This window comes from Chelmon rostratus, chromosome 9 (genome assembly GCF_017976325.1).
Source record: "Chelmon rostratus isolate fCheRos1 chromosome 9, fCheRos1.pri, whole genome shotgun sequence".
NCBI lineage: Eukaryota > Metazoa > Chordata > Actinopteri > Chaetodontiformes > Chaetodontidae > Chelmon > Chelmon rostratus.
Window position 1 is genome coordinate 10009187 of NC_055666.1, and position 143431 is coordinate 10152617.

General features: G+C 42.1%; 8 protein-coding genes across 12 annotated transcripts; 3 read left to right on the forward strand and 5 right to left on the reverse strand.

Annotated features, from left to right (window-relative positions):
- Positions 1-9844: 9844 nt before the first annotated feature.
- LOC121611633 (D(1) dopamine receptor-like) lies at positions 9845-11518 on the reverse strand. The gene has a single exon (XM_041944271.1). The coding sequence runs from the start codon at positions 11434-11436 to the stop codon at positions 10318-10320; it is 1119 nt and encodes a 372-aa protein (XP_041800205.1). The 5' UTR covers positions 11437-11518; the 3' UTR covers positions 9845-10317.
- A 10101-nt stretch (positions 11519-21619) lies between these two features.
- On the reverse strand, positions 21620-24660 carry nek12 (NIMA-related kinase 12). The gene is made up of 2 exons (XM_041944766.1): positions 23559-24660; positions 21620-21831 (listed from the first exon to the last, which is right to left on the reverse strand). Exons 1-2 carry the CDS (start codon positions 24658-24660, stop codon positions 21620-21622), a joined length of 1314 nt encoding a protein of 437 aa, XP_041800700.1.
- A 526-nt stretch (positions 24661-25186) lies between these two features.
- On the forward strand, positions 25187-27404 carry pin4 (protein (peptidylprolyl cis/trans isomerase) NIMA-interacting, 4 (parvulin)). Its single transcript, XM_041944521.1, has 4 exons — positions 25187-25325; positions 25527-25594; positions 26116-26235; positions 26933-27404. Exons 1-4 carry the CDS (start codon positions 25289-25291, stop codon positions 27089-27091), a joined length of 384 nt encoding a protein of 127 aa, XP_041800455.1. The 5' UTR covers positions 25187-25288; the 3' UTR covers positions 27092-27404.
- A 452-nt stretch (positions 27405-27856) lies between these two features.
- On the forward strand, positions 27857-33098 carry faf2 (Fas associated factor family member 2). Its single transcript, XM_041944194.1, has 11 exons — positions 27857-27925; positions 28870-28938; positions 29089-29223; positions 29397-29473; positions 29580-29718; positions 29846-29931; positions 30523-30614; positions 31267-31444; positions 31841-32012; positions 32169-32312; positions 32690-33098. The coding sequence occupies exons 1-11, from the start codon at positions 27863-27865 to the stop codon at positions 32870-32872; spliced, it is 1338 nt and encodes a 445-aa protein (XP_041800128.1). The 5' UTR covers positions 27857-27862; the 3' UTR covers positions 32873-33098.
- A 1072-nt stretch (positions 33099-34170) lies between these two features.
- On the reverse strand, positions 34171-46290 carry rnf44 (ring finger protein 44). 5 transcript variants are annotated; one of them, XR_006007122.1, is made up of 12 exons: positions 46007-46290; positions 44216-44408; positions 42855-43077; positions 42486-42653; positions 41859-42032; positions 41556-41717; positions 40351-40466; positions 40024-40111; positions 38574-38695; positions 38370-38469; positions 37345-38249; positions 34171-36980 (listed from the first exon to the last, which is right to left on the reverse strand). XR_006007122.1 is itself a non-coding variant. In XM_041944640.1 (11 exons), the coding sequence occupies exons 2-11, from the start codon at positions 44320-44322 to the stop codon at positions 38187-38189; spliced, it is 1275 nt and encodes a 424-aa protein (XP_041800574.1). In that variant the 5' UTR covers positions 44323-44408; positions 46007-46290; the 3' UTR covers positions 37214-38186. The 5 variants fall into 5 exon arrangements, 3 of the variants coding, with proteins under 3 accessions (XP_041800574.1, XP_041800571.1, XP_041800572.1); XR_006007121.1 differs by having other exon boundaries at positions 37323-38249; XM_041944640.1 differs by lacking the exon at positions 34171-36980 and having other exon boundaries at positions 37214-38249; positions 42534-42653.
- Positions 46291-50685: 4395 nt separating this feature from the next.
- Positions 50686-62669, forward strand: cdhr2 (cadherin related family member 2). Its single transcript, XM_041944767.1, has 31 exons — positions 50686-50813; positions 52996-53055; positions 53137-53196; positions 53292-53431; positions 53531-53581; positions 53670-53759; positions 53979-54068; positions 54162-54281; positions 54433-54579; positions 54760-54835; positions 54939-55048; positions 56147-56368; positions 56478-56627; positions 56726-56887; positions 56995-57056; positions 57162-57405; positions 57665-57904; positions 57998-58067; positions 58167-58754; positions 58888-58959; positions 59484-59533; positions 59645-59796; positions 59917-60013; positions 60143-60231; positions 60345-60416; positions 60704-60839; positions 61579-61679; positions 61802-61915; positions 62003-62086; positions 62374-62437; positions 62523-62669. Exons 1-31 carry the CDS (start codon positions 50804-50806, stop codon positions 62667-62669), a joined length of 3870 nt encoding a protein of 1289 aa, XP_041800701.1. The 5' UTR covers positions 50686-50803.
- A 2019-nt stretch (positions 62670-64688) lies between these two features.
- Positions 64689-66827, reverse strand: LOC121612022 (G protein-regulated inducer of neurite outgrowth 1). The gene has a single exon (XM_041944768.1). It carries the CDS (start codon positions 66825-66827, stop codon positions 64689-64691), a length of 2139 nt encoding a protein of 712 aa, XP_041800702.1.
- Positions 66828-70236: 3409 nt separating this feature from the next.
- Positions 70237-82523, reverse strand: sncb (synuclein, beta). The gene is made up of 6 exons (XM_041944546.1): positions 82394-82523; positions 81311-81444; positions 77015-77044; positions 76692-76777; positions 72481-72567; positions 70237-70980 (listed from the first exon to the last, which is right to left on the reverse strand). Exons 2-6 carry the CDS (start codon positions 81429-81431, stop codon positions 70951-70953), a joined length of 354 nt encoding a protein of 117 aa, XP_041800480.1. The 5' UTR covers positions 81432-81444; positions 82394-82523; the 3' UTR covers positions 70237-70950.
- Positions 82524-143431: the final 60908 nt, after the last annotated feature.

Sequence of the window (143431 nt, forward strand, 5' to 3'; positions counted from 1 at the left end):
CTCTCCTGCACTCTGTCTCCCCCCTGTTGATGTAAACCTTTGAATACAAATCCTTTGTTTAAATAGGGGGCTACTGTTGAACGTGTATGGTTTGTTACGACGCTACCAGCTCTTTAATGCCTGTTGGTTGGTCAGTACACCATTTTAGTTTATTCTCAACAACTATTGGATGCATTGCCGTGAAAATTTCCGAGACATGCATAATCCCCAGAGGATGAACCCTTCTGACCTTTAATCTAATGCCACCGGCAGGTCAAGGTTTTCTCGTATGTATCCTAATGACTTTTCCTCTATTGATTCACATGTGTGGTTTTGAGAAAATTTCTCAACAGCTATTGGATGGATTGCCCCGAAATTTGGTTTCGCCATTTCTGCTAGCGTCAGGATGAATTGCAAAAACTTTGTTAATTGCTAAACTTTACCTCTAGTGCCATCATCAGGTCACAATCCCCATCAGCCTGAACTGTATTTTGTGTTTTTTTTGCTATTAGCTAATTAGCAAATGCTAGCATTCTAATGTTAATATTTAGCTGAAAGTTGCCATGGCTCTAGCCTCCATTTTTCTTTCTTTCTTTCTTTTTTTTTTTTTGCTTAGGTAACTTGTTGGTATATCTAAGGGCAATGTAAGTATTAGTTTATTGAATCACAGTTAATCCAAGCAGTTCAAAATCATAATGTGCTGCCACACTGAGTATAAATAGAAGCAAAATAACCTGAGATGAAGATCGTAAGGACCTTTTCATGTGACTTAAGATTGGCCTTATGATCATAGGATGAATTGTGTCAGCCTGCATGCAGACACTGACATATCTGTGATAGATTAAGACACAGAGGAAGAGAGATCTGTCCACAAACACACAGTCTCTGCTGCTGAATGAGCTTTCCTAGAAAGTCCTTCTTGTTGTGCACAAGAGCTGTCACACTGGAGTAATGTGGCATCAGGGTGGTGTAATGAGTAGAGAGATCTGGGTTCAAGCCTCTGAGCGTTCATCCCGCTGCCGTGAGCAGCACAGTGAATCTTCACTGGCCGCAGTGTTCTGTAATCGACCCCGACCTTCGACCTCTGTGTGGAGGAGAGGCGGGGAAAAGAGATTTTCCCTATGGGAGTCATATTACATTGTTACATGCACAGCAAGCCCTAAAGTGGCTTACAGCAGGTTACATGGGTTACAGCAGCATTTGGTCAGCTGGAGAATTGCGTGTTTTGTTTTTGTTTTTTTCAGCTCATGGCTTTACTTCCTGTCATGTAGCTGCTGTATAAGTGTAGAGGACAGATGGCTGTAAAAGTGGTGGGCTCCTCTCCTGATCTGTTAACAAAACACTAAGTCTGTTAGGTAAAGGCCACAGAAAAGCTGTTAGCCGTTGTCTCTTCTCATCAAAGCTTATCTCTCAATGATATCGCTGACAGTGAGAGGAAAGGCCCGATGTTTCAGATGATTAGAGTGTGACGCTCAATTAAACGGTTATGTGGCAGAAACAGAGGTGGTAAAATGTTTTTTGGCTCTCTGGCTCGAACTAACGAAGGATCCAAAATTGTTGTTCCCACAGTCTCACAGCTGCGTCTCCTTTGTGTGTGTTAGTGTGTGTGTGTGAGTGTGAGTGTGTGCCTGCCTGCCTGTGAGCATGTTGGCTCCTGTGGTCCCATCTGAACTTTCCAGAGGGTAAAAGAGGCTCCTGCTGTGCTCCTGTTTGACATGTCCCTTCCTAAAATAGACCAAATTGTGTCTGCTCTCGGACCAGCACATATGCACAGACACATCTTCTTGCAATAATGAATGTTTGAGGTGTTTCTATTCCTGGATCATCTGAGTGAAGCCGCACTGCCCTGACTCTCCTCTTTGGTCATGTCTTTTACTTTCTTCATTATTATTACTGGTGTAATGATTGTATCAAATATTAATTTCATTTGCATCAGTATAGTAAGAGAGAGTAATAGAATGAGTCACGTTGGCATCAGATATAAATCTGTTTGAAAAGGCTTTGACTCAGTGATATTTGAAATAATAATGCACCTCACACTGGCATAGATTTTTGTGAAGGGAGGCTCTGTGCTCACATCGCCACCGGCACTTTGAGTTTCGTTTCCTCTCACTCATTGAACACTTCTGAAAGAAGAAGCCCCTCTTGGTCAGTACACTGCAAAGTACAAATGCTGCATTTCACAATTTCACGCATGGCAGAGGAAAGTACACTCATAAACAGTCTACTGAGTAAAACTGCTGTGTAGGGTTTCTAACACTGCCAGAAGTACCTTGTCGATATGTTCAACCAGTTTTTAAGGCAGCAACATATTGTTTGTTTCACCTTTCAAAAGAATGAAAATTGCATGTTGCAACTGCTTTAAAGCTATTTTCTTATGCGCGCCGCATCGCAGTCTGCTCCCAGTGTCCACCTAAACTCTCAAGCGGCCTTTTTCTATCCCGCTGTCCTTATCTCCCTCCCCTCTCCTCCTTCCTGCTCATTCTGTCTCTCTGTCGGGGATGTTTGTTCAGCTTGTCTCTGTGCCATCACTCGAGTGGGATGTCTGTTGCCGAGTGCTCTTCTGTACTACCCTCCCGCTCTGTTAATCCCCTTTTCAGATGCACAAAGCAGAACTTAAAAAATATGCCTGGCTTTTACATTCTCCTGGGGGACGCTGGCTATGGTTTTAGATGGTGTTTACACCACCCTGTCCTGTCTGTTTTTCTATTCCCACAAGAAATATTTTTATCAGTGATTTACGGTATAAATACAAAATGTATTTTATTTTTTCACCACCTGTCACATGACCCATGAGCAATATAAAAAGCCCAATGTTTGACCCAGTTATACATTTAGGCAGAGAAGGCAGAGAAAGACTGGGCCTGGATTAGCTCTTCAATCTCCTTTGTGCAATGCATTATGGGAGTGTAGTGTCTATCAGCACCACACTCAAAAAAATTGTCTGTGCCCAAAACAGACATCTAACCAAGAGTCGGTTTCACAGTAACTTCAGTGAAAGAAGCTAGATTTTGACACATTTTTATTAAAACTGCATCACCACCTCATGTGGGCGTTCCACTGAAAAATGAAACTAAAGACGTAACATGTCACCATTACTAGCTACAGTGTATATTATCTAATCTATCTAGCCATCTCTGATGATGCATAGTGTTTCCCAAGCAGCCTTTGGCACAGAAGCATCATATGTCACATGCTTTGTTTGTCATTTTCATTCTATAATGCCCCTGTAAAAGGAGTTGCAGCTAGAACTATAACAACTCATACTTAAACATTTCTAACAGAGTCTGAGTGCTGCATTAGCGTGGTTGGTGATGGTATGGTACTGCATCAGCTCCAGTCCTCTCATGGTCGGCCCTGTGCACTAACACACTCATCACCTATCTTAAGCCCAGGTGGAAAGGACAACTATCTCAGTTTCCCTGCACACTTGTCAGTAGCCACTCTGCCGAGCTGTCTCTGTCAGTTTCTGCTGCTGATGTTGTCCTCTTAAAGATATGAGACACATCTGCTCTCCTCCACAAGCTAGCTGATTAGCATTCACATAGTCACAATTCACCCATGGGGCATCCTACCAGCATGAGCATCAACACTGGCATCATTAATAACGCGATCTCCACTCAGAGCCGTCTCTGCCAGGCACCACCTTTCTGCAGCTAAGATGCCGAATTTGGCTGGAGTGGACATAACCCCTGTTGCAAACAGTATTCATCAGCCAGCATCATTTGCACCCACCTTATTATTCATTGTATAATTTTATGCTTTCACTGACATGGCTTAGTACTCATTTAACATGCTCCAGTGATGTTTTCTACTCTGCCTCGCTGACAAGCTGTGATTGGACAGATATGAGGGTGATATGAGCATGTTTGTGCATCAAATCTGTCTTTATTCCTATGGGGGATTTAATTGTGCTGAATTTAGCAAAGACCCAGGTCAACTCATCTTCATTTTCGGCCCCTCTCCAGTAGAGGTCACTCCATGACACAGTGTGACACTGCAAACTGTATCAGATTCTGAGGGATTATATTGTCTGACATTTAGTTCAGATGATTTAGGCTTCAGTAGAGGTAGATGTGAGGTTTACAAGGGGAACAAAAACCCACAAATACAACAAGACTAAGGAGAAACAAATGAATTCACAAAGCCTGTTGCATAATTTCGTGCTCTCACTCATTCTCACCTCCTGCCACTTACAGATATGTGACAAATTAAAGGGAAAACCTGATTAAATAGACGAAACAGCATAATAAATGTGGTTGCAGCCATACACCACAAAGGGCCACTGAATGGTTTGATGAAAATGATATGAATCATCTGATCTGGCCTTCACAGTCGCCAGAACTTCACTTAAGTGAACATCTGCGAAAGATGGGAGGTGCTCATCACCACCATCAGATAATATGTTCTTCCCTCCAGCAGAGACTTGCAGGGTCTGTTATAAAGCACAGTAAAGCTTTTCTGGGGGCTTGAAGTGGCTCAACACATTTATATGTCACTTTATGTTGGTTTTCACTTTAATCTATGATGCCTCTGGATATTCAAATATATATTTTGGCCTGTGGAAAAAGCAATGGAAGTCCAAAGAAATCCTAGATTGTTGTGCCCTCCCTCTCTGTCCTCTGTAATAATTATGCTCTCTCTCTCTCTCTCTCTCTCTCTCTCTCTCTCTCTCCCTCCCTTCCTCCCTCCCCCTTTTCCCCTCGTTCCCTTGCTCCTTTCCCAGTGGTGGGGTCAGAGGGCCTGTCCTCTCTACTGTAGCCAGTTGGAGTGACGAATGGCAACACGGCACAGCCAGCGGCCCGCAGCACAAACAGTAAACAGAGCAAGGGTGAGGGTGGAGGAAGACAGCGGAGGGGTGTGATAAGAAAGAGAAATGAAGAGCACGAGTAAAAACGAGGAAGAGGAATCGGGGGGCTTGCCGCAGAGGACGAATACTAAAGGTCAAAAGATGTGCAGAGGCTTGTGAATCTCTATTTGGAGTTCTGGATGGAAGAGAGATCAAATCATGTGTTTACATCCTTTTTAAACTTATTTTATTTATTTATTCCAAGGTTGAAAAAGAAAAAAATTTGTTCAACCTTGAAGTGAACAAATTTGAGTTAGTGGCGTTGCACCGGTGGCCTGATGTGTGCTCGTCTTGTCGATGTCTCCTTTCTCTACTAGTTGGAAATGAATATAGAGCATCTGTTTAGCTCGCCAAGGAGAGCAGACTACAGACAGTCAGAGCCACAGCATCTTTCAACATGCAAAGTGCACTGGCATCTGTCGGCGTGCAGCCACGTTGACGCACTTTGGCTGGATTCACCAATGCGCTTACTCTCAATTATGCCTACGTTGGTGTCATTTGAGGTGTTAAAAATGCATTAGACCCTAGCTCAATTATGATAGCTCTGCCTGTTGTGACTAATACATATTTAATGGAGAGTAATACAGATTATTGCAAACTGTTTAATTGCATTTCAATTCCTCAAGACCCCGCCTGAAGAGAGAGGGTGACGTAGAAATCATTAACGGCATTAAAAATCCACTTTCACAGGGCCAGGCGTTCCCTGGCTGTAAGCAAACAGCATGTGACCACGGAAGATACTTCATTTTCGATGTGACAGCAGTCTGACTTTGATGATAAGTGTGTAGGTTATGTGATATTTACAGAGCATCCTTTGAGTCTCTTTTTTATAAGTTGCCGTCGCTTGATACTTACGTAAGACCCTGTCACTCTCCTTGCCCCTTTCTTTCTCTCCCTGTCTCAGTAAATCATTTCCCCAGGCCAGTCATTAGCATCATCTGAAGTTGCCATGTCTAACATCGCTCCTCCGACGTGCCAATCTAAAAAGCCAGTATTGCTTTGAGAATCTCACAAAAGGATAGCGAAAGGGAACAAGTTGCCGGTGTTTACAGAGTGCAGTTGACATTGCAGGCACTCTGGGTTTGGCGCTGAAGCAGGTGATAGTAGCACTGCGCCACACACACACACACACACACACACACACACACACAAACACATGCACACACACCCAGTCTTGTCGCCACCTCAGCCATCACTCTGAATGATGTCAGTCAAATTAATTGCTGTTCCCTTCCCGTGGCACGCTTGAGGAGGTTTCACAGAGGCAAGGACAGTCCGGGGCCCAGAGAAAGCGGGCTTTAAAGGACAACTTTATGTGTGTGTGTGTGTGTGTGGGTGGGTGTGAGAAAGAGAGAGAGGGAGTTATCATCACAGTATTTACACTTTTTTCATATTTCTAATGAGCATGAACTTAATTTTATTTTTAAAATCTTTTTGGACAAGCTGTAGAGTCTCTCATGACTCTTTAATCACTCTAAAGTGTTTATTTGATAAAACATGGTAACTGTTCTACACTGAAATTCATCTCTTTCAGATTTTTATGATTAATGAAGAGTGGGCACACCCTCAGAGACAGTCATTAGCTTTAATAAGCCAAAACCTTATTCCAAATCACCTTATCTTGATTTAGTTTATCATTCAAGAAATAGGCAGATCTGGGAGGGAATCTGAGTCTTGCAAAACAAAATCCATCACACGTCCTTGTCGCCGTTCTGCTCTCCCTCCACACTTGAACTACCTTCCACTCCCTCTCACTCCCATTCAAGCGTCTGAATAGATTAGGGCGTGTAGGCTCTCGTAACAGGTGCATCCTTAATACACCAGGCTACTGGAGCACTGAAAACTGAGATTTACAATCACCTCTGTCTCCTTGTTTTAACCATGAGTCAGAATTCATGTTTAGTTGTTAGGTGTTGTTTCAAGTGTTCAATTAATCACTTGAGGGTGAAAAGCAACTTTAGTGCAATGAATGAAAGAAGCAAAGTCAACAGTGGAGATAAAGAGGCGCCACAGCGTTTGCTTCACTTTATTATTCCAGGCTATTCACGACTCCAGACTGGTCCCTTCACTTTGCTAATGATAGCAATGCATCATCAGACTGAGCAGACACATGAACACCAGAGTTGCGTTAGAGTAAAAATTTGGATGTGACACAGAAGTATTTCCTGATAAACCATGAAAAGTGTTTCAGGAAGTTTGATCTGTGGAGGACAGCGCTGTACAGCCAATTACACATACACCACACAGTGGAGTTCATGGAAACGGGAAAACACACTTTTATCACACTGAGATATTTCCATATAGTTAAAGCAGACGCTGCACAGCTATTGTCCTCTCTTATGAGTGTAACATAACAACATGCATTCATTGGTCAGACAGAGATCGTTTTTAGCCAAGTGCAAACACCTACAGCTTTTGTTTGTGTCATGAAAGCTCACTGAAGCTCACTGATGAAGCTAGTTAGCAAGTAAAAATAAATACAGTACACCAAGTTAGAGGCAACTGTTAATGATTATGGCAATGCATCCTGTTCTTCATATTCTAACATGCAGTGCTTCACTTTATAGGATTATTCCTGGCTCATATTTGCATAGTGTTGGCCGTGATTTTTGTCAGTCGTGGTGATATTGTACTCATGAATAAAAGGGTTAGTTTGACATTTTGAGAAAAACACTCATTCGCTTTCTTGCAGAGAGTTAGATGAGAAGGTTGATGATCTGTCCATTAAATATGAAGCTACTGCCAGCAAATGATTAGGTTGCTTTAGCGTGAAGACTGGAAGCAGGGGCAAACAGATCGACTTGTCCTATCCAAAGATGTTTTAAAAAAAGCACACCAGCACCTCAAAGGCTAACTGATTTCCTATATATTATTTTGGTTGATCCAAAGTGTGCTTTTATACAGGGCTGTGTTTGGGACTGTTTCCTGACTGGGTCCAGGGAGTCAAAAACAAGAAAGATAAAAGGTGCATTTCCCAAATGGTGGTCAGATAATCAGATCAAGCAAATGCTCAGTTTAGCCTTATATAGAAAAGAAAGGCAAACCATTAAAGTATTACACAGGGTTCGCACAGGTCCTTAAAAAGTCATAAAAGGTCTTAAAATAAATGATGTTAAGGTAATGGATTGTGTTTAATTTACTCTAGATTTGCTGTAGGTATTACATCTGCTAATGGTGTGTTTAAGGCTGATGGGAAATTTGTCAGGCGCAGTAGTCTACTTTTAAATGACGCTGAAAAAGTGTGTATTTGATTGATTAACTTAGTATTCCACCGTTAGTGGAAGTTTTACATTACATTTATGTTACGTTAGCTAGCCCCAGACATTGGCGGCTCGCATTTTTTTTGTTAGTTTTGATTTCTAGCTTTGGGATAAGCCAAGATGGGGAGATGCAAGTTTTTTGACAAATAGGTGGAGGAAGGTACGTTTGGGAGGTGGTTGGTGCCAGCAGGAAACAAAGCAAGGTGTGATTTATACCGAAAGACTTTGGGGTGAAAGACGTTGAATCCCACGGGAAATCTACAAATCACCAGTGGTGCACAGCGACAACCAGTGGGGGCTTGCATGAAACTTCCTCCTACTCCCCCCGACTTCGCAACAGTCAGCATTGAATAATTTTGGGTCACCTCTAGCTCGTCGTATGATGATGTCCATCCATAAATTGTCTCTTTTCTATTAAAGAAATTACGTTTAATTTGTTGAGCTCTTGAAAAGTGTTGAATCTGAGTTAAGAAAAAGCCTCTTAAATCACTCGCCATGTTGCTGACAGCAAAGTCAGCTATTCTTGTTCTTTTCTTTTTCTTGAAATGTAGAAAACAAGCAAACTGTAAGTGAGGGAGCATTTTGGATGAGAAAAATCACGAGTAAGGCTAAGGCTGTTCCCTGATTCTGTAAAATGCATGAGAGAAACGTCGCTTATCATGCAAGTGAGGCAGCGGATGCATTGAATGAGTGGAAGGTTTGTTCTACAACATAGTTTAGGATGAGGTGCTGTGTTTTCATATTAATTCAAACAAATGGTGTGTTAGCTCTAGTTCTTTCTTGCTTGAATGTTTGAAAGAGTGACGACGTACAGTTTTCTTGTGCTGTGAAGGATTATTGGTGACGTTTTTCGTGTGCTCACTTTCAGCTTTGCCTCCAGATACAGAGGCTTCAGTAATGGGACCAAACTGTCGGCTAAGTTACAGTGGGACTGATTGTTTACCTGCTCGTATTTCTTTCCACGTCGGATTTCATTGTGGTGATGTCAGTCTTTCCAGATGTCAGCAATTACTTTATTGAGTACACTGTTGTCGTCACCATTAGGAGTGATAGCTTTAAGAATAAGACCCAAGTTTATCCAAGATTATCCTTTAATAATTCACTTTAAAGAACAAATAACTGATCTACCTAAACATAAGTCAGTCAGTTACAATTCTTTATCAGCCTCTAAATATGCACAATAGCCAAAGACACGACAAGTGGAGCAAAACCTTTGTTTAGGCTTGTGCCTTTTCCTAAAAAGAGGTCATCAGCTGTTGTTAATGAAAAATACAGCACACACAAAGTGATATGAGACACTCATCCATAAAACACTTTCAAGCAGTGCAACAAATAATTTATGAGGTTTCTATTTTATGAGGTGTTTGGTTTAAAGTTATCATGATTCGACATTTGGATGAGATATAAATAACAATTCTGCACCACTATCAGCAACGAGATGTGGCGTGCAGTCTGAAAAGCCGCATTTTCCGTCTTTACTTCCATAAGAAATGACGTAAGATCACATTTTCATAAGTATGCACTTGTCTGAACGGTTAAAACACAACATTAATGGAGGCAAAATCAGATCTGGTTTCATTCTTGCTTTAATATTAAGTCACATTTGGATGGAATTTACCTACATATGCAACTATGTAGAAAGGGGATTTGGTTTGACGCTTTACTGCTGGAACCCTTGCAGAGCACAGGATGTAATGTAATCAGCAACCGTATTTCTGTGTGCTGTCATGTAATTTGTTGTAGTGTGCATGCTGGGTGCTGCGCTGTATTTGGAGGAGCATGTTTTGACAGTGTTTGTGCTTATGTACGTGTGTGTGATGGTATTGAAGAGAGCAGTGTCTGACAGCATTAGGAAGCGTGCTGCCCAGTCATGGGATTATCTATCCCAGGGGCGTGTCAGCGCCGCTGTGCTCACAGCTCCCTGGCACAACAGCGGAGAGTCTTAATCTCAATCCCCCAAATCCCCTCTCCTCTTTCAGGAGTTTCTTCCATTTGAAGACAGTGTAGCGACCACGGTGAGCATGGCGAGCTCGCTCTGACAGTCTTCGCGCAGACGGGCGACTCGCCCGATGCAAACGCGGGTACATGTGGGGTCACCGTATCCTTCAGTCACACTAAGAGTCAGCACAGAGAGCAGCGTCCTCGTTTGAAGCCGATCAGACCGGCCTGTACAGGAACGCTCGGACTCTTAGCATTAAGGATGAGTCAGTGCTGTGAGAGAGTCATGAGTCATTTCTTGTTTAGACTGACTGTCTCTATGTTGTGGCCTCCTGGATACAGTCTGTGGCAGCCCAGCAGGATGGAGAAGGCCTTGCGGAAATCTGCATTGAAGGCATAGATGATGGGGTTGAGGGAGGAATTAGCCCAGCCGAACCACACGAACACGTCAAACGTGGTGGGGCTGATGCAGGGGAAAGCCTCCCCTCCGCTTGACTGCTCGCAGAAGGGCACCATGCAGTTGAGGATGAAGAATGGGAGCCAGCAGCACACAAACACCCCCATGATCACCGACAGCGTCTTCAGCACCTTGGTCTCCCTCTTGAACGTCATTTTGAAAGAGCTCTCCGACTCCGCGATGCTGGAGCCTCCGCCCATGCTGTCGTGCCTGTTCTTGGCGCTTTCGGCCGCTCGCTCCAGCGCAGCGATCCTCCTAATCTGTCTGTGGGCAATGCGATAGATCTGGGTGTAGGTGGCCACCATGATGGCCACAGGGATGTAAAAGCTTATGAGAGAGGTGGAGATGGCGTAGGTCCTGTTCAGGCTCGAGTCGCAGTTCTCTGGGCTGCGGTGAGATGTAGCGTTAAAACGTGGGGAGCCAGAGGACCCAGCGAGAGGGCTGTAAGTTTTAGTTTGGGCCTTGTGCCAGTTGAGCTGCACCGGGATGAAGGAAATTAGCACAGACAGCGTCCAGGCCACACTGATCATCACATAGGCCACTCTGGGTGTCATCTTCCTCTCATAGCGAAAGGGGCTGGAGATGGCCCAGTAGCGGTCCAAGCTTATCACACAGAGGTTCAAAATGGATGCCGTGGAGCACATAATGTCGAAAGCCACCCAGGTGTCACAGAAGGAGCCAAACGGCCAGAACCCGGCGATCTCCGTCACGGCCTTCCACGGCATCACCAGGATGGCGACCAAGAGGTCTGACACGGCCAGCGAGATCACAAAGAAGTTGGTCACTTTGGAGCGCAGATGGCGAAACTTGGTGACCGCGGCACAGACGAGCGTGTTCCCCAGCAAGGTGGTGAGGATGAGCAGCGAGAGGAAACAGCCGGTCAGGACTCGGCTTGACGGAGCCTCGTCCATGAACCCGCCGTCGCCGACCGTCGTGAAGTTCATGAGATCCATCCCGGAACGCGTGTGTGCTGGCGACTGTTGATTTAAGTCATGCTGCAGATCCGTGCTACATTATATCCACCGGATTAGAGTCTTGGAGGCTCCTGTGCTCCAGCCTTGCAGAGAATCTCCATCATTGCATCTTCTGATGAATGATGAAAGCTGAGATGTTTGAGGCACTCCCTCTCTGGGCTGCACATTTGCCTCCTGACTCCGTAAATCAGATTTGACATCATTTGAGCTGCACTGCTGAAGCGGCAGGGGTAACTTAATTCCTCGGTGTAATGACTGTGAGCTCTTATGTCTGCCCAGTCTGCAGGTCCCAAACTGCTGTCATTTTAGGAATCTCTCTGCTTACTAAAGTCACCAGCAGCCCTGTGGATTAAAGAAATGCGTTATATAACATTATTAATTTAGATAACAGGTCTTGTCATAAAAATTGTTAAAATACTTGATATTCCTTTTGCTTTCTTAATGTAAGCTCTGATTATACGTGCTTGTGTATGTCATATATCCGATTATATTGTGTTTTGCCAAAGAAACGATTTCAAGCAGCACTCCACTGGAAGCAACTGTCAGCCTGGATTTTCCCATGAGCGCATTGTATTTATTAAGCCACGAATAATAAAGAGCCACAGCTGCCTGCGTGTAGCCTCCCCAAAACGCTCTTGCACTGTTTTCATCTCAATCATATACTCACCTCTTACTCACAAACGCAGGGATGCGGTCAGCTGTGGCTTCAGTTTACATTTCAAAATAAACGTCCGCAAAAAAAGTTAATCCAAACGGGCGTCCAGTCCCCGCGTCCGACAAAAACATTCGCCAGAGAACAGCCGTCCACGGATAAACACGGCGCATAGTTCCTCGGATGTCACCCAGCCATCACCGCCGGAGCTGCGTCCTCCTGCAGCCTCAGCGCGCGTCTGCGGCCAAATCCCGGAGACTGTGCGCGCACCGGCGCTCTGACGTCCCATTCAAAAGAAAGTGAAGTATGCATGGAAGCATGTGACTGTGGCCCCTCGGCGACCAGTTCCGCCGGAGCACCTAATGTACAGTGCGATACAGCAGGTAACACCTGCCTTATCATGAGTGGCCTCCTGCGCAGAGCTCAGAGGTTTTGGGACATCGTAGTGCCCATTAATCAGGCTGTTACCAGCGGTGCGGTCTCGTCACTTAACCCACTTAAATCTGCACCGCGGTGTAGTTTAATTGAATGAAAATGCGGGTTATAAAACTGAATGAGGACAAAGGCCAAGCACGCAGGGACAGCGTGTCGCTGAGGCCACCTAACGGAGAAAGACAACGGTTGCGTCTGCGGAGGGAAAAGCTGGTCCTCCTGTGCAGGATTTTAATGAATGGCAGAGATTTTGTGAAACATAGATCAGAGACTCACACTCTTCATCCACCCGCGCCAGAGGGTTCATGTGCGGACCAATGTCACCTTCAGCCGCGGGCATCCTTTCTGTCTGCTGCGACCGATGACTCGTTGCCTGCTTGTAAAAATCTTGGCAGTATCAGTCAGCATACTCATGGCTGTTTCATTCAGCTGCGCGCAGGGCATGGTGGGATGCAGAAACAGTCGTGACATGCCAGCTGTCACCTCACACTGATATAAGTTCTTCTGACGGGAGGGAAAGAAACAGCTTTTACCCTTTTCGACAAGCATCACACTCTAAGATGTTTAATAGATTAAATAGGTTAAAGCCACAAGACTGATGTCATAGGCGGGTAGAATGAATCAAGAAGGAATATACGCCATGTGACCCCAACTAATTATGAGGGCTTTGGATCGTCTTTCATTATATCCTGACCTTTTATAGACAAAATCATAACCAGGAAAGCCAATGACAATACAATTCAATGCTTTTCTTAAAATGTGCATTGAGCACCAGTGTGCCAGGTTTGTTTTTTCAGCTCAACTCAAGTGCTGCAGCATTCACAGGTAAGAAGGAGGCAGATGGAGTTACAGTCTGCTGAGAGTCAGTGATTATACACAGGAAACCTTTTTAGGAATAGTTCCCCATGTTGGGAAACACACTTCCATGCCAAGAGTTAGATATGCAGATCAATACCACTTTTCATATGTGATATTTTCTAATATCAAGTAGATAGACATAGCCATGCCATGCTGTTTCCCCATGTTTCCAGTCTTTATTCGAACAGGCTGCTGGCTGTAGCCTTGTATTGAACAGACTAACACAAGAGCGGTATCGATCTCTCATCTCATCTAACTCTCGGCAAGAAAGCAAATAAGCATATTTCCCCAAATGTTGCTCTATTACCTTAACTCAAAACTGACTCTGTCATTTAATCAAATGTTTAACATGTCAGCTAATCAGCATCTGCCTCCCACAAAGATCAGCTGAAATTGGACCAAAAAGCTGTGAATTAGTAAAATTTTAGCGGTCTTTACTCTGTTTAGTATGATCAGGTGTTTCTTGTCATATGTGCTTCATTCTGTCAGGAAAAGGTGCCACGTCCTTCCCTGGTCTTTTTCTGTCATTTAAAGTCTTCAAACTCTTAGTGCTGCCTTGCTGCGGGGACATCAAAGATGCAGCAGCAGCCGGGCAGGGTCGAGAGTTCAAAGGTCAGAGGTGAGACCAGGGTAGACGGGCAAGCAAAGGTGCGTTGTGGGCCTACTTCAGAGCCTCTGTCTGCTCCTGCCTTCATCTCTGCTTCTTTTCTGTGTTCAAAGCTGCAGCTGTGGCTCCTCTAGCTCGTGTCCCATGCAGTTCAAAGGCTCTCATGGCATGCAGAGGCTGCTGCTGCTGCACAAACCGTGGCTAAGAGTTACCCAAACATGCTGTCAGTTTCCTGAATCTTCTAACAATGAATGAGTAATGTGCTCTCTTCTAAGATGTGAATAAGAAGATAAGGCAAACCGCAACTGCAGATTTTTTTCACATAACCTGTCACCTCATGTTCTCATGGACACTGATACGGCTTCACATTCTTTAAGATCTCCGGCGCAGCTTTTCGAGTCATGATGAAACTTTAGTCTGATGTGGGATGACAGGAACCCAGCCACCCATAAAACAGACAAGTGCTGTGATGAAGACAGCTGAGAGAAAAACAGGCTGTTCTAGGAACCAAAATGTTAGAAAACCTCAGCTCTCTCTCTCTTTGTTGCTGCGTGTGTGTGTGTGTGTGTGTGTGTGTGTGCACCTGTGCAGGTGTGAATGCACAGCCATGCATATTTATCAGTCATGCATGTCTGTTCATATGAGGCCATGTGTGTTTTTGAGTGCTGGCATGCAAACATGTCAACTCCTGCTGCTGTCCAGATGGGCAGAACCGATGAGAGAGACATATATTCACTCTAGCTCTCTCTGTGTGTGTCAGCCTGTTTTGTTTCTCTCTTGTTGTAAAGCCACTTCTACCACACCGTCAAACAGCACTTTACACCTCTGGGTCAAGCACAAACGCTCCCTCTCCTTACCCGCCGGGGCATTAAAGCCTGCTAGCATCTCAATGCTTTTCAAGATTGGCTTTTTGCCTCTAAAATGTTTGATTTACAAACACTCGGTAAGAAGAGATTATGAAAGTAGTTAATTTATTTGACGACAGCAGCACAATATTTCTGAACAGAAATAACTTTTTTCACATTGTGAATATTACTTAGTGCCATCCAGTCGGCTGAATACGTCATGTGAGATGCCTGAGGAACTACAAAATAAATAAATAAATAAATTAAAAATAAATAGACAGAAATAATGTCAATAAATACATAAATGCCATTTTAGGAACATTCTGGAAAGTTCTGAACTTTAAAAAACGTCTTATATTATTCAATAAAGGCAATAACTGAAAAAAACAGCAACAATTGAAGCTGCCCTGCTTTAAAGACACAGACTGAATCTTCATCTTTTCTTTGAGGAGTTTAGTGTCCTGAGGAAAGTAGCGTACGGCTTAAAAGGCATCAGACGGTTTCTTGTCTGTGTCATTCGACAATCTTGGTCATTCTGGAAGAGGAACAAAGAGGGTTTGGGATTATGTAACATCATGACGGCCACTACCGATGCAGCACGTAAACAGAAAGAACTAGTATATGTATATAAGCAAGTGTGAAGAAATCACACAGTCGTGTTTTTGCTGCCTTACCTCTTGATGTTCTCCCAGAGCTTCCAGGTTCGCCTCGAGTTTTTGGAGGATGTACCTGCTGTCGTCATGCACCGTCACATTGTTGAGAAGTTGCTTCAGCTCCCTGACAAAGACACCCACGCAGGAAGACTGCGATGGCAAAATGACATGGCCTGGTTAGGCTATTCTAAATAAAAACGCATGTGCCGTCAACTGAGCTGAGCTCAATGTAAGAGGAACAACAACGCTCGGTCTAGATCATCAGCACCATCAGCGTGCTGATGGTGTCAAGATGTGATACTTACCGCGTTTGCATGCATGTCTGTGGAGGGCACACGCACCAGGCCTGGCTGGAGGGACAGAAAGTGTATTGACATATGAGAATTGGATATATTAGGTGGCGTTAACGACTAACAGCCAGTAACAGCAGACACATGAGGTGAAGTGTGATAATACCAATGCGTTATACTTACAGATGTGATACTGACTTTGACTCTGTAGAGCTTGTTGAGGTTCTCCAGTCCTTTTATAATCTCCCCGTTCAGTTTTATGTTTGGCTTAACACTGTAGCAGAGATGCAACAGGACAGCGAGGGCAAGCACACACTTCATCATACTGCAGCACCGTCTCTCTCTCTCTCTTCCTTCACAGCTTCTCGTTGTCTTAAGTGTGAGTCTTGATGTGAATGGTGTCTGCCCATTCTTTTTATACACAGCAAGGAAATGCAAGTCACCGATGTCGTCATAGTGTACACCTACCTGGAAATGCAAATGATTAGCACATTTTTTTGATGTAATGTCATTTGCAAGTCGCGCATTTTTATAAGTTAGTACAAATTAGGCCATGTTAGAAATCAATTATGGCAAAAGATTAAGAAACTATCCTCCAGCAGAAGAGGAGGAGTCATTTAAGCGGCTCTGTTATGAGTAAAAGCTGGCTTCACTGCATTCTGTTGATGATCTTGATGAGATAACCGGACTCTACACGTAACATCTAGTGATGTTGCCTTAAGTGAGCTTCTTTGTTTGTCTCGACATAAAGAAAGCACAATGTTAGAGGAACTGTATGTACAAATGCAAACCAAAAAGGCCTCCAACATTCTGTTATGAGATATTAAACCTGTAAATTAGAATATTTCAAAGGCAATAGCCACCAATACAGGGCGTTTCTCTTGTAGGTTCCACTCTGTTTTTTGTCAACTGGACTAAGTTTGGCGTAATTTCTTTTAAACAGGATGTAGGTGATCTGTCTGCTGACATCACTCTTTATCAACAACTTGTCAGTGACTTCATTAGTGACATTATTTGCCTTTCCAATCTCTACATTTAGGGAAATACTGTGAGGCCTTACTGCAAATATTATTTGCTGTCACCTTATTGTGGCAACCTGTACAACATCGTAAAGATAACATCATTTCAGTAACCAGTAAAAAGTATTCCTGTCCTCTGCTACAACCATGAACACGATCAGGAGGCGCATATAGCGTGTTCTTAGAGTATAAGGAAGTACGTTTTTGAAGGGTAAAAAAAAACAAAACTGAGGCTGGGCAACCCTTCTCCTTTTTTTCTGTGGTTTCTTCAGTTTCTGTGGTCAGAAAATATAGTTAGCAATTATAGTTCTGGCTACGGTGTAATTATTAACTGTGGGTGACTTCATAGTTTCTGTGATGCCTTCCCCGCATCAAGTGGCTCAGTAACGCTGATGTCTTGTGTTAGTATGTCAGTGGTAATTTTATATCAGACTGACTAAATGGTTGTGGGAGGCATGTGGGGAGGTCCCCCACGCAGACTGCTACCACTAATTGCATGTCGTATAGTTTACTTTTCACTCGGAAACTTCTACGAGACTGAAAACATGTTACATGTCTGATCATTTTTATTCAAATGAAATTATGTGATAAGGTGAATTGATTTTTTTTAATGCGCAGCGTGCATCAACGCTTCCTGTAAGCATGTCTAGTGTTAGTAGATGTGTTTGTGTGAGTATTATATATATTTGCACATCATTTGTACTGTCACAGGATAAGCAGTGCTGGAGATCCAGAAGAAGACATTAATCTGTTGACAACAGCCAATAGTGCAGTCCTGCCCTTCTGTCCTCACTGATGGCAGATGAGTGGGAAGGATGGAGGCTTGCCAGAGTCTCCAGCGGTGTGGTTTCACTCGTGCTCTGATGATCTGGGATAGAATAAGCAGAGTCAATGCTCATACATGGTGTCGCACATCCCTGTAATGATTTACTTTTTTTTTTTAGCCGCTCTAGCCGGCTGGCTCTAAAAGCCAGCAGCTGTTGATGGATTGTTAGGAAATTTAGTACAGATGCTCATAGCCCCCTCAGGCTGAGTTGGAGCAACCTTGGTGATCCTTTAATTTTTCAGCTAGCAACAGCATCAAGTCTAATTTCTTGTTTGACCAGTGCTTAAACTAAATAATTACAAAAGTAATGATTTGCCACCACTGAGTCACACGCATACGCAGGAATAATTTCTCTAAGTGAGGTGTCTGTAATCGCTCAACATAGACTAATGTGAACACAGTGACTGATCTACTGTTATTTTATGGCCAGCTGCATTCTTTTTCTTCTCTCTGGTACTATTTGTTGCCACCATGTCTTCCACGCAGGTATCACAATGCTGCACATGATCCTCATTAACTTTAACTCTTCTCACTCTAAATGATTTGTCACTGACAGATGACACCAACTCCTCAAGAAAAATTCCACGGTTTACCTGGAGAAATGGCTAATAGTGTCAGGTGGTGTTTATTCACTTCCTGCAAGTTGACCAAATCAGATAAGGTGATGTCTGAAAGTCCAAATCCTGTCAGCTGAAGGAAGTATATAAAATGAGAACTATTTTCTTGTGCAATTTTGGGAAACTCACTCACTCATACAGAGAGTACAGTTTCATTCAAACTACTGTGAATTGACCACAGTTTGGTCTTTCCTAGTGTTAGTATATAATTTTTTTTTTGTTTCATAAATACATGTATACAACCCTGGATTGGAGAATGATAACTAAATGAACCTTGATAATCTTTTCATACCTATGTACTGTATATAAATAGGAAGAGCAGTTTGACTTGAGAAATTAAAATCCATCACAGAGTTTCTAAAAAATATACTAAATAATCTACTACATACACATTATTTAATGCTTTGTATATTTTTAGGTCTTGTGGAGCCACAATTTAATGACTCATACAGTCTAAACTCAGGGGATGTGGTTGCAGTGTTTGCAGCTGTCATCATGGAAGCTATTGTGGCACTTTTGTCTAACACCATCAGTGGATGCAGAGTCAAATGAGTGTGTGGGTAACAATTTGAGGGGAACTTAGGGGAACAACGGTGTTCTTCTGCACACAGCAGGGGAATCTTTGCACAGAGGGAAAGTAGCTGCGGTTATAAATCCCGAGGTCCACAAATTATTCTGAACTCAAATACGTAGATTTAAGTGCTGTTTGCTTTAACAAGTGCTGATTCGAGGGTTAGCCCACTAACAGACCTGGTAAAGCTTGGAGCAACCTGCTCAAAACTATCGGCATTAAATGAATTGTGAACAACGATTCCTGAAACGCCGCCTGTCCTACGGTAATCTGCCGACTCTGCAGTAAGGAATACTAAGAGCCACATCACACAGAGGCTCTTTTCCAGGGATCCCTTGACCTCTTGGTCCTCCTCCATGATCCATTCATGGTGATGGCTGTGGACACACATTAATGACTGACCTACTTACTCTGACCAGCGACCTCAGCATCACACACTGATCGCTGATGATGTACAGTGTAGAGTTTATGCCTGAGACAGAGAGAGAGGCCTTTGATGTGTAAAGTAGCTCATGGAAAAAAAGTGCGTGTCTGGTCTCTCAGACTGAAGCCTGTGTGTTGTGCTGCTAGTAAATATAATGCGAGTGGGTGAACCTGAGACTGCTGACTACAAGTGCGGAAAACCTTTGGCCAACTCATGACAGATTGTGTGTTGATAAAATCTGAATCTCACATTTCCGTTGAGAAAACAGCACATTCAAGTCTTAACAAGTCCCCATCATAACTGGATTTTAAAGAAATGTACCTGAAAGTGTAGGAAAGTAAATGTGTCGATGTTAAAACGCCTTTAACGCCTGCTTCACACGTTAGCTGTCTGCCGTGTCACTAAGTGCATGCAGTTTATTTGCCGGCAAAGTGTGTATATGTGATAGATTGAATTAGTACACTAGACATAGGTGATGAGATTCAACGGGCTGTCCTTTTAGAGGCAATGGGAGGCAGAAGCTGCATGGGGTTTCCTCTGCCGGCTTGTTATTTTTAATGTCAGAATTGTAATGTCATCACACTGGTTTATAGAAAAGCTCAAAACCTGCGTTCAAACTGTTATGCATTACTTAAAGCTTGTGTGTTTGTTCAGTTTAACTCCTGGTAACGTTTGTTTCACGAGTGAAAGTCACAGTAACTAAACTGTTTGCCTTTGAACAGGAGACAATAAACTCAGGAAAATGTTTTGACTGTTCAGAAAAAAAAAAAAACGGTAGCCTGGAAAGAAGGCAGAATATTAATTACATTTCTGTAATTTACCCAGGTTGTTTCTCTGAGTCAACAGGTAGCTCCAGTCAAAACAAATGAAACAAAGAAACCTGAATGGAAACATACTGAATTCTTATGCCTCTATACAGGGCAGGGTTTCAGAACTATGCTCTCGAGAGCACTGAAGCTGTTTTGGTTCTGCTCATGCTGAAGCAACACCTTAAAAAGACACTTTATGCTGGTTCTTAACTCTCATTTGGATTTGTGCATAACTGGTTTGTAGCATTCGCCTACAGGGAGAGAGGAGATCAACGGAGACAGTCGACCTGTGGTTCTAAGCTGTGCAGCCCAGGCCTCTTTGGCTGAGTTTTGTTAGCATACGAAGCATATGTGTGTATAGCATGCTAACCTGCTAGCGAAAGTCATTTCAGGTCATTCCAGTGAGCAAAGACTGCTAACCCCCAGCTGCTCAGTGGGCAGCAGGTCTGGATGTACTGGGCAGCTTTTGAGCATGATTGTGTTCTTGCAACGTTTAGAGAAGAAAATCTTAAAATGACCATTGTCCAACTATTTTGCTATTTGATATTACTATTTTCATTTAGCCATCAAATATAATCAAAATATAGATTTCCATCCAAACTGTAGTTGTAGTAGCAGCTCAGGTCAGTCGTCATGTGCTTATGTTTGCAGTGCAAACAAACGCTACATTATTTATGAATACATTAAAAGGCTCAATGGCAAAATCAGACAACTTGCATTTTCAAGCCTTGAATGAAATGATCAAAAACAGCACAGTGTCCACAATCCACAAAATAAACACAGACCGGTAGCAGGACAGAAAAATAAGAATATTTCATATTTATTTTATTTTGTTCATTTTGGACAAACCTTTGTTGTTGTAGGTAGGTGTGCTTCTGGTTTAAAGTCCTTTTTTTTATTTGTATTTCAGCTTCTAGATATGTCTTTCGCTTGGTTTTATCTTCATTTTACGTGTCACACGGGGTGTTATCATAACATCTTTGTGGCATCTTTGTGGCACGCTTCACTGACAACATACTATGAAGGCATAGCTGAGTGAGCGTTTATCTGATTTTGAGTTTAATTTCAATAATCACATGACAAAAACTGTAAAGGAAAAGGTTGAGATACAATTTGGAGCACTGGGGCTGGTAATAGAAAAGAAGAAAGTCATGAGTCCCTATTAAACACTGCGGTCTTTACCATAGGAAAGAAATCTCAGAGTGATTCTAGATAACTGTGCTCGTGCTGAATATAAAATGTACTAAAGGAGATTTCTGTTTCATAAAATTATCCAATCATTTATGCTGTATTTATCATTACCACCTCCTCCGTCATCTCCTTATGACCCTCATCAGAAACCTCAATCAGGAATGTTCTCATCACTAAAGCACTGAGCAGGACTTCATTCATTCCCTCTAGCCCCACCAAGTGTTTTGAACATCATCTAGCAGTGTCTCTTGGTGTGTATTGCAAGACAGGCTCCAAATGTTCAGTTGCATAAAACACTTAACAAACAAGGCACTTAAGAGATTTTTCACTGCTCAGCAGCTTGTACAGTCTATTCCACACTTCTGTTTCTAGCCCTTCTCCTTCAGTGCTTTCAGGGTGACGGTCAGTCCTCCGGCATCACACAGCTGAAACTCCTCCTCCAGCGGGTCGTCATGTGGCTGCTGAGGAGCCGCAGCGTGGACCAAGGCTGCTTCGTCCTCATATTCGTCTTCCAGCTCAGCCTCCTCGAAGTCATCTGGGTACTCAACCTGTCCTGACGCATCAGGAGCCTCTGGGAGCGCTGTGAGACAGAGAGAGTCTGCTGAGGCACAAGAGAAAACATTTCTGTCTGGATTGATTCGATCATCATAAAACAACTCACAACTCACAACCACAACAAAAGATTCTGTCAGGAGTCTGTTCTTTTCTCAATTAACTGATTAATCATGCAGTGTATAAAATGTCAGAAAATACTGAAAAATGGCCGTCAGTTTCCTGGAATCCAAGGTGGCCCCTTGAAAATGCTCGACGAACAGTCCAAGCATCACAGTCCGTTTATCAACATCACTGACCTGAAATGATCTTTGAGATTTATATATATCACTGAAAACAGATTTAAATTTAATGTGATCCAATCAAACACTCAATGTGTGGCACATTTTTGGGTTTTACTTCAGTGTCACCATTTGATGCTACTTTATATTTCGACTCCAGAACATGTCAGAGACCAATGTTGTATTTTTCACTGCGCTGCATTAATCAAACAGCTATAGTTACTAGTTACTTCTTTAAATTAAAAACATGGGATGCATTTGAAATTCCAAACTTTTTTGTCTTGTGACCTCTACAAAAACGGAGGAAGTATTCAGACCCTTTACTCAAGTAAAAGTACTCATACCACATCATAACAACACTCCATTACAAGTCAAAGTCCTGCGTTGAAAACCTGACCTCAGTAAAAGAATGTAAGTAAAATCTGGAACATGTACTTAAAGTATCAAAAGTATCAAAAGTACTGAATATGTAAAAATGTTGCCTGTGACTGTTTCGCTATCACATCATTAGATTATCATTACGCAGCATTTTACTGCTCTAGTTGGTGGATGTGGAGCTGATTGTAGCTGTTTTGTACAGGACTGCCACTAATAATTATTTTCATTATGGATTTGCCTCCTGATTAATATCCTGATTTGGTTTGTAAAAAGTTAATCTTGAAATTATTCAACATAAATTCTAATTATTCAAATAATTACAAGAAAAGTAAAAGTGTGAAATGCTTCAGTATGAAAAATGACCTCAACTAAACTAGATGCTATTCATTTTCTGTCAATCAACTAATGGTTTCAGCTATACAGATTCAGTACAGAAGTTTAATTCAGAGCAAAACATCAGATCAAATGTTTTGTATGTAAAAATCTTCATTTGTAAAGTAACTAATAACTAAAGCAGTCAGATAACTGGAATGCAGTAAAAAGTACAATATTTCCCCCTGAAGCATAAATGCAAGTCAAGTTCAAGTACCCCAAATTTGCACTTAAGCTCAGTAAATAAATACATTTACTTTGTTACATTCAACTACTGCAAAAAAGCAGCGTCTGCTTGGAGTCTGTTGTCATGTTTCAGATATCAGCCAGTGATTTCCCTCGAAACCTCTCTGATGGTTTCACTTGAAGTTCTTCTATGCTGAAAGAGGTCCAATTATCCAAATTTCAACAAAGATTAGAATCTGAATACAGATTTGTGTAGTGGAACTTCTTTCTTTCCTATCAATCATGTCCAGACCCTTCAGATTTATCCTGTGACCCATGGGAGGGGGTGGACTCCCAGGTTGAGACCCGCTGGAACACTAGCTCCATCTCGACCAGCTACACCAGTAGAATTATACTTCTGCACTGATGCATGAGTACTGTTGGCACTTTAAGTGCATTTTACTGGCAAAACTTCTATACTTTTACTTAAGTAAAGCACCTGACTGCTTCTTTGGTCACTGATAAGACGTTTCCCTTTACATTTCCACCTCTACATTACCATCAGGCTCAGCAGAGTCACTCCTCGTCATGGACCCAGAGTGGTCTGTGTTTTCTTCAAGAGAGGACACACTTTCATCTTCATCAAAGTCTTCAGGATAGTCGCAGTAGGTTTGTCCTCCAGCGCACAAAGCGTCATGGTCTTCCTCCTCCACATCACTGGAAGTGACCTCTGTATCTTCTTCTCTCTCCTCCCATGAGTGGGACTGACTGAGAACGTCTGTGATCTTCTCTCTCATATTAAAGCTCTCCCCTCTAGGATCAGTCACAGCAACACCATCAGTGTCTGTGTGTGCGAGGGACTCCAGGTGGTCTCGCACACAGCCACTGCTGAGTATGCAGGCAGCACTTGGCCTGTTTTCGGGGTTGAGGCAGAGCATCCTGTGAATCAAAGAGCAGATGTCGTCAGAGTACACGTTATCCACAGGCTCATACTCTCCTTTGGTGATCTTGTAGAACAGGCTCAGGAGGTTTGTGGCTGCAAACGGAGGTCTGAGAGCGCACACCTCGTACAGCAGACAGCCTAAAGCCCAGATGTCAGACTTGGAGCTGTATGGGACGTCCTGGCAAAGCTCAGGACTGAGGTAGCTGGGTGTCCCCACACATGTGGAGGCCATATCAGCTGTGTTGGTCATCACTCTGGATATCCCAAAGTCCCCTAACTTCACCATGCCTCGCTTTGATAGCAGCACATTGGAGGTTTTGATGTCCCTGTGTAGTATCTTAGAGGCATGTATGTAATTCACAGCCGTAGCGACCTGCACAAACCACCCCATCACTGTAACCTCTGTGAAAAACTGCTTTGGTTTCCTCTCTTTCACTTTGTCATCTAATGTCCCACCGTCACAGTAGTTCATCACAATGTAAATGAATCCATCATCAGGGTGCACGAAGGCGTCGCTGCATGTCACAACGTGAGGGTGCTGCAGCCTCCTGATGATGTCAGCCTCCTGCAGAATCGCCTTCTGTGTTTTTGCTGTCCTTGAGTCCATGACTTTGATCCGCTTCACCGCGTGCAGGCTGCTGCGCTCCACATGCCTCATCAGGAACACGTCTGCTGCTCCTCCACTGCCCAGGCACAAAACCCGCTCGTACTTATCCATGTTCTGCGCGGAGCCCGCGGAAGGTCTGTTTTAAACGAGAAAGAACGGCGTCGAGGTGAGGGGCGCTTCACCACAACACAGCTGTCGACACAAGTCACTGGTCGTTTGTGTGCAGTCGCGTTGCCACGGTAACAGCCTCGCTTTGACGCCGTGAGTCTAGATAGGAGGATACTTTCACGCGATCAGATTCCAGCGCCAAAGAGGCTAAATAAATAACACGTGCTGGGTAAATAAAACAAAAAATAGATGTATTTTAATGACATGAAAAGGATAGTAAAAGCCTAGAATATGTGTCGGTATAGGCCAATATACACCTTGGATTGTTCAAGAAATAATACAATATTTATATAAGAAAAGTAAGGGCCCATGTTTATTTAATATATTTAAATGAATGTACATAAGTAGTAGCAGTATGGCTGTATCATTTGAAACTGCACCTTCCGGTTTAGTACACTGGGTGGCGATGTGAGCACAAAGTGGCTGTAATCTGCCGATAACTAGCTAAAGAAGACACACGGACTGTCGGCGCAAGTTATTGCGCATGTCAGTGACAACATAGCGTAAGCGTACGCTATTGTACATTTTGTCTTCTTAATATTGCTTGAATTTCATTACACGTTCATCAAAAATGCCACCAAAGGGAAAGGGTGGCAAGGGTGGTAAAGGTAAGTGGTCCATTGTTTATCTGGTGTGATTTAAGTGTCATAAACTGTTATCTGAAAGTCCGCCACATTTACTAGCCTGTAGCATACAACGGCTGTCACACAGAAATCAGTGTGCGGATGTTCTTCTCTAGATTTCACTTTATACACAGTGCTGTTCTTTGTTGCGGTGTTTCGTTGGTTCAACGTGTTGTCATGGTGCAGGAGCTGCTTCAGGAAGTACAGACGCTGACAAGAAGGAAAAAGCACCAAAGGGAGGCACTGCTGTAAAGGTAACTTAATTACGTTCTTTATCTAAAGCTGCACTGCAAAAGTCCAATGTGACATAACAGGGGAACTTCACCGAGCGATGAGTACTGCCACAAAAAGCTATGTGGTTATTTTTGCACTGGGGCATCATCTTTCCAGCTTTGTCTCTAGATGTCTTTTTCTTTTTGGTGGTCTGGTGAACATGATATGTCAACTGTTAATTATGGGAACAAGTTAGTAAAGCCAGAGCTATAGTTTGTTGTCATGAGAATATTTCGAGCATCCTGCTTTATCACTATTACTGGAAAAATAAGCAATTATGTCTTCTTAAGAATTAGCTTTTGGCCACAGAGAAGAGGAAAAGCCAGAAAGCATTGAAGAGTTAGACGATTCTGTGATATCCATCATAACCTGTATGCATGATCTGCTGTTGGGATGCTTTTTCTGTGTTTGCAAAGCATGATGTCTACAGTGAATTTTAAGTTGCATTAAAACTGTTGTTCATTCGTGGAAGTGTAACTGTGCTCTTATGGTGTTTCCCCAGGTTCGGCATATCCTCTGTGAAAAACATGGAAAATGCATGGAGGCAATGGAGAAACTGAAGGCTGGAGTCCGCTTCAGTGAAGTAGCAACACAGTACAGTGAAGACAAAGCCAGACAAGGAGTAAGAACATGCAGTCATAATTATTTGCTCGGTTTTGGTGTCCTTTTTTTTTTTTTTTACTGATTGTGTTGATATTGATGGTAAAACTCTAACTACATTCGTCCTCTGTATTTGCCTTTAGTCATAAATAATAGAAATTTTATTTTTATCTTACTGCATCCTGAAATGTGACGATACACGTCGGTGATGAGAAATAATGACGTACAGGCCCAAACCTCATTGTAAGTCTTCATGGTGGTGAATTCCAGACCAACAACTAGTCATTCTCTACTGACCCATTACTCACAGAAATTTGGCCAGGCACATGTGCTTTTTATAACCATTTCTGTATATTTTCTCCCACTTATTCACACCTGCACCGCACCAGAACACCTACATTGGTATACTCTCAGCTACTGGGAAACTCCAGTGGTGACAAGGCTGTTGCTCAGGGATACGGCATAAATATTTGAGTTGCTGGAATCATTACAGTGCAATAAAGCTTTTACCTCACAATTGTATCTGTGACCTAATTAGGCCTGACAACTGAAGCCATACGTGTTTCAAGTTCCTGCATTGCTCACAGTTTCTATTTTTAGTACAGTGGAACCTTTGAAAGTTTTGCTTTTGTTGATCATGTTCGCTCGCTTTTGTCCTGGCTTGGCACACACATTAGGTGCATATTATGTTTTCTTCATGACTGTTGTATTCCTGGCAGGGTGATCTGGGGTGGATGACACGTGGCTCCATGGTTGGACCCTTTCAGGATGCAGCATTTGCTCTACCTGTCAGTTCCATGGATAGGCCTGTCTACACAGACCCTCCTGTCAAGACAAAGTTTGGGTACCACATCATCATGGTAGAGGGGAAAAAGTGATGTCGGACAGCTCAACCCTTGAAATTTGGACATACAAATTCTATAGTGTTCTTTTCTATTGGAACTGATTGTTTTATGATCTGTTTCAGTGCAGCGGTTGCTTTATGTCTCATGAAATGTTTAAGAATGATCCTTATGTGTCTGCTTTGTCTTTGGTTAAATGCATACTCACATACATACTTCAATAATTCAATCTGGGGGGAATGTTCTTGTAAGTTTACCTTTTACATAGTTCACTCGTTTCTTTTTTTCAGATTGATAACTTTTCTGGAAAGCAAACTACAAATGGCCAAATAAATACATTTTCACTCAAGTAATACAAAATGTGTAAGTTTTTGTTTGTGAGTGTATGAGAGGGTGACAGAAGTGTTGGCCTCACTCCAAAAACCTTCCACTTTAAAAGTCTTTCAGAAAGCAAGGCGTTTCTGTCATTCTGTATTCTGGAGATAAGTGACATTTAGCTGTTATAAAAAAGAAAGGACAATTTTTCAATTATAGTTCAATAATGTGAGATAAAACACCAATAATATGACCAAAACTGACATTTCCCCCCCCCCCCAAAAAAAGTTTTTACATACAGTTACTGAGCATGGGCTTGAGTAACAAAAATCAATTAGATAGATCTTTAGTTTTTTGGGTATAATAACCCCGGCGCTGAGATCCTTCCAGAGCGCTAGGCGGCAGTAGCCCGCAGAGGTTATGACGGCACAGTCAACATCAGGAAAAGACGGTTGACGTTGTTACGCCTTGCTAGATGATTGGCGAGGTAAGATGGCGGCGCCAGAGGAGCCAGAATTATCTCAGGCGCAGACCGAAAAACTCCTTCAATTTCAGGTAGACAGCCTAAATTCTACACTAACACGTGTCCGTTTGGAACCTCATATAGTAATACGTTATCGTTGGTAACGAATCCCCGTAAATAGTTGGAACAGTACGTCTTTAAACGCTTTTTGCACAGTCAACTTGGATAACGTTACCCACAGCCCCCTAACGTTAGCCGTCAACTTGAGTCAGAGCTAACGTTAGCAAAGCTAGCTAACATTAGCTAAGCTAGCTAACAAGTTAGCAGACTTTAAGGGCCATGGGTGGACTTAAATAGCTTAACGTTTGTTATACTTTACTTAAAGACATATACCCAATCCAGTTGTTCATCAGCATCATACATGTCGCGTTTTCAATGTAATTTCTGACTTTATGATAACGCCAACTTGGCTAACGTTGTGTTTTCAGTGACGCTCCCTACTGAACACTTGCTGAGTTAACATTAGCACAGCAGTCATGAGCGAGCTGTCACTAAAGTTTCCTCAGCGATACAGCTGTTTTTAGCTATAATACACTAAACTGTTGGATTTATGACAATAAGAGTGCTGGCATTTTCCTCTCCCAATCAATCTATAGGCTGCTCTGTCGTTCTTAGTCTGCAATGGGAAAGATAGCCGTTAAAAATTACTTGATATTTTGGAGAGCTGTTAACGTTAGCTAACCTTTAACGTCATCCTGCTTGTGTTCGATTAAACGTTTTTTTCCTCTGTGCATGTTGACGATAAGTTAAGGTAGCTACCTGATTTAATGTTTGTTGATGACATACTCTAATAAATCTATTCTGTTTGGCAGCCGAGCAAATATATTTTTTGTTTCGGTTTCTGGCTAACTTTTATGAATAATTGACATAGCAAATCAGTAGCATGTAAGCTACTGAAAGAAGACCTGATTATATGCAAACCTGCTTTTCTGAGCGTTTTGAAACCTTAGGCTGACTTTCTTTTCATGTCTAACAGGACCTAACTGGTTTGGAATCAATGGACCAATGCCGTCGAACATTAGAGCAACATAATTGGAACATAGAGGTAAATGGCAAGAAGATGGATTTTCATGTATCTGTTTCCACTTTTATTCCTATACACCTTCTCAGAACTGTATCGCCTTGCTCTTATTTATCTGTCTTTCTTTTCTTTTGGTTCATTGAAGTACAATGGTCTTAAATGTATGTGTTTCAGGCTGCAGTACAAGACAGACTTAATGAGCAGGAAGGAGTGCCCAGTGTGTTTAACCCTCCACCATCCAGACCATTGCAGGTCAACACAGCAGACCATAGAGTATATAGTTACATTGTCTCAAGGCCACAACCCAGGGTAGGTCTGCATGCTCTCTTAATGTTTGTGATTTGGGGTGTAATCTGGGCATTGCTGTGAAATATGTCAGTTGACCACTCAAAATAAGACAATGGGTTTCTCTTCAAGTATTCTGTCATGCTGTTGCTTGTTGCTGTTTAAATTGTAACAGATGCATTGATTCTTCTTTTCAGGGATTACTAGGATGGAGTTACTACTTGATAATGCTACCTTTCAGATTTACATATTACACACTTCTGGACATATTCAGGTAATTTAGGCACAGTCATTTAAACTTGCAATTCCCAAAGGGTGAGCTTGTGGCTGCAGGAAAGTAATTGATCTCGACAATGTTTTCTTTTCTTTTTTTCATCAAGGTTTGCCCTGAGGTTCATCAGGCCAGATCCTCGTGGACGTGTGACAGACCCTGTTGGAGATGTTGTGTCTTTCATTCACAGTTTTGAGGAGAAGTATGGCCGGTCACATCCTGTTTTTTACCAGGGAACATACAGCCAGGTGAGTTCAGAGATGTGGAGTGCCAGTGACCAGTAAAAAAAAGACACATTTTTATACTCTTAGGTTAATTTCAGTCGGTGAACAAGGTAAAATTGTAATATGTATGCACCACTTTTATTTTATACAGGCACTGAATGATGCCAAACGGGAGCTCCGCTACTTATTAGTGTACCTTCATGGGGAGGATCATCAAGACACTGACGAGTTTTGCCGGTATAGTACCTAATATCTTAACTACGTACAGTGACAGCCATCAGAATTTGTTACATAGAGCCCTGTTGTTGCTCTTTGTCGCACAGTTGCTTGAGTTTGTTTTACTCAAGGCGCAGTCTGGCTGATGTTTGCCACTTGTTATAAGGCACAGAAGCTCTTCTACCCTATTTCTGTAAAAGTTCGGACACTTTGTAAAACAGAATTTAATGATTCACTCATCCTTTTTGACATTTACTCAATTGAAAACAGTAAAAAGACAATATATTTAATGTTTTACCTCATCAGCTTCATTGATTTTTGCAAATATCTGCTGATTCTGAATTTGATGCAGCAACATGTTTCAAACAAGTTTGGACAGGAGCAACAAAAGACTGGAAAAGTTGAGGAATGCTCCAAAAACACCTGTTTGGTGATGATTGCATTCTGTTTTACTTCATGTTTTACACAGCTTTCTAACTTACTTGGAAACAGTGTTATAATTTAATATTAGTATGTTCATATATAAACTCTGAAGTACTGTTTTATATCCATGCGCACATGAAAAAGGTTCCCTGTTAAATTGATTTGTGCTACTGATCTGTCACTTCCCAGCTCCACGTTATGTACAGAAGAGGTCGTAACCTTCCTCAACACACGAATGCTCTTTTGGGCATGCTCGACCAGCAAGCCTGAGGGCTACAGAGGTATGCAAATTAATATTTAACCCACCATTTGTTGTCAGTAAGGTCTTAATGTATCATGGAACATGGGTTGCTTACACATGTAAGCATGCTTCATATGTCCATGTCCTGTATGAAAGAGTTATGAGACAAACTGAAACTGGAGGGTTTGAAAGTGGACTAAGTGCCCCTCCTTATCTTGTCCTCATGAAAGACAATAGAACAAAGGTGAACACCTGATTGTCCCTCATTGTGTTCATGTTCCGAGGTTTTGACTTCTCCATTTCGACTTCTGTCACCACAATAATACAAGGAACTTGAAAGATATTTGTGTTGTGACATCTAGTTCTATGGATTTTCTGTAGTAACTGTGACATTGTGTCTGGACAGAAATGCATGTTGAGTTTCTCTGTAGTTTTATGATGCTTTGAATGCCACAACAATTCAATTCACCTCTACCTTGTTGGGGTGGCAATTGAAGTCCAGTAGAGAGCTCTATGGCCTACATAAAATATAACTATCTGCATTCTAGCTACCACAGGGGCTAAGAGAGATATAGTTTGTTGTTTGTGTGTATTTTTGTTTGTATGTGTTTAGATGGGTTGACCATTTAATTGATTATGTAAAATGTGTGGTAGCAGCAATTTCGACTGTTAAGTATTTGGGTGTATTTCAGTGTCCCAAGCATTGCGGGAGAACACCTACCCATTCCTGGCCATGATAATGCTGAAGGACCGCAGGATGACGGTGGTGGGCAGGCTCGAGGGTCTCATTCAGTCAGAGGACCTCATCAATCAGCTTACCTTCATCATGGATGCTAACCAAACACATCTGATGTCAGAGCGCCTTGAACGGTACTGGAAATCAACACGTTCACACTAGATTGCTGGATGTGAGACATCGCACGCCCATTTACATTGGTGAAGACTGGAGGTTACATGTTAGGATGGTTTTGAGATTAGGATTGAAGCTCAAATTTTGACACCTGATGATCCAGCAGTTCAGTTCATTTTCTGCTCATAGTTACAGTCCAAAACATGTGAGACATGATATTTCACGCTAACTTTAAACAAACCTTACAGACATATCACTGGTTTTCAGTTGTGAAGCTTTACTTGTGCTTCATGTTCTATGTAAACTCAAAATAAATTGTGAATAAAATCTAGCCTCACTAATCAGGTTACTTTATGTGACTGCTATTATACCACAAAGTTTCATCGTTAATAAATACAGACAAATGTTTGTTTCAGGGAGGAGAGGAACCAGACCCAAGTGCTAAGGCAGCAGCAGGATGAGGCCTATCTGGCCTCCCTCCGTGCTGACCAGGAGAAGGACCGCAAGAAAAGGGAGGAGGAAGAGCAGCTAAGGCAAGAGGAGGAGAAGGTCCGGCAGACTGCTCTTGCCGAGGAGCGGAGACGACGAGTGAGTCTTAATTTCCATTACATTTATGTTGTTCATGGCAGTCTACATGTGGAGACCCTAAGTAACGATTTGTTTAAATGAGACAGTCTTCTCCTTACATAAACAAAATCCTTGCTTTTTTCATTCAAGTTGTCAAATTTTTTTGTGTGACTCCAGACACTCGAAGAGGAGAAGGAGAGGAAGTCTGAATGTCTTCCCCCAGAGCCACCTGCAGATGATCCAGAAAGTGTCAAAATAGTGTTTAAGCTGCCCAACGATACACGAGTAGAGAGACGATTCCTCTTTGGGCAATCTCTGACGGTGAGTACCACTGTTATCAAGACTCCATGTACTATTGTGTGTTTTTAGCATTATGCTGCTACGGTTTAAATCGCCTGAGCTGGAATGAGCTAGAAACACAAAACTCAGGCCAGTAACTGGATATGATGTCTAAGTGCTCCCCAAGAAATATGAGCCCAGTTGCCCAGGTTTTCCCCAGTTTTGCCCAAGCATTCTTTGTGTTGATGTAACAAGTGTGTGATTGGGCTCACTCCCCCTCCCCAGATATTGTATCTCAATCTGTCTCAATGAGTTAAAACATCAAAAATTGAATTATTTATAAGGCACATCTCTATATTTGCCAAACATTACCACTTAAGGTTATTTGCCAATTCACTTGATTGTTTCTTCTTTCACAGGTAATATACGACTTCCTTTTCTCTCTGAAAGAATCCCCAGAGAAGTTTCAGATAGTAACAAACTTCCCTCGCCGAGTCCTGCCCTGCCTTCCAACTGAAGAGCAGCCCAACCCTCCCACACTGAAAGAGGCGGGACTCAGCCGCTCCGAGGTCCTTTTTGTTCAAGACCTTACGGACGATTAATAGATGACATACCTCCACAACATGGAAACACATTTTCCTACAATGCCCACCCACTCCTTTTTCTTCTTTTGTTAAATGGCCATTTTGCCCAAGGGATCATTGCGATAAAATGCTAACCTGGAAAAAATTTACTACCCTGCATCCAGTCCTTGTTTGGTTGTGTTTACGGGGTTCCCAATAGCCTGGAAAGTCTTGAATTTTATCAAATAAATATTTCTTGAAGTCCTTCCTTGAACTCATCTTTGCATCTGTGTGGACAAAGAAGTTTGTTTTCCATTGTCTGTACTAGCTACCAGTTCATTATTGTCCTTTCTCACCAGTAAGTGTTGCCACAAAGGATTAATCATCTACTGAAATGTACTGAAATGGTAGAATAGCTTTGTGCAAAGCCAGAACTATATCCCAGTGAAGTTCATGTCTGGGCAACTGAGGAAGGCAGGTTGTATTAATACCTACTGATACACAGAGGATGCAGCATGGAGAAGTATTGGTTTCTATGACTGTGACTGCCTTTGCAATTTTTACATTTTTTTTTTCTTTTTGTCAAAGACTCAATGTTTGATCCATGTGTCCTAATTCAACTTCCTTTTGCCCCTAAGTCTGCACATGCTTCCCTCCCAATGACAGACAAGTACAGAACTGGTCTAAGTGTCTAAATTGGGTTTGGTACTGCTGTGATGGTTAATCTATGTGGTGTGGACAGCACATGTACTACTTCAGGGAGCAGGTTGGTGGATTTGGACATAGGAGTTGTGGGAACCCTGTTTTAAATGAGCCATGACCTGTACATAAGTTAGATATTTAAAAAAAAACCCAAATTTACCTTTTTTTTTTTTGACTCATCTGTGTCATAAAATGACCAAATGCAGGTTGTTACTATGTAAAGCAGACTGCCTCAAGCTCATTTAAAAATACAATATTTAACAGAGGCCACAGCTTTTACATGTGGCTTTATCTAGTATAGTTCAAGTCTGCCCATAGTGTGCCTGTGGTTACTCATAGATGCCTGTTTTGCCTGTAACATCTGAATGGGCTCATGTAAAGATGTAATTTTCCAACTATGAATTAAAAACATTTTAAAAATGTGGGTTCATTGAGAATGTACGACACTTGTGGTACTGCTGCATAACATCAGCTGCTTTTTGCTGTTGGTGATCTTAATGAGTAAGGGAATATTTTAGTTTCTTTTGAGAAGGACCTAATTCTTTTCATGACATTTTAAATAGACCGAGGGATTAGTGTCACATACTTTATGTGTAACTATTTAGTAGCTTAAGTCAAATAAGACAAGTCTGATATTGGTATACATCATACATTTATTAGTGAACAACCCTTTCAAATCAGCCACAACAATTAAAAAAAAATATGATTGCACTACTTGGTAAAGCATAACTAGCAACTTTCATTTAAAAAAAGTACAAATCTTAAAAATTTCAAACAGTATACAGATGTATATATAATACACTAACTAGTTATGTTAAATGCTACAAACAATATGATTCCAATGGAATGAAAAATTATAACATTAATAAGAACCATTTCCTATATATAATATATATTAGTTGTTTTCTCCGCCCACCCCCCAATACAAACATGGAAAAAATGAGGTAACTGTAAATGTGCAAGTACCAAAGCAAAATATCTGCCTAACACAGAACACATGCCCCTGGCTCTGTTGGCGGGTGGGTAGTCTGGTGTTCAGGCAAGGACCCCTAGAGGCCAGGGAGAGTAAGAACAGTAAACCACTATCCCACCACAGCAAAAGTCATTGGTAAACAATAAATGGCGTCTACTGAGCAATCAATCACAAATCCTAAATAAATTTTAGCTGCTTATTGGAACACATTTTTGCACCACACAAGCTGTGAGATTATTCAATAACTCTTAACAGAAAGACTACAAGACTCTATTCTCAGTTGTCATTAGAAATGACCTCATTACCTAGGCCTTAATGGGAGGATCTCTTATTTAATATGGTATCTGGATACTGTCAATTAAATATTTACTCCAAAAATAATAGTGCTAACATTAACATGAATTAAGGTATCTATATGTGAACAATACATTTTAAGATATTGATACACTGAGAGCAAGAGCCTGATAGGCAGGTACAGTACTACACTGAAATAAGTATGACAACACTTTTTTCTTTTTTTAATCCCTTAAACTATATTGATTTTCACTGACATTGTTTCGGGGTATTAGTATAACATGCTTTAAGAATACATGGGATCCATGACAAACTATTGCATTCACGCAAGTGAGTTTTCATACCTAAAAGCAGAACATCTAGCACCTTTTCACTATGGCTTTTGATAAACTACAGTAGTTTCAGAGCATGTATTTTTCAGTCGTTAGGGCAATAACAGTAACACAATGTATGTAAGAAGTTCTGGATTCAAGACCAGTTTTTTTTTTCCTATAAAATGAAGTTAGCGCAATAAAATCTTGTAGTCATTCAGTTCTATTACAAATGTGTGCAGTACAATGCATGGCAGTTATCAGCTGAGCGTTAAGATCCAAACCCCCAGAACCCAAAGCCAACTAGAGCTAAAAATCAGTTGGGATCTGGTTGACAAGCATGCATATTGTGCACCATTAAATAGGTCCCCACCAGATTTTGAGATATCCTCCACTATAACACACTTGTTTTACTTTTTTTTTAAGTCATGCAAACACCTCTGAAGTAGATTTGGGAGTGAAGTAGGTAGAATAGTGTGCACCGCGGCACATTTAGAAATGGGATCACAACCGCTATGTTGAACATGTGGTTCGAGTAAAGGAACAGAAGTCAAACAGGTTTGAATAATACACTTGTAATGAGTTGCAGTGTACATTGCCTCTTTTCAGTGAATACTTATAACATATTTATTGGTCTTTTTTCTTGCATGCCTGTCTTTAAATGATGTAATATCTACTATTTCCGACAAAACAGAATATTATAATTGATTACATTAAATTATTTATGGTCTGAGGAAAACGACCAAACTAAATTCAGATATACCCTTTTCATGGCATCCTTTCCATCTGAAATGGACTGTTCTCCTTTATTTTTCTATACCGAGAGGCCCTGAGTGATTTTTTTTAACTTACAATATATGCCAGCGAATAGATATGTACACATAGGTTAATTCTCAAAGCTGTGGGTTAACTCATTAAAATGGCTTCTTTTTTTTTCTCTTGAAGGTGGTACACACATCAAAGACTCACATTCACTTAAACAAAAGTAAAGAAAAAGGCAAGATCCCTTTACACAGAAAAGCAAAGGTTACAACTGCCTGTTAGTGCTTAATGGGGCAGTTAAGAGACAAGAGTGAATTCAAAGCAAAAGTCCATTTGTTGCTCTTTTCCCTCCCACCCCAAATGTATCCTGTTTTTTTTTTGTTTTTTTGTTTTTTTTTTGTTTGTTTTAGTGTGAACACAAGCAGGGAACTAGAAGTCTAACAGTGTTTCTACACTACTGAGCACTCCGGCTCTGTATCATTTGAACCCTGTCCTGATCACTGTGGGATACAGACAGCTGGCGTATCATGGAGCGTCACCAGTGACTTCTACAAGGGTTTTCAACATTCTTCTGTCTTCAAACGTTTATCTAAAAGCATTCACGCTGAAGCTATACATACAGTTGCTCTTTTACAACACCATTACCATGGCCTAAGACAATGACCTGACCAAGTTACCAGAATATAACACATACCAAACACATTGTTAGTGCTCCAACTGTTTCCTTCAATGTATTTTCTCTAGAAGATAAAACCAATAAATAAACCTTTTCTTAAAAACGGCATACTTTTAAAACAAGTGGAAATGACAGTATTTTCAGGATTAGTAATAGGTTTGTGCTTGTCAAGGTCATAAGAAGGCAGATCTGAAATCTTGAACAGTATAGGCTATATCTGTGTATTGGATTTGGCTCACAAAGAAATAAAAAGCCCAGTCTCCCTAAAAGGGGAAGAAAGTTCATTTAAAACTCGCCACTCACTGCACATATTGCTTTCTGCACAGGCCTCCAGAGCTCTATGGCATCAGCACAGCCTTCGGACGAGGACTCCCATCCTTAAACGTAGTCAGGGTGGAACCACATGCTAGTCTTCCCTCATGGCGCTTTCTGAATAAGCAAGCAGTTCTTTTAGTATGCGTCTTTGTCTCTTCTTTTTCTTAAATTTCGATAATTTTGGTGGCAATGCTTGATTAAAATATTGCTAGTCTGAATCAACAATTCATGCAAAACCTAGCATGCTGCCCTGTATCCAGTGGTTACACAATGCATTGGCTCTGTGAACAGGACAAACACACACACACACACACACACACACACACACACACATCCAAACACACACACACACACACACACACACACACACATCCAAACACACACAAACACACACACACACACACACACACACACACACATCCAAACACACACACACCCACACACACTTGTACACACTTGCCAGAGGAACAATGCTGACATGGAGGGTGGATGTAGCACTTGTGCAGTTACGCCAGATGACCTCGAAAAGACGCAGTCCATTAATCCATGACTGCTTTTGTACAGATCTGTGTTCCAGAGTGGATAATCTGTGGTAGAAGATACCCCACAGTATGTCCCATCACTCGCAGTCCATAACCTCAGGCTTAACAGAATCTGCATTTAACCACAGCAAGTCACGCTTTCACAATAGCATTGGCAAATCTAAAACAAATAAGGGGTAAAACTGTTGAAATGATCAATACATTATTGCAGAACATACATTATTAACAAGTCACTTTGCCCAACACCTACACAAACATGCATCTATGATGGTCAGGCATCGCCTCCAAACACAGATACCCATGTTGAAGTATTCCTATTATTTTTCTGCTAATTGCACAAGGTGTCCAGCCTATCATCCTCCAGGCTCCCGACTCACCTCCTCCGATGCAGGACTCCCACTATTCATGAACACCACAACCAAATCCACCAAATAAAAATGAAACCCTGTAAACAAAAGCAGCAAATAATGCTTTGTAGGGAAAATCTTTGGAATCTGCAACAAGGGGGCAGAGAAAGAACTGGCTGGCGATCCCAGAACTCTGGCTATAGGCTGCGATAGGCAGTGGGTTTCATGAGACTTGGACAGTGAAGCACAGCAGAGGTACAATAGGCTCCAGAAACAATCCTGGATTGCTTATTATTTAGGAAGGGGCGGGAGTAGTGGGTGGGTAAGCTATATTTACTGGAGGACGCAGGTTGGGTGGCAGGTGTCCCCAGTTTTGGGGCAGACTCTGGTGTGCAGCTTTCCAGTTCAGCACTCAGAGATAGACACAGTTCTCACTCCACCTCCCGGTGTACATCCGAGGCATCGGCTCGGCAGATAGGACAAGTGCGATTGGTCTGGAAGTCAAGCGGAAGCAGGGAGCATAAAAGACATTAAGTACTGTGCATCGCAATATTCACATAGACCAATAAGAAGACTATGCAGTGGGTTAATTGTTGGAATTGGCACAAACTTACCTTTAACCATTTATCCACACACTTCGCATGGAATTCGTGGTTACAAGGTAATACCCGAAGTAGCTGCCTACACTCAAAGTCACTAAAGCACACAACACACCTGAGAGGAGGAAAGGAAAGTGTTATTTGGACATACAGCGGATGTATCTATATTGACTAAATGCAAATGGTTTGTTTATTTTAAAAGGTGAGAGAAAGACTCACAGCGTTTGTTCAGATAGATGATTCTCTGAGTTGAATCTGTAGGACGGAAGTTGCTCTATATCTGCCTTAGTGAGTCCACGTGGTTTGGCTTCACCCAACCTCTCTGCCAGATTCAGTAATGCCTACAGAGAGAAAAAAGAAACTGACGTGTGCCACCAAATAATTTTTTGTCACACCTGCAAACTTAAGAGATACGTAGTGAAAAAAGGAAAGAGGTAACCTTTTCTTAAACAATGTCTGCTGCTATTTTACAATTTATGACCACATCTAATAAATGTGAACTTGACTGTACATATGAATCTTGTGGGTTGTGGGACTGTGATGCCATCGACCATGACATTGCATTGTTATGTGCTATCTCTAACTAAAATTGTAACATTTTTGTTTGAACAGCAGAGGGCGCAATTATAGCCGACAAGAAGACAGACTCCCATCAGCCTTTGCATGCAAGCCAAGCACTACTAATAACAAACCCAACGAGGAAATTACTGATAACTGACGTGCTGATGTGCCGATAACGGCAAATGGATTGAGGATGCTTCGTCGATTTTAGGACCTGATGTTTGGCAGGATTTCAGTTTTCCCGTTTGAAGAACTGACCGTGGCGATAATGAAACTGACAAATGCAAAACAATTTGCAAATACTGCCAGCAACAGTCAACTACACTACGGGAAACACATCAAACGCCAGAAGCCATTTGGCACATCGCCACTCAGAAAAGCTCAAATCACAACAACAACAAGCTTTTTTGCTGGAAACGAGGTCTCAGGTCTAACGATCATAGTGACATAAGCCCTTGCTGTGTCTTGGTCAGGTGACTGGCAAGAGTACACGTATGACCCCAACCAATCAAAGCATTTGGAGTTTGGATGTTGTGGGGGGGGGAATCATGGATGTGATCACCTGATGGAACAGCTCTATTAATTATTTTATAAAAGGACTGCTCCTGACTGCTGCCTGGTTTTTGTTTTGAAATTGCACATGGTTCAATCAATCATTCATCAAGACAATGCATGCCAATTTTTTGCACATGCTTAGGTCAGTCTAGGTTTATATCAATAAAAAAGGATGTACACTATTTCCTCAAGTTATTTCCTTTCTTTCTTTCTTTTTTTTTTAAATATCAGAATAACTGTCATGGATTTTATATCAAGGTATTATCGTACCGTGAGTTTTTGGTATCGGTGCATGCCTAATCACGATTAATTTATTACTTCTTATATTGTTAACCGTTCTAAATACTTCACCATTTTTCAAATGGCACAAGCATCAGCAACATTATATGAGATTCAGTGTTATTTCCAGTGAATTACAAAGGACTGAACACTTGGCGACCAAACTAACGGCGACTTACTTCCACTCAGCAAAAACAGTTCCAACGCTTTGGTATAGACTGTATATATTCAATGTGCGAAAAAAGATTGTTTTTCCACAAACCATCACACTAACCTCATAGTTCTCCATCTCCACATCATCTACATCCAAATCTAGACTGATGGCTGGGCCCACTGCTGCTGGAGGCACAGGAAGCATTGACCTGAGCAGAGAGAGACACAACTTGTTGAGCAAGCATCATCACAACCAGCTTCCTTGTGACTATAAGCAGCAAGCTGCAAATACCAGCACTGAGTCAATCACTGTTTCTGTCCTGCCTCCTCACTCAAAGCAGAGATGCAGATAACTTAGTCTAATCAGACATTTTACATTCAAGAAAAGAATTGCATGATTAAGGATGCGATACTTCATAAACTGGCTGCTTTTACTACAGATACTCACAGGAAGTAAGGGAGGAAGCCTGGGTAGTAAGATGGAGGGGGAGGAGGAGGGGGTAGAGGTTGCTGCAACCGATATCTCTGTCCACTAACTCGCCTGGGCAGCATGTGGGGATATGGCTGAGGAGAAACACACCGAGATTAAAGGCATTGTATAAAACAGAAGTCTGTGATCAAAGTGAACCATCTTTTTCCATTTCACTTACTAATGATAGCAAGTTTAAGAAAAGTCTTTCTGCATTGAACATTGGTCCGGAAAAAGTGAGAACTTCTTGGTGAAATATTATAACAATTACTTCCTAGACTGCGCACACACACATGCATGCTAAATGACATCTAATCTTTAACTTATAACTAAGACAATTACAGTTACAGTTAAGGTGGGAAAACAATTTGAAAGCCAGCAATAACATTACACTTATTTTTTTTAAAAAAGAGTTAAAAAGTTAGATTTTGCCTTAACTGGCAGACTTTTCAGACACAAAAGACTCTATATTATTAATACTTTGATAGATTCAAGTGAATGCGAGAGCAAGATAAACTTCTTCCTATTTTGGATTTAAAAGATGTGTTTGCTTTGTCGGCATCATCTTTTCATTTCCTCCCTGTGAAAGGTTTGTCCATCTTGTACTCAAAAACCCATTTAGCTTTATGAATAAATCAGAACACTGGTTTCCAAAATTAATTAGCTTCATAAACCTTTTAAACAGACATTTCCATCTGTCACAACAGGAAAAGTGCAAGTGGAACAAATATTATTAATGATCCTTTCCATCCATTTCCAACAATTACTGCAATGCAATATAGCAATTAATGTTATTAGTTAGAGCCGTGTGCGACAGGTAAAGAATTATACTGTGAAAAAGGTCAATTGAAATTTTGTTTTACTCATCCTACTAACTCCTGCTTAAATGCACCCTCTTGCAGTATGAGAACGCAGTTGTACTGTGGGTTTGCCAAGTTAAATTTAAAACCCTTTAATATCACATGGTATGCTGTTTTACAGCCATACTAGCCAAAGCATGAAGGAAAACCAGCAGGCTGGAATTATCTTACTAAATATCTCACATTTTGTTTAGTACTTTCCAGCAGTATTTAACAAAAATTCCTTATCATAAAATTAATTCAATTGATGCAACACGGATAGTAAGTGCACTGTCATTTCCCCTGGAAAATAAAGGTCTGAAAATGTCTCAGATGCTGTCTTACCACTCCAAAGGGAAGCTCCTGATGCAGAGGCTCTTGAGGAAGATACTGTAAGGGCAGAGAAGGAGGCAGCGCTGGTGGGTGATGAGAGGGAGGATAGGAGAAGGTCCCTAATGGGTGCTGGTCCCCTCTTAGGTCAACTTCATTCTCTACCCTCTGTAGAGGCTGAGTGGACAGAGAGATGTGAAGGTTGTTGTTGTTGTTAGATATGACATATGTATGCACATTAACAAATTAAGGTTTACGTTTTGCATTCACCGTACTGTGGTCTCATTGATAAATATGAGTATGATGTCAACTACTCACCATGCGTGGGTGTTGAGGCTGTAAAGGGACAAACTGGCTCAAAGGAGTAAGGTGCGGCGGCTGGTGGGGGGGTACAGATGGGGTTGGGTGCAATACAAAATGTTCGCTGGAGATCAGGGGTGGAAAGGCTTGATAAGACACTGGCATATGCTGCATGGTACATGCCTGTATGAGCTGAGGAGACGAAAAATAAACACAAATACCGACATAAATTTATGTAAGACAACGTTCTTGTTTTCATTTTATGTTAAAAATCTAACTCAACACTTAAGAAGCGTCCACCTAACCAAAGCAAATCTGTACATTCGCAGTAAGGCAGTGCTAATGACAGCATGTTGTAAGCATGTAGTGAACAGAAGCAATGCATTACATAAAACCACAGCACTGACAGTATTGCCACAACACCACACTATCATTCTGAGGTTATCACAAATAAATTAAATGTACAACAGAATCATATTTTATGTTGCTTAATTGTTCCGAATATTTGTGCTAACATCAACCACAAGTCCTGCACAATAACAGCAGCAGCTTATTTGTTAGTCATGAACAGTGACAGATTGCATGGCTGGTATGGTGTGCTACATGGATGCCACTGACAACTGGGCTCTTCCTTTTCAAACTCACAGGAGGAGGAAGGCAGCAGAGCAGAGAGAGCTGTCCGCTGAACATTACCGAGCATGCTGGAAGCTGCTGAGTGTTGCACCCTGGAAGGGGCTGCCCGGTGTGGATGGGAAATCCGTGGGTCGTCACCGTCGTAACAGTGTATGATATTGGAACTGATCCCTGGTGCATCTTGTAAGGAAAGAAGTGGGGCGGGGGGGAGATGGGGTGACTCCACAATCTGCCAAAAACAGAAGCCTGTCTTCCAAACATAACTCATTATATACCACTACACAGCATCTGATACTAAATCTGCACATTACAGAGGAAAATAAGACAGTAAATCAGGTTTAAAAAATGTTCCCATTGTGGTTGTTCTTATTCTGTTATTACCTGGTCGTGTAGATCCACCATGATGGGGCTCTGCTGGGGCAGGTGAGCAGCAGGGTGAAGCATGCGTGGTGGTGTGCTGGTGTGGCTGTATTGTCTGGACTCATCTAAAGGAACCTGTTGGTGATGTTGGGAGAAAAGCAGATGATGGAAGTTCTCATCCTGGACCAGGGAGCTGTGCAGTACAGGTCTGTCTCGTCTCCCCCACTGGCGTCTCACTGGTGGGCTGTAACGTCATACACGTCATTATGTATAAGGCACCATCAGGCTTGACATAAACATTTCTTTCCTGACTTTATAAAATAAAATGTAACAACACATTCATAGATATACATTTACTGAACTTCATTAAAACAATAATCATGCACATGCAACTTGGCAATTAAATCGCAATTAAGTCACAAACTAGTGCAAACAAACTTGATAAATCATAATTCACACAAGTAATGTAAACAAGTAACTTGGTAAAAACAAAACATTCAAAATAAACAATTAAATTTCTTATTATGCTATTCCAGTCAGTATTGGTCCCACATCAGATATTGAATCAGCACATCCCTAATTTACATTACAGGTATGCAGGTATGTATGTATGCCACTAATTACTCTCATCGACACAATGTAGCAATATTTTTTTTACTTTGAGACCTTAAATATGTTGTGGGGAAATAAGTCATACTTTTGAGTTTTGGTTTAGGGTATGCTGACACAGAGGTGCTTGAAAATCACCCTTATTATAATGAGTCAATATGTAGTTTGGCTGGATAGAAGCTGGGAACATATTGCAGGCAACAATAAACTGATACTTGAGGTTCTAATGTTCCCAATGAAGGAGATTCTACTGGAAACCCTTTAACATACTTGACGTCATTGCAGAGTCAGGGATGCTCAACGGACAAAAAATCCATTGCACAACCCTGTTAACAGTGAGGATAATTCAGTCCAAGAAAATTTTAAATGGTATCTACGCCCATAACCCCTGGTTTCATGTGCTCTACAGTTATGTATAAGTATGTGCTGATATCCAATACGTCATGGTCTATTATTCTGTCAAAATATTTCATATGCCTCTTTGCACGCAAGAAAATGTGTGATGTAATGATTACATCTGATGACTAACAGACAGATTGTCTTTAGCTCTAACAAGTGCTTTTTCATTTTAATTTAAATTCAGGGAAAAGAAAGGTGCGTTTGCCTTTTTTTGTGCCTGTGGTAAGGCACCATGAGTCGCACACAAAGCTGACATTTGATTGATGCTAAAAGTATTACAATCTTAATCTTAATATTTTTAAGTTAGATACAACAAAATAAATAAGATGTATTTTTAAAAGAAAAAACGTCTGGTGGAAAGACAGAGCTTTTACCTTCTCCTGAGGTGCACTGGGGCGTTGCAGGGCTCTCCAAGGAACCTCCTCGGGTTTAAGGGGGCTGTTGGTGGCAGCCTATTTACTGCTATTTCCCATGGTCGCATTGGTGACGTCGTGCAGACGAGTCACACTCTGGGAAAGGAAACCGTACAGTGGAGGCACTTGTATGTTGCCTCTGATTGTCTTAACCCTGCAAAAACAAACCAAATGACAAATTCAGAACTGTTTCTCGTGCTACAGAGAGAGCTCATTTATATTTTTCTCTCTCAACAGAGAACACAGTCTAATCATCAAAGAAAGTCGTGGGGGAAAAAATGTTCTCTATGTTTAGGTTAAATCTCAGGCAATCTAAGTTTATGTCAACAGTGTAATCCCCCCTGGAATTATGAATGTCGGGCACTGTCATATTTGAGAAAACTGAAAAAGTGACTTTATATTTTATTAAAGCACATATGAAGCATGTGCCCCTTTTTGTTCTGTTCATTTATTTTATTGCAATGTTTCAGTTTCACTGACCTTAATCAGACTTCTTAGATTTTATTGCATATGGAGCAGAGTACAATGACTGTATAAGACAAATGCATCAGACATCTCTTTTGACCGATGCCAACATTATCTTTAGATATCAACATACAGTCGGTCTGCAATAATAGTTGACTCCCATAATGTCTAATTCCATACTGTCCTTTCTCTCTTGTGAGATAACATTTGCCTCCATGATAACTGTTTTTAAAAGGCTTAAATATTGGCACTGAAATTTATATTCACTTGCTCTAAGATCCCTGTAGGATGTTCAATTACTATGCATCAATAGAAGATACAATTGGAAAAAGTCCATACATGTTTAAAACGCCAGACAGTGTTATTAACTATAAGAAAAAAACATATGGTGTCTGCTACAGGGGCCTATTTAGATTGATACAGATCTAGGCCACTAATAACTAAATTTATGTCATTTCTGATAAAGGAAAAGGGACACATACGCTATCTCTTCTCAGATAAAAAAAAAACATTCCTTAATTACATTTTCACTTTCAGGGTGTTGCAACGGCCGTTAGATGTGCCGTTTTTAACCAAAATGCTAAAACATAGTGAATTTGGAAGTGTGGGAGTGTAATTAATGCGGCATTTTCGGGGACATGGAGAAATAGGGGTCGCTGTAGCGTGCCTGAACAAAAACATGAAAAGCCATGTGCTCAAAAGACAAAGCAACAACAAAAGATGTGGTAGGCAAGCGGGACTGCTAGCTACTATGCAATTAAGGAGGCCACCGTACCGTTACACCGTGTTTTACACGTATCACGTAAAGCCCTGCACACATCACTACGAAAATGAGCAGCATTATCGTTGTGGCAACCGTTAAGTTTCTCATTGCCAGGGCAAATTCGACGTCCCCTGCTGAAGGAGAGCAGCTAACTTTAGCCAAGCTAGGCTAACGCTTTGTCCAAACATAGCAGGACTCGCCAGCTGCAAGTAACTGCTGTTGGCAAGCTATTTAGCCAGCACGCTAGTGCATAGTTAGGACATCTGCTCAATTACCACTGCATATTACAGCCATGTAACATGTTACACTACAAACAGACACCAGCATTGTGGAAAGGTTTAGCTATGCGAGTTGGCCAGCAACAGAGCCCACATCTTACTATCTGAGCGAGTTTGCTTGCTCGGTGAGAAGGGGAGATGGCAGGTGTTTCAACCTCCGAAATGTCAAGTCCCATCTAGTTAACCTTGCACGTAACCTCCTCTAACAGGACACCATCACATGGCGGAAAGTAACGTTAACGCTACCTGACTTTCAACCGACTGCTGTTTCCTCCAACAGATTTCTGACAATGTCGGACGGAGCTGCTATTAGCCTGCTAACGCTAGCCAGCTAACACACGCTTCCAACTGCTGCATAGGGTAGCGTTGTCCGTTTTCTCCGGAAACCGAAAAATGGCCTGTACGTTAACGGCAGCGTTTACCTGAGCAGGCAAAACCGTTAAACGTGTGAAAAGTTAACGTTAGCTACTCAGCGACAGAAAACATTCCTTGGCGCGTGTATGTTCCTTGAAATGCATTGTTATGGCGAGACCACACCTCCTTCACCGAGTGACCAATCAGCGCGCAGCAAACACAGACAGCCAGACAGCCTTTGCTACAATGTATCAAAACAAGCAGTTCCTGTTGTTGCTTGTAGCTTATAAACAAAAGGCTGTCTGAGAGGTTGCAGGGTCACCAGAACTTGTGAAAACACTGAACTAAATATTCTTAAAATAACACTGACAGTACTCTGACCTAATTTTTCCTGCCCTTACTTTTATGTTGCTTTCTACACAGACGTTTTTTGAAATGATAGTAACCAGGGGTGGAAAGTAACTACGTTCATTAACTCAAGCACTGTACTTAAGTGTAACTTTGAGGTACTTGTGCTTTACTTGAGCATTTACCTTTGACGCTTTATACTTTGCCATATTTCTGAGGGACAAATTGCACTTTTTGACTTGACTACATTAATTTAACAGACGGTCACTTTTCAAGTGAAGATTTCACATTCCAAATCAATTTGTATAATATGATTCCTCATTATAGATTAAACCACCCAATAGTCTATAAATCAATTAAAATGTAGCTCCACATCAACCTCTGTACAGTACATTAAAGTATTTGTGCAATAGTTATAAAGATCCAGTAATATTCTGTAACACTGACACTAATACTCTTGTAGTTTTACTTAAGCAAAATCCTGAACACAAGACTTTCACTTGTGTCTTTTGTGTATAGTGTTGCTTTTACTTAAGTAAATGATCTAATTATTCCATCGCTGACAGTCATTAAAATAATCAGAAAAGGTCAAACTCTTTCCAAATCAGGCACCCGTTCCCATATTTAACCATTTCAGCATCAATGACCAGATAAGTTTGGTGATTTCCCAACTAAACCATATCCCTTGTAATAACCTGTCTCCCTTCAAAGAAAAAAACATTAGTCATTACTTCATTAATTTCAGCAAAAAGTAAAACTGCATTTTAATTAATTGGATTAAGTGTTTATTTTGTAAAAACATTGAGAAAACATTGCCCCTATAGCTCTACTGTAGACCATAGTCTGTTTTGACTCTCACTTGAGGCCACAGTGTACTGTAGACTACCCAGCTACCCAGATATGTAATATTGCACTTGCATGATCAAGTGAGAAACATCTTTCATCGGCTTTTATGTGACGTTTTTGAAGGGCAGCGAATGCAGCTGCAAAAAAAAATAAAAAATAAAAATGAAAATGCATGTGATGCTGCACTTCAGGACTATCAAGCTTCATTAGGCCTTTTAAGCTACCTACCAGGCCCAATTTGTCCAGTAGGAGTTAATAAATAATGTCTGTCTGTTTTAAATGCTCCGATGCAAAGCGTTGCAGCGTATCATGTCTTCTGAATGCATTCAGAAGTATGCACCTAACGAAAAGCTGACTAAGGAGAGCACCAGTGGTATGCAACATAGACTAAATGTAAACATTACAACATCGCTCTCGGTAGCAGCAAAACAAGGAGGGGCTGGAGGCTGAGCAGGATGACAACCCTAATAACCCGTCTAACCGCCTGCCGTAAACACGCACCGCAAATCTCCAAAACTCAACCGAGACCGAAGAATAAAAGAGGAGGAGTGTGGTTACCTGATTGTTAATATGCAAACATCTGGTCACTGATATTTTCCTTGTAATGTTCACATCTCGTTAGGCTAAGTGCAGCATCCTATGGTCAGCTGTTCCCGTGTGGAACATTCCGTGGATTTCACCACTGCTGTAAAAAAGGTGCTAAACGTTAGTCTCTCGCATTATCGACACATTCTGTCTGTATATTACGCGGGTTTATCGTTTCGCAACCCACGAGATTATTTCCGTAACGGCCACTTTTCGGGTTTGGAGATGTGTATCCAGCCCCACGGTTGTTCTGGGTTTCTGCAGTTCCCTGTTACACCCCCATCCCTGCGTATTTCCAGAGCACAGAGCACACGCCGTGCTGCCATTTTTACCGTAATGGACAGAAAGAAGTGTGTCAGTTTGACTCGAAAGTTCAGGGTCGCCTGTGAAAAGAGTCCGTTTGTATTCTGGGAACTTGATTTAAGTGAAAGTAGTAATACCACAGTGTGAAATGAAGGTCCTGTGTTCATATGCTCAATTAAAGAAAAGTACAGAAGCTTTTACTTAAAGTATCAACAGTAAAAGTTGTCATTACGTAATGGCCTCTTCCATAGATTTATATCTTTATATATTCTATTTTACTGGTTTCTTATGATGCATCTTGTAAATTATAAACAGCATTAGAATGTTGTAGCTGGTCGAGATAAAGCTAATTTTACCCAGTTATGGGGAAGTTAACTCATATTGCATCGTGTTTTGTTAATGACATATTTTGTATGTGAAATCTGAATCTGCAAGTATGGTTATGACATAATTGCAGTGGGGTCAAAAGTCCAAGTTTTCTCCCGGAGATGCAGTGAAGCAGAAGTATAAAGTAGAAGGAAATGAAGGCAGGCCTGCCACTGGGAAAACAATGACAATGCCTCTGTGCACTGGAAGGGAAAAAACAAAGCATGTGAAAAAAGAAAACGAAAAAAACTCGACAGACAAAGGAGTGTAGAAAATACCAGAGGTGCAATTCCATCCTAACCCCAGTAAAGGAAGCCAATGAGAGAGAAACAAGGGAAGAGGACTCTCCCTTCTGCCTGGTACATGCTAGATTTGATCAATTCTGTCACACAAAGTAACTATCAACACTTACGCAAGATGCTCCAAAAGATGCTCTGAAGTATTGATAACTGTATCTTTTTTAAAATTATTAACATTATTTATGGAACTTCAATCGTGTTCCTCTGTCATTCTTGTCAAACAATTCTGTTAACTGATTTATGAGCCAGTGCCTTTTAATACTTATCAGAACGTATTTGAACCTATTGTCGTTGTATGTAGAAAGATAACAATTGAACTGACCCCAGGAACAAGGAGCCAAGTCAGATTTTTTTTTTAAACTTGTGTTTCATTTTACTGGAATTGCTTTGCCAATGTTTTATAACATTTTTATTGCTGGTTTAGTTCAACAGTGTTAGTCACAGACCAAAGTCTATTGGATAAGATTTTAGGAATCGATATCCGGGATGTCTCATGTATTTACAACCCCGCCTGATTCTGCTTATGAGTATGTGACTGATAATATTCATGCTGTTTAAGTATGCACCTTTGGCACCTTCTCATAAAAGTTCACATAATCTATCTAGCTAACTGAATCACATGCTAAGATTCATCCCCTGAGATGATACAAAGAAAGCCTACTGTTCACCAGTCTGGCCTACTTTGATTCTTTTTTTTTTTTTTGACAAATGCAGACAAGACGGTCAGTCTGTGGGTCGGTCCGTCTGTCAGTCCACCACTTTAGTCCAGACTGAAACATCTCAGAAGTACTGCAATGGATTGACATGACAGTTTGTTCAAGCATTTGTGGTGCCCAGAGGATGGATCCTCATGGCTTTTGGTGTTAGTCTTTCTCTTGACAGTACCAACAGTGCCACCATAGAGAATTTTTTATGTTCAGTACCTAATGATATCAGCCTCAGCTGTACTTTAGCCAATGCTGCTGCTAACACATTAAACTAAGATGGTGAACATGCTGAAGTCTATACCCAAATACATTTGCCAAAAAGCCATTACTTGCACAGGATGATGAAGCCAACACTGTTAGTCTCTGTCTTATGATATTATTTGAGTGCATCTGACCATAGCAATGATTCCAGTGTTCAACTTTGTGGTGTGCTCATGTTAGATTGTACCTCCAATTAAAGTGTTTTAGGTTTCCAAGTGTGTTTTCATGTGTGAACTCATTCTAAACATCCTGTTTTAAACATCAGAAATGGGTAAAAAAAAATATGAATGTTAAATGTTTCTTGTCAGAGTAAAGAGGTGAGGGCCCGTGCTTTTGTTTTGGGGTAAATTATGGATGAATCCAGTGAATACAAGAGAAGATAATCCCTTGTGAGATGCCCTTTAATTAGGAGGGCAGACAGAAAGGGAAGGCTTATTGGGAAGAGCTCATTAGGGAGGTACATGGATCTGTGTTTTCTGAAAAAGGCATTGTTCCACTGATTGGTTCTGATGGGACCCGTTTCAGAAAGCCCCCTGTTCACATCGGGATTTCTCAATGGAAGCAAAGAGACTGCTGCTATTGCCATGACAACAGAAGCACCATTTCAAACAAAAGAGCAGTTCAGATGTTCCTGGGTTCTGGTATGACACTGGTAACCAGTGTGGCATGATGCCATGTGTCGCTGGTGGAAGGGCTGGCCACCTATGATGAGGTGAGGAGCTGTCTCTCATTATTACTCAGGCTTAAACAGCAATGATGTAGCCATGTATGAGAGCAAGCAACAGGTGGATATTTTGCGTTTTGCAAAATTGATTGATTTCGTTGATCTTTTTTTCACTTCAGTAGGGAGTGGTGAGTTTTGGCTGGACATATCTAGTTCATGTTAATCATTAATGTTTACAACTACAAGACAATAACCATAGGAGGAACAAGGGCCAAAGGTCTCACCTTGACATCGGTGAAGCAGAGGCTCCATGTCGTTCGGTAAGTCTGATGGCTGTCTTATTCTACCATTTTAAAAGTGCTATGTTTTTCGTCACCATATAGCATGGTGGCTATCACAAAAGCAACAAATACAACCAGAGAGGGCAGGTTTTGAAGAAACTGTGATGTGAATGCTAGATGTCGAGAAGCTGACGCTAGACTGCGTTGCTGGCTTTAGAAGTTACAAATTACCATGACTGTGTGAAAGATGTGCAATATTGGAAGATTTGTTGCAAAGTGGCCACCTAAAAGTTGAATAAAACTCATAATGTGTGAAAGATTTGGAACAGAATGAGCAGATAAAAGCTGAAAAGAGTATGAATAGTTGGAAAAGTGGTGTAAACTGGGGGAGGCAGTGGAATAAGTATGAAGAGTTGGAAAAGTGAGAAAGGGTCAGATTAGTATGAATTTAAAAGTTGAATAATACCTGTAATGTACGAAAGATGTTGACCATTTTAAGGTTAAATGAATGAGCAACTGAAGTTATGAAGAGTAGATATGAGTCTACAGTGCAGAAAGAGAAGAACAAACTAGTGGCAAAACCCTTAAAAATGGTAGCCCTAATCCTTCACACAAAGACTCACTAATATAAACTAAGGGATCTTTAAATCCTTAAAGAGGACAATCAATCAATCAATCAATCAATCAATCAATCAAGGTTAAGTTACAGTTTTCAAACTGAATCATGAGTGCAAAATCAGACCAATCAGTGTAAAATTTCCGACCGGAGTTTGCCCTCTTGAAAATTAACTTCAACTCGATGATATTAAGGGATTCTGTTTCTGAGTAAATGTAAACAAGGTTGCATTCAAATGCTTAATAACGTACTGTACAAGTTCTTGCTTACCCTGGAAAATACATAACCGTATTTTTCAATCTGATATCATTTCACATAATGCAGGTCTCTTTGTCGTGAAACTTTCCAACATTTCATATATCATATATTATCAGTGAGATGTCACAGCTGGTGGTGAAAGCACCTGCTATGATGCCACTCATCTGGTTGTAGTCACACGCAATATCCTGTTAAATTTTAACCCAGTGAAGCCAGGGCAAGAGCAGCTTTTTGCCCTGTGGGATTCCTGTCAATTAACTTCAGTGTATTTTGTCCAGCTGCAAAACGCAAACATCGTGCATGTTAATAATAAGACTGGATATCAGTGTCTATATCTTTAATCACAATGAATGAAATGCATGAATTTTTGAAATGTTTCAGATTTTCATATTTAAAATAGTCATTTCTTGCCTAACAAGTACAAGTACAGTTGAAAGGCCTGTGGTGCTCGGAGGAGTCAGGACTTCCAGAGAACAAAATCACTTCCAACAAAAGGCGAGCACAGAGGCTCATTTATTTACAAAACAAGGATCTTGACAGGCACAGGACAAAGGGAGACACGGACTATATATACATGAGGTAACAATGAACAGGTGGAGACAATCAGGGCAAGGCAGACAATCAGACAGGTGGGAAACACATCAGGAAGTAAGGGAACGAGAGGAGAGTTAGGGTTTCACAATAAGACAGGAAGTGCATGACAAGACCTGACGCTGTCAACAGACACATCAGACACAACAGGACATGACAACAGTCTACAGATCGCTTGTTTTGTCCAACCAAAAGTCCAAAATGGAAAATATTTAACTTAAAGTGATATAAATCTGAAAAAAAAAACAAGTCTCACATTTGAGAAGTAGAGACCTGAGTTGACCATAATTTCTAGGAACGGCGCCAACAGTCTGTCGGTCAGTAGACCGGTCCACCACTATCTTTGTTGATGCACTGACTTACAAAAGTGTCATTTTTGGTTTTTAGTGAAATGTCTTGACAGTTACTAGATGGACTGAAATTGTACAATATGCAATACCTGCGGGCTGCACAGTGGCTTGATTCTAAATTGTCTGTAGGTGTGAATGAGTGGTGTGCGTGATTGTCTGTCTATATGTGTAGCCAGGTCTGGCGACCTGCCCAGGGTGTCCCCCCCCCCTTAGCTCAAAGCACCACAGTGCCAAAGAGCAACCTCACAGAGCTGCTAGCATGGCAGTGAACTCAGTGAACTCTTACAGTCTTGTTGCTTGATAATTGATGACTAATCAATTATTAAACTTTCCTGTTGATTGACGGGTCAACCAGTCAACTAAATGTATTAGTTCTACTTATTGAATTTCTCTTTATTATTTACAGACATGGGGGGGAGCGCAAGAAGTATTTTGCTGTTGTTGTGCCTTATCAGCTTAGCAAATGGTAAGTATTCAGCTCGTTTTGTCGTGATTTCGTCGATGTTTTTTATCTTGCTGATTAACACTGTAATTCGTTTTTCCACAGCAAATACCAGTCCTGTGATCAAGCAGTATGTTTATAAACTGTGTGAGGACATCCCAATAGGTATACATGTGTGAAATATCCAAAGTTGTTTTTATTTCAACGTTCTGAAAATACTGCACATGCTCACACGTGTTCCACTGATGTTGTCTGCACAGGTAGCTTTGCGTTTACTATAGTTGCAGAAGACATAGAAGGTGAAGCGTTGACTTACTTACTCACTGAGCCCAATGCTGCATACTTCGAAGTCGACAAAAACACTGGGAATGTATCAGTGGTGAAGGAACTAGATGCAGAGGTATGTTGTGGGGGAAGTAGAAACGCTTCAGTTGTCAGCCGTTTCATTTTGATTCTTTGTCTCAATTTCTCGATTTGTTTTTGATTTTCTTTATTCTAGAATAACCCGTTAATGGAGCTTGGAGTTATTGTTTCAGATGGTCCCAATGAAGTAAGTGAAATTTCAGTTAATGTTAATCATCCATTTCATATCAGTTTGCTCAATATATTCATAGAGTCCATAATTTAATGTCTTTCAGACACCAGCAGAATTAAATCTAATATTGCTAGATGCCAACGACAACAAACCCATTTTTCAGCAGTCTTCATATGATGCTAGCATCCGAGAAGTAAGTCAAACATGTTTAAGTTAATAGTTCTCTTAAGCTAATTGTTCGTCAGCTTCTCTACTCCAGCATGTTATGTTGTTAGTTTATATAATGTCAGTTAACCATGTACTCGAAGCCTCTGTGAGAGAAAATCATCGATTTGCTTTGCTTACGCAGTTGTTCACACATTTGTGTGTTTCTTTTTTTCCCCTTTGTTTTTATCCCCACCCAATTCATCAGGATACAAAAGTAGGTGCGTCTCTGTTTAGGGTGGAGGCCACTGATGCAGACAGTGGAGATGCCGGTGCCGTTCGATACAGCATCGATGAGGTAAGCGTCCTCTGTAACTCATGTAATTGATTAATATTATATTCTTATGTTCCATTAATTTAACTGAAACTTGGTTTCCACTGTATTTTCTAGGTCGTTCCAAATCGTGGATTCAGTCTGTTTACCATTAACGGAAATGGTGATGTCAAACTAAATGGATCTCTGAATTATACTGAACTGAGCACTTTCTATCAGCTGAAGATTATGGCAGCCGTAAGTATTATGCTTCCTGATGAGTTTGGGTTTCTTATTTTTATGTTTAATGATACTAACAACTTTTTGCTCAGCTAACACCTGGCTGTGGTATGAAAGTGGTCGAGCAGCAAATATTTTGTAAATTTCGTCCTTGTGTGTCCTGTAACAGGATGGTGGAGGCCGATGTCACTATAATACAACCGAGTACTCAAACAGCACTGCTTTTGCTTTCATTACGGTTGTGGACATCCCAGACCTCAACCCAGAGTTCATTGGTCTGCCCTACACAGGGAAAGTTGAAGAGCATTCTGCTGTGGTGAGTGCTGAGAGATTTCATCTATCTATCTATCTATCTATCTATCTATCTATCTATCTATCTATCTATCTATCTATCTATCTATCTATCTATCTATCTATCTATCTGCTTTGAGTTATGTGTAAATGGGGAAACTTTCAACAGCTTCCGCTTTCAGGAAATCTTGTGTTTTCTTTGCAGGGCCAGTCTGTGCTTCAAGTGACCGCCATAGACCCGGACACAGGTGTCAATGATGACATCATCTACAGCATTGAAAGTGAGGCTCATCAACTTAAAAGATAAAAATGTTTAAAAAGTTAGAGCATTGTATTTTTGGAATGGAGTAACATGTTTTTGTTTTGTTCCACGTTGTTTGACAGCTTCCACAGCAGACGGCCTGTTTCAAATCTCATCAGATGACGGTGTCATATCTGTTAACTCAATAATTGACAGAGAAGTTACTGGTGCCACTGTTACCCTGACTGTAAAGGTACAGGTTGTTCATTTTTGTTTAGTAATTCATCACTTTCCTCCTCTGTGCATAATGTTACTCTATTAACTTTTTCATGATGACAATTTTATTTTCTTAATTTTCCTTTAATATTAGCGTATCATAATTTAAAGGAAAAGTTCAACGTTTTGCTGAGTGCGAGCTAAGAAGATCAGGTCTGTATACCAGATATGAAGCTCAAACCAGGAGGTAATTAGCTTAGCTTAGCAGAAATACTCGAAGCAGGAGGAAACAGCTAGCTTGGCTGTGTCAAAGGCGAACAAAAAATCTACCCGCCACCAGTCTCTGCTGGTTGCCCGGCAGCCTCACGGTGCTGACAAGACAGTGTTGCAGCATATGGCTCCACATAAAACCGCAAAATTTGGTAACTAACAAGATCTAACATGTAGTCAAGGTAACTTTAGAGAGGCCAATCTTCTCACCTAAGTCTCTGCAAGAATGCGACAAAAAATATTTCCCAAAATGTTGAGCTATTCCTGTAAGATGTTAAAAATCAGCTTTGCCAAAGCTCTTGTTTTTTGAGCCCATTCAGTTCCAAACAACGCAGAGAACAAATCTCACACTAATACATCATCAGCTGCGTTTTGCAGTAGCATGAAAAGTAAAACGATTGTAAACCAGTTTTCTCTCACCCTGAATACCAAGTTCCAGAGGCAGGAGAGACTTTCTTCTGCTGTCTGCATCTCGAATGAAAAGGGGTTTGAGCATTAGGGGATGAGCGCTGGCCGAATGGAGGCGTCATGGCGAGGAGCAGGGCGGTAGGCTCAACGTGGGGGCAGGCTCTTGATCCTGAGAAAAGGAGGCGAGGAAGCACAGAAGGGGTTTGTGAGGGGAGGCTGTGAGAGCCAGGTTAGACACACCTGTAGAGGTGCACAGGAAATTGCCTGTGAACACCAACTTGTTTTTACTCCAAATACCTCAAAACATGCTGGTAAAAAAGCAACTAAGAGGAGGGGAAGAAGGGAAATGTCTCAATTTGTGATACAAGTAGTGCAAAAGGTAGTGAACCTAAGAAGAACGTAAGAATGTTATTTAATTCAATAATAAGTGAAATTATTATATTTTGTTCAATTTTAGGCTACTGAGTCCAAACAAAACATCTACGGGGTGTACGCCAATACCACAGCAAGAGTGCAGATCAACATCCAGGACATCAACGATAACAGGCCGGAGTTTTACAAGTGCGAGGGCTCAGGAGACCAGCGCTCCTGTGTGAAGGCGAGTCACTTCACGGGAGAGGTCTCTGAGCACATGTTGGTGTCCATTCCCATCAACATGATGGTCAGAGATCCGGATGAGGTAAGGTCTTCGGCCCGAAGATGAGGCGCTTCTGTATTGCGTGCATAAGTGGCCGGCTCTGAGTGACATTAGCGATCAAGCATGAAGCAGCTTCCTCGGCTTTTCACAGAACTCCAGAATTCAACTCCTCCTGGAGGGAGAAGATAAGGCTGTGTTTTCTGTGGAACCTCAGTCCACCATGTCGGACAGCGTGGTTCAGCTTGTGGTCAAGCAGAACCAAAACCTGGATTTTGAAGTAAAACAGCAAATGGTCCTAAACGTAAGAAAAACAGGCCGTGAGGCTGTGATAATAATGCTAGAGACATCATGTGCGCGTTTTCAGTCTGAGGTGTTTTCTGTGTTTGTGCAATGGTTCAGGTGATTGCAATTGATGAAGAGGAAACCAGCTTCCAGTCCACTGCTACAGTTACGATAAACATCAAGGACACCAATGACAAGAGCCCCATGTTCCTAAAGGACATATATAAGTTTGTGGTGGCTGAGCACTCTCCTGTTGGGACAGAAGTGGGAAATGTTACTGTAAGTCCTTTACGATCTGGATTCTTCCTCAGAGATTTGAGCTTGAATGTAAGAAGTTCTTGAATGGCACTCAGAGGCACCCACGGTTTTCTTTTTTTTTTCCCCAGGCAGAGGATCCTGACACGATGGACCAAGGCAAAATCACCTACAGACTTCTTCCAGACAGCATGTATGTCTACAGTTGAACCAGTTATCCTGGTTATTTGAATGCAGCCGCTTTGTATCTCATACGAACTGAGACAGCACCACTGAACAGCCTGTATCTGTCTTTCAGACTAATGTATTTCAACGTGAAGCCACAAACGGGCGTAATTTATGTGGCAAACGAAACTCTGCTGGATCGCGAGGTCAGATCTCTGTATTCAGCGACTCTGCAGGCCAGAGACACAGAGAACAAGACCGGTTCCGCACAACTGGAGATCACTCTGACTGACATCAACGACCAGCATCCAGTCATCAACAGAGACTCTTACCTGGTGTTCGTTGAAGAGGGTGGACAGTTTGACATTAAGATAGAGGTAACTGTCAGAGAGCAGTAAGAGAACAGTAAATGTTTCCACCTCATAACTTGTTTGGCCTGCACAGAGTCCTGACCCTGACCCCGTTCAACACCTTTGGGATAAACTGGAACATCACCCAACATCAGTGGTCGACCTCACTAAAGCTGCTGTGGCTGAAGGGGAACACCTTCTTTGGGTGTTCCCATACATTTGTGTGATGTGTACTTACAATATTCAGTAAGAAGTGTAGTCTCTTAGTTTCTTCTCATTTGGACAGGCCACTGATGCGGATGACATCAACACAGCAAACAGCCAAATAGTGTATGGAATCGTACCAAGCAGGTACAGCGATAATTTCACCATCGACCCCAGCACCGGTGTGCTAAGAAACCTCGGGGAGCTTGATCGTGAGGTCCTGGACCCAAAGCTGAACGGGCGGATCGAGCTCAATGTAACCGCTACTGACAAGGGTACTCCTCCACTGTACACCGTTACCACCGTCATCATCAATATAGAGGCAAGTCTTCAGCTGTTTGCAGCAAATTGTTGTAGCTATTGATGCTGCCACTCCTGGTGAGGTTGATAACAGTTTTCCTTCGTTGAATCCCAGGATGTCAATGACAACGTACCACAATTCGGTGCCCCCTCCTACACGTTCTCGGTTAAAGAAGGAGAAAGAGGTACGTACATATTTATATATATTTTATATTTGTGCAAAGCACTCTCACATGTTCATAACTTTGTGACTGGAGTTTAGTTGTACTTTTCCATCCAATCAGGGGCATATGTTGGTTCTGTTTATGCTGAGGATCTGGACCAAACGAAAGACTTCAACCGCATTTCTTTCAGCATCATTAATGGAAGCATTGGCAGCTTTATCATTCGCACCAATGCAGAAGGGCGGGGTTACAGGGGAGTCATCACTGTGGACCCAGACATTGAGCTGGACTTTGACAATGGAAACAAGGAATACAAACTGGAGGTAGAGGCAGCAGATCTGGAAGAGAAGACAGCTGTAGTGATGGTGCAGGTGAACCTGTTGGACGTGAACGACGAGAGGCCCGAGATCGATGACAAAGATTCTTTGACAGTAAAGGAGAACATCACCATCACCGGGGCTGTTGGGAGTTTTACTGGGTCTGACAAAGACGGAAACCACTCCCTGGTCTACGAGCTGTTGTCCATGGAATGCAGATGCGGTGGCTCTCTGACAACATGCAACAGCTTTATTTTGGATCCGACAGGCGAAGTCAGAGTCAACCCGGAGGGGGAGCCTTTGGATTATGAAAAATGTGACCAGGTGGAGATAAAGGCTCAGGTGGTGGACGAGTTCACAGAGAAGGGACACAACAACAGTGAGCAGGCAGGTCAGCACGGGTTGTGTAAAGATAAAATAAAAGAATACGAGCATCAAATAAAAGCAGTAAAAGCACAGTGAAAGCTGAACTTGTCAAATACAGACCTACAAACACACATTTCATTTTCTTTGAATTATTTCAGGAAAAATGGTGATCGTCATTGAAGACATCAACGACAACGCTCCAGAATTTATTCACTCTGATTCTGTGTCCGGTGAGTTCATGTCTGAGCTTGTACGACTGTGAGTAAATTTGATCTAAAGCTGCATTTTTTTTATTTTGGCTGGTGTTTATTGTACTTTTTGACTGGTCAACCAAAGTCGCATTTTAATTGTATGATGCTTTGCTCATAAAAACGTCCAGTAATGTACAGGAAAAATAATTTGAGGAATTTGCAAGTTTGATTGTGTTTTTCTGGCGCTTTCAGCTGTTTGACATGGTCTTCATCAGCGAAAGGAGTCTGCTCTGCTGACATGAAACTCAGTAGCTGTTATGATTTCATTCATAGCACTTCATAAATGTCTAAGAAAATAATAATATCAAATCATTATTATTCTTAGAAGTAGTAGTGAAAAAAACCCTAACTCTCATTGTAGGAAGAAATTTAAACCATTAACCTCTATTTTTTGTCTTTTGCACAGACGTAAAAATAGCAAACATAAAGGGTTTTTTGGTCATTTTTGTCTGTTTTGTCAACAATATAAAGTTTAATACTGATATTCTATCCTTGGACTTCAGTTGTGTTTTCAGAAAGCACAAGTCCGGGGACCCCGGTAGCAACAGTCAGCGTGAGTATGAATGAAAAACAAAATCAGTAATTAGTAAATAATTTCACCTTGTTAATGAGCCATGTGACATGATGTCTAGACATTGTTGCTTGTATCTCTCGCTGCTCTCAGGCTACAGACCGTGACTCTGAAATAAATGGGAAGATTGAGTTCACAGTAGCGGCAGTCCGATTTGAAGATGCCAACAACAACATAGTTGACGCGGGGTTTGTGTTCAAGGCCGTCACCGCATCTCAGGACGGCGTTTATGTTGGAACTATTCAGTGAGTACAAAGTCACGCATCACCACCACGCTGCCATGTCTCATTTATAATGGAAGAATTCAGAATGGGCACTCCTAATCTGTTTACGGCTGCGCTTGCGACTTCTTCTACTTTCCACAGAATTAGTGGCGACCTTGATATTCAACGGAAGGGGAAGTATTTGGTGTCAGTGAGTGCAGTTGACAGCCGCGGCCTCTACTCCAGCACCGTCCTGGACGTGAGTGACTGAAATCGTCGAGCTGGATTTCCATTCATGACCCGCAGTCTGTCTGTCTGTGTTGTAAACCCCAAACAGACAGTAGGACTTCAGCCTGTGTTAACACTTTTGCTCATTTTTATTTTGCAGGTTTTCATCATTCATGAAGAATACAAAGTTGAGCTTGAATTTACATCTTCCAGAGTAGAAGTTCAAAACAAACTCAGTCAAATCGTCGGGTACGTTTCTCCTTTTAGTTCGAATCTGAAGACAGCGAATTGAAGATTTTTTTAAATTTAATAAACACTTCAGTTCAAGGACTTAATAATTACCCTGATCTCTACATTTCCAGGGTGCTTTCTGCTGCCACCAAGACTGATGTTCGAGTTGTTGATGTCAGGAGTGACACTCCTGAAGTGTCCAGGCAAGTTACTCTTCTCATCACCTTTGAATGCAAATCACCTTACAGACCTGTGAAGACAGTTACACATCAGACATTATTGGCTGGTGTCAAAAGGAGGTCCAAAATAATCTTCAGCTTTTCACTTGAAGGCATAGACTGTTGTCCACCAGGTGGCGCCAGTGTCCCTGTAAACAATCATATTGTTGAGGATACATTTTTTGCTGAAAATTGTAGATGGAAACTACGCCAGCTCACTGTGTGAAATTACTCTTTGAAATTAATTCTAGTGAGCTGTATTCTTCTCTCAGGGCTTCAGACGACACTATCATCTTGGCATATTTTGTCTACTCCAACGGGACTGCTCTTACCTCTGATGAAGTAGAAGCTATGATCTCTAAGGAAGAATATCGTTCTCAACTGCTAGAGCTTGGCCTCAAGAGCATTGTAAGTATGAGTAGCTGTAGAGCTGAAGTTGCATCTTCTGAATGGGTCTCTCGTCTGTGTTATGCTGTCCTCAGGTTACATCATCCGCATCATGAAAGCAGCAACAAGTGTCCATTGTGAAACTTGGAGTAGTTATCTTTAGCTTCTTCACCCAAATGCATAATTTTCAAATGCAGTGGAGATTTTTTGCAGTGAATCCCTGGAAAATAACTCCAAACTAAATTATAGCAAGCTCATCAGTTCTGGAGTGGCTGCAGCAGGTTGTTTTGGTCTTGTTGTATCTGACTGACGGGACTGAGGAGACAAACTTCCATATGTCTCAAGTGAATTTGAGCGTCATCATTATTGACAATTTATTTCCATTTTGCCGTGTTGTCATACAGTAATTGAAGATTAGTAATTCTATCACTAGAATTCGACCTCTTCTGTTTGTTTGGCTGAACTGACTGTTAATCTGGAGCAAAGGAGCAGCTGGCGGATGGAGGGTGCATTTGAGTTTATTGCAGAATAGTTTTCCTGTTTGAAATATAATCAAATTGCTCATACAAATAAAGAGCCAACAGACTCTCCTTATGTTCTTTACACTTACGCTCGGTTACATTTTAGTATAAATTCAAAATTACATTTGCAAAATGTTTCTGAACAATATTGTTAGATATGACAGGATAAAGGTCCACAGACAGCTATATACCAAAGAGATTTCTTACTTCTGTTTCAGGGGGGGGTTTCTGTGGCTAAGCCACCACCACCGACTTTGGTATATATCCTGCTGGGGATAGTGGGAGGCCTATTGATCGTGATGGCTGTCCTCACCATTTCCCTGATGTGCACTCGCAGAAAGTAAGAAAAGGGATTTAGAATAATAAACAGCATTGACAGGACAATTAACAAACCACACCGGTCTAAAAGCATCTTTGAGAGGTAATGTGTCTGTTTACTAATCGACTCACTTCACACTACAGCTACAGGAGGAAGCTGAAGGCAGCTAAAGCCATGAAATCTGCATCCATGGTGACTTCTCACGACCAGAAAAGTGGTCCTGTGCTGCCTGGAACCAACAAATACACCATGGAGGGGTGAGGAGACAACAACAAAAACTAGATAAAAGAATGAATGATGTGAAATATAAATCTCTGACTGCGCATGTCATTATTCACTCACAGGGCTAATCCTGTTCTCAACCTCGACATCGACACAGCCATGGCCCTGGGCTTTGGGGCGGAGAGCACAGATGTGGACCAAAGCAGGTAAAGAAAAGCTCTCTGATGATGGGAGTTATTTGTTGGCAGTGACAGTTTGACAAGGCGGTGGCTCACAGTGACTCCGGGGAGTGCTGGTTAATAAACTGGGACTGTTTCCAGGTGAACATTTTGGCCCAGCACGCTCACTACAGCATGTTGTGATGGAGAACCGGCTTTCGGCTCCCAACGCTGGCATGTGACCTTGATACAAATCAAAAACCTCTCACTCTGAAATGATTAACTGTGCATATGGAGATCACTCTGAACGTGTTGTTTTTCTTATTCCTCTTAAGCCTCAGCTCCATGGACACTGTTGATGCCATGAGCTTTTCTGAAGATCAGACAAAACATTTCACGGTGAGTTTACATTTTAAAGTCCATCTTCATTTGTACTTATCAGAGTACCATACAATTGTAAAACTTGTCTGCTCCTCATTAGCAGATGAACCAGTATCAGGCGGGAGACAACGGCCTACCAGAGTACGATGAGGTTCTGAGTGCAGCGCTGGCCCAGCGGGGCCGGGGCAGAGACTCTGACCATCATCCCATGGCTTTTAATAACCGTGCGTTCAGCACTACAGACCTGTGATGGACATAATGAAGAGGGAGACTGACCAAATGGACATGGACAAATGATGCTTCTCTGTAGTCAAACTGTCCAAATTGCAAGTCAAACATATTGATGGTATTGAAGTCCTTGTGTCTTCACATGTCCTTCTCCTCTGACCAATAGTCATGTATTACTGATATATATGTGCAAGATTCATGGCACCATAAGTGTTAAATTTGCTTAGTCTAAGCATTCAATTCAAGGTAAAACAAAAAGAAAAACCAAAATGGGAGAACAATATAACGGCACCACATATCTGGCTTGGTTACTGAATTAAGAACTGCTTGTCCAACAAATTATTTGACTCTTAAAATATGCTTATGCTTGTATGGCTTTATAGGAAATGCGCTTATTTGCCTTCTTGAGTCAGATGAGAAGATTGATGCAACTGTCATTAGAAGCTACTGCCAGAGGGGCTAACTTTAACATTAAGATAGGAAACACAGCTAGCAGCTTTAGTCTGTACAAAAACATATAACACTGTGGACAGAGTGCAACTCCTTTCCCCTGTTTCCTGTCTTTACGCTAAGTTAGGCTAATTGCCCGCTGGCTATGGCTTCATATTTAGTGCGAAGACATGAGAGTGGTGTAAACCTTCTCATCTAACTCTGGGCAAGAAAGCTTGTGTCTCAAACTCTCTTAATTTAAAACTGTCTTTACATAAACCTTAGACAATGAAAAATGGAACAGAAGCAATGGGAAAACAAATAAAACAACTGTTTGTTGCGCATGTGAATCACTTTATTTTTGTTAATATATTAAACAATGGCTTAAAAACTAATTTACTTTGAAATAAACTGTATTAAGTTATGTCAACAAACAATGCACAGTTGTGTCGCAGCTGATGCTACTGGAAAGAAAATCTCAAAAAAAGGAAACAAAAACATTGCATAATGTCAACCATGAAAACCGTCTTTATGTTTGCACGTCAGTCAACAGGTTTGATGTTATGCATGTTTAATTTGCTTTGGGTCTGAGATCATTTTTGAAAATGTTGCTGAAATAAAGCCTCATGCAGCGCGATTTCCTACAAGCAGCAGACGAAAAAGATTAGTTAATTTTTTAGAGACATCTAAATGAATGTATCACAAGTGCAATCTGCAAATAAAATCAATCTCTGCAAATGAAGGTTTAAGCCCACCTTTATGAAGTCAATGTATGAACACCAACACCACCAACACAACAACTGCTGAGTTAAAACACATCTGAAATAAGATTCATCACATAGAGAAGAAACTGAATCACTAATAATGGCATTAAAATACAGTAGTGATGATTAGAAATACCCTCATATCAGGAGTTATTACTTTCCTCAAATGATCATGATTGTGCTCGTCATCAGTACATTTTTCTACGGTTCACAACACAAACAAGTCAAAACGTTGTGCCAAATGTAAAAGCAGAATATAACACACAGAAAAGCCTGCACTCGTAATAAGGACTCCTCTTATACACTGATCAGGGCAACATTCAGGCCAATTTTAACTTCCATACGTTCCAAACAAAATGACCTCCAGGTTGAAGCGGCAGACCGCGAGGTCGTAAATCCGCGTCAGAAAGTGTCACTCTGCTGTCGTCAGCTGAGGCTGTGTTCAGCATCCAGCAGAAGCAACAACATGGCTTCGTATTGTCTGTGGTGCACTTAAAAAAAAAGAAGCATCAACGGCTAAAATGACTCATGGACATTTGAATGGTCTGGGTGAGACACGCTGAAGGAGAGGAGCTCACGATGACACTGATATATCAGCCTGTGAAACTCCAAGAACAAAAAGACAAAAAGCCCATCTTGAATGGCTGATTCTCCGTGGTCAATGCTCCATCATCGGAGTTGTATATTAATGCATTTGTGCTTTTGTTGTCTCGTATGTTTCACACTTCCAGAGAATGTCACGCTGAAGTGAATCGGTGAATGAACCTGTATCACAGCCGTGTATCAGACGTGTGATTTTCCAGCACAGGGTGTTTTTCTCCAGGCAGCTGTCTTTTTCCATTCTTATGTCACTCAGTGGTGTGAGCTTTGGAGCAGCAGTGAGGCTGCTGCATGTTCTTCATCATCAGACGGAAGGGGTTCCTCCTGCGTCGGCTCACCTCCCCGTCCTGCTCCCCCCTCTTCCCCACCCGGCCCTTACCAGAACCCCCCTGGCTGGACTCTGAGGAGGGAGGCACGGCTGAGGGGTTGAGCGGAGGAGGGGGAGGCATGGAGGGCTGCCTCTTCTTCACCTGCTTCTCCAGGTGTTTCTGGATGGCCGAGCCCAGCACCGTCACCTCCACCACGGCCCCGTACACCTCCCATGTCATCCCCTTCTCGTCCCAGCTCACCTCCTGCACCGGCTCCTCACATTTCTCCTTGCAGTTTCTTGCCTCTTTTGTGTCCTCTTCAGCTGCTTCCATCTTCGTCTCTACTTTCTCCTCCTCTTGAACTACTTCCTGTTTGTCCTCCCCCACCTGCTCCTTTATATCCTCGTCCTCCTCTACTATCTTCTCCCCGATGCTGGCTTCCTTCCTGATCTCAGGAAAAGCCGTGGTGGTGGGCGTCCTCGGGGTCATAGGTGCTGTAGCGACGGAGCGAAACTCCACCTGTTGGCCCACCTGCAGCTCTGCGTCTTTAGTCTCTGCACCCACAGCTGCACACCTCCCGAAGGAGCTGGGGAAGTAGAAGGCGTGGTCCCCCTCAGGAGGGGTCATGGGGCTGGTAGCCACAGACTGACACTGCACCACCTCCAGGCTCACCTGCGTGCGGATGTTGTGGCAGCCGAAGGGAGCTGGAGATTCAGGGACAGGAGGCTTTGTCGCGGAAACATCTCTCGGCTCTTCACGCGCGCCGTTGTTTTCTTTGGCCTCTGACTTTGCACATGTCACATCAGTTTTTGCTTGGTCTTGAGTAGAAACAGAGGCCTCTTCGGTTTTATTTTGTGGCGGGTTTGTGTTTGAGGTGTCCTGTGCACGACCAGGAGCAACAGTTTCTGTGATGTTTTCCTTTCCATCCTCCCTCTTCATGTCGCTGTTGCTTTCTCCGAGCTCTTTGCGTTCATCTGTTTTGACCACCTCTGGCTCTGTGGGATAAAAAGGTGACTCTTCCTCTTCCTCCTCGTTGTTGTCACAGTGGGTCACCAGGATTGTGATGTCCTGATCCATACTCCCCATCCTCTGCTGCTTGCATTGCTGATTACTGTCCTCCAGAGTCACTTGTGAAGCTGTTGACCCAGCAGCAGGGCAGCTGGCAGAGCTCTCCTCACTCGGCTCCTTTGATGTGGCTCCAGTTACCTGTGACTCAGCCTCTGCTGGACTCCTTGTCGCAGAGAAGCTCTCTTGTTGGCCACCCTGCCTCTGCCCCTCGCTCTTTCTCACCTCCTCCTCCTTCTGCACTGTCTCTCTCCCGATAAGTTCTGGGAATGCTGTGGTGTATGGCGTCTTTGGGGTCATGGGGGATGTGGCAACAGAGCAGAACTCCACCTGCTGACCCACCTGTAGCCCAGCGTCTTTAGTGTCGGCACCCACAGCTCCGGATCTCCCAAAAGAGCTCGGGAAGAAGAAGGAATGGTCGCCCTCCGGAGGCGTCATGGGGCTGGTGGCTGCAGAGCAGCACTGGGCCACCTCCAGGCTGACCTGTGTACGCATGTGGTGCTGGCCAGCAGGAGCTGGGGAACGTGGATCGGATGGGCCTGGAGTTGCTGGGACAGGCACCAAGACATTCTCAGTTTCTGGCTCCTTTTCTCCGTCATGAGCCACGTTTTTATCCTTGGACGTTTCCCGCTGAATTTCACCATCTGGCTCTCCATCAGTCAGGACCTTGTTAGAGATTGTTGTGTTGTTGTGTGTAGCTGCTGTTGTTTTATCCGCTTCAGGCTGTCGGATCAGAGGGATGGCAACAGTCTGCGTAGAGTCTTTAACCCCGACAGAGTCAGCGCCGTCACAAGCCTCTCCTGATAACGCTCCATCTTTGGATGCTGGATTCTGGTCTCCCTCTCTCTCCGGCTGGTAGTCCCCTTGGCTTGTTGACTCTTGACTCACCTTTATCAGAGGTCCCTTGGGCACAGCTCTGCCTTCTGAGCCGCCCGGACGCTCTCCATCATCTGCCTTCTCGCAGGGCTTGTGGTCCTCTCTGAGACCTCTCATCTCGTCCTTAAGACTTCCCATTTTCGTCTCTGCATTAAAGTGGTGGAATACCTGCGGGGCATAACACAGCACTGACACACTGCTTGTGCAATTTGTAATCAGTAACTATAACAACAAGCCCCAGCAAGAGTGGAGGGGAAAAAAAAGGGTTTCGAGATAAAATTATTCCGTCATATGATATCGGTATCAAACACTGACGTGCAACCAAGTTACATCAATGGAAATTATCCTCATGCTTATTTAGACTTATAAGACACTGTTATGTCTTACCTACATATTATTAAACATATGATTAAACTGCATTTTAGATATTAGACTTCTTTGATCATTTTGCAGTTTAATTATAGGCCTATCTCAGATTGCATCTTTCTAAACTAAAATTATACCCACATACTTCACATTCAAGTTCTATCTATTTATTCCATAATCACATAAAACTGAAGTCATGCAGTGAAATCCAGAGTACTTGTCAAATTGTAACTATGAAATCAAACAGGATCAAACAAATTGTAGGAAATCAGAAGTGTCGGACTTACCTCAGCAGTCTAAGTCAGACTGAAGTCTCTCCATAACTCGCTCCAAAATTTGGGTCAAACATTGCAAATCTCACCGTTGATCGGGACCCACATCTGTCCGTATGCCTCCTCTGTTGATTGATAGTGATTGCAGTGGCTACAGGTTTGTCTCTAGAAGAATCTATCTTAGGCAACCCTCGCTCTTTAAGCTGTGGCTGTGTCTATTGAAAAGCTTCACATTTCCAGTTTCCCTGGAAACCACGGTCTGGTTCTGGCAGTGTGTGGTAATGTAATGACAAAATCTCTTTTCAGCTCTCTAATCATCAGTACATCATAGTAATTAACTCCAGGTTCTCATAGCAACACAATCGCTGCTGTGTGCAGAGAGATTAAACCTGTGAATTGGTGAATTGCTGGAGATCAGTTTTAGAGGGAATTGGAGATACAAGCTTTCATGTCACTACAGATGATGAGGGCTTCTGAAGGGAGGGTGAAGTATGCAGAAGAGGGATTTCTCTTCTTAATAATGCACCACCTCTTCTAAATATGACAGCAGTGAGCGTGTGTGTGTAAAGGCCACATTAGTTTGAGCACTCTCAGAGCACAGAAATCAAAGTGCAATCGCAGTAAAAAGCAGGCTGAAGAGTTCATTAAATATGCTTCTCCTAAACCAGGATTTGTTTTGTGGAGGTGGATCAGCAGGAAAGTGATGCAAACTCAGGTTTTGTGGAGAAAATTTGCAAAATATTAGTAAAATGTGAGTCTTCACGCAGCAGATGAAAGTGCATTGAAGAGAGCTGGGGATATCAGCTGAAGGAGCCTGGAGGACGCAGAGCTGTGCCTCCCACACAAACAAACACTTGTACACCATCCTCCCTCCATCCTCCCTGCTTCGCCACACATAATTCTCTGGAGCCTCCAAAATTCTGCTCGCCTCGAGTAATTGTGGAGGACCGAGGAAATTATTCTGTATGTTTCCCTCATTTTTGAGAATCTTCCCTTTTTTGGTTTTACTGTAGCGGTGGGCTGCAGCTTGGCCAGAACACCGTGTACTAACAGAAGTATTCTCACCATTAATTCAAAGGCCTCCACCAATCCCTGGCTGCCGCAGAGATCTGTTGCCTAGCAACCGCGTAGTGTGATGGAGGGAGGTGTGCTGCTGAGGGCCAAGGTAGACAGCTCTGATCACATTCTCATCAGGAGCCATCAGCCTGCCAAAGGCCATCTTCTCAGCAATGTGTCGGTAATAATGACGGCGGTGATTGGCTGAGGAGCGCGCGCCGCAGCACAGCTCCGCAGCTCCGCAGCTCCGCAGCTCCGAACAGCGTTAGTTCGACTGTGTGTGGCAGGATATCACATTTTAAAACCCTGAGAAACAAGTTGGTCTCTGTTTTTATTTTCCCAAAATAGTCACATATAATGAAATCTATAATAAAGACACAAATGGAAAAAGGTGAGGGGAAAATTAAGAAAACAATTTAAAGATTTCCTTTGGAATGTTAGCTGTGTAGAGATATATACTACATATATCTTTTTTTCAGGGTTTTTTTTTCTGATGCCAACATACTTCCCTCCCTGCGTTATTACTCATCAAAGGATGATCAGACAAGTTGGCTCCAGTGTTTCAGCTAGAACTGTTCATTTTTCAGGGATCATTTGGTCTCCAGTTTCTGTCCAAACTCCTTGATGGTGTCCGTGGCCTTGTCCGCAGCTTTTCCTATGGCTGCTTGAGTCTGTCTGCCAGCTTCTTGAGCAGCTTCAAAGAATCAGAGTGAAGCACAAGAGAAAGGTTCAGGAAGTAAACAACAAATCATCACTATTAGGCTGAAAAAAGAGTTTGATTAAGAGTCTAAGTACATATTTATTAGTGCGTATAAATGTTATATTTAGGTTATCATTATCAGACACAGCGTTACACAAGTTAAATAACAAAGCTTGTAGTCCATTATCACTTGAAATCCACTTCCTCACACTTTCCAGCTCTGAGCCGTGAGTTTTTAGACAGTGTCATATTATGAGCTTATCTTTCATCTTCAATTTGGGAGCTAAGTTTTATCATCCTCTGACAGCTTGAGTCTGCGCTCTAACTCCTGCTTGCTCCAAATAAAATTTCTATTGTCACATCATGACGCTTTAAAGACAGAGGAGTCTGCTCTTTACCTGCGTTGGCCGTTTCTTTGGAGGAGTCTGCCACCTGCTGCACAGCTTCTTGAGCTGCCTGCACTGAAAACACATCACAGGGACTTACAGTCACTGACTTCAGGAGAAATAAACTGTTGCAGTTATTATTATCAAGTTGTTCTTTTTCAACCAAGAAAGACAAATCATTGTGAAAGTAAAAGTCTTTTCTCTCGCCCCTGTGTCGCCTTACAGCTGTCGTTCTGTACCTGTAGTGTCTGTGACTCCTTTCGCAGCCGAGTGGCTCGTGCCTTTCAGGCTCTCAAAGGACTTCTTGAACGAGGCCATGGCTCCTGTCTCTGTCCCTGCAGCGTCCACACATCCGTCTGAGCCGACAGCGGTGCGAGTGGCTGTTTAATACCCTCTGTTTGAGCCCGACACCACAGAGCCTGCACGTTCCAGCTGGATTAGCCCAAACAAAACCCACCCAAAGAGGCCCGATCAGACTGGCATCCCGGCTATGGCAGCGTCCTGCCAAGGGCCAGAGCCTGCTCAGCAGATTTTACACATCCACTGATCAAACCCCCAGACAAGAGTGAGCAAAAAAGGAAACATGTGAGAGCGATGCATAAAAGAGCCTCATTTAGACCAACAGGCAGAAAAAACAGAATTACAAGAGGTTTAAAACCTAATGAGTGATCAACGCTAATCATGATCAAACAACACTAACAAATGGTTTCTTTTTTTACTTTTTATTTACAGAGGAATGTATGTCTGGCTTAACACATAAACCGTTATATTGACAAGTCCTGCAATTTAAAGCACATATTGATATGACAACCATTATGATTTCAAGACATAATATACTGACTTTAACTTGTTAAAATCTTCAGTACACACAAACACGCGCACACACACAAACATGTATACTCTGTCCATTTCTAACAGATAATTTACTGGAATGATTTCACAAGCAACTATAAAGATACAATGTAAAAAACTCTTACTTCAAAAATGTTCAAAAGAAATTTTGAAAAGAAATGCAAAAATAAAGAACCCACAAACAGGCATTGTCGACACTTAAGAGGATATTATTGTTTCCGTATCTGCTTGCAACCGGACATATTTATTTTTTCCACTCCCAATGCCTCATTGGAAGATGATGAACATCTATTGCACGTTTTTCTAAATACAGATACACACAAGTACAAAGTCACAAGCCCAGACTCTGGTCTCATTTCATTGGGAGGGAATCAAGGAAATGAGACAGAGAGGACAAATCCTACATCTCAATAAATACCTACACCCAACACATTACATTAATAACATGACATTTACAATATATAATAATAAAAGATTTGTCTTGAAGGAAGAACATTTTTCAGTGGGAATGATTTTTTGTTGTGTTTTTTTGCAACGGGGGTATAATTGTAATAGTTTCAGCATTTGTCCTTTTTATTATTAGAAATATTATTGTGCTGCTGGTTGGATGGTGGCTCGGACTGATGCTTTTACGCTTCTGGCTCGTAGTCCTGGCTCTCCTGGGAAAAGAAGAAGCAGTTTTAAGAGGCGGGCAGGTCAAATCTGCAGCACAGAGAAGCTCCAAGCTAAATTCAAGACTTTAAGTACAACTCCACAGCATGAAATTCAACTTAAATCGCTTTAAGAAGAATATGTATGACAGAGTGCATGTGTTCGCTCTCTGCCGAAGATAATGATGTCACAGCGGAAAGCTCCTCTGCTGGTTCAGTGTCCCTCTCCAGCCTGCAGAGGGCAGCACAAGCCTACAACAGCTTCAAGGACGTGTCGTGAGCACATTCCCAGCATCCTTGTAACCCTGCACACACCTCCTCCACGCACATGATCATAAAAAATAAATAAATAAAAAAACACAGCCTCCAGGAATGTGCAACAGTCTCAGGCCATGTGACGTATCCACAAAACCAAGAGTGATACTGGATGAGATGGATTTTTATCTCCAAATCCTCTCTGAGAAGGCTCGGCTCACTCTGCAGCACTCAGACTCCATATTTACAGCAATGCAGGGAGACCCTGACATTACCCACAATCCATGGAGGCAGAAAGCGTCATCACCACACCCATTCAGACAGAGCTCACACATCGCTGGTGTAGCAAAGGATGGGGGAGGGGAAAGAGATGCGGAGGAGTAGGAGAGAGAGATGGAGGAGGGCACGGATGATACAAGCTGCTGCCTGAGAAATTCACTTTTCATTTGCATCTCAGGGAATATCTCCGTTTTACTCCTTTAACTGATTAATGCAATAATCCACTGATGGAGGCCGTAAGCGGGAGTGAAAAGAAAATCCCACCAAATGCACTGAATAAACTGAACGTTATTAGAGATCATGCTAAATCGCATATTAAATCTTCCTCCAACTGAAGCTGGTTCTGAATATTTTGATATTCCATGAGAATATACGAGGTTTCTAAAAACATAATTGGTGCAGTGCTGCAAATCATTACATATACTAGTAAAACTGTCTTTTCAAAATGATGTGCATTGTGTGATATTTTGATTTACTCTCACCTAAAATCTGCTTTCAGAGTAAAAGGCTCTGCACACTTTGTCTCGGCCCTGACAGCCACAGTCCAAAAATAACCATCTGTGTCAGACTAGCATCCTACCTCCACGCACGCACACAAGCACGCACGCACGCACACAAGCACGCACCCACACACACCCAAAGCTCAGTGTAGGTAGGTGGTGCTATATTCACTGTACTAGCTGTGTGGCAATTGGCTTGTTAAGCCCTCTGTTTTCATTTGCAGAATAAAGAAGAATTACCTCAGCATGAGCTGTAGTGTTTGTGTGGGACAGAAGTGGAGGGCAAGTGTGGAGTGCTATTGAAATGCAATACAGCTAAAGTGTGGTGAATACCAATGAGCCTCCATCTACTGTAAGTGAATGGACTCATCCCTGACCGCTTTTTTTTACACAAAACATAGAAGACGCTATTCACAATCCACTCCCAGAGACGCGCTGAGACATGTATGCGCTTTGTGTCGTGTAGGCTGATTACCTGCTGGGTCTCATCATATGTCTCTCCTTCTGGCTCCAGCATTGCCTCTCCCTGGCCCTCCATGGCCTCCTGCCCATACTCCTCAGGCTGCAGAGACAGAGAGGGCGAGACAGACAGGAAGATGAGGAAAAGATCTGCAGCATATAAGTCATATTTGTGCCTACTTTAACTTAGAGAATAAGGCTGACATTACTTGATATTTTCCTCATTGCCATCAACTCTCATGAAAAGACCTTGCCCCGGTTTGTGCCTCTCATGCATTGTCATTACATCTGAGACTCAGAGCTAAGCGTATGATTTTCAGAAAAAGAAAAAGATTTTTAGCCCGATTCTTCAGTTATGATGCTAGTTGCTTTTTCTTTTTTCACAACGCAAGAAAAATATGAATGCTCGTTTGAGCGAGGACATCTGTCATGCACAGGGACAGAATAGTCGTTCATCCAGATTGTTTGAAGAGGATCCCAGATATACCCTCAGAACAGCGGTAAGTGTTGTTCAATGACCTTGTGGGGTTTAAGCCATGCTAACAGCACAGCGCTAGGGATGGCAATAATGGTGTGTCTGTGGGTCCTTCCACCACTTTGGTCCAGACTGAAAACAGCTACTGGATGGATTGCCATGCAATGTGGTGCAGATATTCATGGTCCCCACAAGATGAATTGTAATAGTATTTCATACAGCAGCGTTATCAGGTCAAATTTTGTGCAATATTATACTAGAGCCAGAGCTGTTTACTGTGTTTTGGGCTAATTAGTAAATGTTAGCATGCTAACTTGCTAAACTAAGATGCCACACATGGTTAACATTACTCCTGTTTAACATAAGTTAGCATTCTCACTGTGAGCATGATAGCACGTACATGATGTTGACATTTACCGCAAACGCACACAGCTGTGCCTGAGTGCAGCCTCACAGGGCTGCTGCACGCCTGTGACTCTTAACCTCGTCCTCCGGCTATTTATTGTTCTGAGAACTGGATGCTCAGCTGTGTGACTCCAGCATAACGGTAACAGATAAGAAAACCAAAAACGAAAACCAACAATGCATTAGTCTGCCTCTCAGTCCTTCTCTCCACCCCTCCAGTCTGCAGCACTCATCCCAGAGCACATCGGTTTCATCTAAAGACATAAATCTTTAAAAATGACTTTCAGCCACAAACCAATACACATTTGGCATTCTACAGAGTATTTACAGCAGCAGGGCGGTGCTTGTGGGTTCATTTAATGTAAACTATAGTCGCCTGTGCTAATTGCAATACAGGAACCTGCCAACAAAGGCAACAATGTGACTAAATGACGTGTTTTTAACCTTTTTTGGACAACAGTGGAGGCAAATACAAATAAGACATTTCAGGCTTTGGATAAAAAGCTTGTTAGTAGGACTGATTCAGTGGTGATGGTCTTTTCATGGGTTTCAATTACAACAAGAAAGATATAGAATATCACCAGTCCTGTATTTTAGTTAACACTGAAAATCTAATAAGTGGACATCTTGACACTGTGAGCCTTAACCACAGTAGGTGTAAACACACAGCATCTCCTTCTGAGCGCTTCCTGAAGCACAGGACAGCGCTCTACCATCGCTACACCTGCTACTACGAGCCCTGAAAACAAAGCTAGTGGGTCACCACACATTTATTTTTAAACCCAGCACTAATCGAGTCAATTAGGTCAGAGAACAGACCATAATCCTTTGTGCCGTATCAGGCCGGTGTTATTGCTTTAAGCCCACCAACATGATTAGCATGGCCTTACAGGCAGCACAAAGGGGAACCACCACAAAGACACACCTAATCAGGCAGATCATTGCTGGAGAAAAAGTGAATATGAATAAGGCTGTTTATGTGATTATAACTGAAGAGGAAGATACGTTTTGTGACGGATTGGTCACGCATTTGAATTCAGGAGAGACTCAAGCACAAAAGAAGCCTCACGTTCAGACCTTGTAGCACAAGTGTCTTAAACAGATTATGTTAAATTACATTTTTTAAAGATCCCCTCTGGACAGGTTTTAAGATGTTTATAAAACACCGTACTTTGACTAATAATGTGTTTCTGATACGGTTTGAAAAAAACAAAAACAAAACAGTGACACAAATGCAACATGCTCAAAGGCCTGCCTCTTTAAAACTGGGTTTTCAATGAGCACAGGCAAACTTTCAGCAGGTGAATGTGAGAACAGCCTTTTACTGTCAAACAGACATCATTCTTCACAGCGTAGCTCAAACATTCACCTGCAGGAACAAGAAGAAGAAACATATTCTTGAGTGGGGTAGGAATTTAAGTATTCTAAGTGAAATATTTTGTTGAGTTCTTCAAAACACCGACAGTTAAACACAGTGGACGTGCAGCCCAGCACGAGCTAGAACTGAACAAAACGTAGCGCTGCACACGTCGTAACAATGTCAACAGTTTAACAGCCTGTTGCCAGGGTGTTGAAATGAGTAGTTTTAGCACTCAGATAGTGCCTTCGAGAAGCCTATTAGAGCAGGCTTTCAGATTTACTAGATTAGTGAGTCAGTGGAGAGGGTCCAAGTCTGAGGGATGAAGGCTTAGGACAGGACCGGGACCTCCCTGTCTCACTGAGATAGACTGAAATGTCAACATGCTGACAGCGAAAGACGAACAGTCAGTGAATAAAACGTGCAGCACTCAAACTTTCTAGCTTGGCTATTTGATTTCTGGAAAACATTCCACCGCTCAGCTCATCATCACAATGTGGACAAACTGGTGTGAGTGGGGACATAGAGCGGTGACATTAGCAGAGGTCTTCAGGGGTTCAGGGCACAGGAATAGAACAGCTGTGTGTTGAGGAGAGCTGATAGTCCCACAGAGATGGACGGTGAAACAGGCTGTGAACTGAAGCTGCTTAAGACTGAAGGCAGCTCTGAGTGCAGAGCCACTGTCTGTCCTGGGAACCTTTAAGCTTCCTTCAATAAAACAAGCAGAAAACAAATCCTGAGTGAAAGTGCATTTTTTCCCTACTTTAACTGTGGAAGTGCTGTCAATCAGCAGTTTAACAGTTTCCATTTTGCAGCGTGAATGTTGAGGAAAGCGGACTCTAGAGTTGAGATTTGTGTTTAACTTAAAGACACAAATAAACGGGTTCAGCTTTTTCTCAAAAATGACCATGTTTCCTCTGGTGGGAGAAATTTAAGTACAGTAAGAGTCAGAGCTGACAGCGGCTCCGTCTCAGAGTGACATGCAGATTCATCAGCCCATGTTTACTCTCGCTTTACAAATCTGGCTCAGCTACAGTCCTGTGCAGACTTTAATGAACACAACTTCCAGCAAGTTGCCAACTGTAAGTGAGCCTTGGATCTGGAGCTGAGGTTTCTTTCTCTCTGTCACATGTTCTCAGAAAAACAGTTGTATAATATCTTGTGCGGCTCTAGAGGAAGCCTGAAAAAATAACCCTGATGACGTCATGCATGATGGGAAATGTAGGATCCAGCATTTTCGGAGCATGACTGATACTAGGGACTAAAAGTCAGGCTGTATCAGTTGCTAGTGTGTACTCCAACACTGTTTAAGTGGAATATTAAATTAAATATTAAAAATACCCCTTTAAGGAACCATTTTTCAATAAATAAAGGAAATCTCTGAATGCATTTTCGGGTTGCATTTTAGTATATCTGCTGCTCTGCTGCATCTATATGTTGAATAAGAGAAGGGCAGGGTTTGGTAAAGTTGCAAAACCATCACTGTATTGTGCGTTATCTAATCCTACTCCCTGAGAAGGTTTAAAATAAAAAAAAAACAACAACAACTATTCAGCTATTTTTCTGTGTCTTATTAGTTGTATTATTTATAATTATTTGTTTTTGGAATCGTAATAATATTATGTCACTTTGGGCTCTGGAAACTGCTAGTACTCATATTACTATACTAAAATGACATTTCTCTAACCAAAAAAATGTCTATAGACTAAATGATCATAACAAAATATTATCCAGATGAGTCTATAATAAGAAAGTATAGGTGGTTGCAGTGCATATACTCCAACATCAAAGAAATTCAATACTGAGCACAGATATATATTATGTAAAGCTTTTACATATGCATTGTAAATGTCTGTTTCTCAGGACAACAGATCAATCACCTCTAATGAGATTTCACAGCTGAGGGTTGACTGTAGGTGTGCATGAACACACTGAAGACACTGAACCGGTATGTTGCACTTCATTATGTGTGCTAGCAGGGAGTACGTACGTTCATGTCTGCTGGGAACTCGTCCTTTTTCACCAGGCCGGTGGCTGCGACGATGTTCCCGACGGCTCCAGTGGTCTTCTCAGCCACTGCGGGGACGCACAAACATCATGAACGCACACACACGTAACATTACCGCTGAAGATTCAGCAGATTAAAAGCCTGCACATGATGTGTTGTGTCTCAATTGATTAGTGGACATAAAGAGCACTTAGAGAAGCCCTCCCCATCACCATAATGAATGTACCATTTCCCAGTCAGGAGTAAGTGTCACTGTAATGAAAGGAAGCTTCTTGCTGCTGTGATGATGTTCAGGTTTGACTCACCTGTGCCCACGCTGTCTTTGGCCTTGTTACCTGAATTAACAAAAAAAATACATTTGTTAGAAAAGGTGTTTGTAAATCAATTTTGCAATTTTTGTCGAGTTGAATTTCTTTTGTGTGTGTGTAAATCCGAGGACTTTACACTTGCCTGAAACTCTAAACACTGAATCACTACTGCCATTCATTCAAAAGGGAATTTTAGCATGCCTTGTATTTTGTTAAAATGCACAATTTCTGAGCCTTGATGGGTCAAATGTCGTCTATCTGACTGCATAAATCATGAAACACTATTGTTACAGCAGCCTGGCAAGACAAAAAAGCTGTATTTATTCAAAGATACCAAACCACAGCATTATGTTCATAACTGCCCACATGATTCAACTAACACAATTAACTTTGAACCGTCCCAACCAATCAATATAGGTTTCATATAAGAAATGTAATACCAATTTGCCTTTGGCGGCTGACCTTTGACCTATGACCTTTGGCAGATCTCATCCATTTACACTATACTCCACTGAGCTATTTGGGCAATCTACTGTGTGCCCACTGGTCCCGATCGCTCGAGCCTTGTCATCCTCTCTACCGTGCAGCAGTCACGTGCCTTATTGGTCCCCAGGGCCTTTAAAAGCAGAGGAGGAGACGAAATGACGAAGTACAGAACCGTCGCTACAAAAGCTGATCCTCAAAGCAAAGCACACATCTAAGGAGATGCATTCATTTAAGCAGGTGCAGCGACTGCACGACGTGTACAGTAGCACGAATGGATGACGGCTGAGGGAAACAATTTAGCAAACCTGCAAAAGACTTGGTACTTTAGAGCCTGTTGTTCTACAGAAGAACCAAATTCCAAAATTTTGTTTGCAAGGAAACAAAGTAAAAGCATTAAAAATGTGTTTGAAGCTTATCAAGTAAAAATGGAGAAAAAAAAGAATTAAAGGCACAGTGTGCAATTTCTTCCACTAACGGTCTCTCAATCAAAACAATGGAAACGAAGAAAGATTTTAATGATGTCATGAAGTAGCGTGGGATCATGGGAGTTGTTGTCTTCATATTCAAACAGTCACCACTGCTGATGAATATCTATGTGACGTGAGTTAGGCAAGACGAGACGAGGTAGCGTATGAAAGTTTTATTCACGTTAAGTTCAGTCGCGTTCGCTGGCTTCCTTCCTCACTCTGACATTCGTTCGGTCGTTCCCCTGTTGCCACTGACAGGCGGCCAAATCAAACCGTTGCCTTGAGTAAAATTACAGATTTCTCTGTGTTTGACACAGTTGGAAACATTTAGGATAATGTAAGTACACAACTCAACAAGACATATAACACAGGTCTAGCCAATCTGAGACATTTTAATGCAGAAATGTTACATATTGCGCATTTAAGTCACCTTAGTGGTTACAAAACAGCTGAAAAACACCAGAACAAGGCTAGTTGGATATGACTCTTTTCCATTTTACTTGCAGTGGTATCAATGTTTGAAAGAGGCCAAAAAGATGCACAATATAAAGTTATTTTGATATCTAAACCTAAACTCAGCCATGGCTTGACGAATGTTAGTGATAATTGTGTATTAAAACAGTAGAAAGGGGCAGATACAATAAATACTGAGGCTGTCATAGTATATTGTGTAGTGACTGCAAGGGTTAACAAAAGTTACAATGCTGCTTTTAAAGCAGCGCTGTATAAATACTCCACCCTGTCATCGTAGGGCACATAGAAGCTCTATGAATGAGATGAGTGAATTAGCTGTGACATTAAATGCCATCCAGTACAGCAGGGTTTTCTCATTTCCGCCTCTGCTTCTTTCCTTACTCAGACTGGCTGCTCTGCTCAGCTGGGTGGGCGGTCTGCAGCAGCAGCAGCTGTCAAAAGGTGGGCCACAGACCTATCAGATCACTCTTACCCCTCCTCCAAGAGGGGCCTTCAAGCAAATCATACGCAGCTTTCTAGGGCACCACCATGTTCAACAAGCAGCACGCAGGAGCACAGAGACGCCACAGAATTGCTCCTTTGCCGTTCTGTGTACCACAGGCAAAAAGGCAAGACGAGCTGAGCACGGAGACGACGGAAGACGAGCCTGCACGTGTTCTGACTGCAGCCTGACGTGTTCGGCTCCGGTGATGAGTGACAGGGACACGGTGCTAAACATGTAGGGTAATTGGATTCCACATAAATGCAGACATATCTGACAACTTCCCCTGGAAAGCCCAACGTCTCTTGCATGCACCCAAAACATACTGTCACCGGTTCAACAGTGCAAGCTGGTGACTGTAGACGTACCAGCAGGGGTGTCACTGGAAACTTAGGCCCTCTGACAACAGCTCAACAACTGACAAAATAAATATCTGTAATGGCTGGCAGGTTCCAAGGCCTGTGTCCAGCTCTGAGTCCCTTGAGTCATCTAGCCCTCCCCCCGTTTCACCCCTAACAGACCAACTGTGGACTAGCAAGCAGAGCTCGCCAATATGGAAGAAATTATTTATCACAAACAGCATGAGGATGTTTGTCAGTATAGAAATACAGTTGGTGAAATGCGTGAAATCACATCAAATATAATAACAGAAGCGATGTTCATTACACTGAGTGTGGTACATGACATTTTTCAAGCAAAAATACCAAATACAACCTCCTTCCAGCCTCTCAACGGTGAGAATTTCCTGCATTTCTTTATCTTATGTAACTGTGTACAGTAAATCTTCCAGTTTAGACCGTCGACAAGCAGCAAACAGGCAGTCTGAGGAAGACACTGTAGACTCTCAGGAAGCATTTTTCATTGTTGTCTGACATTTTATAGACCAAATGATTCAGTGAATAATCCAGAAAATAATATTTAGTTCAATCGCTAATGAAAATTTAATTAAATTAAAATTTTGGCCCTAGACATATTAAAACCAAACTACATAACTGAGATTAGGGTCTTTAAAATATGGTCGATATAATTTTGCTTTATGGGGACTGGTGTTAATTAGTCAGGAAACAGAACTGGTCAGCTTTGGTTATCATGAAGTTAAAAGTGCATTATTTCATACTGATTTGACAACATTAAAGAACAATCCTGAATTATTGCCCAGCAGCACAGATAATTAAATTATTCATATCACTGCCTTCACAAGTGAAGCATAACACTGGAATATGACGACTGTGACAGTTGGTCTTTTCTAATGTTTCATTTTGAAGACAAGATGACCAGCGAGACTGACACAATGTCAGTTTGGATTGCACCTTCGCCCAGCTGCTTGCTAACCTTCTGCAGGTGTCCGTCTCCTTCCACGTCACAAGTGTTTATTCAAATAAAGATCTAAAGCAAGTAAAATAGATTGGGTAAATAATCTAAAGCACATACATGACAATTGCACTTTCAAATCATGAGACAGGGGCACTAATCTGCGCAGTTATCTCCACCGGTGTCCATTACAAATGAAGCTGCACTGTAAAGGACAAAAGCCTTTAGTCTGTTTGTCTCCAGGAGGTGACCGCGGGCTGAGACTGTTTTACAATCTGCTGCCGTCCAATGCACAGACATGTGGCAAGAGCTGCTCCCACCATCCTGCTGCCCCACCCCCACCCCTGTTCCCATCTCCTGCCTGTAGCCCAGTCAAATCAGGCGAGAGGGCAGAAGGACATTCAGAGCCTCATATCACATCATGCACGTCAAAAGAACTCCTTATCCCAGTGTGTCCTTTTTAAAACTACTGATATTCATACGACTAATTACTGGATGTTCATTTTGACACAGAGGGTAAAAGTGCTCATTATTTAAATACTTCATGAGGCTGCATAAGCAGAACATAGATATTGATCAGCTGTCAGGCTGACTGATTTACTAAATTACCGCTGCTATAATAAACTACTCTGAATTTACCAAGGGAGTGTGTTCACTCAGTAGTCATCAGGGTGTACACTTTAAAATATCAGTCATTTCAACTTATATCACACACTGAGGCCAATAAACTGACAACACTTGTACAGACGAAACCATGAGGGTGTAATATTGTCACCTAACTGTGTCATGATGGTGAACAAAGAGCTGGAAAACCAAGCAACACATACAACCTGCTGGTTCTTTCATGTATGAGTGAAGTGGGAGTCTGCTGTCTTGCTTATAAAGCAAGTTATTGTATAATTTAACCATTTGTTCCAAGACAAACGGGAATGCTGCATGACCCATATCATGAAATATTCTCCCTGCTGATCTGCTGCTGCTCCTGCATACAGCAGCGACGTTAGGAGTCTCACTGGGCCCTTGTATGATTTGCATGTAAAATAACCGCAGGGCAGACATTTGTGATCCTCTTACCTACAAACATAACTCCTTCTTTAGTCTTTTCAGCTGCCACCGCAACTCCTTCCTTGGTCTTCTCTGCGGCCACGGCCATCCCCTCTTTCGCTTTAGACAAACCCTTCATAAACACATCCATCTTGGCCGAGATACTGTGGAGAGATGGACCATCACTGCTGTCAGTCATTGTGTACAAATGAATTTGACCTTATTGGTATGCACAGATGACATGTCATACCTCATATTATGAACAAGCAGCTGTAGCTATTATGTTTCCATGGATTTCTACAAACCTCTGTGGATCTGAGTGTATTAGGAGAGCACACATTATGGTAAAAGAAGGCGGCACCGCCTCCTGTGGTCGATCCTGACAGCTGCAGCCATCAGGCTGTAGTAAAAACCCTCTGATCACTCATGCATGCCGAGCCCCTTTTCACATCCTCGTCAACGCATGAAATATTCAAAGGCACAAAGATTTCAATGAAATGGTTAATTGTGGAGGCGCTCATTAATTATTGCTCGCTGTAATGCTACTCTCAGCGGCAGCGGGATGACAGGAGTGCCTGCGCAGGCCTTCTTCGCGGACTGTAGCGTTTTATACTAGAAGGTGGCATGCATTGCAAGAGCTACACATCGTTGCTGGGGGAAGGGAGGCACGATCCGCGCTGGTATCTGCACACCTCTCCGTTTGAACGTGGGATCGTGTGGATGCAATCATGAGTTCGTCCGATCACACAGCCGGGGCTGCGGGCTAACAGCTCGGCTCCTATCCCTGCATCCCCTCGCGGTCCCATCCTGGATGCTGCGGGTCGAGCCTTAAATGAAACCACATTTACGATGTCGACCATTTCTCACGCTTGCATCCGCGCCTGTGTGAATGTCTCCGCCTTAAAGACACAAACTGATAATGATCCGATACGGCGATCACGACAGTTTCTACACGATGCGTTGCTGAAAGGCTTTAAATAATTGTGGTCACGGTGCGAGCCAGTGCCTTCCAATGACGACGCTCACATGCATGGTCCTCAAATGTTGGTGACCTCTATATGCTTCAAAAATAACAGCAATAAAGGAATGCAAGGGGAAAAAAAGAGTCCTTACCTATTTACAAATAGACGTCAACGTGTCCCCTTATGATGGAGCAGTCAGTCGAGACAAACCAGCGTCTAAACGGGAGATATTTTCAAATGATCACTAGGTGGGCCTTTCTCGGGCTGATCTCCACCAACAGGGACGGCCCCCTTCACAGTGCGGCTGAGACTATCATGCCCCCACCCCCACCCCCTTCCTGCTCTCTCTCTCTCTCTCTCTCTCTCTCTCTCTCTCTCTCTCTCTCCACCATCACCGGCTCCCTCCACTATTGATCACCCCCAGATGTCAATTGGTCCAGGAAAATGAGCCGAACCAGCTCCTGTTGGCCCTGTTCTATGACAGCAGTCAGAGCCAGTGCTCTGTGGCGGCTGTAATGTGACTCTGGGAGAATGAGTAAAATAAAACTGACTCTAGCTGTTAAGCAGTCTGTGTGAAGCTATTTTCTCCCATTTGTAAACATTTAATAAATGAAATCATGCTAGAACTAACTTTGACTTTAGCCTGTTCGACTGATGGGCTCTGGTGGATTTCATTCTGGTTTTACCGTCGCTCCTGCCATCCCATATTCTACTGAAAACTGGTACCACATCTATTGGCTTTCATTAGGATATGTAGCTACCGTCTTATCTAAGTCCAATGTCATTTAGTTTATTTTTCACCTGCCCCTAATTGGCCAATTAACTCATTAACTGTTGTGTTACAGGGTAGACCTGAGGAACCTCTCATCTCTCTCCTCAGTAGTCTGCCAACTGCGTGGAACTGTAATAGGAGCGGGATCTGAGGGTGATACCATTTTGGGTAAGGGTGTGGGTGGGTTGATTCAGCATTAAGAATTAAGGCTATGCTGTATATTGTTTTTTTTTTCTTTTTTTCCCTGATTTCTGTTTTATTCTTAAATTTATTTTGACCAGCTAGAGATGCTCATCAATGCTTTGAAAGGAAAAAAACAACAACTATAAAGTCAATCGATGTAATTATTTTAAGAACTTTAAATAATTCAATAATACCAGATGGGTTCTTGTTAACAGATCCACGTTTTCCACGCCAAGTATCACTCCTTAAAAAGTCACGTGGTGATAGCTTTGCGTATGTACGTCACTGAAATTCGACGCTGCGCGGTCACGAGCTCGCGAGTTTATGGTGTACTGACTGCAGCGAACGTGCCTCAGCCAATCAGAGCAGAGGATGACCTCAGATTGAATCACGATTTCCCTCGTGTGGACTATCGAACATTCCATCAGGTCGTGCTGCTTTCTGCAGGGTCAGGTGGAGACAGAGAAGGCATGAACCTGCTAACAGCGCAGTCTCCACGTTGTCCCCGTGTTTCACTGAGCTGAAGGGTTAACTACCACCCCCTCCTTTTTTTTCTTTTTTTTTTTTTACCCCCGGTCTGACGTACGCGCAGTGACGCCATCCTCGTTGTAGTGGGCGAATAATTGCGAAATCCTCCTCCTTCCCCGACACCCCTTCCCTCCCCATCCCCTCCAGTTTGAGGAAACCCCAGATAGCTACATCTCCTTCAAGTGTCCATTCCTGTCTCATCTGCTCTGGGCGGGCATGAGTAGACAGGCTGTGGCTGTAAACCAGCATTATGTGACATGTCCTGCAAAGGGGTTTGACCACCATCACCTCCCATGTATTTGTTTCATCTAGAGAGGAAATAAAGTTTTTTGTTTTTTTTCCCTTTGGCTTTGTGGGTCAACATAGTGTAAACAATCATCATGACCTTATTATTCATCCTCCCATCAATCACACAGGCCAACGATACGGCCTGATATGTGAGCCACCACAAATTCACCTCATCTCTGCTTTGAACAGTAAGAAATAAACCTCCATCTTCCAGTGGTCCAGTCAGGCGCTGTCCAGAGTTCTGAACTGAGCTGTGTCTCTGTCCACGGTTCTGATCCGCTTGACACAGCCCTGCAGGGCGGGGTGCAAGATGAAAGGGGTCACCAACGTCTTCCATCAACACACTGCAAAAAAAACCCCTTTACATTCAGTTACTCCAGTTGTCTCTCAAAGCTGCTTTCAGCTCTCGGGTGCAGCAGATCAATTCAGTGTCTGAGTTTCCTCACTGACTGACTGTACTTGTGAGCCGCATCTGCCCTCTTGTGGTCATTTATGGTAACAGCATGCTCATCTTGCATTCACACATCGTCCACTGAAACCATTTCTGTAGTCCTAGTACTACTCCATGCACTTGTTTTTTTTTTTTGTTTTTTTAATCAACATAAGGTTTGTGAAGCAGAGAGGGTGGAAACATGTTCATGGCACTGAATCACTGTTGTCATTTATACTTTCTGAAAAGACTATGAACTTTATCCATAATGTCGCCCGCTGAATTATAATACCTCAAATTCTGCGATAAGATGAAATTGAAAAGAAAAGAAAGAAAAACATTCTTTCAGCTCAAAACTAACTAAAGTAGGCTAGCCCATTTTATGATCCTTCACAATCACAGCCTCAGCCACAGCAAGCAGGAGGTCTGCAGATTCACTGAGCAGTAGGCCACTCTCCTCAAAGGAAAGTACTCCTTCTTTGGCCAAATTGTGGCTGGATTTGTTGCCAGGCTCATGTTTGAAGTCTCTAAAGGGGTCTGAAAAGGGGCCAAATCTAGTGGCACAGTTGTAAAATTAGATAGGATTTTGAGTCAGCCCCATTGGGTTGCACATGCTCCTTATAACAATGTGTCAGTGAGTTAGTGAAAAACATTCACTCTCCCTCACTTTTAAAATGACTCACTGAGCCAATTTGCCAGGTCCAATGCACTTAATAGTTATTATCTTCAGCCAAAGTGAATGAACAGCCACATTCAAACCGGGGTTAGTAACAGATTTCACATCTGTGGTTGAGGTGACTAATGATCGTGGGAGTGAGTGTTGAATTAGATGAATACTACAATCTAAGACCCTCGACTCAGCTAAGATACATGCATGAAAAGACACACAACAAGTCTCCTTCATATAACTTCATTTAAAGTGCAAGTAAGAAAAGATTCTGGAGCTTAAACCCAAACACAATGCATGCTGGGGGACAAAAGCATTGGCCAAATGAATGGAATGTCACGTGAAGCTTGCTAATAAGCGAACAAAAGATTCTAATGCAGTCATGAGTTATAGTCTTGTAATGTAAATAATGAGTTGATTAAAGGTCTAAATGATGACAAATCACACAGTCGTTTCCGTATAGTCAGCAGATTTTTCATCATTAACCTGAGGTTGTTATCACAATCAGAACAGTTTCTGAATTTCTAATCACTGGTTCGCGCCTTGTAAATGAAATGAGCTGAATAAATGCTCGACAAAGAACAAATCGTATGGAAAGCTCTGATGTAGCTTTTAAATGAGCAAATTTAAGCCAATTTCATCCAGGCTCAATTGATTTCATGAAACTGATTATGTGAATTTCCAGTGTTCTGCTGCTTGTCCATCTTATGTCATTCCTCTGACTCACCCCTCTGTGGTGGTGGTTGTCTGATGGAAAAGCTGCTCAGTCTGAATCCTTAAAACAATCATGATCTTTTAGGGCTTTTTAAAAATAATGTCGATAATAAACCACAAAATTACGATAAGCAGTTAAACTTCATCTTAGTTTTAATGGGCAAAGTTTCTGCAGCTTTAAAAAAAAGTTCAGATTAACGAGGCTAATTCCAGTAAACACATCACAGTTGGACTTGGTTCTGATTGGCTCCCCTCTGTGAAAAATTCCAAAAATCCTTCCAGTTAACAATGTTTTAATGAGCAGCACCTTGTAAAGCCTCCTCTCAGCAGGTTTACCTCATTTGAATTCGAGGAGCTCGCTGTTTGCAATATAAGGGTCCGGCGTTGAGCCTCCGAGGACTTGGTTTTCCGATCCATTTAACAAATACCCTTTCACTACACTACATTAACTTGCACAGCACTTTAAAGAAAACAACTGATCATGAGCCGTAGGGCCGTACATCTGAAATCAAAATCCTGAAAATTGAATAACATCTGCTTCTTAACCTCCAATTTTTGCAGAAGATATGCTCAGTGGTCCACAGCAGAGGAGTGTGGTCGCACAGGTTGGCGCCCGGTTGTTAAAGCAGGGAATGAGCAGCAGGGCTTATCTGAAGCAGACTGTGCAAGTTCCACAGATCTGGCAGGCCAAAAATAAAGGTGATTCACCATGTGCTGTATTCTGGGAAATAAACTGTGGATGAAAATGGTCTCTGTGTGCAGTTCCAAAATCGCTAGCACGGTCAGATTTCTCAGTGGGCAGTGGTCCTTTCAGCCCCCAGTGAACTCTGCCTTTATCTATCATGGCTTTTTTACGGCCTAAGCTCCTGCATCATGCTTTTCCTTTTACAGATCCATTGAGTAGACTCAGTCAGTCACGGCGAGCATTATATAATTCTAATCAATCTGAGTTATAAAATCTTGACATAGACCGAGGCTGCGCTACAGCTGAAATTTACAGCTGTTTAGATTGCAGGTCATTTCCCCGTGGCGTGTGCACACACACACACGCTGCATCTGCCTCCTGGAGCTGAGTGGAAATAAAATCCTGTCTGCGAGGGACTTGAAATCTGAGTTTTATTCCCTCTTTCAAGCAATCATGGCCAACTGGGTACATTTACCACATCAGACTGCATTAATATTCTTTAGTCTGCTGTGAACTGTAAGAAAAAAGAAGGGTGAGGGAGTGCTCACCGCAGGTCTTCGAACAGAAAACATTCTTGACGCTTTTAAGAATGATGAATAAACCAGCAAAGGAAGGAAGCCCTGAAGACCTCTAGGTGGCAGCAAAGACTGTTCATCTTCTCAAGGGGTATGATTACTATTCACAGCACTAACCAGGGTACATATCAACCCAAGACATACATGAATCGATTCAGTTTAATGTGTACCCACGGCTGCATAGGATGAAATATTTACTTGTATATGACACTCCTCCCGGAGCTTGAGTGCAGCTGTTATTAGACGTAGCAGGATGCCGCTGTCATCACCTTGAGCAGCCTCAGCTCTCTGTGTCTCTGTGCATGTGTGGCAAGTTTTAGCATCGACATCCAAAATGGCTCGAGATGCACTCCTCTCATCTCACCTTCAAGACGGGAAACCAAAATTTGCGTGTGTTTTCGTGACACATGCTGAGCGTAATCCCGTCGTGGATGTTGTCATGTGCCCTGTTTCCAGCTGCGGGGGATCTGTGCTCTATTTGTGCTTCGTTTGTTTTACACACGTCCGTGACGAAGGCTGCTCTGACCTCTCTGAAGACTACACCCACACTTTTGATAATGTGTGTTAATTTATGTATCATTTGTTGTTAACATATTTGTTTTAGTGATCCTTTATCCACTGTATACATTATCCACACTGTGGGCATGTCTGTAGTCTGCTGATGGAACTATCCTTTGGGTATAATAACAGATAGACTACAATTAAAGGCATTATGCTAATTGTACATACAAAGTGCTCAAAGCTATTCTCCATCTTCTTTATGCATGCAATCTGTGTGAGAGCACTTTCACCAATGGCTGTGCTCGATATACGGCACCTGAATGTAAGCCAAGCTATACAGATTAACAGCGTGACATACTGGAAGCAATATTGCAATTATGTCATAGCAATTTGTTAAACTGTCTCAAGGCTGAATGCATGAGCAGAGGGATAACTTATGGGTTTTGTGGTGCCGCATGTGTGTGTGTATGTGTGTGTGTGTGTTTGCCTGCAAGTTTGCTCCTTACAGGAAAAGGTTGCCTGTTTTTCTTTTATTTGTCAATTTTAGGCAGTTATATAAACCCATCCCATCTGGCTGGTTGCCTGCACAATTGCCTGCTATTAATGTTGATGCATAATTGCATTACATAATGTGTTGTGCTGTCTTTTAGAGGAGTCAAACAGCTGTGCCTATTGGCTGTGCACAGAGTCAAGCACTCTCGTCTAGTACACTGCCAGCCGAATCATAAATAGGAGCTGTCACAGGTCATTGTCAATTTCAAGCCATATCAATGGGGCTTCTGAAACTGCTACAGCACTTCAATGTATTTTGTCAATGAATTATAAGATTTTAAGTCCAAGGAGATTTGATCCATTTATATTCTTTTATCAGACTGCCGCTAATTTAAACACAGCAGTCGTACAATGTCATCAGTGACAGACAGAGAAATCAATCTCCGTTATAGAGAGAGCGAAAGGGAGAGAGAGCGAGGACGAAGGAGAGTCGAGCACTTGCTGCGACTGGCTCTGCCTGTCGGTTCCCCAGCAGATGGTAGTGCAGCCTCGCAGAGGAGCACCTCTCAGAACGGGATGAAAATGGTGCAGGAGACGGGCTGTCTGAAAACGAACGCTGCAGATTCTGAGGTACGAACCTAAATGGGATAATAGGGTAATATCTTACCTACACCATCATTGTGCAAGGCAGCACATTTCAAAAAAAAAAAAAAAAAAAAAGAAAAGAAGAAGACAGGATCACGAATGACAGCAGTATATCTTTCAACATCTCCCATATGGTGTACCCAGGGGGACGATTAAAAGTGGAGCACATTGATAGCCGGGGTACAATGAATGCATGTGCGTATGGCTGCAGTTTTGGATCCAGTCACTTACGTAAATGAATCCAGGATTGAGAGTGAATCACAATATTCAAACTGCAGATTAAATACTTGATACGGCGGGGGCAAAGACATCTAGCTGGGCTTACAAAGAGAAAATAAGGAGCAGAGCAACTATCAAATGTGCTTACATGCGATAACTCAAATTTGTTTACAAGGGCTTCATTTGCATCACAAAGGGCATATTTTACAGTCGGATTTGTGATTTTTGTGCTTTGTTGTGCATGGTGTTGGCAGGTGATATCATAGGTATTCTCGTGTAAACTATAAAGCACTCTCCTGCTAACCGTTACGAGGCTGAAACACTTTGCTATTTTAGATTTGGCCTTTTGTAATTCGCCACGCAGCGAGTGCACATTGAGGCGAGATCAAACTGGACGACTCATCCGAGTTTCCAATTGTCTCTGCCCCTAAACACAAAGTCAAGTATTGCTTCTGTGTTGTGTTGCATGCCATTTGGGAAATATCTTGGCTGTCTTTTAGCTCTGTATTGGATGGGCGCAGATAGATTCACACTCTCAAAAGTGCCCGAAGAAAGTGTGGCGAAGGAAGTTTGTCACACTGTAGCACAGAAAGCACAGAATGGGCTCGGAACAGCAAGGGGCCATATAACAATTTAGCATTTCCTGGGCTCACCGAAATGGAAGGAGAAGGCAGGATGTCGTGCACTGTTGATGGAGGTTACGAGCCAAATCTATTAACAAGAACGGGGGAGTTTTTCAGGTGAAACAGATCTGGCCATACGTGTTCTGACAAAAATATCAGTGCTGGAAACATCAGCCACGAGTTCTGAGGCAGAACTGCATCCTTTGAAGTCATGCAAAATGGCTCTCATCAGATGAGAGCTCTGCAGACTGAGACATCCAGCATATAAAAAATGCTGTGATTGGAAACCTGGTAAGCTAATGAGTTTGCACTTCTATCTTCTCAATTTGTACAGGCTTTTGTGCCAAGGCCTTTGAGGCTTTTCTGTGCCAAGTCTTGTAATAGTGTTCTCATTGTTCGCCTGAGAATCTGACACTTTTTTATGAAACTTAGGGGGAATCCATCTCCAAAACTTCTTCACATGGGAAAGACAGGGGGGCCGGGAAAATCACTGTGAATTATGGATATTGCTGCAGTGAAATTAAGATGACAAAGAAATGGTAGGGGGGGAAAAAAAGAATCCTGTCTTAAAAGGCTCCAAAGGGTGGATATTTCACAACTGCATCTGAGCTGCAATGCGGCGTAACAAGTCATAAGTAGTTCTTGTTAAAGACTTATGAAACCATATTTCTCATTCCTCCTTCTCCCTCTCCTCGTGCCAGCCCGAGAGACTGAACTCCTGCAATCTTATGGGCAATAACCATCTGTAACTATTAGCTATTGGCTCCTCAAATAATGTGTATATTAGAATCTCATTTTTCCTGTCAGGGTTGTTGCTGTGGAAGTGAAGTTATTTAAGGCTGGTTGCATGGTAGTCATTTCTCTCTCGCCCTCTCTCTCTCTCTCTCTCCCCTCTGTCTCCCTCTTTCTCTTTTGGTTTGTCTCCGTCAAAGCGAACCACATAACTATCTGATAAATGAGCTACAAATGAGAAGGGGGGGGGGGGGGGGGGGGGGGGGGGGGGTTCACTTGGGAGTTGCTCAAATTATTTGGAGGGCAGTGACCACAGTGCTTATTTGAGCTTAAGATGCAGGCTGTTGAGATTCGCTGGGAGCAAATCTAGAGGCTGGTTGAGTCTTCAGGCATGTCCAATCCTATCCATTCAACCATTAATGCCTGAGAGTAGACCAGAGGAAACGTTACAGCCCTCAGATCAACTCTGAAGCACAGTGACCAGGGTCCCTTCCCTCCTCGAACTCGCTGCCTCCTTTGCCTAGCCTTGGTAAAAAATTCAATAATTCTTACACATGACAAGACAGTACAGAACATTCTCCATACACTCCTCCTCCTCACTATTTTAAACTACTGTATGCTCAGCAGTTTTTTAATTATAGCTACTTTTGATGTAATAATCAGCTGTGTGGGGAGTCTGGGAAAAACATACAGCAACAGCAGTGAACAGACAGTGCCCACTGTCGCTTCATGCCTTGTATGTAAATTGTTGCTTTCTCACAAGCTTCCTATAGGTCGAACTACTGAAGAAGAAACACGATCAAAACAATGTAATGAGATATTGTCGAGGAGATGAAAACAAATGCCTCCCGTATAAAAGTAAGATTTCCTCTGTACAGTTCAGAAGTACAGTACAACCCACACATCTCTGCATTCACACACAAACGCACGCACACATAGACGCACACAGTAATTCTATGAGGCTCAAGGTTGTCGTGCTTATTGAATATATCAACTTAACCACTGATGTCATTGATCAAAAAGCCAATTCCAGTTCTATTATTGCGTTAGAGGGTAAAACAATTGCCAAATGACTTTGTAAGGTGCACTCACTTGGTAAACAGATCTGAGATCCATTAAAGCCTTGGAGATTATCAAGCCTCAGTCCAACAATTTGTGGAGATTGCTCTAAACACCTTGCTCGTGACCTTCCTCGTCCAGTTGAAAGTCAATGGGAAACGTGGCAACGAGCCCGCCAGCGCCACAAGCGCCTCGTGCACTTTAATTACACCGCACCTCAATGGCTGGCGATTTCCTTGTCCCCTCGCCTCCCTTACACAACCACGTGTCCCTATCAATACCTCGGACTCACCTATCTAGTCCAGATGTGCCATAGGCTTAATAGACCCACGATACTGCCGGCCACTCTTAATCAGGGCATCTTCGCTCCACGATAGATATGGCATAGCATGGACTCCATCTCATCAATATTAATGTCAGGACTTTACTCCATGCTGTGCTTTGTGGTTTACTGTAGCCGCCTCTCTCTGACCTCTGAGTGAGGAACGTGGATGTTTTCCATGTGCTTAATCATAATGCACAGTGCCTACTGCATTGATAGGTTAATGTACCCGAGAGGATCAATGCAGTCTTGAGGACATCTAGTACAACAGACATTTAAAGGTTCAGGAAAGGCTTTAACAATGAGTGCAGTCTGTCTACGTTAGGATCTCGATCCCGCTTAATTAAATGGGGTTGCATAAGGTCTGGTGACTGGTGTGATAAGTTACTGTAGATAATTGGCAAAAGCAACTGTTCTAAAGAATGCAAATTCAACCAAGAGCTTATTAGGAGCACATACATTTTTTTTAAAACTTATTCCTAAAGATCAGCACCAGTTCAATGCTTTGTGAAAACAGGCGCTATAATGATGATAATGATTGTTTGCAACCTATGGGGTCCTAAAGCAGATTAAACTCAGAGCTGCCTCCACGTGGCTTCCATCACAGTTATATAACGTTGAAGCGATATTCAGGATATTTGAAGATATCTGAGCCCGATCCCTGAATAACACTGACTGGCAAGGGATCAACAGTCGAAGCATTTTTGTACTGGTAATCTCCATAAAACTTTATGCAAATCTGTCTGGGAAAAAAAAGGGAGAGGCTTTTTTGCCTCGCACTGAAAACTCAGCAATAATTGAAAAACAAGTCAGAGACTATTTTTATCCCCCTGTGTCAAGATAATGTTTTCAATCTGGTTTTTGTAGGGAGGGTATGGTGTGCAAAAATGAAAAAGTGTTTCTTTAGCTCTTTTTTTTTTTTTTTTACATTTTTTACACCTAGGTTACTGTATCTTCCTCTGGAGGGGAAAAGCCTCCGCGTGGATACAGAGAAAAACATTTGCTCCCAATGAATAAATAATGAAAGGAAACGAGGTGCTTGCATTAATTTGCAAAGCATAAAATGCAGAACATTTCACAGAGTTTTAAGCCAAGATTTTTGGGGATCATTTACCTCACGGCGGGGTGTTACAATATGCAGCCAAATATAGCAACACTTTGGTGAGGAAACTTTAAAAATGCAGCGTACTTGACAGTAAATGAAATGGAAAACATTCTACAACCTTTTTTATGTTTTAAGGGTCGGTGCTGAATCCAAATGTACACTGTAATGTAAAATGTAAGAGGAGTACTGTTCCCCCACTGCTGCAGAGCTGATGAAGACAGTACTCACTCAATTTACAGAAGACCACTGAGCATCTGCGGGCCAATTGTCTCTTTTATTTCCCAGCGTCTGGCAAGCCATAGCAGAGCTTTATGGTCCAAGAACTGGGAAGCTGCTGTCTTCTCTTGGTGGAAACCTGAAAGCAAACACAGTCGTGTGCCAGTGGCTGGACGGTGCGACATGGTCATTTATCTTTAGAGGACAAGCCATATTGTAAATCCGGCTATAAAGACGCTGAATTAGACTTCTCGCTAAACAGCTCTGCAGCAGAATAATTACTGTGTAGCCCTGGGCTTGTGTCTTAGCAGGGGTCCCCACCTGTGGTGCCAGTGCAGAGATGCCCCCAGCAGACCTGAGTTCATTTACCTTCAGTATTGCATTATACTCTTTGTTCCTGTACTTCAGTGCTGGGCAATATCTGTCTCAGTACTGTAATCTGAGGAAGAAATCCTGATAATGTAGGTAAACATTTTAACACCCTTTTCTTGGCAAGGGTTTGAGTGAGCAGAATAAATAATAAGAGCAATGATCTGTCCCACATGGAAAATTATTTGTGACTATGAAGTATTACATCACTTAACGGTAAGACTTAGGGAAAAAAAAAACTTAATTAGCGCCTTCGGAGAGCAGAAACAGATCCAAGATTTCAAGGGTAACACTCAGCCAAAATCTCAGCCAATATATTATCTCTCACATTAGCTGGTACCCTGCTGCAAGAGAGCACTCTTTTCATTTAGAGATATACAATATGGCAGGAGCTGATGAATAAATGTAAGTCCTGGTCCTAAGCCCAAATATTTTCTATGTTTAATTAACCGAGCTGCCATCGAACTACTCATACTCGAGTCGGGCTTATATCATACCACCATTACGTTGTGTATGGCTGCATTTCATATCAGAAACTAGAGGAAAACAGCATCTTTGTTTTCCATTTCTATTCCTTTCGAGGGGAAGAGATGTTGTGGTGCATGCTGACCTTTTCAAAGAGGGACTGCGGTGGCTTAGATGTGTTTCAAATACGATTGAGCCATACGGCTCTTGGTTGCAGCCGAAGGTCTTAATTGGCATGTGATTGCCTGTCATGAGTCATCACAGGAACGCTGGATGTTTTTCAATGTCGGTCACTGTGTGCAAACACACGGATCCAACAGATGGCAACATTGTTCCTTCATCACCGGAACAGGTTACTTGGCGATCTGCCAGTGAGGTACGGGCGCATCGACGAACCCTCCAAAATAAAAACAGCCATCAAACACAAAGTGTGGGCGATGACGATGTGACTAATTGTTGCCATGGTGATCTGCTCTTTGAGATAACGTCTAACGGTAAGGGAAAAAGGAGCGAGCCTTGGAGAGAGCGGAGGAGAAAATGAGAAAGGAGAAGAGGAGGAGATGAAGAGGGTGAAAGAAAAGGAGCACTAATGTTCCACATGGGAGAGGCGAAAGGAGTGTAGGGACCCTTTAATGGAGGGTCAATTCAATGTCTCCCGGTCGATTCAGCAACGTAAATACCTAACAATTCATCTATTCAGGAACCGGCCTTCCTCCTGAGAGTCACTGCTCATTCTACAATTATGAGTGTTCAAAATGCATTTGAACTGAACCCAAGTCAGCACCAGTAAGGTTATGGTTATGTCTCTGTTTCACTAAGGAGCTCTTCTGTCACCAATTCCTGAAATAAAAAAGCCAAGTTCGATCCTGTGGCCTGTCCAAAATGATTACATGTATTAGAGAAAAAGCCCTCTTTCACAAGCTTTCAAAAAGTCAGAAATTACATGCTCATGTATTTCTAGTTGAGAACAAAATGGATTTCTACCTGCCACGAGCTGCAGTTTGCAGCACGCACTTATCCCTTCAATCACCTCCAGCATCCTTTCATCAGGCTTTGTCTATGACTGAGGTAGCACGGCTGGCGCGTGTGCGCTGTTTGCTCGAGCATTGTTACCCCACAGCGAGTGCCGAGTCAGTGTCTGCTGTGTTAATGTTGTGCCAGGGAGAGACGCCTGGCCGCAGACTGTTGCATCAGCCCGTCCTTTTGTTTAACAGGACAATGACGGCTGGATGCTAGTGAACGCAAGACAGAGAAAGTGAGGGGAAAAAAACGAGAGAGCATGAAAAGGAAGAGGCTCTCCCCGTTTCAGCGGCATAACATCATCCTGTGTCTTTGTTTAAAAATCTGACTAATCCAGTTTTCCCCACAGTCAAGGTCAGCTCTTTAATAAGGCAGATATAAATCACCACTGGCTTCATATTTCCCCCCTGTGCTATCTGAGACCCTGCAGTACTGTTGTGCTATGTATTATCACATGGGAGCTGCCAGTGGTGTGGCAAACTATGCTGAGCTGTGGCTTGTCACAGCACTGTGTGTGTCATATGACAACCTGCTACCTGGCAATAGCTTCCACTGGGGCTGAGCGATAAGAGGGGGGCTGCAGATAAGATGTCTCCTGCTCTGGATGTGCCAGGAGCTCATGCCATTTACAAGGGAGGAACTGATCATTTTTAAACAAGTGTTAGGACTGCCAGGACTCCGTTTCACCGAGTCCCACGGCACAAGCTGGATTTGTTTTTCACAGCGCGAAACTGCCTTTGTGGAGCGTTTGATGGCACCCACCAAAAATGTCATTAACGGCAGAAATTCTGAGGTGCCGCCGCTGCCATCTTTTTCCGTGATGACTGGTGAATAGCAGCCACCACTGTACGTGACTAATCATTACTCATGCCTCCGACTGCAGTGTGCCTGATAACGACGCGGGAACGTGGATTTGTCTTCACTCCCACACGGGCTGCTGCTAAATGACAGTGAAGCGACGAGTCCAGACGATTCTGACATGATACATGTCGTCTTTCGCCGAGCAAAATTCGTCAGTAACACTCGTCACTGTGCCACTTGTCACGGTGCTCCCGCTACTCACCGCCGCGCCTGTCACTGTGACGTTACAATGACAACAACAACAAAAAGACAACCCCACTCCCCGTTCCCCCTAAAATTTTCTAACTGGAACTCCTTGTGTCCTGTATCATTCAAAAAGCTTCTATTTTGCACATGTTCTAATGCAGGAAAATTGTTTCAAATGTTCTCTCCAGCCCCATTGTGCTGGGAGAGAATGTGTTTTTGCCATGTAATGCACCCCTGGGTGTCCTCTCTGCTCTCTCTCTATGTTTACAGGACAATTTGTTTCTGCAACAACCTCTCAGCAGGAGTGTGTTAAATTAGTGAGGCGTGTGTGTATCTGCAGCCTGTGTGTGCATCAGGCTGTTTTTCCCGTGTACGCGTGTGCGCGCATATACGCTTCCTTGTGCGCTTCGCATAAGCTTAAACTAGGGCGTTGCAAGGAACTCCGAGTAATAGCAATCAGCTAAGGCTTCATTAAAATGTAAATTCTAGCCGAGCCTCTTGTGAGTCTTTACAGTGCTTCCAAAATAACCGAGCGAAGGCCTTCTGGGGACTTAACGTATGATCTAATCTGTGTGTCTTATTTGAAACCTCCCTCTCTCTCTGTGCAAGCAGAATTGGAGCGCCCCGTCTGATTTGGGGGGAACAGAACACTTAGAACCGATGCCTGGCCGGCTTTCAGACCGTCCCGCTTTCACTGTTTGTTTGCTTTTCAAGAGCAGCACAAAGCTAATTAGACAGCTGGTGTTGAGCCAATTTGTGTCCCTCAGTCTGTTGTTTACCCACTTTTTGCATAATGCAGACGTGATTGTTGACATTGTATGATGGCGCTACATGGTCACAAGTGGCCATTTGGTTTATTTTCCTTGGTGTAGCCTGAGTGGCAGGAAGCTGGGCTTTCGCGTCATAAGAAGGCACATGTGTGTCGATTGTGTCTCTTTGTGTCCTAAGCGCTTACCCATTTGCAATTCAGACCGATACACAATTAAGTGCCACCCAAAGAGATTATGCTGCCATTCCAGATCAAGTGCTGACAGGAAACTTGCTGACCGCACTGTGTGTGTGCTCTGATTCAAATAAGCCAGTTTTCTGCACTCAAAATCTTGGAGCCAGTCTTGAGCATTTTTCAAAGACGACTGAGCATTGAAAAATAAAATAATGCACCTCCTTCAAATGCAGCGACATTTATGTAAGCTCCTCTGGTACCAATATTACATTTTCTCATTCATTTTCCCGAATAACATTTCATCCAAATAAGCTAAGACAATAAGATTTGTAGACTAATGTTTACAGAAGCCAACCTCCCAAAATTAAATCACGTTACACACAGTGTTCTCTGGCAAACAATATGAAATATGATAAGCAAGAACATTATATTCAACGAGAGGTGGAGGGTAAATATAAGACTGAGCTGGTACTTGACTTGAGTTTCAATTTTGTGTGAATGTACACTTCCATTCTGCTGCATTTCTAAAGGTTATACTTTTTGTTTTCACTTCACTACATTTACATGATAGCTGAAGTTAAAGGTTTTTTTTTGGTACTTTATAGATTTATAGATCAAAATTATGACAAAACCAAAATAGTTAACAAAGCCTCTAGAATTAGGACCAACTACACCATTAAAGTGTGCTTATATGTCAATGCATCAGTCTCACAGTCTGTCTGATACTGTAGGTACCTTTAGTTTTGCTATTTGTGTTAAGTTAATGTTTTGTTTTACCATTTACCATAATGGATTGTTTTTCCATTATGACAGTGGACCCTTTACTTGAGCAAGCATCTAGATACATTTCCATCACTGTGTTCTGCACTATAAATTGCATTCTAAACTTTGCTAAAATGTAGTCAATAAGTGTTTGAGCGGCGTTGTGTTTCTGATTTAAAATGGTTCTTTCACACCTGATCGTTTCAGTTTTAAAACACAAAATATTTGTTCGCACCTCCATTCACTCGATTCTTAACTGGCAAACTTGTAATTTTCTCTCATAAGAACATCATGCTTTCACTTGACACGTCTGAGTGATGTGACTACACCTCCAGCCTCTCAGTGATACGAATCAAATCAATGTACAGTGACATGTAACATCCATCAGTTCATCTTCTGTATCCTCTTATCCTGCTCACAGTCTCTGGGAGCTGCAGCCTATACTGTAGGTGTTGGAAGCTCGGCACAGGCCGCCAGTCTATCGCAGGGCTAACACATATAGACAAACACATTCACACTCACATTCACACCCACTACAGGAAATTAAGAGTCTCCAATTCACAAGAGCTGCATGTTTTTGGACTGTTAGTGGAAAAAGGGGCAACAGGATGAAACCCACGCAGGCAGTGCAACCCGCTGAGCTATCCTCACGCAACAGCAAGCCCAGGCAAAACACAGGAAACTGTTCACTACATCTCTCCATCATGAGAAGCCTGATTTGTGCTTTATTGAGTCAGGAACAGGCAAAACTACGTGCTGCAGAACGCTCAAAATATCAAAATAAAATACTAAATGCTGCAATCCCATCCATCAAAAAAACCCCATTATTGTTCTTGGTCGTCTTTTTGCAGCCGGTTCTTACCATAAATTGAAACTTGGGCATGAGATCTCACAGTGTGCGTCACAGCGTCAAAAGTCCAAAGGGAATTTAGAGATCGTGTCGTGTCATTTTACCTGTTTGCAACATACAATAATATTTCATTTCAGAGAGATAAACCATCACAGCTGTACTTATCTACCACCTCAGTGACAAACTGGGCTGAGGCCTGAGTGTGTTCGATTAGAGGAGGACACCACTTGGGAGCGATTAAAGTTTGATGAAGCATGCGTCTGCTCACAGATAGAAATGTTGTTCTGGGGCTTTTGCACTAGTTACTCTGCCAAAGTGACACTAAAAGTGTTTTCAGTGGTTTGAAGATGGAAAAAATATATTTAGAACACTTATTTGGTGCAAATTACTCCGAGAATACTCCATGCAATCAACATGATGGACATGATAGCATTTGATGTTCCGTTACGAATGTGCATTTTAAATATACGTAGCATACAGTCTGTTAATCTGTGTTTTCAATTTCAAGGGATGTTACTTTATACAGTGACCTCCAGGGCAAAGAAGGAGGAGGGATTTGAATAAAATGGGTTATTTCCTCAAGAGTTATCTTAAATGCTTTCAATCGTGTTGTACTTCAGGTGAAGCTGAGAGATGTATGAGAAAAGTATCACATTGCCATGAAGCGTCTGATGCCATCTTCATCGCGAAGCAAGATGCAGCATCATTTGTGTGTGTGGGACATTCTTCTGCATCATACTTCAGGCTTGGCTGAGGGAGATTTTGCTACACTGTTTATACTATGATAGTTATGCTTTAACATTTCTGGGAGTACTTTTTTACGGCACAGTTAGCGATGTTGCATGCTATTTCATGGCAACGTTGGATCTTTGTTTGATTTTTGCATCAGCAGCCATGCTTCCATCAACGTATTTTGAAGTATCGTATTTAAAAAGGTTGATGAAAACGTCCTTAATTTTGTAAAAAAGTTTTTGTTAACTTTGCGACAAAACATTTCTCGAAAAAAACACAACTTCCTGAATTTTGCATTTTAAGCTCACTTCAGATGGTTTTTGCCTTGTCAGTGAAAAACTTAATGCCCTTAATGGGTGATGGAAACACCTTCCCCAAACAAGTTCTGACGTAGCGAGCAAAGAACTCACATGACTGATCAGCTGTTGCCACGCCGAGTGAAGAAGAAGAAGAAGAAGAAGAAGAAGAAGAAGAAGCCACAGCGACTAGTCTTGCTTCCTCTTGTTCTTTGAGGTTTATCTGTGGTTGGCAAACAACTGACTTTGTTTCCTGTTTGCAAACCTTTACTTCTTCTGCTCTGTTTATTACAGTCATGCATTATGTATCCTCCACCACCAGCTTCTGATGAAAGCATGCGTTGCGTAGCCTAGATTACTCGCCCCCAAAAAGTTGATGGAAATGCACCTAATTCACATTTTCTTTTTGCGACATTTCAAAAGTTTGCTTCAAATTCACTTGACACCTAGATGGAAACAAGGCTATTGTCTTGAATAAAAGTAATTCTGTCAACCTGCCTTCAAAAGTGCTATAAAAAAAACAACCTCTCTCAAACACCTGTTTAAACAAATATTTAAGCTATGCCGAGAATATTACGGAGAATCATAATCAGCCACACACCCACTGAGACTGCTCTGCCAGACACTGTGCTGCTTGCTGCTTCAAAATTGTGAAATCTGTGACAACCCCAAAGCTAAATATGCGAACAGTTTTTCCCCAGTGAACAGCGTAGTTGCATCAAGTCAGATCCCGAAGACTGTTTCTCTCAAAGGCTTCCATGCTGCAGACCACAAGAAGCTTTTGAAGGCAACAAATGTCAGTGTGTGTGTGTGTATAGTATTCTTTTTGTAATGTGCAGCTCTTTATTCACGAACAATACTTTCTCTACTATTGTTTTTTTCCCATTACAACCCACAGGACAAAGTGCTTTTCTTTGTGTCAAGACTGAATTGGCATCACTGTGATTGATGAAGTGCAGTTGCCCTGCGTTACATAACACGCTGCATGGATACACATAGCGTGAGAATGTGCACTGTATTTACTGTATCCAGGATGATACTGGAGGTAGTCTCCTGTCGATGGCCGCCTGGCTGGACCAAGTGAACCAGTTATGTTGCTATTTTAGTTGTTTGTATTTGCTTCACTGCCCCAAACACAAATTCACATTACGTTCACATTACTGCACCTGACAAACCCTTTCAGTGTTTTCTAATTGCCTATTACTTTCATAAATTCAATTGCGCCCGAAAGGATTTTCTATTTGTTGGCAGAAAAAGTTAGAAACAAAACCTTTTTTGTTATGTATGAGCCACCAAATGCATAAGATTAAAGAGAGAAATAAATAGTTAAATCGTGAATAACTACAGCCCTGGACCAAAGCGAGCTCAGATAAAAGTTGGCATATCGAGCTGCAGAAAAGCATCAGACAAGGGAGTAATTGGTTTCTTTGGGACATGTGTCAGGGTGTCAGCTAAAAGGTTACAAGAGGCCATCAGACATGCAGCTCTCCTCGCCGATGACAGTTTTTAAGAACCCCTCATCATCTCCCATTCACATCATGTTTATCATTACATCAATATTTTACGTGCAGGTGGCTCGGCACAAATTGCAGAAACTTTACAAGTGGAAACTTCCCTTTGCAGAGTCCTCTCGCGGTTGGCTTTTGCATTTATATATAATTGCATGCAACATAAAAAAAAGATCAAAAGGAAACAGTAAATAAAAGTTCGGTGCAGAGGGGGGTCAGAGGCCAGCCGGGAAAAGAAAAAGCAATAATCCAAAAGTAATAAAGGATGCACTAAAAGTGGGTGTTTGCTGATTTGCCTGCTTGTGCTCTTTGTGCCTGTGTGTGAGTGTGTGTGTGTGTGTGCATATTTTCCTTTCATGCGTCTCATAGTCAGACCGACTGAGATGAAAGCTGTGTTTGGATGGCGAGCTCTTTGTTTAAATGTGACTCTTTATTTCCTTTGTCGGGGGGGAGTCCGATCGCGACCCTGTGCTTCTGTCAGTCATCCCTTATGCCCAGAAGGGAACTGTCTGTCTTCATCACGCAGGCCTTCCATCCACTGCTGTCCTTTTGTTTCACACGCTATTCATAGATCATGAAAGGAGAGACGTCTTTCACATTTCTCTCTCCCTCTTTAATCCTATTTTTGTCCTTGCGCAGCTTGATTAAGTTGTCATGTGCAGGGCTGTATCCTCTCGCAGCCTATTCATCCTTGCAGTGTAATAATTATCAGAATGGATGCATCTCGTACACACACGCCCACATACACCACCCCAGGGGAGGCTACAGGTGGGGGAGCTCATGTCTCTCATCATCAACAAAGAAAATAAATCAGTGATCACATTCCCAGCTCGTGTCCTCAAAACTGGGCTTTGTGTGATACCAAAGCACGCTAAAAAAAAGATGTCTTCATGTCTTCAATGTCTTCTATACTCGCACACTTGTTCTTGTATCTGTGTGTGTGTGTGTCTGCCTGGTTGCACTGTATGCCTGTGTGAACCATGTACAGTATCTGCTCCCAGAGTACTTAGCCAGAGGAGCTGTCTGCTGTTTGAATAAGGGCAGTCAGTCACCGGCACTAAAGAGAACATTCATCAAGCACTTTCACAGCTTACACCTGTTTCCGCTGGCTAAGACAGACAAGCTGGGACGGCCGCGGCGCCACATCACTCTCCACGCTCTCTCTCGAGTGTTCCTGAGGGGCCTACGCACACATATTGTTCCTGATGCTTTTTCGCATTAGCTCCCCGCGATGACCATCACCATTAGCAGGTAAATAAAGCTAACCCGGCCCGGCGTGACACAGAGAGAGCGGAACGAGGACGCGGTCCCTTATTAACGTCCCTAAATTACACATTAGGTGAATCTCGGTGGTAGCGGTGCATTTCAAACGACATTACAGCGTCGCCATCCCTTAGGGTTGACTTACGCTTGACTTCCCCGCCGGTGGTGGTGGTGGCGGTGGGGGGATGCCAGCAGTTTAATACAGTTGTTGCCAGTGACAGCAGGCATAGATGCCCCCTGCTCATCCTTGTTAAACTGTAGGACTATAGCACTGCTTAATATGACAGCTGTGTTCTAATCATGATAAAGGGCTGCCTGCGATGCATGAGGACCCAGTGGCCTCACCTTAGTGCTCAAAGCGTTGCTCCCTTTCACTACTCTGCTGCATCAGACATAATTGCCTAACTCCATTTTGACAAGGCCACTCAGTGGAATTGGGCCTTTCTAGCTTCACATATCACACTCTTCTCTTTGGTGAGGTGTGTGTGTGTGTGTGTGAATGTGTGTGTGTGCGTCTCACACGATTTTTTGGTGCTGCACTTCAGCGTGCATTTCCTTATATGGACAGGATATGGGCATTATTAGTGAGATCCATCAGAGGATATGCGTCACTCCTTCATATTTTCTTTCCTCTGGCCTCAGGGTTTGATATTACACTCTTATCTTTCTGGCACCCCTGTTGTCTGCCGTAGTGCAGGAAAAAAAAGCTTCTCCTCTCCTCTCGCATGCAGTACACATTCACAGCTTTATCGATTTCCTTTAAAATTGTATTTGCAGAAAACAGGAAGAATGTGGGCTTTAATATTTCCTACTCTCTGCAACACCTGGTCTGGGGTTGCTAGGTAACACATTGCACGGCTGTGTTTGATGTGTGTGTGCTCTTTGCAAATGGCTTTGATCCTTAGCACGCTGACAGACTCTCCACAGAGTTGCCTTCCCCTGGTAGTTTTGGCACCTCATCACACCATGGAGACTAAAACGTATCTGAAAGCTCCCAAGTGAAATGGAATACCTTCCTTGTTAGGCAAAGTAGAAAGGGGAAGCTGTCCAGAAAAGTTTAAGCTTAAAACTCGCTTCATTAAGAACGCTACAGGACAAGTCAGGCAGTGGCTCCCGGCTCTAAAATCAGGCCACAAAAGAGACTGCGGTTCTCTGAAAGCAACAGACTGCCGTATGTTATGCACTCATCAAAGATGAAAGAGATACTGTTTAATACAAAGGAAGACCCTTGTGAAATGCTTATATGTTAAGTAGACTACAGTTACATTACAGTGACACAAAGGTCGGGTTTGCTAATGACAGTCTTCTTTAAATATAATGAGATGTGGGATCTTCAAAGCAAGGCTATGTTGTACGCAATTAAGCGAACACTTTTCAAAACACTCCCTACACGACATTATACTTCTGCACAATGACACCTTATTTCTTCAATGCACAACCCTCATTCACAAAATGTTTGGACTCATTCATTTGAAATAAATACTGTATTTATTGACAAGAGTTTCACAAAATGTCCCTGAGCTCATGTATTAATCTCCTTTATACAATCATGTGTTCACAAAGTGGTGAACCTTGCTCCATCCTCGCCTGTGAACGACTGAGCCTTTCCAGGATGCTCCATTTATACCCAATCATGATACTATCACCTGTTACCAATCAACCTGTTTACCTGTGGAATTATCCAAACAGGTGTTTTTGGAGCATTCCACAACTTCCTCAGTCTGCTGTTGCTCCTGTCCGGACTTGAAACATCAACCTCAGAATAAGCATCTATTTACAAAAAGCAGTGAAGTTGATGAGATAAAACATTAAATATAGTGTCTGTGTGAATGTGATCACATGATTATCATATTCCGTTTTATTTATGTCTAACACAGCATCCAAAAGTTTTCGGAGTCGGGTTTGTAATGAATTCTCATCCGAGCGTTGGAAAATGAATTGTGAAGAGAGAAACTTTCCTTTTACTAACAGAGGATCCACTTAAATTTATTGCTTGGATAAACGCACATCATAGCATCTGTTTTGAAGCTGATGGGTAAAGTTTTACTGGAAAAGCATTCTCAAGATAATCAAATGATTTTTAATGCATGATTTACACAAATTATTTTCAGTACGGGCATACAAATCAGCATATAAAAGAGTTCCCATCTCTTACTGCTGCGGTAAATATGGTCTTGAAGATTCAAGTTAATGTTACCTTTTATGTAAAAATAATTTATTTATTGTCCTCCCAAAGTGAGCTACAATGGAAAGTACACCCTTAATTACAATCCCAAGCCATGGAAACAAACTTAAAAAATGTCGTGTTAGGTGGGCATATTCTGAAGTAGTCAGAAATGAATCACAGTGGCTTCGCCTTCTGCACACAGACCTGCACAACACTTAGATTCGGGCCAGTGGAAGAGAGAAAGAGAGAGAAATGGGATGTGCGGCGGCTGGTCGTGCACACGGGTGCATTCAAGGTTGTGTGAGGTTATTACAGGTTTGATTATTGAGTTCCACAGGGCAATTGGCTCAAATGAGGGCTGACAGCTTTGGAGGGCAGCAAACAGCTGGAGAGCTCATCTCTGCCAGCAGCCATATTAAGACCATTTCACTCCCAGGTGCATCAGCTGCTATGATCTGTGATTAAGGCATAACTAATGAAGAGCTGATGAAAGTAATCAGGTGCCACTGCATCTGCAGACGCTTTCAAGATGCTGGAAGTGCATCTTCCTCGCATTAGGGGAAAAATAAACATAAAGCCTAAACCAGGAGGGTGTTAATAATGACACTGGATGGAGAATTCAAGGTGGAAATCCAGCACTCAATGCATTTTTCAGAAGCTACTCATTCTGTCATTGTCAGTGAGCTCATCTGTCACATTCATTTGAATAAGTGCCAATATACGTCAGTACAGAGTCACACAAGTGTCACTCCACCTTATTTACCGATTCATATCTGTAACCTAGCAACCAATCAACAGCTGGCAGCTAGGCAACACGAACTAACCACCTTCATAGCTTTGTATTTCTGTGTGAGAACCCTGTGTATGGCACTCTCTTGCATGTAACATATCGTAATTGTTAAGTTGAACTCACAGGAAAACTACAGAGCCATAATGGAGTTATCTTTTTAAATTCTTTTTATGGGGTTGGGTTGGATTTGGCTGAAATCCAGGTGCATGAATTTTTGAGTGTTACACTTACTGCAAAATGTTGTCAAAGCCTGGTGGAAATGAATTGACATAATCTCTCCTTAGTGCAATATGTATGAGCAACCACTCACCGTGGCTAAAGAAAATTTGGCCCGATGTAGTGCACTACGTGGGTGTTCGGACCCCTGAGCAACTTGTAATTGCATTGCATAATGGTTATTTCTTCCTCCTTACCCTTTTTCTCTTGCAGTACAGGAGATAATGGAGCGCTGCATAAAGAGGGAATGATAGGGTGTTTACCAGGTTCAAAAGCGCTGAGAGATTCCACCTGAAACTAGCATTTTGACTTTGATGCAATACACAGACATCCTGTCATTTGGTAGGTAGCGAGCCCATGACACACACTGATAGTAGCGGTAGGTTTCATTCATCATTTAATTCTTCAGAGGTGTCTCATCAGCCTGTCACCTGTTGTGCTGGCAGTAAACAAGAATGAATGATGAATTACAGAATTCAATTAGCTGACAGCAGCTGTCACAGAGGCTAGTTAAACTCTTTGCGGTGCTAATCCCGTGAAAGTCTGCAGAGAGTCTCCGGGTTTTTTTTTTTTTCCGCCAGCCCTGCTTCTGGCCTAGGCTCCTGTTGACAAACGCTACATCACTGTGGAGGACAGGAAGCTGAATTGCATCTCAAGGCTGTTTCCATGTAATATTCATTGTCATCTGAGAACACAGCGGCCTCAAGTTTTAGATCAAAAGCATTTCTATTCAGCAACAGGGGAAAGCACTTGAGTCTGGAGGAGGAATTCACAAAACGCCTTGGTCTGTCTTTGATAATTTTGTTTTCTATAGGACCTTTGCCTGTGAAGGAGTGCGGTCCACTGACTATCATGCTTGCAACAGAGAACCGCATCCTTGGGGAGTGACAGCAACGAGTGGCATGAAGTTGTATGATTCATCGATGAGGCTTAGTGTTACTTAAAGAGGGAATATTTTTTTTACACTGTGCATTGAGCTGAATGTTCACGATGTGTACATCAAACAGAAGCATTAATCCTCTTTCCTCGCATAGTTTGGCTTTCTTGATGCTGTCCCTTAACAAAGACTTGCGCTCAACATTCATAATGCTGCCATCCATTCAAGGACAGCAATGCAGCTCAACATATAGCTGTGCTAAAAAAATATATATATACATAAAAGTCATCTTAGAGAAGCCATCAGTGTTTATGTACATGATGCAAGACACTAAAACCTCTAGGCGCTAATCTGCCACATCACTGAGAGACAAAACTGAGTGCTAACAAGACAAATAGAGATTTACAGTGATGAGTCATAGTTTCTTTATCTCATTTTGCATCATCTCAATATGTGATACTGGTATTTTGTGCACAATGTCAGCCACCCATTCCCTGTCAGCTGTCACTGTTGCTACCAGTCCTCAGAGTTGTCTCGCTGACATTTTCAAGGGAATCTAGACTCCTATGCCTCCAGCTATGAGGAGATATATCTAAATTTAGGCTGCAGTATGTGAAAAATGGGTTGTGTCTTTAACGCTTTTAGACTAATACCATTTAGAGCACATACACAACTCTAGTTATCTACAACAAATGGACAATCTTATCTTTGTATCTCTGCATACATACAGTACAATCACATTAATTTCACCCACCGTGGTAATGCTTGATAAGATGTGAAGCACTTTGCTGTTGAATAAAATTCCTTCGTAGGAGTTGACATTATAGACTCGATGGTCTAATTTAAGACTCTGATGATGAGATAAAGCACATTTATTTCTTGACCAACAGGATTTGCCTTCTGCACCCATTTCTTCCTCCCACATATGTATGTGCGCATGTTGAAGTGATATATTGAAGTCCAACCAGTTCATTAAATATCCATTTGTAATTTCCTGAGCTTGTGGAGATATCCAGGCTATTACATATTTAGTTGACTCCGCTGCTGCACGGCACAGAAATCAATCTGCAGGGAGATACAGAGTGCAGTAGCCAATGCGAGCACTCCCTGACCACATTTATACATGTTTTATTACATTTCGCTCAGAATTGATCAGGAGCTCTTCTGATTAACGCTTAAAGGACATCTTTTATACTATTCAAAAAGGCATCAGAAACTGCTGGCACACAAGATGAATAGGTTCTGAAGTGCCATTGTACAAAGAGATGCTGGCTCTAAGCTCAGCTGGAAGATGAAAAGTCTCAATAATCTGATAAATGTATGCAGGCATCCTTCACTCTGGACAGAGGGCCCACGTTACACAACTAAAAACACACTTTTGAATTTGTTTACTGTACCACTGAGCGTAATTTATTCATTATTCTGACTTGCAATAATGATGCAAAATGCTGTTTTTTGAAGTGGTGGTCAGGAAAATGCCTGAAAAAAAAAAAAAATGAGATGCTCAGATTCAGACAGAATTTCCCCCGAGCGAACAGCCCGACATCATAAATGACGACAGTATCTTCACAAACCCCTGTTTAAGCCCAGGACACACACAACGTGCTCCTCAGCAAGAGGAGAGTAGCAGAAAGCCCGGCTATACACTTTTTCAAAATCTTTTGTGCATGCCAGGATTTGCATTTCAAAGGAAATATTTATTTTGAGATCCAACAGTAAACTGATTCCACAGCAGGAAACACAAGTGTTCAGCTTCTCTGAACAGCACAGAAATCGCACATCAGAAATTAAGACAATAAGCCATGCATGAGCTATGCAACAATGGCTACACTGGGATGGGAAAACACGACAAAACGGCACATTACATATCTAGGAACATATTAACTGTTTGTGGACTCATTTAAAACAAGACGCATTATCATGATTTAGCTTGTGGCAAAGATAGTTCATTCTTTTCAGCTGCAGAATACACCAAGGTCTGAAGTGCTGATGATACTCTAAAGTGTTAGATTGATAGGATACTTGGTCCCTGAGTGAAACACAACCATCTATAACAGCCTGAGTACAGCACGTCCCTGACAGCACAAACTCACCTAATAATCCTTGAAACCTGGGACAGCCTGACTACTGCACTTCAACTCCAAATAAATGCCTTGGAATAGACCAGAAGCTGCCTTATGGTTTTATCTATTTTATTTTACAGGGCTACTTTAACACAATGCATTTATCTTTTTGTATTATTGCTTGTACAAGATATCTTTCTTTTAGTATAACTACATAAATACCGTGAGGTTATTTACAGTATAAATCAGCACAATACCAGCTCGCTGCGAGACAGGTACAAGGTACAAGTTAAATCATCGGGGATTTTTCTGTCCCAGATGATTTAAGTTGGGTGTTAGAGAGGGCACATCCTTAGGACTGATAAGCACAAGTGTGTCAGGGTAAGGTCCCGCCTTTTTTGCAATGAATAATTATTTCATGTAACATGCTTCCTCCCAGAGTTTCATTCTGCACCTTCCTGAAGGACGTTGGAAGGCCAGCTGTTGTTGCGTGTCACTTCTTTCTCTCTGGAAAGTGCCGTTATGTAGATAAGCGTTCCACTTTGGTCAGCTCCTCCAGTGGAGCTGTGTGAAGGATATGAAGTAACACCCTGACAATCTCTGGCAGTTCAGCTAAGAGAAGAGAGGAGGTTAATGGGAGCCTCTCACATTCACATGCCAGTATCTAATTAATGTGTTAGGGTGAAACACAGTTATCATCAATGGCATCTCTCAATGAAAGTCATTTAAATAATTCCAAGATGCAGTTTTACTCCTGTGAGAACGAATGTGAGTGTTGCCAGGCAATCGGCGCTGCTAGCAGTGAAGGCTGTGGTAATAATATGCATCATCCGAAGGGACAAAGACTGTTTCCACGGTGCTTTCCCTGAGCTGGGGTTACAAAGCAAGCAAACAGCTGATTGCATGAGTCAAGCAGCGGCTACGTCATGTATGCACAAGTCAGTCCACTTTGCTCTTTAAAAACATGAGGGGAAAAGACATCTACGTCAAAAGAAATAGCTTTTAAGGTTAGGGGCCTGATGGTGAGTACACACAAATTTTGGGTATAATACAACATTTACCCCGGCTGTGCACTGTAAAAAAGGTATGAGCCGACAGTGCATGAAAGTCAAATATTATCTTGGCAAAGCAGAGAGCCAAGAACAGGGTAGTTTAGGAACTCACAAGCAGACCTGCTGAATCCAGCAGTACAAAGGGGGGCTCATATTGTGCATCTACCTATAGGGGCAGATCCCAAGAGAGTATGATAACACAGAACTGGTGTCGACCAGTGTGTGCCTTTCATCCCGGCTGTGCCCCGGGTGACAATCCATCAATAGCGATGAAGTAAACACAGATGGCTGCTGAATAAACTGTGATGCTACATCAGAAAAAGATGGTGACCCGTAATTTTAGATCAATTATTTCCTATTGTAAAGGTGCTAATAGTATGTAAATATGTGAGGGAATTATGGCCATGTTATTTAGAATTTAATCAGCAAGAGGTTAGTGCTACATTAGTAGTCAGGCGTAGCCTCATAGGGAGTAGTAATTAAAAAGTATAGATAAGCTAAAAAAAAAAAAAAAATTGCTGCAATAATGGATCATAGCAAATGAGATAAATTCTAACTTATCTGGGGCTTACCATTCCTACAAAGGGCTCCTGCCGAGGTCCTCATCCAGGTTTGAAATTATTACCATATAATGCAAAATCTGGCTATTTCTGTTTCTAATCTCTAAAATTCACATAAGGTCATTTGGGTATTTAACAAACATGGAAAGTAACTCAGGACATTTATTCAGGAAATGTACTTCAATGCAAATTTTAGCCGCTTGTATTTTACCTGGGTATTTCTTATGTAACTTTCTACTTCCACTACATTTATCTGACAATTACTACCTGTAAGGTGACATAAACAACATCTGTGTATCTTCCTCATGACTTTAAGGGCAGTCCATTTCTGCCGGTCTGTGCCTGGTAGTCCTAGATAAAGATGGTTGTGTTGATGCTGGACTGAGGGAATGACACCGTGAGCTCAGCAGGTGTTTAGCTGTGATATTGACAGGTGTTGTAAGAGTTGACCAACTCCATGAACTGAAGGGGCAAGAAATACAGTAGGAACTCAGAGTACCGGCAGCTTCATCTTATCGGTAAAAGTTGGCATTTTGCAGAGTTCAACACAGAGTGAAGCTACAAGGGATGGAAGCAAGCACAATCCGTGTTTGCTGCTGTACCAGACGGGGCAGCAGGCCAAGCTACCTTGAGGGAATTCACACCTCTGCAGTACAATGAGAGAGATGGGGGCTGAGCTGCCATCTGCAACTTATCTGGAGTCTGGCCTTTCTTTGAGCGAGGTAGGTTAAAGCTCTCTAGTCAAAGGGATCACAACCTGATGCAAGCAGGCCTGTCAGCTGAATTGGGACGGGACTTAGCTGTCACAGTGAAAGCAGGCTGAGGACTACACAGAGGCTACTGTGGTCAAAAGAGGTGAGTCTAACGTGTCCAGCATTTCACTACAAGGGGAGCTAGCTCTTTGTGCATCACTACACTCATACCTCTCATCCAGCTGCGGTGTTCAGTGCTTTAGAAAAACTATCAAAGCACTGCTGTAGGTATTTCTTTCCCCATGTGGCTGCAGTGGCAGTGAAAGGAGGGGTTACCCACAGCTTGTTGGACATTTGCCAAGCTGACACAGACCTGGCAGATGGAGACTGTGCCCAATGAGGAGAGGTTGAAGTAACAACCTGAACACAAGCTGCCTAAACTTACTAGTGCTGCCTGCCTGGCCAGTCATACAAAATGACATCGCTGGCTTGCAGCGAACATCCGAGCGCAGCGGAGCACCTGCAGCAGCAAAAGGTCAGCACCAGAAACCAAACTCGCTCGACAGTAACGCTCCTGCGGAACAACTTCATCCCAGCTAAAATCATAACTACGGAAATGTTACAAACTTAAAATTCAGGCTGCAGCCACAAAAATTATTCATTTTTCTGTTAGTTAGATCATTCAAAGTCAGAAAATAAAGAAAAATTCTCATCAGAGCCCACAGTGACGTCTTCCTGTGTGTCCGACCAACAGTTCACAACCCAAAGATATTCAATTTATAGAGTTTATAGAGAATCCTGATACTGGATAGGCTGGAATCACAGAATATTTGGCATTTTTGCTAAACTGATGATCAGAGCAGCTGCTGATTGGTCTTCTATTAACTGACTAAGCAATGAATTGACTTGTTATTGCCACTCGACTTTAATCAGCCAAGGTGCTTTGAATTTGAACTAGATCATATTCTTTTTCATCTCCTACACTATGGATTTTCTTAGTAAGGAAAAAAAAATCCCTCAATGTAAAGAGGATATTTGTATCTTTTGTACACACACCCAGAACGTTGCCTGAGAGGAAACTCCTTTTTATCTTTTTTACCCTAATATGTGCACGCAGGCTGCACATGCATGTATGTATGATGCTCCTGTGGGTTAGAAGGCTCTCTGTGTATGACCTGGATTATGTGGATGTTACGTCTTGCCTCAGAACAGGTTCTGCTTCAACTGAGCGATTTAGCCCTTGGTAGTTGTCAACTGTGCTTCTAAAAAGCTTAATATACATTTACGACAACCTTCTCGTTTTATATACTCCGCAGGCTGTGTATTGGAGTGAGAGTATGATTTTGACAGATGGAGGAGGGAAAAAAAAATCTGAAGAACTTCCCTTGGGGACATCTTAAGGGGATTCATTTCATTCTTTGACTGCATTTCTAAATCGAGAGAAATGCAATGAGCTGACACATCAAACATTATCATGGCAAGTTAAAAGAGGAGTTAAGCTCTTTATGTCTACCTCTCTGATTTGAAGTTTTGTTGAAACCCTTCCAGTGAACTCTTTCATGCTCCATTTTGATGCCATCAAATGAGCATTGTCTCTGTCGCTTCTTTCAATCTCATGTTTCACTTTAACAGGTGTACTAAATCACCATTATCACACATCTACGAAAAGCTTTCTATTTTACCTTCCCCTCAAAATACTTCCATTTATTAATCTGGTAACCTTGAATTGCAACAGGAAGCAAAGAGTTGCATTTTAGGGCCTCCATGGAGGATATCAATCAGCCATAGTCGACTAATAACTCGCGCAGCGTTCGTCTCCTCAGAAAAGCGAGGCGAGAGGAATGATGAGGCGAGACAACCTCTGCTGCTGTTCACATTACAGCACGGATTTCTGCAGCCCTCAGGCTAAGGGGGAATGTCAAGAGGGGAATTTGAAAGGAGCGGAGAGTGCAGGGAATAAAGGTAGGGTCTTGAGACGGCTTGCCAAACAGTGAATAGAGCTGAGACCTTTTGAAAAGTCAGACAGATAACTTCTGACTGATTCACTTCATCTCCATCAGCATTGTTTATTTATGTGGCAGATGGGTTCCATAAATTTCATTGTGGACCTCACCGTTATAAACCTAACTCAATTAGCCAGCCGGGGTGTTAGCAGACACTTAGCCGGAACCATCACAGCAAATCACAATGGGCAGATGGGTGATATTTTTCATTTTTGGTGGCTAAGGCTCAAACCCATTATTATTCCTTGTTTGTGCGAGTGCCTGACTCATTGAATAATCAGTTTGATTAATAAAACCAGTCTCCCCAGGCATAATGTTTTTGGCTCACGCTGTGGCGTGGAACCTAGCGTCTGTGTAGAAAGAGGGAGCCTCTCTCGTACACTGTGTCCACGTGCTGGGTGAGTAGAGTTATTTTTTATCCTCTAACATTGTTATGGATAATGTGACCAATTTGTCATTAATGTACAGAGCTTTAATTCAAATGAACCTGGCCAATCAGATCATGTTTTCTCCACCTGTCGGCTATTGTCTTCCACTTCTAACCCCTTCTTACTCTTTTTCCCCCCTGCTCGCACATTTTCCCTCCCACTGTCCACTTACCTGTATTCCACTGAACAGATCTTTCTTTCGCTCTCCATCATTTCTCGCTCTCATTTTAAATATTTCTCACGTCCCCACTTCATCTACATACCAGCCTCCACTCCCCGCCTCCTCATCCATTGCTCACTTCATATCTCCCTCTTTCTCTCCCCGCCAGTGAGCCCACCCTGGCAGCCTTGGCCCTCTTAAATGCATCATTTCTTCCAAGAGATATCCTTCTGCACTGACCTCTGTGCTAGCTGGCTGCCTGCCATCTCCGCTCAATGGACTCATCAATCCATCTTGGTTCTTGGATGGCCTTGATTTTATTGTCTCACACAGCCCTCTGTCATCCTGTTCATCTCTCATCCTTAATGTCATCCTTTCAGATTTTAACATGTCTGCATTTTCTGAGCACACAGCGTTTGATTACTTTGAGCTGCTACGGCAGAGTCCAGGTGGGCTATTGTTGTCAAGTCCTTGCCGGGGTGACGGAAGCGCGGGCATGGATGTGCCATTTTTGCAAAGGTAATCATTAGGTTGTGAAGGAGCACCTACTTTGAAACTCCATTTATTTTTCTACTCAGTATTACTGGTGACTGATTGCATGTTTTAATGCACTGGTGCTTTGCATGAAAGGATGCTTGCACATGCTTATCAATCATGTTAAGCTGCCAAACTCACAGTCATTGTGGAAAAAACAATAACACTGTTGATTTGGCACATTACACTCAATAATATGCTCTTCAATAACAGGCTTCATGATGGAAATTGCTGCTACGACCTGACCTGGTGAGGGTCATGTGATTGATAAATGCAGCCAAATGTCAACTGTAATTTGAACAATGCAAACAGTCTAAAATATGAAAACGGTGGTCATAAGAGAAACTCCCTCCTAAAATATGCCGTTACATCCATTATGAACAGTCATGCAGACATAACGTCTATGTAATCAGGTTTGGAACACCTGGGTTTCCATCCAAATGTATCGCAAAGAAAGTTGGCAAATGAAAATGTGAATGAATGCTTGTTTCCATCCACACTAGTAGTTAATTGAGATAAGCAGTAGGTCGCACCAACTCTCCAGTCAAAAAACCATTATACCACTGCAGAAGAAGAGGGTGCAGCAAGGTGATGCAATTAAAAGAGCGCCAGTCCACACAGTGGAAGTATGATTGTTTTCTGTATTAATGTGTGGAAAGTGACATCAGCTCTGTGTGGAGCGATTAGGAGACTTTTTAATCTGCAGAATCAGCTGATCAGCCATGTCAGTTAAATGTTCGCTACATCAGAACTTAAAGCTGTTTCCATCTCCAATTAAACATGAGCATGAACGCTTTTTCAAAAAAGGCAAAAACCACATTGAGCAAGCATAAAAACTTCTTTTTGAAATGAATTTTGTCATTTCCCTGAACCTTTTCTAATGTGTTACTTCAAAAACTTCCTAAAAATACGTGGATGGAAACATGGCTGGTCAGATAGCAGTAAACCTGCCAACATGCTAATGGCACAGGTGAGCGGTAGTGCTAGCTCTGTTAGCTTCCTGTTAGTCACGTGAATTTGGCCTTGCAGGTCACAGCAGTCTGTCGGGAGTCTTCCTCAAAGTGTGCTTGCAGATGAGGTCTGCTACATTATAAAAAATGTTTGAACACCACTCAAGATCAACACTTTAGATGTACTGTGTATGCATAACAAATTTCCATCTACTTTCTTTCAAATCGCCTGGTCAAACGCGCTCTTCTCACTCCTCTCCGGGTGACTTCGGTCGTGAGAATGAATAAATGCATGACCATTTCTGCCTTGTTCCTTATTTGCTGAGAAAAGCCTTTATGAGGCAATTGCGGATCAATAAGTGCTCTGCCATGCTACCTGTGGGTCAACTCATGGGCAGGTCTGGGAGTTTCCTGTTATATATGGACATGCTAAATGTCAGTCATGCTTCCCCGGCTCTCCAAGGCCATTATGAGCATTTGCTCGGCACTATTTATAGACAGCCACAGCATGTTTAGTCATGAAACACCTGACCCTTCAAATCAGAGCCCACTCAGCCGAGCGTCTGAAACTTGCTTGTATCATAATTTTTTTGACCTCCTTTGCAGTGGTGGCATATGGCAAGTTAAATTTTTAAAACGAGGTGGGAAAAAATACATTTTTAAAGAGGCGAATGCGTCCCTGTAACCTTTACCTTTATCCCTCATCAGCTTTTCATCATATTCTTCGCCCATCCCTCTTTTAAGTATGCCTTTTTCTCCCTCAAGGTCCTCCGGCTCGCTTTTACAGCTGCAAGTTGCGACTGCAGCACACGCGGCAGAGGAGTGCGTCTCTGTTTCTGCTACTGACTCAACCCTCAGGTTTAGACCTTCCCGTCCCTGTGTTCACTTTTTCCCAGTGACCCCCCTGCGCTGAGTAAACTTCACAGACACGGAACAGAGATGGAGGGCACTTACTGCTCGCACACACTCAAAAGACAGCCCCCCTTGCTTTTAGCTTGATTCAAGTCCTGTTCACTCATAAAATTATTTAAAATGTGCTCTTGGCATTTTAACACCCACTTTCAATCTGAATGTGACTACACTTTTCCATGGAAAAGAATGGTAATAATAAAACTTGCATACTACCACAACAACTCAAATGTGTTTTTCTGGGAGTTGCATGAAAAATCTATGAAAAGCCAAGTTACTTAAAATGAAATCACAGTCTGCTGCAGATGCATTGCTATGGTTTTGTAATCACCCTGTCGCTGTTTTTTTCTGCCTACAAAGGCAAAATGACATTTAATTGCTGTTGCAAATGTACATCTGTGTGACTGTGAATATAAATGAGACTGCTAGGCCTCTTGTTCTCATGGTAACACGAGTGGGATGTGATGTGCAGATTGACCTTGGGGTGCAGAGTTTCCTTTTCCACATGAATTTAGCAGCAAGGTAAATCTTTTTTTCTGTTTTGCTATTTGTGATAGGAACCTGTGACACGTTGCTTCTCGTGGTAGCACATTTTCTCTGGCTGCGTGCATATTTGAAGAAGTCTTAATAGTTTATGTAATGAGAAAACTAGACTGTCAGAAAAAGGAATTGCATTCATTTCATTCACTGCATTTCTCTTATTAGGAAAGGACTGCAACCATTCAGGTGATCAGTCTGTAATGTTTCAATTTACGCAGACAGTGCTTTACAATGATACATGGATTATCGTGTGCTGCTATGGAGGTACGTCGGCAGGCCTGTGGGGGGCACTCCAGCACTTTCCCTGCCGCCCGCCGCTCTCTTTCCTTCATCTCTGCTGTTTCTCAGCTTTCCCTCCCCATTTTCTGTCTTCCTTTTGTTCTGTGACTCTATCACTCCTCACTCTTCCTCTCTCTCCTTCTCGTACTAATGCGCTCTCTCATCACTGCTTCTCCTCTTTGCTCGCTCTCTCTCTCTCTCACGCGCACACACACACACACACGAACACACACGCCCTCTCTCCTCAAGTTCTTCCTCCTCTCGCTCCAATATTTCACTTTTGGTGGACACCCATTTTCTCCTCTCCCCTCCATCCCTCGTGCTCATTTCTGCTGTCTCTCTGCCCCTTTCTGTTCTGGATTTTTAATCGATACAAAACCCTCCTCCCCCTTCACATCCACATGAAATAAAATGTACACACATTAGCAACAAGGCATAAAATAGCTTGACCTTCTTCCTGTTGCAGCTTTTTCTCATTCATTGCATTTCCAAATTGCAGCAGGGTATAATTAGTATGGCTATCCATACAAGAGCATTATCAGGTTGCTGTTAGATAGGGGAAAAGAAAATACTAATAATGTGGGGCTGATGACACTTTCCTGCCATTTCCCAGCCAGCCAAAGTGAGTTTGACGTCAGCTCATCAGTCATTCCACAGATTCTCCTTCATTCGACGTGTTTAATCCTCGGGCAGCTCTGAAAAGACTGGCCACCAAATTATGGGAATACATATAAATTGTCAGAAATATGAAATGTTATATGTTTAGAGAGGTATTAAAGAAGAGATCCGTGATCCCACCTGTCCCCAGATTAATCCACTCCTCCCTCCTTGGGAGGACGAGGAAAGGACGGAAATGCTTAATCATTTTTGCTTTTGTGTCAAATCATTTGCAGATTCACAAACAATTGCCCAGCCAGTTAATCTTGTTGGCGCTTCAGGCTTAAAAGTGTCTTCTCAAGTAGACAGATATTTATCTAAAAAATGTCACCGTGCCAAGTGTATTCATTCATGCCAGGAGTTGTAATCGAGTTGACAACATCTGCACTCCAGGGATTAAGTGAAAGAACAGCAAAACATTGGGATAGATTGGGCAAATCATATTCAATCACAGAGCCTGTGGATAAATAGAGCCACTTTAAAGTTTGATGTGACTTTCCTTTGTGTAAGCGAACTGTCGGCTTTTCAGCACCTACAGCACCCAATTTGTTTCATTAAAACATTATTGATTTCTCCTTTGTCACAAATTATAATAAAAAGCAGGCCATGTCAAGAGATGGTAATTAATGATTAGCCCTTATATTTATTACTTCGTCAGGAAATGACTGATTGCTACTTGATGGCTGACGGCCATGACCTTGACAGGGGAAATTACCACCGAGGGGGCAGACCAAGGAGATAGGTTGCATGAAGCAGCCATTTCTTAATGACTGAGTTATATCATAGCACTTTCATAGCTTATGGCTTCCCGCCCCGAGAACACACAGATAATTAATTTTAAACCACTTCTCCAAGTTTAATTTTACCAGGATCCATTGTCCAGCACACATTTCTACATGTCTTCAATATGGAAATGTGAATTATTAATCAATTCGAGGTTAATTGGCATTAATAATTTATTTGTATATATATACATACACACACACACACACACACACACACACACATATATATATATATATATATATATATATATATATATATATATATAGAGAGAGAGAGAGATGTTAACTGAGATGGAGTTACAGTTCCATGACTGCAAGGGCTGCACACACGGATTAAATGAGGCCCTATCTTATAGTGCCCTCCATAAGTGAAACATAATCACTTTGTTGTGTTCACTGCGGCAGTCCAGAGAGCCAGCCAACCACTCTGACTAACCAGCTGTTGACTCTCTCAATATGAAATAACACTACAAAAAAATTCCAACGAGTCTGCAGCTGTCTGGTGTGGCTAGCTATCCAGAGGCTCGCGCTCACGGCAGGGATGGTAGAGATGCGAAAGGATCCCATGCTAACAGCTTGCAAGCCTTCAACGTCATCAATACGGTTGACTGATTACCAACAGAGTTGAGCGTGTGAGGATCAAAATAATGTGTAATTGATAATGTAACAGCACAACCATTCACTTTGGGTTTAAATACAATACATCCTCATGCTAATTGCCAATGATTCCTAAAATGACATAAATCTTATGTCAGTGTTCTGAAATGGTCGCAGTTTATGCACCATATCTACGTGGTTAGGTTTAGGAAATGATCATGGTTTAAAATAAGTAGACATTATGTATGTTAATAAGAAAGTTATATAGCTTAAAATAGGTCGACCTTAACTTTCGGTTTCACACGAACAGCGATCTGGTTGAAAGTCCTGTTTTTGTTTGACCCATCCATCCACCCCTCCTTCCTCCACATTCAGACTTTCTTGCTTTTTACACTACTGCTGTCAAAATTACAACAGCCACTAGAGGTTGCCAGTAAACATAAATATATGCTTCCACAGTCAACATATACGGCTGTTTAATTACATTGAATCACAGTCTTTGGCTGATATGAAGCGTCCATATTTGTTTCATATATGTTTGTTTTTGTAATTTCGGATATATCGGAGCTTTCAGGAAACATCCAAGTTACAGTACGTTACAAAAACTCCAGTATGAGATGAACCAGACATAATGCTAAACTGCAAGGTTCACCAGAACAAGCTGACAGTTGCTCAGTTAAAACACAATCCAGAGAGCTGCGTACGTTGTTTTTGAATGATTGCCCAACTGTTGGTTGTTAACATGTCCAGTAATCAATTAGGGAACATCATTTAAGTGTGCAGTAGTTTTTAAATGGTTAGACTTGTTAACAGGAGCTAAAGATAATCTTATCCAAATATCCCACAGTTTCAGCACTCTGGAGACAGTTATGTAATATACAAAATATAGCTAAAATACAGTTTGGAGTCCAGTTATGAGGATAATTTACACTGTATACAATAATTCATGTAATTAAGAACAGGACAGGATAAGTAAGTCTAAGGATAAGAGACTTAGCTCTTCCACTAATTCAGTCAACCTCACTATAGCCCTGTCATATAATTAATGAGCGGCTTTCACAAATGTATAACTGATGATTTGAAACACACCAATCAATCATCAATCTATTTCAACAAGACAAAACAGAGAAGAAAAGGAATATTCATCAATTGTAACGTATAAATGATCATTAAGCACAGGCGATGCTCAATTTGCAAAAGAAAGGAGACCCGAAAATTGAGAGGCAGCAATCCTGCACGGTGGTTAACTTGGACGAGTCCCAGAATTAGGATCAACTGGTGAAAGCGTCAGAGGTGGATAATGTCCGTCATGCAGAGAGGGATTATTTTGTCAAAGCATGGATCGCCTGCCAATACACAGGACTATACCCACATGGCGTGGGGCTTAGACAAAAGCACTGAGACATTATTTTCAGGTTATCACTGTGCTTCACTGTGACTGAGAGCAGGGAGTGCTGGTTCAAATTAGTGGATCACAAAGTGCATTTCAAACAGCCTCCATGCTGAGCTGCTGGAGAGGAGTGATTTATTTTGTCCTGTACGTGGCGACAGTACGTGTTCTGTGCGACTGTATGCCTCTTTTCATCAGGAACGCATAGCTTCACATCACCTGATGCTGCCTTTACAAGCAAACACGGGTTCAGATCAGCTTCACATCTGCTTTAGGATTCTCTAAGAGCACAGACTTTACTTCATGGTGCAAGAGAAACAGGTGGGCAATTTTTAAAAATCACTTTTTGAAATATTGTTGTATTCTAGCACATAATTTGTTATTCCTAAACTGTATCCATACGTTTAGTTTATACTTCACTAACACATTCAGTATTATGCTTGCACCTACATGTGTATCTATGAATATATCACACACACACATTTGGAGGGGCTGGGTAAGAGGTGGTAGGTACTCTCCAGCAGACAAGTGTAATCTCTTCTATAAATCTGTAGCAGAGCCGCTCTGCTCCGAGCAGCTTATCCAGAGACCAGCCTCATGAGTAGGAGGCTCTTGTACAGCAAAATGCCACAAAGCAAACATTACATTTACCAGAAACGCAGCTTGTCCTCGTTTGTAGCATTTGCTGCAATTATATGCAATTTAAGTTGTAGTAGAAATTACCGAAGCGAGCGAGGTCGATAGAACCTCCCATTAAATGAATGACAGTTCTGGGAATATAAAAGCAGAAGGACCCCTGTTCCTGGGAGGCCATTTGTTAAACAACCCTCTTTGGGATTTTGCGGCATTTTTCTTATAAATCGAACCACGTACAGAGCAATGGGACATTTTCTTAAACACTGTGTGAATCTAATTATCACGTCTTTGACAGCTTTTTAATTTTATGCCTATACATTTTGATTTAATCTTCACCAGTTATTTTTAATCCTTCATTTGAATCAAATGCAAAGAGGAGCAAGCAACAGATTTATAATTAGGAGCCCATGCATTTGATTTATATTTCCCCAGAAATCTGTGATAGCACAACATTTAACCGATTGTCTTCCTGTTCGACACTCTGTTTTGATGTATTAGCGGTAGGAATTCTGCTCTCATATGCTTTGTTAAAATAAAATCAATTATCTGTGATTAAAAACAATCCAGCAGCCGCCGGTCCCTAAAGCGGGAGGTGATTTAGAATTATCTGTCAGCTATGTTAGAGAGGAGATGGCAGAACGCCATCGTCGTGTGGTGATGAATCTGGTGGAAAACCGATGGAAGAGAAAAAGCTACAGCTCACACACACACGCAGAGAGAGAGTGTGGATATTTCTGTCGCACAGAAGCATACAGCTTCACATTTTCTGTGCTGCAGTCCTAAAAACGTGCAAGAAAAATCCAAAGTTTCAAGTTATTCATACTTTTCTTCCCCCTCTACCCTCACTGGGCAATTACCCTATTTAGGTTTGCCCCACGTCTGTTGTGAGGGGCGATATTCCCTGCTCCCCCATTGACCAGCCTCTCCCCATCCACCTCCTCCTCCTTCTCTCTTTACTGAAATTGCAGCAGCTATCCTATGCTGTCATTTGTAGCTTGCACAAAGACAAAAAAGCCTTCTGGGTAACATTGTTTGAAAGTGGCCTGCTCAAACAGACTCCCAGAACCAGAAGAACTGTTCGCACAAATTTCACAGTCACTCCTTGTTATTGTGCAGTGCTGAGCAGCTCCAAACAGTCACCATTCTCTGCAGACCCCTGCAGCACAGCGAATCAATGAGCCAAAAGTACATAAAGATTGTGCCAATGTCTCACCATAAATCAAAGCTTTATGGCTTCATATCAACAAATTTTCTCATCTAAATTGGTTGTGGAGCTCTCTCAAACTTTAAGAAGTTGGTCACTTGGATTTTACTTCACAAAATCCAAAGCAAACAAAGCACTTCATTTGATGTATAACTGATAAAACTGCAGCGATGCTGGCACACAAATACTATTAGCTGCTAATCATTCAGAACACTGAGTAAGTGCTAAACAAATCAAACTCCTAAAACAAAAAATCTAGTCATGTTTGTTTTCTCATCCGCAAAACAACAAACCTGTGGTTACTCATGATATTAACTCAGAATCCTTTTGAGCCGAGCCATGTGAACAGCAGGGCTGAGTGGAAGGGAGTCGGGTCTTCCTCAAAGTCTAATTGAAAGAAATGCATTTCAGCGGGGCTCTTAGCGGTCCTGCCTTTTACTTGAAATTCTGGGCTCTGAAGCCAGCAGGTAGGCTTTTACACTTCTCATGGTTTGCTCATTAGCTAAGCTGCCTCCGCCAGACAGAGTCAGAGCACCGAAAACATGCCAGAAATCAAAGTCGGGACCAGCCAAAGTGACTTTTTTGGCAACCGGCTATACAGTATGTGTGTTCCCACCATGATAGTTGGCGTAGATACGGATGCTGTGTTTCTGCTCAACGCCTAGTTGTAAGAGCTTCAAGCTAAATTGGCAAGATTCACTGTAGATGTAGAGGATGTGCTCTTGCAGGGGAGAATGGAATGTGCTCCATACTGATTTCCTGTAAGAACATTTTTCAGTTTCAGATTATTTTGTAAATATACCCTCCATGTCTCTGTACCACGAGCAGGATTTCCAACCATCTCCATGACCTCTGGGTGTTTTATTCAACCTCGTGAGCCTCTCTGTACAGTGCTACTCTCCTCTGGTAAGGCATGAAGAATGTTTTCTTGAGAGATGAAATTCTGCCAGTAATAACAGATGTCATTCTGCATTCATCGTGCCCACTGTAAAGACATATAAACAGGAAAAGGTGCTGCTTTCTCAATTAGGTGGAACAGCACAGTGAATGACTGTTTAATGGATATGCCTTTCCTATCTTGTTTTCCCTCAGCACAAAGAGATTTGCTGCGCAGAATCTAATTTATTTCGAATGTGAACCTTACGATTAATAGACAGCAAAACAATTATAATCCACACAAGTGACGTTTTTTTAAATGGCTGGCTGCAATGAATATCCAGTGTCAACAACTTAATTTGCTTTTTCAGCCGCTGACTGCTAACCGAGCAAGTAGTAGATTAAGGTTTGCAGGCGAAAACGGTGATGAGCATAATGTTCTTATTCAATTATCAGATTAAAAGAAATTCCATAAGAGACAACATAAACCGTCTCTTGACATCAAAGTGAAGTCAGTAGCGTTGTGACTTGATTTTAACAAGATATGGTAATTCTTCCAGCTGTTGGGAGTCATGTAATTTGCTGTCTTAACTTAATTTGTTGAGCAATTTAACAAGGTGACGCTTCTGTCTGTGGATTTTGATGCGCCTTCAGCTGATGAAACATGTGTTAAAGGGATAGTGAGGGTTATTTGAAGAGGGACTGTATGAGGTACTTATGCCTACTCAGTGTATTACCTACAGTACAGTAGACGGCGGTTGGCCTGACCCCAGTTTGGAGAAGCAGAGCGTATTATCAGCAAATAAGCTAAGCAATGTACCGCTGTGTGAGAGGTCAGCAGCGAAACATGGCTTATACACCAGAAAAAATCAGTTTAAGTGTACACTGTATTTTGAATATTTTGAAAATGTTACCATGGCGGCAGACAGCCCTTTCATGTGCATTTCCTGTCTGCTTTTCCAAACCAGAGGCGTGCTGACCAGCATTTACTATATGTAATACACCGTGGATAAGCACCTCATACAACCCCACTTTTAAACCCAAACTATCCCTTTAAGCCTCATCAGTTGTGCAGACACAGTGCACTTGATATTCTTCAGACAAATCTCCATCCATGAAATTTTCAGATAGCGACTGTCTGACCCGTGGTCTGCCCCGGACAATAACAAGGTCTCCTGTGCTGCCGAGGCTGAGTAGCCACGGACGGCCTTTGTGCTGTATCTCATTATCAAATTGACTCTTCTTCCTCCTCTCTCCCGTAACGCAACATACAGAGAATTTCTGCGCTCTCTGCACGATCCCCGTATGTCACTGGATCTGGGATACGAGCCTGCCAGTTACGCTGCAGGCTAAGGGGTCCCTCTCATTTCCTCTCTTAATAATGCATACAATGAGTAGCAGTGGCCAAATGCATACAATGAGTAGTAGTAGCCAAGGCGTAAACACTTTCAAGACAAAGCCTTGGAAACGGTGACTCACTCCTAGTCAGCTGTTCAAAGTCCAGACATTAACACAATGCCCACCTCTTTCCACGCTGGCAAACGAAGGCCCCGCCAGGACCAGAATAGCTTACTGAGAAATGGCCAAGAGTGAAAGAAAAGTCTCTGCCGCACAGTGTGTTTATATTGTTAAGCAAAAAACAAAAATTGATGAAACGTAGGGGCAAAAATAACAATCGCCGGTCCTGAAAAGAAGGAACGTTATGAGAAGTGAACAGCTCATTAGCTGCAACGGTTTTGGCTGCTCGAAACAATGTGTCACGACACGTTTCAGAATGACATCCTGCTGAGATGAGCAGACAACATGTCTCTCCTGTCGCCGAGCTGAAGTCAGAGGAGCCATAAAGCCTCGCAGACAGCCGAATCTTCAAGACTTCAGTATCTCCCTCCCTCTGAAAAGTGCTTTTTTTCTTTTCTTTTCAAATAATGTAAGTGCGTTATCTGCGTGTACACGTACAGAGCTTATTGGCTCACGTAAGGAGCTTTAATTCAGCATATTTCAATGTGACTGAGGCAACTATCATTTTACTCAAAACAAACAAAGAAATAAATAAATAAGTGAGCACCACCGGACTAGTTCAAAGCGGAGCTTTCTAACCTCAGCTCACTGATCGAGGAACATGAAAAGGGGCCCCGGGAGATGGCGGGTTTCACATACCAGTGTGATTTATGGTGTACCACAACAAATCAACAAGTTTAACTTTAATTGTTTTCTTTGCGATGGGAGGTGGGGTAGTTAATACAGAGCAATGATTGATGGCACAGGGCACCATGTTTGGCTTGGCACTTTGTCTTGTGCAGTGCAGCTCAGGAATTGAACCAGTTGATAGAAGCAATTAATTTGAGGAGGGAATTGTTTTGATTTAGGAAATATACAGGTTCTAAAAATATCAACTATCAAATGGTGCCATTGCTGTGTCATCTAAAGGTGGTCTAAGTGGTTTTCCCGCCTTTTTTAATTGTTTTCAGGAAGAAATACCGATAAAAAAAATAAGCCTTTGGTGCCTGACACTGCTCTTCATCTTTTAATTAACATGGGTTTACACCTGTATCCATACAGATTAGTATCTGAATCTTGGTGTGGAACTTCGTCTGACATTTCATATGGTTTAATAAAGTTAGCTTCTGTGTAAGCTGCATTAGTTTGCTAAGTAATTGAGACAACCATTTAATTAAATGCTTTGCTGATGATGCTTCTCTTGGAATAGTGGCTGTTAACCATTAATCAGTGGCGCACACCTAATTTACAAAGACAGCAGTGCAGGAATGGGGCCTGCACAGGAGACGAAATGGTCACAACCATTGCATTAAATCACCATTAGTAATTAGTGAAGCTAGTGGCACTGGCGGCGCACAGTGATTGCACTAGATCACAGGATAGAATAACATCTATGGCTAATATCACAGCTGATCAGCGCTCCATAGATCACAGGACAGTGCTTTTAACAGACTTTGTGAGAATTGTAGCCATGTGTTCTAAAGGTGCCACTGAGTGCTCCACAGAGTAACCTTGCAGCTCCTGCCAGTAACTCAGGGCATGCCAGAGCAGGTCTATTTATTTTTTGCATTTGTTCCAGCCTGCTGGCGACTGATGCAATAGACTGTAGATGATTTACTTCTGTTGATTATTGAATCATGGCGGAAGGGGGGAAAGAAAGCCCTGCCCAGAAAGCTATGCCTGATTTTTAATTAAGTTTGGACAAAAACTGGTCTTTCCTCAGTCAATTCATAAAAATGACCTTCATTGTGAATTAGAGTAATGAAATATGATGAGCACAGCTTGGGAGCGTTGATTCTACACCATACAGAGGCGCCGGAAAAAGAATGATTATGGTTGTGTGAGTGCGTTCGCTGCACACAAAGTTTCTGTTGTTACAATGGCTACACAATGCATACTGAAACTGCAAAGACAATAAATCAAACATAATTGATTGCAATACTGTCTTGGAGTGTTTTTGCAAGCATCAATCACATTTACAATGAATTACAACTGCTGCTGCAAATGCTTATGATGCACGGCAAACTGAGATGGACTCACCACAACAGACAAATTACGTTGTGGTGTTTGGTGCTGGGAAGGTGAACGGCACAAGAACAAAAGATTCAAATTAAAAAGAATACAAATGTGAAATCTAAATCAGTCACATCGTCTAATTGCACAGATTTGACAGAAATTAAATTGCTGGTCCTCATCATGAACAAAAAAGCAGAAAGGACATTTGGTCAGCCTGGAAAACACCTGTTGGGGGCCACAGTTTGACACAGTAGTCAAGCAGTGCATTAAATGCAGGCTATGGAAAGTACTGAAATTGAATGATTAAAACATAATGCATGTATTTCCTGTCATGTCACGTTTTTGGGCTTCACAAAATGTTTCTGAAGGCTCACATTGGCCTGCAGGCTGAGAAACTATGAGCTGAAGGCCCATAGGGCCAGTCAGAGGTGCTCATGTATATTGACATGGATGAGCTTTTAGCTGTCGGAAATAGCAAGAGGGTTTCACATTAAAAAAATAAAAATAAAAACACTACTTCTGACCATTTCACCCTATCCGGACTGGTCATTTTAAAGTGACTTCAATTAAATATGATACATTTGTTTCGTCTGAACACATCTTACAAACACTATGCACATGGCAAAGTTGGTGAAAACTATTAATCTATGCTTTTCTGGCGAAGACAGGCAAGTAGCTTTATTTTTTCCTCTCCCGAATAAACTCTCCTCTGAAATTGGCCATTCTCTTTCCTCATCCCTCTCTCTTCTCCTTCCTTTTCAGTCCCGACCTCAGTACGTTTTATTTTGCCCCGAGACTCACCAAAGCTCCCTTTGTGTGTGTTTAATGATGCACGCAAATGCAAATAAACCCACGGAGATCTTTGAATATTGGTCCTCAACCCAGAGGGAACAAACAGTGCAGGACAAACAGACTTCAGCTTCTGGAGAGAATCATTTTTAACCCCAATCCCCAGGTTGGAAAAATACATACATAACATCCGTTCAGCACCAGAAACCAATTACCCCTCCCTCACTCATTCCTCTGCACAACAAACTCTTTCATTGATCTGGTGATAATTACCTCAGTCACATCATAAAGCACCTGGAACAGATTGGTGGCTCAAATTATCGATTACCCCTGGGCTACCCTTCGTCGTTCATTGTATTGCCGCTATACATTACTTGATGAGATCTGCTTTGCCGTGCCTTCCACTGCATTTCTCTTTGGCACTGTGCAGGGGTACACTGACAAAACGGTTTGGTGGTCAAATGCACACTATCAGAGTAATTTGTTATCTTTTCTTAGTCTTTAGGTTATCCTGTGTGCCACCCCACACCAAGGTTAACTTGCCGTGTACCGACAGTTAGCCAGTGCCCGCACCTGCTCCCCGGCGCAAAAAGCCCTCATTTAATCTAAAACAGTTTTGGTCCAAAAATGACCTTACATTCCTGGTTGTGACTGGGGGCCTGCCCTGGCAAACACCAGCTGTGTCTAATGCTTCATTACACATCTTCCTTGAGGCATGTCAGAGCGTGACCCTGAAACCTCTGCCCACTAGCCACACATTGGTCCCCGACCACAGCCACAGCGATGGAGTGACCTCCACAGAGGCCGATGCATTTTGCCAGCAATAAATAATGAGGCCGGGATTCCGTCACAAGCTCTTCTTTTCTCGTCTTTCAGTTTTTCACAAATCTTACTAGAAGGTGCCAGTATCATTTTACAAGCCTTAATTTTTTATACATCACCATGGCAGCCTGTCATAAGTCTCCCTTAGTTTGCTTCCACTGAAAAGAGAAGAAGACACACAGAAGATGTTCTGCTTTGTTCCAGAGTCGGTCTTAGCTTTGTGCTTGTCTGGGTATCGGAAGAACAATAGCTCCTGGCATTTCCCCGGATTCCTCCTTCTTCAAACACGACGAAAATACATCAGAATTTGAACCAAAAATGGCTACATGATTTCCAAAGTGACGTCTGTGGGTACAAATGCTTGTTTCCCACATGCCCACCTTTTTAGCTAAACTGGTTCACTTTGAGAGCTGTTGACCTGCAGAATAATCAGCTCCTTTAAAATGTCGAACAGGTAACGGATCTTGGCTTGCGATAAAAGACAGTTCTTTGGTGGTAATAGATTAATTAGTACGAATGGATTAAGCAGTCAGGTCAACTACAGAAAGCAACTTTTGATTAGTGATTCTGCAACATGTCGTACGTGGAGAAAAGGTCAGTAATAGAAAGTATTCCCTGGATGTGTAATTAGTTTTGTAAGTGAGCTGTGTTTGACTAAGATCAATCGAGCGACAAATTTATGGTTAAAGAATGATCACTGTGATGTAATCTCTTGTGTACAGTAACAGGCTTATCAGATGAATAGTTTATAATAAATAGCTGCCTATCTGGTTTGTGTATTATTGCTACCCTGACAAGTGCCTTAATTAGGGGACTGAAAGATACCAAGTGATTTTCACTATGAGAGCATTATCCTTAATACCGATTCAACCACATAAGTCACATTGAGAACTGGAGCATAATCTAGCATCCAACACAAAACCGCGTGATTAGCTGCACAAAAAGCGTTATGCAACCTCAGTGGAAACCATCACAAAAGTCTAATTTAAATGAAAGCAGGACTTAAAATGTGTTCCTGTAAGCGCATGTGTTCCTTTACATTATTCTGTAAGAAATAATGGATCACATTATAATACAAATAAGCGATATTGGGCAACATTTTAACAAGATTAAATCCTGTGTTGTAGGAATACATGTACATGACTGTGTTGATGATTAATCTATCATCCCCCATTCATCAATGCTAATTCTATTTTCTCCTTAGACTCTGCAGCTTCTCATTTTCAATATTGCAAGAAGTTAATATCAGGGTGCAGGAATTAACATGATGCAGGATGGCACTGACTGCACAACGCAGCTCTCTCCATGCACAAGGTGCTGCCTGCAGGAAAGGTTGTTGAGGATAGAAAGCTCACCTTAGCCATCTGCAGTGAACCAAACTGGCTCTGGGCAGGTGTTCAACATGGCCAGGTGGAAAGCAGCTGACACAGACATAGCTCCCCCGCACTATTTGTCACTGTAAATAACAATTGTTTCTTCAATATTAGAATTGGACAGGAGTGAGCATGCAGCCAGTCTTCCTCATTCTCCTCTAATTTAGGCAATTAAAAAGAAAGGTCATGTGTGGAAACAGATGGCTAAACTTTAACTGTGTGCTGAGTCTGGAGGCTGAAAGAGACAATTGGCATTTTACATGCACCATTCACACACTCAGGATATATGGGAGACAGACAGCAAACGGCCAAATGACTAGCAGTTTTATTTACTAGAGGCACAAAAGTGTGTATTTATGCAAAGATTGCTTTGCAGAAAATCCCACTGGAGGCTTTCTGGTTTGAGCCTTGCACATGTTGTTCACACTTGCTTGCATGTTAAAACAGGCTTCCATAGAGGACATTTTGATCCCGCTGGGTATATTACATAGCTTTACATCCTTCTGCAACATACAACGTCAATACGGTAGAACGTAAATTACTGGTATTCAGCTGCTCCATCTAAAAGACGATTTCTTGTCAGATGTAGTGTCAAACTGTTTTTCCAAGGCGCTGTTTTCTTTAATCATCCACTGCAGCGGGAACTACTGTAGCCTACACAATGAAAAAAAAAAACAAGTAGAAAACCAACTGCGAGTGCATCTGGGAGAAGAGAGGATACATTTTCTGTGCTCAGGGACAGGACAATTAAAGTAAAATAAAGTCTGCTGAAGTTAAAACAGCCTGGTGAACCTCCCAAGAGTAACATAGGAAGCTCGCGTAGGCAGTAAGGTGGGGAGGAACAGCAAACAGAACGTTGTCACACTTCCACTCCCCGTGGAGCCGAGCTAAAAGGAGGGGGGGCATGGATCTGGAAACAGTACACTGCCTCCAGCTTCTGTTATTTTTGATTGCAGTGTTTGTGAAATTCCTGCTGATGAGGTGATTATACTGGAACATGTGCTTCTTTTAGCCTGACTAGTTACTGACAGTGGTTAATGTTTATGAAAGTACAGATATCTTAATCTGGTTTTTAAAAGCTGAGAATAGCAGAAACAGGAGCTGTTGTTCGGTGCTGGGGTTTTGCTTGGGCTTGGTGGAAAATGCGCAGGTTCTTTCGTTCCAACAGCCAAACTCATTGTACATACAAATGCACTCGGCACACAGAATTTGCTCCAGGGACTTGGTCTGCATGCAGGGGGGGAGGTGTTTGAACCATCATCTGCTGTCCATGGTTGTTAAGGTTCAACAGGCCTTTTGAAGTGAACAGGGTGCAGAGTGTATGCACTGTCACTGACAATTTTTGTTTCAGCATGCTCATAATTTCACCTAATAACACCTCTGCTATCGGTGAGATGAAAGTTTCTCCATTCCTCAAAACCCAGTGAAGAAGCACTGTGTCTGTATTCAGAATGTTAAGATCCCAGGAAGAGAGTTTTACTGTAGGCTTGTGAGGCTTGCTCTGATGGGCCTTTGGGGAATGCTAACTTTTCCACTTTATGGAGCATTTGACAACACTTACTGGCACTTGGTCTCTTTAGCATTGACTAGGATCGCATCATCTGCTACAACAGAACGTGTGCATATTTAAGAGAGCGTGTGTGCGCTGTCACTAATCTCTGCGAACGAGCCACAGCTTGCCAGAGTGCGACATCAAATGCCTCTCTTCGCTCACTGAAACTGACTACGGTACTAAGGCACCGTGCAAACCAGCGAGCTAAACAAACTGCCCTGTCAAAAACCTGCAGTCAGTAAAAGTCTGTAAAGACTCGAGCCCAAGGAGAGCGATAACCTGGTAACTGTGTCTCCAAAGTCAACAGATGGTGAATAGATGACTAGATGCGCAGCCAACAGTCTTTTCAACACCGCAGACAAGTTAGAAAAATTTATCTCCACCGAAGGATACTTCCCTAGCAAAGATAAACAGGCATCTGCTTGTTCTGCGAGCTACAGGAAGTGCGTGTAAATAAAGTTTTGGTTTTCGAGTGGCAAATGGTTTAAAGTTGTAGGGTAACTTCACTCAGGCTGGTGGATATTCCTGCGGGAAGGTCATTCATTAGTGCAGCTGTGTCGACCTGAGATTTGGCCACATTTGTTCAGTTACAGTCAGACAAACACATTACCATGTACAGTGCATACATGAAGAGACTGTGCTTTGCTTACACAACACACTGTGTGCAGACTTGTGAACCAGAGAGTTTAGTTCACTTCTATGCACATGGTGAGAGTTTTACCAAGTTAAAAAAAAAAACAAACAAAAAAACAACATTTTATCAGTATTGAAATGGAAGTGTTTAATTTCTAAGTTGAAGCCAAAAGGGCGTTTTTTCCCCTTATCTCTCCTGGAGTGTCTGGTGTGAGGGGAAAAAAACAGGCTTGGATTGCAACAACAGAGGCAGTGACGCTGTGTCTCTGTCGCCATGAAGTGTGCACTTCGGCTGATGTCAATTACTATGGTCGGGTCTGATATGGAAATTAAGCAGCACTCCGTGCAAACAAGGCCAACTTTAAAGCTGCATTGAGAGATATTTTGTTTTGTGATCAACTTTTTATTGTGCTTTTAACATTTATAAAGCTCACATGGTGGAAATGCAGCATCACAGTGCAACATCACGTGCAAACTATTCCGTGCTCCGTCCATGAACGCTGACCACACAGTCCTCAAGGCTTTCAGCTCATTGCTTTGGTTATGTGACCTGCACGTAAGCAGTATGATTGAGCGTCATTCATTTTCTCATAGAAAATAGCAGGCGGCTGTTTTCCCAGTGAAGCCAAGAGTTCGCTACATGTTCAGCACAAAAGGGCAGAGTGACAGAATAAAGAGTGAGTGGTGAAGAAAGTCATGCCTTTAGTCAGCGTAGGACCCAGGAACTTTTCTCAGGAGGTGGTGGACCAAACCAGAGCTACAAGGTCAGTGACTGTAGAAATTTATGGGGTGGCAAGAAATTCGATGATAATGTTGCTCTGTGTCTGCTGGATGCACATGTAAGCATGTTATTCACAACTACTCAATAAGCCAATGATATCTTCAGGCTGTGTTCCCCAGTGTCTGTTGATGTGTGCACATACGAGGAATCTGACTCTGTTTAAACGTTGTACTCAATTGCATAGAAAAGAAGACATACAGCTCAGCAAGGACAAACCCCACCCAAAAAAAAGCAAAAGACTGAATAAGTTAAGTTGTGCAAAAAAAAATAAAATAAACAATAAATGATATATGCAAAGCATGATGAGGCAATAAAGAGATACAATGAAAATTACAATGACAGTAGAATTACAAAATGTGCAGGGAAATACATATTTGAGAGTGTTTGAAGTACCTCCAACATGTCTCTGGCATTCATGTGATGACATTTCTTTTCGACACGACGATACGGATCTGCAATTAGCTGCCAATTTATCAGCCAAGCTCTAATGTTAACCAGTTGCTACTGGTTGCGTTTCTAATGTGATCATTAAATTTAGTCAAAGTTTAGCACTTTGGCATTTTCACACCAGGGGCTTTTAGAATATTTGCACATGTGTGGTAGTCAGTTCTACATTTGCTCCCGCAGAATGAAGGCTTTCAAGTAAGAAGTAATTAATGAGTCCAATCATTGTCCATAAAATATGCTTGTATGTGTTAAAGCATTGGTTTGTGCATACAGTCTGATAGGGTTAGGACTTACCACACCAAATCCTGAGCTCTCTCCTGGATGAAAAAGCAGCTGTTAACTGTCTCTCTCCAGTTTAAGCACAATCATAGTGAATCTTAATTAAAAGAGGAATGAAACACCAGGTCCAGGGGCTATAAAAAATGACATCCTTTGATAATATTTGGGCATTACTCTTATAGTTTGAGAAAGTAATTTGGGAGAGTAGATTATTAGCCCTCTGCCCTTTCAGCCAGATATGACCTTGCAAGCCCCTGTACCAGAGGACCAGCAGCAATCCATGATTCATTTAACACCTTCTGGGCCTCTAGAAGCACTCGAAGCGCATGCACTGTTGATTAAACGCTTTGTGGGAGAATTCATATTTAAAGCATACGCCACATGAAAATTAATGATAACCAGCCAAGCAGCAGAACACAGTACAGCAGGACCACGACGGGCAATTTATAAGAGATTCACTCCAATTTACAATTTATTCTGTAATCATCACAATGTTTCCTCCTTATACAGCATAATGTAATGCACATTTGTGAGTGGGTGGAATTATAAGGAATATGAGTAGGCTACTCACAAAAGGATATAAATGTCATTACAGTGCATTGAAGCAGGAAATCTAGCACAGGGAACTAGAGATTAGCCGCCGGGTGGGAACGCTCCACATGTGCCCATAAGAAGCTAACAAAGTCAGTGAGTGAATGAATGGGTGATGGAGCAAACTCTACTGAAGTTTTTGTATGGCCCTGAATCCAGTATGGAATTTAGCTGAGGGTCTGTACATCTTTGAACTAGGCCACAGTGAATTTCAAAGGACTCTGCAATGCTCCGCTTACCGTCACAGCCTTCAGTGAAAAAAGAAAAACACCACTGTACAAATCTAACGGCATAAAAAGCGACGCTCTAATTTTTATTTATTAATTTACCCCTCGTGTTTAGTGTTTGTCATGGCCTCCCTGTCAGAGCCTCCTGCTCTGTGCGTCCTGAAAAATGCCTTCCATTTCACCTGCAGCTTGTACTTGCAGGAACACTGCACACTGAGCTCAACACAACATCAGCAGCATCTTGTTGATGGAAGCAATCCATCATGTTGAGTTCAAGGGTTATGCACCTGGTCTGTGCTTCATGGTCACGCTCCCAGATCGAACACCCTGCCCCCCAGCTGTCCTAGACCTTCTACAAGTGTCACTTTGCATCTGGCTGGCTAATGTCTCTGTTTATTAAACTGCACAGCGCTCTATCTGTAACAGTTCATTTAAAAGGGCAACAGCGCTGATATCTGGGATTTAATCATGTTTTTGTTTGTGACAGAGGACAATTCTACAGCCATGTCCCACAATGACTTGAATTTGCAGATTTTGTCCCAATATACCTGCACTGAAAACTCCAATTCAGTAGACTAGCAACACAAATGAAAGCCTTGTTTTAAGCATGCTCATCATCATCAGTGTAGCTCTGCTGATGACAGTGTTGGTGTGTTGGTCCACCACTTTGATTGAGACACAAATATCTTAACAACTATTGAAGGGATTGCAATAAAACTTGATACAGTCGTTCATTTTGCCCAGAGAATGGATCCTAAAAAGTGGTCTCCTGACTTCCCATCTAGCACCACCAGCAGAAGTATCTCATCATCTATTGAATGGATTGTCACAAAATGTTGGACCATACACGATGTCCACACAAGGAATCTTACTTATATCGGTGAGCCCCAGAGTTTTCACCACCATGACGCTGACATGTGTCTCTATGGGATGGCTTGCCATGACATTTGAGACATTGATTCATCATGGCATCATCATCAGGTCTAATACTTCCGTGTGTGATCACGCACCTGCAAATCTAACAGCAGGCCCTTTAGCCTCAGGTGTACCCCAGGTGTTTTGTGATAATTACCAAATGCAAGCTTGTAATGTGTAGATAACTCGCAAAACCATTATGGTATACATAGTAAATATTTAACCAGCTAAACATTAGCATATCACCATAGTCATTATGAGCATGTTAGCATGCTGTCAGCAGCAATCATGTCAAAGCAGTGCAGCCTCACAGAGCCGCTAGTGTGCCTGTGAACCCTTTTTTTTAAAGCTAGATTCTTAGATGTAGAAGTAATAGCACACAGGCTGACATTTACTCACTGTGGTTGGTGCTGCATGGTTGATATTCGCAATGGGATTTTGTATATACAACTATAATTGGCTTTGTTTGATCTTCGGCTGTAAAGGCTGCTGCTTATAAATTAAGCTACTGCATTAAAACTAAACAGATTTTTGCTCTTATCATCAGAAAGCAGCATTATAACCGGCCCGGCTGTCAGTGGAGCTGATGGAGCCTCCTGGTTGAGTGGAGATCAGTGTTTTCGTGGCTGAAATCGAAAATCCAGCTGCCCTTGACTTCGTATTTCTAGATAACCCATCACCCGCACCTGAATCTTCACAGACATTTTTTCAGCGTGAGTACTTTCCATTAGAAAGCCGCAGGATAGGGGCGCTATCATCGTGGCAGCTGTGAGGTAAGAGAGAAATTACTGACCAACAGAATAATCATGATCAGAATAAACTGAGTTGCCAAATTAAAAGCACAGTATAATTTTTCCATTTACACACACTAGCACAGAGTTGCGCATTGGGCCGTGAGTGCTTTTCAGCGGTGGCTGATCAGGTACAGCGCAGGCCGCAGCCGCTGCTGTCGTGCTGTGTTGCTTCGGCCGGTGTGTTCAACTAAGCGCCAAGCGAAATTTAGGGATGGCGCAATTGCATATACAGTCGATGCAAACTAGTAAGCGGACGCCAACAGACGCAGGTTTGCTCCAGCGAAGCAGGAACTGACGCAAAGACATGTCCATGTGAGTTGAAATTGCTCCAACTTGAATAGTTTGTGGTTATCCTGGAGGGTTCATGACACCAGTTCGTGAACTGCGACATGAAGACAAACTCAGGGGCTGGAAGGATAAATAAAGGACTGGAGTTTCTGGAAAGTTTTGTCATCATTCAGTAGCTGAGCTGTCACACAGTCAGCAGAGGTACACCTGAACGAAGAAGGTCGGTTTGTACATTCCTCGCTAGCTATAGCTAATGTCTGTACACTCTGTACATTGAGACCAATTAACACAGACACAACAAAATAAGCAGTGGTTAATTATTGTGGTCGAATATTGTGGAAGGAAACTTTGGCTTACATTGAGTCTATTAAATCTGCCAGGAAATAAAGTGCATGTTGTATTCTGTAGAATGAGCTGGTTGTTGGTGTATTGCACCGCACGTTAATGTGTTATCTGCTTTGCTGCTTTAACCTCATATCTCACATTAACGTGTGTGTACATACAAGCCTTCGAGAGAGACAGAAACAGAAGTACACACTCAAACACAATGAGTTCATTTAACTAAAGCAATTAGGAGGAGAGAAGTCACAGAGCTGGCCAAACACCATCTCACCATGGTAGTTCCAGCTACTTGGCTATTGACAGTATTGACCGGCGCTCTGTCAGATACAACTGTGTAGTTATTTTCAGCCGTTAGCATGTGTGCTGCAGTCAGAAATAAGATGCTTTCCATGAACCACACTGTTGCCAGCACACTATCAATCTAGATCGGCATCTTGCTCTGACAGCCTGTATTTGCCTCACAGTTTTGCAGTATGCATCTTTTTATTGAAGTCATTTCAACTGTCTTTAAGCATGCTATTTGAAATGACTGCAGTGACATTCATGAAGAGGTCTGTGAGTGTGTTTGTGTCTTAGTGCACATACAAGGGAAAGAGGTTGAAAGAGGTTTTATTGTTTGCTTGTTTTTTCTTCCACTTAAATGTTGGGATTATGTGTAAGGCTTATATGCACAGTTGATGTCACTGTGTGTCGTCATGGGTAATTAAAGCTGTTAAATTGGTCAGCTTCACAGGCAAGTGAGTGAAACTAGCAGGATATTACTCGTCTCTTATTTGAAGGCATTTTCCCCTTGGAACAGTAAAGGTTCTGCACTGCTTAAGCAGACGTTCATAATGTAAAAGTGTTATACGGACTTGAAGGCAGAATGAGCAGGATTTGTGGGCCCCTCCTACCCATCTCAACAGCTTCTCTTGGATCTTGGAGCTACAGTGGCTATGAGTACACTGAAATTTAGGATAACACAAGCAAATAGATTAAACAGCAGCAAATGAAGAAGACGTGTTCTTCATTTGCTGCTGTTTCATCTATGGCTGTGTCACAGCCTTCAGGGTGTCCTGAGGTGAATGCATTTATTCTCTGCATCTGTCACATGGGCATAGCTGGTGGTTTGCCGATTGTGGCGACCATATTTTTTTTATTTTCCGTTTAGCTTTCTCTGTCCTAGTATTCAGTGCCTATGGTGGCTTTATGTTACCACAGCCTCAGGCTGAATGTCGTCTCAACAGCCCATCAAATTGAGTGACAAGTGCTGGCCTAACCTGCACACCTGAGGGGACAAATAAAGGACTCACAATGCACTTTGTTGCCTCAAGGTGAAAAGCTGCATATTGTAGCCTTCAGGAAGTGATTTTTTTTTTTTTTTTTCATGATGATTGATTTTATTAAATTATTATTAGGGGCTAGTTCTGGTAGTATGTCATATTATTGTACAGCAGCATTATGCAACCAGTTGTCAGAGCAAACCAACATAAGGGTCAGGCCTACAAAACTTTCAACAGGCAGTGTAGACATGTGCAGAGACCTGTTCCTGTACAGTCCTGTCTTTTCTGAAGCCTAAGAGTGAAAAAGCAGTGACTCGAGGAGATGTCTGACCTATGACCACCACTTGTGTACCATTAGTTGTAGCGTTTTTATTTTTTCTATATTTCCCACAAGATTACACTGACGTTTGTTCCACTCTGGGAGTACATACAGTTGATAACAATTTGTATTTTATTCCCATCCATCGATGAATTGAAATTGGATTTTGTATGGTCAACTGTTTATCTGATTAGCGCTCATTTTGTATTTATAGAAACACTCTCCATATCCGAAGTAAAAGCCCATGATTAATCTCGTGGCGGCTATGTTTGCGTATCCCAAGTTCAAACCCATTTTGTTGTGGATTTAATGTGTCTACACCCAGGCACTGGAAGTGTTTCTCAGTGAGTAGATTTAGCCATCATTAAACGAGAGTGAATCACTACTATTACGGTATGTAGACATTTTATTCATTAAAGCCTCTATTCACTGAGAATAATTAAACTGATAATAATGGCACTTTGTAATCTGCAAAATGAAAAGTAAGTCTTATCTTTTAAAGCAGGAAACATTTTAATGAAATTATGAAGTGGTGTTAGATCAATCTAAGTATGCAGTTTTTAGAAATGCTACTTCAATATCTCTGTGTGTCATTTTTGATGTGGTTTAAAGTATATTTTTGTTTCAGATGTCTGTGGCTTTATGAAGCCACATGACAATTGAGATTATCTCATTTTTTTGCCATCATGATTACAATCCCAACATTAACCCCAGTTATTATGCTCCAAATCTTAAAGATAAAGTATTGGCATGTTCTTGAGCTTTTGTTTGGGTATCGTTATAATAAGGATGCCATATAACGTTAATAACCGTAATGCATAAACTGCTGTTGAACTGATACTCAACTTTGGCATTACTACATGTCGCATTCATGTTTTCTGAACTAGAAATTACTGTCAATTCCCACATGAGCAGATTATAGTCCACATTTAGAGTTTAATTAAATAATTCCTGCCCGAGTAATTAGGGTGGGTGTTAATGAAATTTGGTCAGATTACATGAGCATGTCTTCAAAGCAGGCCAAACAACCACTTGAGTTCATAGGGTCAAGCTAATTACACACTGAGTTAATACAGTATGTTAAGGAATTGTTTGACATTCAAATCTGCCACGAACAGAATGTAAAAGATTTACAGCTATGGTTGATATAGGTTAGATTTACACACCAATTTTGTTGTGAATTATTTTATTCATTTCAAATGTAGATTACATGCAGCTGGAGTTGTTTGATCTGAAATGTCAGTGGTAAACACAGGAAAGTCAATAACTATATGTACTCATATGCTGTGCGTAAGCACAGTTCTAATGTACTTTACTTAAGTATTTCGATTTAATCCCATTTTATTCTTCTGACATCAGAGGGAAATTGTACTCTTCACTATATTTATCTGACAGCTATAGTTTGATTGTACATGCAAGACATCTAATCATCTTATAAAACAGGATGCATTATTACAGATTAAAGGCCTCACACTCTCCCACAGGTGTTTGTGTCTGATTACACCTGCTCAGATTCCAGCTGTGCACAGCTACGCTGGGATTTTAAGTGAAGTCACCATGTCCTCCATGTACTAATAAAACTGATAAAATTGTAACCTGCCTCGTAACAAAGCTAACAGGAGGGTGAGAGGGATGTGTGAAAGTTTGTTCAGGCCCACGCTGTCCAGTAAAAGTAAAAGTGTCTCATTAGCAAAAGTAGTGGAAATACCTCCAGGTTTGGATCATTGGGTCTTTGAACTACTCAGCAGTTTCAAACATAGTTCATAGTTGAGTTTGAGTGCACAAAATAATCACTTGTGCCCAAAGTCCTGAAATATTAGAACTTTTAAACATTTTTTTTAAGGGACCATCCTGCAAAATGAATACTTTGACTTCTCATACTGTTAGCTACTTCTAACACAGTACTTTGCCATTGTGATATTGCTACTTAAATGTGCAATATGTAAGAAAGTGAAGCAACCTGCAAGTTTTAATGTCTGCAAACACAGAGAAATGACCAGCACCCACCAAAGCACGGGAAATATATTTCTTTAGTCGGCTAATGTTAGCTAACGTTAGCTTGCTTGGTAACACGGAGGAATTGCTAACTTGCTAATGAAGCGAAATACTGTCTCGAGCGGATAATGTCAGCTAATAAATCCAGACTTCCAGGGCTGATCTGGCTGGTAAATTGGCTAGCTTGCCATTTGAACATTATATTATCAACTAATGTTATAAAGTAAACAGCGTAGCTAAGCTACTGCTCACGGGCTAACCTTAGCTTGCATACTCGCTAATGTTATCGCTGGAAAAATACTATCTGAGACGATATGCTATTTGGATAGCTGAATTTGAACAGCTAATGTGATCCATAATTACCAACTTGTGCATTATTACACAGTGTTGACTTTAGCCAACAATAAATGCTGTAATGATGCAAAGTGCATAACTAATGACTGCCTTCTACTAGCAAAGAGCAATGCGAGGCAGGGCAGCCGACTAGCCAACTGTAACCTAAGCTAAGCTGTGGTAGGCTGGCTGTGGCTGGGCTGCACAGCGTGGGTCCGGCTTCAGTTGCGTCATGCCGTTGGCTGATGGAGTGATTTGCAAATGGAAAGGCAGTCAGTATCATGGAGTCAGTGGTCAAAATAAAGTATGGGAACATCACAGATGGTAACGTTATTCCAAATGTGATTGTAATTTCTTTTAGAGCATTCAGCGTACAGTTATGTGAATGTCACGACACTGCTGTGGCAGAAGCCCACAGGACGATGCTCACTCGTGATATCAGGCGTCTGTGCAGCAATATAAACATTACTTACACTTGATGAATTATGAGCAGAATGCATTGGAGTCCATGCAAAATCTAAGAGAAGAATTAGATGACGGTGTATGAGATGGTGCACAATTTCTGCCTTGCTCAGTGACTGGACTGATGCTCTTTGTTTTGTTGTTTTTTTTATCCTTTTTGTTTAGATTATGGTCATAAGCAGAGCTAGTGTCTCAGTAGTAAATTTTGAAATCAAGCAAGATGCCTGAACGTAAAAGTCTGCATGGTACAGTACATGCAGACTGCATGAATATCGCCTCCAGGATGACAAAATAATGTCCTTACTGACCATCATTAGAAAGGAATACGGAGCACGATAGAACAACCCTGAAAACACCCCCAGCTTCTCTGCCGTCTTCAGTTAAAGAGGGCATTGAGATGTATTCATTTCACAGCATGGATTACCAGTGTACAGTAAGAAACCCAAACAACAGTTCACCGAAAGTTTCTAAAGTTGAATGTGTCTTGATGTGCACAGACCAATTCATTTTATCATGGCAACTGCCCCTTTCTCTGGTATACACTCACTACAGCTGCAATAAAAACAGTGGTAAAGACTTGGACCTCAGATCCTCCCACTTAAGCCTTGAAAGGTTCCTCTAATTAATATTTTTTCATGATCAAAGTGAAACTAGATAGACATGAAGTTTAGCCAAAACATTGTGTCTCCTTTGCATGAAATCAGCCAGAATGATAGACCGGATTTGTTTTCCAATTTGCATTTAAGGAGTGTAACGTGATAGCAGCTCAGTAAAAAACACAGACACACGCATACACATTCACACGCCAGAACAAAACGGCACTCTTTGCATGCCATCCACATACACGTAATGTTTTGGCATCCAAATAATGCATTTATGCTAATAACATGTATTAATCATAGTTGTTCCAATACATAGATCAACAGTGTAAATCAACACTGTTGCAAAATATCAACAGTGAATGCTGCAGCTTCCTATCCACCATTAGTCACACATAATTGCAGCCTGCATCAAATTAGAGGGGATGCAAATGCTTACACAGTGCCAAGAAAGTCTCAAATATTGATGCTTTTTGTTTTGTTTTGTTTTTTTATACACGATGGAACATTGTCTCCTAAAAACAGTGTAATTTGTTGAATTGCTGCAACAGGAAGCTCTGTCCAATTTTGCTGCTTTCTTCAGATGTGCCTCTGACATGTGAAAAATATCTGGCCCTAGAATTTTTATTAAAAATTGATCTTTGACTGTATGTGGCCAAAGATGCCTCTGTGCATTACCCGAGGTGTTTTTCAGCTAAATGAAACAATGTTATGGTACAGTGACTGTGTGCTCAAAGGATTTCGGCCTCCTCACTGCAGACCCCAACCACCTGCGGCACTCTGCATATCCCACTTCCACAGAAGAAGTTATCTCAATGTCGGTCACTACGTCCAGATTCAAGGGTCCGCTGGCAAATCTGTTCACCTCAGGGAAAGTTGCCTGAGGGGAGAGTGCCTCAGGGGGAAGTGCGCACAGTTGTTATTCCTGTCTGTCTCCATTATGTGAGATTCAAAGCTGCTGTACCTTGTTTACAGCACTGTCAAAATTACAGCTGCTGCTCTGTCTCTCTTCTGAAAAATATTTGCGAAAAACGGGTCTGAATAGCATTTATGTTAATCAAAACCGGCAATGTGTTGTGATGATGGGTGTGCATGTTTGAGTAATCAGATGCCAACACTGGATGGTTGCAGTGAAATGAGCCTTTTCTGTTGTTTGCCTTTGAGCAATTAAGTGTCAATTGTTTGTTCCTCTCCTTTCTAGAGGAGACTTGAACAGATGTACAACTGAAGATGAACTGTTTCAGACTGGAGGGAAGTTCTGCAAAGGCTTCAGCAATATTATACACATGGGCCAGTGAAGCTGTCGCATGGCTGTCCTGACATTTCATTATTGATAAATATGAGTAACAACCTGGGTATTATCCTAACCTCTATTAACTATTCATAGAGTGCGCGCATGTCTTTGTGGCTGGATGAAAGAAGCAGGACTGTCAGCCGTAATGCGCGAGGGTGTGTGTTTCCTCTGGACTCAGTGATCGTACGCTCTGCCAGTATGCCTCGCTCACATATTGTCTTGGCTTTGAAGGCGAGCTGTCATGCATGTTTGATCACAGGCAAAAACAGACACTCAGAAGTCCCACAATCTTGGCAGACGAGAGTCATGCATTTTCTAGAGCAGTGAATTACATTTTTGCCTTATGAAAATGTTGATCCTATGCCATTTCTCCACTCGTATGGAATATTTGCTAATGACCAAACACACCTCCAGAAACAGGCCGAGGATAGAGGGGCTCCTCCTCAACATCTGCTACCCCCGTCTCTCCGAGGGCTCCCAAGAGATCTGTAAGACTAGATCCCTTCCTGCTTTCCACCCATCCTCCCCACTATTTACTTTAAGGGCGCACAGAAGGAGGAGGTTGTCCTGGTAACAAGTGTGGCAAAATGACACACACGAACACTCAAGTATCATCTGAGGCAACTAAAATATGTCACATTTGGGGTTGGAGCCGTCCGGAAGCCAAACGTTGTGGAATCTGCCCCCAAATAGCATTCGATTAATGAGCTACGCTGTCTGCAAATCAAACGTATGTAGATGTTGTGAACCGGATACTGTGATCTTGGTGGCTTCTTGAAATATAATCTGAAATATCTCTCATATAATCACTCGTGTCTTGAATGTCGGAGCTCTCTACCTGCACATGAAGGCACCACGTCAACAAACTTTTCAAACAAAATACAGCAGATGGGAAAAGCACTGGCACAGTACATACTCTACTATAAAGTGCTTTATTTTGGCTCACCATTTTTCTGTAACATAATTTTCTACTTACAACCCCAATTCCAAAAAAAGTTTGGACGCTGTGGAGACATAAATAAATGTATAAATGTAGAATGTGATAATTTCGACATATGCTCAGTTGAAAATAGTACAAAGACAATATATGTAATGTTTGACCTCATTGACTTCATTGATTTTTGTAAACACCTGCTTATTCTGAATTTGATGCAGCGACACATTTCAAACAAGTCGGGACAGGAGCAACAACAGACTGAGAAA

What these genes read in the sequence shown, in the direction of transcription:
- pin4 (XM_041944521.1), top strand. Translation starts at nt 25,289, where the DNA reads ATGCCACCAAAGGGAAAGGGTGGCAAGGGTGGTAAAG. An exon ending in GGGTGGCAAGGGTGGTAAAG is followed by an intron (nt 25,326 to 25,526) that starts GTAAGTGGTCCA and finishes GTCATGGTGCAG; the next exon opens with GAGCTGCTTCAGGAAGTACA. An exon ending in AGGGAGGCACTGCTGTAAAG is followed by an intron (nt 25,595 to 26,115) that starts GTAACTTAATTA and finishes GTGTTTCCCCAG; the next exon opens with GTTCGGCATATCCTCTGTGA.
- cdhr2 (XM_041944767.1), top strand. An exon ending in ATGATGCTAGCATCCGAGAA is followed by an intron (nt 53,760 to 53,978) that starts GTAAGTCAAACA and finishes CCAATTCATCAG; the next exon opens with GATACAAAAGTAGGTGCGTC. An exon ending in AGCTTGGCCTCAAGAGCATT is followed by an intron (nt 60,840 to 61,578) that starts GTAAGTATGAGT and finishes TCTGTGGCTAAG; the next exon opens with CCACCACCACCGACTTTGGT.
- rnf44 (XM_041944637.1), bottom strand. Translation starts at nt 44,322, where the DNA reads ATGCGACCATGGGAAATAGCAGTAAATAGGCTGCCACCAACAGCCCCC. An exon ending in AGCCTCAACACCCACGCATG is followed by an intron (nt 41,718 to 41,858) that starts GTGAGTAGTTGA and finishes CTGTCCACTCAG; the next exon opens with CCTCTACAGAGGGTAGAGAA. An exon ending in CATCTATCTGAACAAACGCT is followed by an intron (nt 38,470 to 38,573) that starts GTGAGTCTTTCT and finishes TCCTCCTCTCAG; the next exon opens with GTGTGTTGTGTGCTTTAGTG.
- sncb (XM_041944546.1), bottom strand. Translation starts at nt 81,431, where the DNA reads ATGGATGTGTTTATGAAGGGTTTGTCTAAAGCGAAAGAGGGGATGGCC. An exon ending in AGAAGGAGTTATGTTTGTAG is followed by an intron (nt 77,045 to 81,310) that starts GTAAGAGGATCA and finishes TTGTTAATTCAG; the next exon opens with GTAACAAGGCCAAAGACAGC. An exon ending in AGTTCCCAGCAGACATGAAC is followed by an intron (nt 72,568 to 76,691) that starts GTACGTACTCCC and finishes CTGTCTCTGCAG; the next exon opens with CCTGAGGAGTATGGGCAGGA.
- LOC121612022 (XM_041944768.1), bottom strand. Translation starts at nt 66,827, where the DNA reads ATGGGAAGTCTTAAGGACGAGATGAGAGGTCTCAGAGAGGACCACAAG.
- LOC121611633 (XM_041944271.1), bottom strand. Translation starts at nt 11,436, where the DNA reads ATGGATCTCATGAACTTCACGACGGTCGGCGACGGCGGGTTCATGGAC.
- faf2 (XM_041944194.1), top strand. Translation starts at nt 27,863, where the DNA reads ATGGCGGCGCCAGAGGAGCCAGAATTATCTCAGGCGCAGACCGAAAAA. An exon ending in CCGAGGAGCGGAGACGACGA is followed by an intron (nt 32,013 to 32,168) that starts GTGAGTCTTAAT and finishes GTGTGACTCCAG; the next exon opens with ACACTCGAAGAGGAGAAGGA. An exon ending in TCTTTGGGCAATCTCTGACG is followed by an intron (nt 32,313 to 32,689) that starts GTGAGTACCACT and finishes CTTCTTTCACAG; the next exon opens with GTAATATACGACTTCCTTTT.
- nek12 (XM_041944766.1), bottom strand. Translation starts at nt 24,660, where the DNA reads ATGGATAAGTACGAGCGGGTTTTGTGCCTGGGCAGTGGAGGAGCAGCA. An exon ending in TGACTCTGCTGAGCCTGATG is followed by an intron (nt 21,832 to 23,558) that starts GTAATGTAGAGG and finishes TCTGTCTCACAG; the next exon opens with CGCTCCCAGAGGCTCCTGAT.